We start from the raw sequence: 102,296 nt of genomic DNA on the forward strand, positions 1-102,296 counted from the left end.
TTTGTTTTCTTGATTATTTTTTGTGAATTTTCACATCTCAATTTTATTCAGTTCAATTTAGATTTTGATTATTATTTTTCTTCTGCTAGTTTTGGGGTTGGTTTCCTTTTGTTTTTTCTAGTTCCTGTAAATGTGATGTTAGGTATAAATTTAAGATATTTCTGACTTTTTGATGTAGGCCTTTAGTGCTATAAACTTTTCTCTTAACACTGCTTTAGCTGTGTCTCAGAGATTCTGATATGTTTTATTTTTGTTTTCATTAGTTTCAAAGAATTTCTTGATTTCTGCACTAATTTTATTTCTTACCCAAAAGTCATTCAGGAGTAAGTTGTTTAATTTCCAAATACTTGTATGGTTTTCAGAGATCTTCTTGGTATTGATTTCTATTTTTGTTACACTGTGATCTGAGAGTGTGGTTGATATAATTTCTGTTTTTTGAATTTCTTGAGCATTGCTTTATGGCCAAGCATGTGGCCAAAAATGTATGCAGCACAGAGTATATGCCATGTGCAGATGAGAAGAGTGTATATTCTGCTGTTGTTGAGTGGAATATTCCTTATATGTCTGTTAGGTCAATTTGGTCAAGTGTGAAATTTTGTTCCTGAATATCTTTGTTAGTTTTCTGCCTCAATGATTTATCTAACACTGTCAGTAGGGTGTTGTATTTTCCTACTATTATTGTGAGATTAGCTAGGTCTCTTCATAGGTCTCTAAGAACTTGTTTTATGAATCTGGTTGTGCCAGTGCTGAATGTACACATCTTTAGGATAGTTAAGTCTTCTTGTAGGATTGAAGCTTTTATCATCATGTAATGCCCTTCTTCATCCTTTTGATAGCTTTTGGTTTAAAGTCTGTTTCTTTTTTCCCAAAATGAAGGATCAACCCCTGCTCTTTTTTGTTTGTTTTCCATTTGCTTTATAGATATTCCTCCATCCATTTAAGTCTGTGTCTTTACATGAAAGATGGCTCTCTTGAAGATGGCATGTAATTGAATCTTGCTTCTTTATCCAACTTACCATTCTGTGCCTTTTAAGTGGAGTGGTTAGCCTGTTTATGTTCAAGGTTAATATTGATATGTAAGGATTTGATCCTGTCATAGTGTTATTAGCTGGTTGTTATATAGATTTGATTGTATAGTTGCATATTTTGTCAGTGGAATATTTACTTAAGTGTTTTTTTTCTTTTATGTGTCGGGTAACAGCCTTTTATTTCCATGTTCAGCACTCCCTGAAGGACCTCTTATAAGGCAGGTCTAATGGCAACAAACTCTCTTAGTATTTGTTTGTCTGAAAAGAATTATATTTCTCTTTCACTTGTAAAGTTAAGTTTGGCTGGATATGAAATCATGCTTAGATTTCTTTTGTTTAAGAATGCTGAATGTAGGCCTTTAATCTCTTCAGGTTTGCAAAGTTTCTGATGAAAGTTCCACTGTTAGTGTGATGAGGGTTCCCTTTGTATATGATTTGCCTCTTCTCTCTTGCTATCTTTCATATTTTTTATTTAACTTGATCTTGGAGAATTGGGTAACTATGTGTCTTAGGGATTATCATCTTGTGTAATATCTTACTGCGGTACTCTGAATTTCCTGAATTTGCATGTCAACCTCGCTAGCAAGGTCGGGTAAATTTTCAGGGACAATATTTTCAAATATGTTCTCCAAGTTCCTTGGTCTCTCTCCTTCTCTTTCTGTGATGCAAATCAGTTGTAGGTTTGGTCTCTTTACATGAACTCATATTTCTTGAAGTTTCATTCATTTTTTATTATTTTTATCTGACTTTTATTATTTTTGTCCTGTATTTTTATCAGACTGAGCTGATTTGGAGAACTGATCTTCAAGCTCTGATCCTCCGTTTCTGCTGTTAGTACTTCCAATTATATTATGAAATTTTTATAGTGAGTTTCCAGCTCTAATAGATTAGTTTGGTTCTTTCTTAAAATGGCTATTTTATCTTTAAGCTTTTGTATTATTTTATTGAATTTATTAGATTCCTTTGATTGGGTTTCAGCTTTCTCCTGTATTTCAATGATCTTCATTGCCATCTAGACATTGCTGGGTAGCTAGCATGGTAGTTTGGAGGTAAGACACTCTGGTTTCTACAGTGCCAGAGTTCTTGCACTGGTTCTTTCCCATCTGTGTGGGCTAATATTTTACTAGTCTTTGCAGTTTCTGTCCTTTGGATGGGGCTCTTTTATTTTATATTCTTTGATGCCCTTGAGTGTTTAACTGTGCTATAACTGTGCTATAAGTTGGCTTCAGTTGATCGGCTTCGGTTTCTGGATAATTTCATGGGGCCAAGGATCAGCTCAGCACTGTTAGGCAGTGTGCTCTACCCCTAGGGGTCTGAAACTAGGCCAACACCTTTTTTTCCTGGCCACTTGAGGTAAAGGACCTGCTGCACTGAAGGGACTGAGGTGTTCTCAGTCCACTGGCAAAACCATCTATGTGGGGACGTGGTGGCAAAAATGCTTTGGTGGGACAGCAATTGTGGGTCAGTGCAGCCAAGGCCATGCTTCAAGTGGGTGCAGCCAGGCAGAAATTCTGAGAGAGGCCAGCAGATGGGGGCACTCTGATCAAGCTGGCCCCACCCTTTGAGCAAAGAGCTCATTTCTATCCAGCCCCTGCAGCCAACAAAAGCCAAAGCCACCTAGAGGAGTATGGTAAGCCTTAAGGGATGGGCATCCATGTCCATGCTCCACTGCAGCCAATCCTGTGCCAAACCCTCTGTCTGTGCAATCTGGAGTTCTGTCTCTGCCAACTGTACTGGCATTTCTCCTAGCCAGCTCAGATGTCTGTGGGAGTTACAGGATCTCCTACAGCGAGGATTCTGGAAGTCCATGATGAGAGTGGGCCACTCTACAACTATTTCACTCAACACTTTCCCACATTTTTAATTTTTAAAGAAACCTTAATAATGTTTTTCTCAGTGATTATACCATTGTACATTCCCACAAATAGCATATAAGGGTTACATGCTATTATCTTAAAGATAATAAAGATAAAAGATAACACCTGTTATCTTTTTTGTTTGTTTGTTGATAAAAGACATCCTAACAGATGTGAAGTGATGGGATATTGTCAGACAGTCTTCCAAAGTGGTTACAACAATTTACATTCCCATAAGCAGTGTAGAAAAGTCCTAATTTCTCCACATCCTCATCAACACTTGTTATTACATAATTTTTATTCTAATCAGCCTAGTGGGTATACCCAGCCTAGTGGGTATAAAGTGATTTGCATTTCCCCGATGACTAATGTCAAGCATTTTCAAAAATACTTATTGGCTGTGTATCTTCCTTGTATAAATTTCTATTCAGAATCTTTGCCTATTTTTTAATTAGGTTGTCTTTATTATTAAGTTGTATACTTCTTTATATATTCTAGATATAAGTCCCTTATGGAATATATGATTTACAAATATTTACTTTTATTCTACTGGTTGTCTTCTCATATTCTTGATAATGTTATTTGATACATAAAAGTTTTTAATTTTAATAAAGTCCAATTTATATATTGTTTGCTTGTGCATTTGGTATCATATCTTAGAATCTATTGCCAAATCCAAGGTCATGTGAGTTGACACCTATGTATTATTCTAAGACGTATACAATTGCAGGTCTTTTTTTTTTTTTTTTTTTTTTTTGAGACGGAGTCTCACTGTCGCCCAGGCTGGAGTGCAGTGGTGCGATCTCGGCTCACTGCAAGTTCTGCCTCCAGGGTTCTCGCCATTCTCCTGCCTCAGCCTCCTGAGTAGCTGGGACTACATGCCCGGCTAATTTTTTTGTATTTTTAGTAGAGACGGGGTTTCACAGTGTTAGCCAGGATGGTCTCGATCCCTTGACTTCATGATCCACCCTCCTCGGCCTCCCAAAGTGCTGGGATTACAGGCGTGAGCCGCTGCGCCTGGTCGCAGTTCTTACATTTAAGAGTTTTGATCCATTTTGAAATAATTTTTTCATATGATATGAAATAATGAATCCAGTTTATTATTTGTATGTGACTATCTCATTGTCCCAGTTTAATTTTTTGAAAATGACTAGTCTTTTCTTCTTAGAGAGAAAGCTGCAATACCCGTTAATTTTTAAATAATGCATTCATAAGCCAAAGAACACCAAAGATTTCTGGCAAACCACCAAAAGCTAGGGAAGATACATGAAGCAGTTGCTTTCTCAGAAGAAGTCAAACCTACTGACCTCTTGATCTCAGGCTTAATTCCTCCAGAGACAAGAAATAATAAATTTCTGTTGCTTAAGGCACCCAGTCAAAGATACTTTGTTACAACAACCCTTTAAAACTAATACATTCTTAAAGGACCATCTTCCTTTTCATCAGAACATTTATCTCAGTTTATTGCATCTATTAATTTCCTGCTAAGAAAAATAACTACCTTCCAAGTTCAAGTATAAGTTCCGTAAAACTTAGATTTGTTTTTAATTTCTTCTTTTATCTACACAGCCTTAAAGAGTCTCTGGTAGCTATTAAGAACATAATAGAATGGATAAATGGATAAATGGGTGAATGAGTGAATGGCATGCTGGCTTCTCATCAATGCTTCTTTAACATAGCTGTAAAATTTGGCTGAAGTCCCTAGGCTCTATGGCCAAGTTCCATTTCATCATGAATAGTCAACTTCCACTCATGATTTGAAGATGACCATGTATCAAGATGGCCAAATTTAATTTTTTAAGGCACTCTGTGACAGAAGAGGATAAGAGAAATTGTTAGATATGGTTTCTGATAGAACATCAGCAGTTCGATCAGAAACTGCTTGTTCAGAGCAGGCTGAAGAAACAAGGTGATCACCTTGCATTTAACAGAAAGAAGAATGATTTAGTTATTAGATTAATTTAATATGACTGTCTAGGGGTAGAATGAGCATATTATGACATGGTGAATTCTCTGTTGTGACCTTTCTTTTTGGGAGGTCGTCATAGTCTACTATTTCTTTTTTTTTTTTTTTAATTTTCTCAGTTGACAGATAACATTATCTGTTTTTATCAGGTACAATATGATGTTTTGAAGTATATATACATTGTGAGGTGGTTAAATCTTACTGCTTAACAAATACATTACCTCACAGCTATCATTTTTGTCATGAGAAGATATAACATCCACTCTCCTTATATTTTTCAGTAATACAATATTTCATCGTTAGTTATAGTCACCTTGCCATAAAATAGATTTCTTGATATTTATTCCTCCTATCTCACTATAATTATGTATCTTTTGACCAACATTTTCCCATTTCTCCCCCCACCTACAACCGCCCTAGCCTCTGGTTACCACCACTCTACTCTCTACCACTATGAGATCAACTTTTTGAGATACTACATATGAATAAGTGATATGGTTTAGCTCTGTGTCCCCACCCAAATCTCATTTCAAATTGTAATCCCTGTAATCCCCATGTCATGGGAGGGACTTGGTGGGAGGTGATTGGACCATGGGGGCAGTTTCTCCCTTGCTGTTTTCATGATAATGACTGAGTTCTCACAACATCTGATGCTTTTATAAGTGTTTGACAGTTCCTCCTTCATACACTCTCTTGCCTGCCGTCATGTAAGATGTGACTGCTTCCCCTTCTGCCATGATTATAGGTTTCCTGAAGCCTCCCAGCCATGTGGAACTGTGGGTCAATTAAACCTCTTTTCTTTATATCTTCGTCATATACACTACCTAGTCTTGAGAAGTTCTTCAGAGCAGTGTGAGAACAAACTAATACAATGAGATCATGCGATATTTGTCTTTCTGTGCCTGGCTTATTTCACTTAACAAAATTTCCTTCAGGTTCATCCATGTCATCACAAATAAAAGAATTTCCTTCCTTTTTATGGTTAAAAGGATTATATTTTGTATATATACATTTTCTTTCTTTTTTGGGGGGCTTGGGGATGTTTATTTTTTTGGCATTTGGGAGACATCATCTTCCTTCCCCAGGAGAGGGCAGAGAGAGTTGCCTGGATGTTTACCGGCAAATGGGTGCATCAAAAGCCCATGAAAGCAAGTAAGATCATTGGGGATCATGCGGTCTTGTGTTCAAGTCTTATGTGGTCCCCACCTTTCTGAGTTTTTAAGAATAACAGCAGAGGTTGCAGTAAGCTGAGATGGTGCCACTGCACTCCAGCTTGGGTGACAGAGTGAGACCCTGTCTCAAAAAAAAGAAAAGAAAAGGAAAAGAAATCTTTGGCCACACACGGTGGCTCATGCCTGTAATCCCAGCACTTTGGGAGGCCAAGGTGGGTGGATCACTTGAGGCCAGGAGTTCAAGACCAGCCTGGCCAACATGGTGAAACCCCCATCTCTACTAAAAATACAAAAATTGACCGGGCATAGGGCAGATGCCTATAAGCCCACCTACACAGGAGGCTGAAGAGGGAAAATCACCTGAATCCAGAAGGCAGAGGTTGCAGTGAGCCAAGATGGTGCCATTGCACTCCAGCCTGGGCAACAAGAGTGAGACACTGTCTCAAAAACGAAACAAAACAAAAAAACAACAGGATAACAAACACAAACACAAACACAAGTCTATTACATAGTCATACATTTATCAGCTTTGTCTTTAAATGCAAAGGCTGACCAAAAAGCTAGCAGTGCTGCAAATGTGATGCCCACACCAGCACCTCAGGGCTCTGTTCTCTGTTTCCTTTATCAGTCTGCACATGTGTAGACCTGTCTCACTCCATTAGGGCAGTAGGCATATTCCATCCACCTGTGCTAGTTGAGTAAAGCAAATGACCTCTGACCTGGTTTTCTCTACTGGCCTTTCACTTTAGAGTTCAGTAGTGTATGTCAAGTTTGTTCACTGGAAACACACACGTACACACATATACACAATTTGTCTCTGACCAAGGCCAGAGACAGGCACTTCAAAACAGGAGGGGTTGGGGTAAGAACTTTATGCTGAATGGATTGGCTAAACATACATATTCAACAGGTTACAGAAAGAGTAATAAATATTCATGAAGGTGGTTGCCCAAAACTGTGGGAGCCCATCTCTTGCATCAGCATGACCTGGATGTGAGACATGGAGTATAATATTTTGGAACTTTAAGCTTTAACGACTGCCCTATTGGATTTTGGACTTGCATGGGGTCTGCAGCCCTTTTATTTTGGTCAATATCTCCTATTTGGACAAATGTATTTACCCAATGCCTTTAGCCCCATTATATCTAAGAAGTAACTAACTTCCTTTGGATTTCATAGGCTTATAGGTGGAAGGGACTCGCCTTGTCTCAGATGAGACTTTAGACTTGGACTTTTGTGTTAATGCTTGAATTAGTTAAGACTTTGGGGGACTGTTGGAAAGGCATGATTGTGTCTTGAACTGTGAGGACATGAGATTTGGAAGGAACTATGAGCTAAGTGATAAGGTTTGGCTCTATGTCCCCACCCAAATCTCACCTTGAATTGTAATAATTGCCACGTGCCATGGAAGGGACCCAGTGGGAGGGTAATTGAATCATGGGGACCGTTTCCCTCATACTGTTCTTGTTATAGTGACTGATTTCTCATGAGATCTGATGATTTTATAAGGGGCTTCCCCCTTTGCTCAGCACTCATTCTCTCTCCTGCTGCCCTGTGAAGAGGTGCCTTCCACAAAGATTGTAAGTTTCCCAAGGCCTTCCAAACCATGCTAAACTGTGAGTCAATTAAACCTCTTTCCTTCATAAATTGCCCAGTCTCAGGTATGTCTTTATTAGCAGCATGACAAAGAACTAATACAAGTTGGTACTGGGAAAGAGTGGAGTGCTGCTGTAAAAATAACCGAAAATGTGGAAGTGACTTTGGAACTAGGTAACAGGCAGAGGTTGGAAAAGTTTGGAGGGCTCAGAAGAAGATAGAAAAATGTGGGAAAGTTTGGAACTTCCTGGAGATTTGGAAGGCTCAGAAGACAGAAAGATGTGGGGAAGTTTGGAACTTCCTAGACTTGTTGAATGGGTTTGACCAAAATGCTGATAGTGATACAGACAATGAAGTCCAGGCTGGTGGTCTCAGATGGAGATGAGGAACTTTTTGGGAACTGGAGTAAAGGTCACTCTTGCTATGCAAAAACACTGGCAGCATTTTGCCCCTGTCTTAGAGATCTGTGGAACTTTGAACTTGAGAGAGATGATTTAGGGTATCTAGTGGAAGAAATTTCTAAGCAGCAAAGCATTCAAGAGGAAGCAGAGCATAAAAGTTTGAAAAATAGGCAGCCTGGTAATGCAATAGAAAAGAAAAACCCATTTTCTGGAAAGAAATTAAAGCATGCAGCAGAACTTTGTGTAAGTAAGGAGGAGTCAAATGCTAATCACCAATACTATGGGGAAAATATCTCCAAGGCATATTGGAGACCATAAAGGCAAACCCTCCCATCACAGGCCTGGAGGTCTAGGAGGGTAAAATGGTTTCCTGGGCTGGGTCCAGGGGTCTCCTGCTCTGTGCAGCCTAGGGGCTTAGTGCCCTGTGTCCCAGGAACTCCACCCATGGCTAAAAGTGGCCAATGTAGAGCTCAGGCTGTTGCTTCAGAGTGTGCAAGCCCTAAGCCTTGGCAGCTTCCATGTGATGTTGGGCCTGCAGGTGCACAGCAGTCAAAAATTGAGATTTGGGAACCTCTGCCTAGATTTCAGAGGATGTAGGGAAAAGCCTGGATGTCCAGGAAGAAGTGTGCTACAGAGGCAGAGCCCTCATGGAGAACATGTGCTAGGGCAGTATGGAAGGGAAATGTGGGGTTGGATCCCCCACCCAGAGTCCCCACTGGAGCACTGCCTAGTGGAGCTGTGAGAAGAGGGTCACTGTCCTGCAGACCCCAGAATGATAGATCCACCAACAGCTTGCACCATGCACCTGGAAAAGTCGCAGGCTCTCAATGCCAGCTATAAAAGCAGCCAGAAGGGGGTAAAAAAGTCACAGGGGTAAAACCAATGGGAGCCCACCTCTTGTAGCAGCATGACCTGGATGTGACACATGGAGTCACAGGAGATCATTCATTTTGGAACTTTAAGGTTTAATGACTGCCCTATTGGATTTTGGCCTTGCATGGGGCCTGTAGACCCTTTGTTTTGGCCAATTTGTCCCATTCCTAAGGGGTGTGTTTACCCAACGTCTGTACCCCCATTGCATATAGGAAGTAACTAACTTGCTTTGGATTATACAGACTCATAAGCAGAAGGGACTTGTATTGTATCAGATGAGACTTTGGACTTGGACTTTTGTGCTAATGCTGGAATCAGTTAAGACTTTGGAGGACTGTTGGAAGGTCATGATTGTCTTGAAATGTGAGGACATGAGATTTAGGAGGACCCATGGGCTAACTGATAAGGTTTGGCTCTGTGTCCCCACCCAAATTTCACCTTGAATTGCAATAATTGCCATGTGTCATGGAAGGGACCCAGTGGGAAGTAATTGAATCATGGGGACAGTTTCCCCCATGCTGTTCTTGTGACAGTGAGTGACTTCTTAAGAGATCTGACGGTTCCATAAGGGGCTTCCGCCTGTGCTTGGCACTCATTTTCTCTCCTGCTGCCCTGTGAAGAGGTGCTTTCCGCTATGATAGTAATTTTCCTGAGGCCTCCCAGCCATGCTGAACTGTGAGTCAATTAAATCTGTTTCCTTTATAAATTACCCAGTCTTGCATGTGTTTTTAGCAGTGTGAGAATGAACTAATCAATGGTCTTGACACATGCACATGCATATTGAGCAAACATGCATGTAGCATATGACCCATGTTCACTTTGTGGTGTAGAGTTAACACTGAAATGTATTACAATTAGAACATATACATCAAAGGTCTTTTCAGGACACAAAGGTACACAAGGGCACAGTCTCTGCAAACTGGCAAGTCAGTCCATGTTTGGTTGTCTTCTTATCAGGATAACAATATTGAAATCAGTCTTTTGTCCAATCAAAGCTGTAGTTATGGCTGATCGAAGAGGGGCTCAGTTAATCAGCACCTGTGAGATGGATAAGTTTTAACAGTTTTAATATTGCTTATTTTAAGGTCAGTGCTTGTCTAGCTGCTAGAGATGTAAAAAAATAACTTTGTCACAGTTAGACCATAGTTTATCCTTTTTAAACTTTTATTTTAGGTTCAGGGGTACATGTGCAGGTTTGTTAAATAGTTAAACTCATGTCACAGGGGTTTTGTTGTACAGATTATTTTGTCACCCAGGTACTAACCCCAGTACCCAATGGTTATTTTTTTCTAATCCTCTCCCTCCTCCAACTCTCTACCCTCAGGTAAACCCCAGTATATGTTGTTCCCTTCTTTGTGTCCATAAGTTCTCATCATTTAGATCCTGCTTATAAGTGAGAACATGTGGTATTTGATTTTCTGTTACTGTGTTAGTTTGCTAAGGATAATGGCCTCCAGCTGCATTTATGTTCCCACAAAAGACATAATCTTATTCCTTTTTATGGCTGCATAGTATTCCATGATGTATATGCACCACATTTTCTTTATCCAGTCTACCGTTGATGGGCATTTAGGTTGATTCCATGTCTTTGCCATTGTGAATAGTGCTGCAATGAACATTCACATGTATGCGTCTTTATGGTGGAATGATTTATCTTCCTTCATGTATGTACCCAGTAGTGAGATTGCTGGGTTGAATGGTAGTTCTGTTTTTGGCTCTTTGAGAAATCACCACACCGCTTTCTACAATGGTTCAACTAATTTATACCCCACCAACAGTGTATAAGCATTCCTTTTGTTCCACAACTTTGCCAGCATGTTATTTTTTGACTTTTTTATAATAGCCATTCTGGCTAGGGGCAGTGGCTCACATCTGTAATCCCAGCACTTTTGGGGGCCAAGGTGGGTAGATCACCTGAGATCTACCTGGCCAACATGACAAAGACCTGTCCCTACTAAAAATATAAAAAGTAGCCGGATGCAGTGGTGGGCACCTGTAATCCCAGCTACTAGGGAGGCTGAGGCAGGAGAATTGCTTGAGCTTGGGAGGCAGAGGTTGCAGTGAGCTGAGATTGCGCCACTGCATTCCACCCTGGGTGACAGAGTGAGACTCCATCTCAAAAAAAAAAAAAAAATTAAAAACAAAATAATAGCCATTCTGACTGTTGTGAGACATATCTCATTGTGGTTTTGATTTGCATTTTTCTCATGATCAGTCCTATTGAGCTTTTATTCATGTGCTTTTTGGCCACACATATGTCTTCTTTGAAAAAATCTGTTCATATTCTTTGCCTGCTTTTCAACAAGGTTGTTTGTTTTTTTCTTGTAAATTTGTTTAAATTCCTTATAGATGCTAGATATTAGACATTTGTCAAATGCATAGTTTGCAAAATTTTCTTTTATTATATATATTGTCTGTTTGCTCTGTTTATAGTTTCTTTTGCTGTGCAGAAGCTCTTATGTTTAATTAGATTCCATTTTTCAATTTTTGCTTTTGTTATGATTGCTTTTGGAATCTTTGTTATGAAACCTTTGACCATTCCTATGTCCAGGATGGTATTGCCTAAGTTGTCTTCCAGGATTTTTATAGTTTTGGATTTTACATTTAAGTCTTTAATTCAGCTTGAGTTAATTTTTGTATATAGTGTAAGGAAGAGGTCTAGTTTCAATCTTCTGCATATGGATAGCCAGTTCTCCCAGCACCATTTATTAATAGGGAGTCCTTTCCCCATTGCTTGCTTCTGTCAGCTTTGCCAAAGATCAGATGGTTGTAGGTGTATGGCCTTATTTCTGAGCTCTCTATTCTGTTCCATTGGTCTGTGTATCTGTTTTTGTATCAATGCCATGCTGCTTTGGTTACTGTAGCCCTGTGGTATGGTTTGAAGTCAGTTAACATGATGCCTCCAGCTTTATTCCTTTTGCTTAAGAATGCCTTGGCTATTCAGGCTCTTTTTCGATTCCATATTAATTTTAGAGTAGATTTTTCTAGTTCTGTGAAGAATGTCATTGGTAATTTGATAGGAATAGCATTAAATCTGTATGTTGCTTTGAGCAGTATGGCCATTTTAATGAAATTAATTATTTTTATCCATGAGCATGAAATGTTTTTCGATTTGTTTGTGTCATCTCAGATTTCTTTGAGAAGTGTTTTATAACCTTCATTGTAGAAATCTTTCACCTTCCTGGTTAGCTGTATTCCTGGGTATTTTACTCTTTTAGTGGCAGTTGTGAATGGGATTGCATTCCTGTTTTGGTGCTCTGGTTGGCAGTTGTTGGTGTATAGGAATACTACTTATTTTTGTACATTGATTTTGTATACTAAAACTTTGCTGAAGTTGTTTATCAGCTGATAGAGCTTTGGGGCTGAGACTATGGTTTTTTAGATATTCATGTTATCTGCAAAAAAAGATAGTTTGACTTACTCTTGCCCTTTATTGTTTTTTCTCTTGCCTAATTCCTCTGGCCTGGACTGGAAGTACTAGAACATTGTTTATTCTTTAAGTGTTGGAGTTCATGACTTAATCCTTGCCTGGCATGGCCCTAGGTCCTGTGTATCATTTAGTATTTTTTTGCCACGAGGAGTCTGTTCTGTCAGTTTGATAATCTGTGTTTTAACAATGCTGATCAGTTGTTGTGTCTAAACCATAAAATGGAGGCAGGGTATAATGAGGTGTGTCTGACCTCCCACCCAGGATGGCCAGGAACTCAGTTTTAAGGTTTTCCTGGGGTCCCCTTGGCCAAGAAGGGGTCTGTTCAGTCAGTGAAGGGCTTAGGATTTTACTTTTGGTTGACAAGCCACACGTCTTTCTCCATACTTTTTGTATGTGTGAAGCAGTCCTCACTTACCTGGCACCCAGGTGTTTCTAATTTAGGAGTTCATCAATCCTGCCCTGTCAGGTTCTGTAGATTCAGCTAGAACTGGCCAGAGCTGCTGAAAGCAGTGTGCATAGCCTTCCTCACAAAAGGCCATTTGTCTGGCCACTAAAGCCACCTTTTGCACTGAATGTGCACTGATTCTGCCTGGATGTCCTTTCTACCAGGTACTGTCTTACCCAAACCACACTTTCAATTTCCCCAGACTACCCTGAGAGCACAGACCTGGGCTTTCTTCCTCTATCCAGAAAACAGTTTTATCTTCCCAGTCAAACTGAAACACAATTGTCTATACTCACGTCACATGTTCCAAAAAAGAGTACCTATCTTAATTGAAAACCTTTCAGTAGTGGGCAGCCTTCTCACATTTGGGTGATGACACTTGGGCTGGAACTGGTTAAATTTCTGGTCTGGTGTTGACCATATGGAAAGGGTCCCATGAACTTGGCAATGAAAGAATCCCATGGTCTGTTCTGCATTCTGCCGTAATGGAAGTTAGCAACGAGGTCCAGTGATTTTTCGTATAAATTTAAGTGCATCTGTATGTCTGTCAGCGTGTGCCTCCACATTTTCTTTATCCATTCATCCACTAGTGGACACTTAGACTGAATCCACGTGAATCAATGTGAATTGTGAATAGTGCCATTCATAACTGTGAAAGGTGCTGCAATAAATATGAGAGTATAGAGAGCTCTCCAACATACTTATTTCATGTCTACTTACTATAAACCCAGTGGCGGGACTGCTACATCATATGGTATTTCTCTTTTTAATTTTTTGAGGTGCCTCCATACTATTTCCCATAATGGCTCTTTACATTCTCGCCAACAGTGTAAGGAGCTCCCTTTTCTCCACATCCTTGCTGACATTTGTTATCGCTTGTCTTTTTGATAATAGCCGTTCAAACTGGGAGGAGGTGAAATCTCATTATGGCTTTACTTTGCATTACCCAGTGTTTGGTGATGTGGAGTATTTTTCATATACCTGGCAGCCATTTGTATGGTTTCATTTGATAAATGTCTATTCAGGCTTTTGTCTACTTTGTAATCAAGTTATTTTATTTTGTTTTTGTTTATTTTATATCGAGTATTGAGTTCTTTGAATTCCTTACATGTTTTGAATAATCACATGAAGAAGAATAAAATTAGACTCAACTCTCACAACATGTGAAAGTCACTCAGAATGAATTAAAGACTTAAAGATAAGATCCAGAACTATGAAACTACCAGAAGAAAACATAGAGAAAATGCCTCAGAACATTGGTATAAGAATTGTTTGAATAAGACCTCAAAAGCACAGGCAGCAAAAGCACAAATGGATAAATGAGATTACATCAAACTCAAAAGCTTCTGCACAGTAAAGGATACAATCAACAGAATGAAGGAACAGCTTACAGAATGGGACAAAATATTTGTAAACTATATATCTAACAATATATCACTACATTTCAAACAATAGAAAGTCATAGACTCTGTCAGGGATAGTGTAGAGGAATGTCTACTAAGAATTAGTAAAACTAACTTTCAAAGGTAACTTAGTTCCATGAAACTGGTTTCAGAGAGGTATGAAGATAAAGTCTCCCTTCTGTGTTGAGAGTACAGGAGAAAAAACAGAGTCAAAGGAGGCCAAGGGAATCAACCTATCGTTCTACCACATCACATCAGCCACATTTCATCTCACACACAGTGATACAGATGCAGTATTTGTGGACGAGTATGTCTGCCCACTGTAAATCTCTTCTTCATTGATAATAATGTGCAGATGTCTCACTTATTATTTCATTTATCATTTTCAACTTTCTATGTTAATCTTACAGCATTTTTATAGAATTTGATCATAAGCTTGCTCAGCTTCCTTTCTCCAGGTTTAAATGTCCTCATATTTTGTCATCTGTCTCTCCATCTACTGATCTTTCCCATAAAATAATTATTAACCTTCTTCATTAAAGATTTCTCCAGACCTCCTCTATCTTGCATGAGGTGAGGTCGTGGGTAGAATACTACACAGTGCTCCATGTGCAGGCATAGCAATGGTTATGCAGAGAGAACTTTCAACAAGGAATGAAAGTTGAAACCTACAGAAAATACAACAAAAAACTGGTTTCCTCCAGGGATAGTTAAGGGTAGCATGGGGCACAAATAAATAAATTTGCTATTTTCAAAGTAGGCCTAGGCGTGATCTAGAATAGAAATTTAGAGCTGTAAAGGAACTTAATTGATTTCTGCAGGTCCGGTAGTTGCTTCCGCACATTATGTGACGTTACTGCCACCTTGTGGCAATATCTAAGCACTACACTTTCGACTTTGAATAACCCAGGAAAATATAATGCATAAGACAACCAGCACTTTCACTAAAGAGCCTTAAATATTGCCTAACAGTTTATATCTGTATAGAACTATGGCTTATATCATCACTTACCCGGTCTCATCTCGCCTTCATAGAAATCACGTGAACGTAGAAACCATGTTATCCATATTGTGTGCTTGCGTGCGCGCGCGCGCGCGCGCACACACACACACACACACACACAGCAAAAGATGTCATAGGTTTTGCTGTTAGAGTTGAACTTAAAAATCTCTAAATTGTTACATTTGGAGGCTCTCATTTTGGGGATCCTTGTGTGAGATGCTCCTTTGTTGGTCAATTTTAATCATACAGACATAAGTAAAGGATATATTAATTGCACATAGAGAAAAAAATCAGAAATATAAACAAAATGCAGATAAGATGGAGACATTCAATGATTTGTCCAACAATATAAAAACAGGTTTTGTGTGCGGGTAGCTTATGTTGTCATTAGTGGAAGGAAATAGAAAGATAAATAATATCTGAATTTGAAAGAGCGGATGTATGAATACAAGACTCCCTTGAAGAAAGGATGGTCTGGGGCCACAGCAGGCCGGGGACAGGGAGAAGAATGGGCAGGCTGTGTGGGAGAACAAAATGACCTAGTATTCCAGTTTATTTTTTTCCAGTGCCATGATTTCTTTCCTTTCTCTTCAAATCTTTGGTAAACCGTGTACATGAGGTTTTGAGAAGATTGAAATTCCATGTTCATGTTCTCTGCAATTGAACTGGAGAAGAGAAAAAGATGACTAATGGAAGTGGCAGCCCTGAGGGCTGGAACAAGAGATGAAAACAAAGGCTGGGATGGATTTGTGGAATTTGTAACAAACACTTCTTAGGAGTGATTTTTCAGTAAAAGGGAGTAACGAACAAGGCTGGCGTACTAAGTCAGCAAACAAATTCCAGCGGCGTTCCCTGGGGGACTTTCATGCTGAAATGCAATCCCTAGTGTTGGAGGTGGGGCCTGATGGGAGGTGTCTGGATAACGGGGTGGATCCCTCATGAATAGCTTAGTGCTATCCCGTTTCCCTCATCAATAATTCCCAGAAAATGCCATGAAAGGAAAGGCCAAGTCTTGACTGAGAAAGGGACCGGGCAGATGCGGGACTCCCACGTATACCCGTTTCCTCCTCTTCCGGAAGACATTTTGCCTCAAGCATGTAATTCAACTTCTGAAAAATACGGTCTTCCTCACTGCAGACTCCACGCTAGCATTTTAAATCATCAAGTTGGCTACTTGTGCTCTGTTTCCAGTATGTAGTTTGCCTGCGGCAATATTAAACCCATCTGGAAGAAAGAACTTACAGCTCTCCAGTTCCTCATCAGTGATGTTATCCAGGGGGGTTAGCGAGAGTGTCTCCTTATATTTACTCTCCATCTCACGACTTTAGGATCAGCTTATAAGGAATCCAAACTATGTAAGATTATACCACCAAAAGTGATTCAACGTTCAAAATAAAGCAATGTGAGCTGTTACTATTTTTGAAAGGGAAAATAAAATGTTTACAGTATATTAAAAGAGATTTTGGTGAAATATAAGAAAGATCTTTTTAAGCAAGATAGTCCTTCTTCCTGGGAAGGACATCGTCAGAGGGTACACAACACCTCCGGAATTCTTAGAAAATGGGATCCATTTTCCTGATATTTTTAAAACAGAGTTATTCAGGCGTAACTGACATACAACACAATGCACATATTTCAGGGGTACAATTTAAATTTTTTTGACATGTATACAGTAGATAAAGCTCAATTGTTCAATTTCTTCTTTCATGGATCATGTTTTTGGAACCATGTTTATGTGGTTTGGATATTTATTTTCTCCAAATCTCATGCTGAAATGTGATTCCCAGTGTTGGAGGTGGGGCTTGACGGGAAGTGTTTGGCTCATGGGGGTGGATCCCTCATGAATGGCTCAGTGCCATCCTCTGCTTGATGAGTCAGTTTTCCTCCAGTCACATAGATCTGGTTATTTAAAGTGTGTAGCACATTGAAGACCTAATGTGACTAGTAACCCATTAGAAGAAAACAGGATAATCTCACTATGTTGAGGTAGGGGAAGGTGTCTTAAGCACAAAAGGTACAAGTCAGGAAGGAAAAGTTTATTAAATTTGACTGCATGTAAACTCTAAATTTCTTTATAAAAAAGAAAAAAATAAACATAACAAATACTTCCAAATCCTGAAAGAAAACGTAGGCAATGTATATAATTCAGATTGCGTGTAGAACTACACATTGTCCTATTTGTACAGCACATGTGAAAAATGGACAATAGATATGAATAACCACATTACTCAAATGCCCAACACACATATGAACAGGTGCTCAAAATTACTAGTATTTAGTAATTTTACTTTAAAAGTAGCAACCTATATGGTAGAGGACTTGAGCCAAGAACAAGAAAGGATGTTTATGAACTGAAGATAACCAACTGTGACTTTTAGGGGAGGCTCCCATTGATAGACAATGTTAATAAATTCTGAGTTACTACTTTTAATATGAACTTATTATTTTTTCCTATAGGCAGGTGATAACTAGAGAAACTCCACTTATACATGTAGAATGTATAAGTGAAAATTGAAAGTATTATAAGGAACATTTTCAAAATAAGGAACACATTTCAAATACTTAAAACGATTAAACCACCTGAATGTCCCAGTCTTACCAGTGAAAGAAAAGAAGGAAATTTGCGTTTCCTGAGCATCTATTATATGCTAAACACAGTCAACTCAGCATGTTTCCTACTTATCTATAAGAATGCAACCTTCCTATAACCCTATTATGTGCTAACATTCACATATCAATAACAGTTTATATATAAGAAAATTGAGACAGCTTTTATCACATAAATATAAAATTTACATTTTACTCCATGATATCTGTTTACTTAAAACATATTTTAAAGTATTTGCTATAGGGTAAAATGTATACCCAAAGAAAATGCAGACAATTGATTTGGTGACTTCATAACCCAGGGGTGTACACACTGTAGTTGAGAAGCATGGCCCTGTACCATGCATAATAGCTGACACTGGATAGCACCTTATTGTGTACGAAGTGCTTTCACACAGAGTCTGGAAGACACAAAGAAAAGAAAACCTTGAGGGAGCATATAATTATCTCTGGATGGGGATGATAATTCCTATCTCCGGGTTGTAAATACACAGCATGGTATGCCTGATACAAGACAGTTAGCATTTATTATAGTCTCCCAATTACTACATTTTAAATTAGGTGGCATGAGTTACCTGAAACCAAACAGCTAGTAAAAGACAGTACAAATTACTGAATTCAAGTCTTCTGAATCCAGGACCTCTGCTTTTTCTTATGCCAACTGCCTGCTTATCATACAGAGAGTATGGAATGATTCCCTGTTTAAAAAATTTAAAAAGGAAAGGAAAATAAAACTAGTGTTATTTGCTTCCAAAACACCAACCCTCAGATATATAGTAGTCTTATAATTGAAGCATTAGCAATTCTTTTCTTTGTCAAATCATTTATTTCTTTTCATCTAGAATATTGGCACAGCTTGCTCCTTCACTCTGTTCAGATTTTCTGCTTAATTGTTTTTTTCTAAGCTCAACCTTCAATGAACACATGCTGCACAATAGCACATGATACCATTACTGTCTATTATCTCATACCTTTTATATTTCTTCATAGTACTTATCTGCTTGTAATATATAAGCATTCTATTATATATGACATTATAGTATAAATGCTATTGCTATTTGTTTATTCTTTAATAGCCAGCCTGCTGAAATAGAAGTGCCTTGTGGTCAAGGCTTTGTGTGCTGTTTATTGCTGTACTCCTAGCGCCTAGAGTAGTATCTTGCACATAGTAGGTTCTCAATAAACATTTGTTAAATAACATATGTTGAATCAACTCTCTAGGCATCCCATCTAAGACTTCAGCCCTGGGAATCTCTAATTCCCAGGTTCTATTCATCCATATGGCTTGATTACTGAAGAGCCAGAGTTGCCTGAGAATGCATAGAGCAAGTGTCCTCACTGCACATTCTTGAAGAGGGATGTTCAAGCCGGAAATAGCATAGATAAAAAGCAGAATTATAATCAAACCACATCTATCTACTTGTAGAATAATTTCAAAAGAGAGCAAGGTTAAGAAGGCTTTTAAAAATCCAAAGCATTATGCCAAATATATAACATATATATAATAAACGTGGAAAATTTAGAAACTTCCGTCTCTGGTGGGAGTAATCCAACTTCCTATGGTTCCACTGTGCAAGTTACTCTAGATTCTAAGAGGGAAGTAAAACATGGTGAATTGCAAGGAAACTTCAAGTAATTGAATTTGTGTGAACTTTCAGACTAAGCTGATAGAAAAATGCATGGTTTATTTTAATATTTCTGCTATTAGTTATTTTTTTCACGGCAATTTAACTTGTGAATCTAATATCTATTTAGACAATAACTGTACTTTTATTCTGGCTATGTCATAATATTCTGCAATTACAAAATCACATAATACTTAAATTACTGCCATAAAGCTAAGAAGAAATAACTTGCCATATTCCAAATTTCTAAAGGAGCTTGATCTCTGTTCCCTTCTCTGTTTTGCTCTTTTGTCATTCTTAGGTTAGAATCACGTTTTGGCTTTATCAGCCTAAGGAGCAGTTAGCCACCTGTTACTGAGTCAGGGAACAAAAAGACCAAGGCGATAGGTATTTGCACCATTAACTTCTCCCATCTTGTATGTCCATAATTCTGTATTATTATTTTTATTTTTGAGACGTAGTCTCACTTTGTCACCCAGGCTGGAGTACAGTGGCACGAGCTCGGCTCACTGCAAGCTCTGCCTCCCCGGTTCACACCATTCTTGTGCCTCAGCCTCCCGAGTAGCAGGTACTACAGGCGCCCACCACGCCCAGCTAATTTTTTGTATTTTTAGTAGAGACGGGGTTTCACCATACTAGCCAGGATGGTCTCGATCTCCTGACCTTGTGATCCACCCGCCTCGGCCTCCTGAAGTGCTGGGATTACAGGCATGAGCTACTGCGCCCGGCCAATTCTGTATTATTTTGCGTTTCTGACACTCATGACTTGATACCTTAAACATTCAAACATATAGAAACACTTATTTGTGTGAACAGCAGTTTCTTTCCTTCAACCAAAGATTGTCAATCCTTAATCTAAAACATGAAAGGAAATAAAATTCAAACACCGCTTCTCCATTACTTGTAAATTTTATTCCTCTCTTCTTAATATATTAACACCCAGATTTGAGCAAAAATATTAAGGATGGATGTGGTGGCTCATGCCTGTAATCCCAGCACTTTGGGAGGCTGAGGTAGGTAGATTGTTTGAGCTCAGGAGTTCGAGATCAGCCTGGGAAACATGGCACAACTTTATCTCCAAAAGAAAAAAAAAAGTTAAGAAATCAAAATTTCAATTAATTTTGCCCTTACTGCTAAGCAAATCTGAGTAAATTATAGATTTTAGATTTGGGGTAAGAATTCCCAAAACCAGCAGGGCGCCGTGGCTCATGCCTCTAATCCCAGCACTTTGGGAGGCCGAGGTAGGTGGATCACTTGAGGTCAGGAGTTTGAGACCAGCCTGGCCAACATGGTGAAACCTTGTCTCTACTGAAAATACAAAAATTAGCCAGGCTTGGTGGTGCATGCCTGTAATTCTGGCTACTTAGGAGGCTGAAACAGGAGAATCACTTGCACCCAGGAGGCAGAGTTTGCAGTGAGTCGAGATCATGCCATTGCACTCCAGCCTGGGCAACAGAGCAAGACTCCATCTCAAAAGAAAAAAAAAAATTCCCAAAACCAGATGTTTAGGAGTTCATTATTGACAACAGTAGAGAATCTCATCTTCAATTTTAGCGATAAATTATACCAAGGGAAATTTTGACAGCCAAAAGTGAAGTCCTGAAATGAAACAGAGCAAAGAAATTATCAATCTAGTAAAGATCCTCAAAGAATGCTTTCTGGAGAATAGTTTTAAATAAAATAAGCAAATAAAGAATGAAGACAGCAGAGATAAAGCCAGAGAAGTAGAAACTATCAATGTTTTTACTCCCTTCAAAAATAATATTGAAACTTAGTACCCAATGCAACAGTGTTGGGAGGTGGGGCCAAATGGGAGGTATTTAGATGATGAGTTTCACTCACATAAACGGATTAATGCCACTCTTAACAGGGGCTTGTGGGGGTGAATTCACCCCATTTGTCATTTGAGGACACAGCAAGAAGGCCTCACCAGTTACTGATGCCTTGAGCTTGGACTTCCACCTCAAGAACTGTGAGAAATACATTTCTGTTCTGTATAAATTACCCAGTCTATAGTATTCCATTACAGCAGCGCTATACAGACTAAAACAGTGGGAAAGTGTGCGTGTCCATTACAGGGAGGGTCAGAGAACAGTTTTCATGAGACAGAAACTTTTCATTCATATTTTCTCATGTGACATGCAATAAACATGAGATGACTGATGCCAACTCTGGCTGTGTACAGTATATCATGACTGGTTCACATCACTCCCAAGGTTTCCATATGTGTTCACTCTCCTCTCCCACCTCAACACTGAGTCTCTTTTTTATTCCATTCCAAAGTAAAGAGGTCGACCCTAGAACTACAGAAGCCCTTTCAGCCAACAGAGTTGTCTAGAGTTTATGGCATTAGTTTTGGGCAACAGGAAAAGTAAAATACAAAACTGCAATACAGAAACTACAAAATTTCAAGTAAGGACTGGCTGAGAGAAGCATTCAGATTGGAGAGAAAGGAATGGCATTGTTGTGAAAATGTGTTCTGGGAACTGACCTCAAATTGAGTTATAGGAGGCTGCAGTCTCACTGGAAAATGCTTACTGGCGCCAAGATATAACTGCTGCTTCCAGGAACATCCTCCCCCTCCTTAGCAATGTGGAACGGATTGAGGGAAACTCAAACAATCCCTTTAAGCAGGAAGTAAATAGATTAAGAGAGCAACCAGATGGCTTAAGGCACTATCAGTATAGCTATCCCCACCCCTCAGCCCCCTACTGGCTTTTCCTTCCTCTTTTTTTCTCATTGTATGAAAGACTACTCATACGTGCATTGCGGAGGAGGAGATCTGCCTTCTCTTGCTCCCACTTAAGACTGCCTCCTATGTAAGTTTCTCCTGACTAGCTCTTTGACTACCAACCAGCCTGGAGTGGTCTGCCTCTTCTTTGGTCTGAGCTTGCCTTGTGCTTATATAGGGTGGTTCTTAGTCCAGCAGGGCGTTTTCACAACAGCCACCTAACTATTTAACTACATTCACCCTTGGTGCAAGTGCCAAAAAAAAAAAGAAAAAGAAAAAAGGACCAAGGCGATAGGTATTTGCACCATAAACTTCTCCCATCTTGTATGTCCATAATTCTGTATTATTTTGCATTTCTAACACTTATCTCAGTTTGTCTATAGAATTGAATTGGCCTTTAGCCCTATCATATAATAATATACTTTGATTTTAATCACAAAATACGTATGTTAAGTAGAACACAATCTAGGACATACAAGATAATACAGAAAAAAAAAATGGATGTAGTGGGGAAAAGGAAACAGCACAAAACCAAGTATGATGAAAGAGATAAACTTTGATTTCTAATTTCAACTGAGAATCAATGGACAAAACATCAAAGCCAATATCTGAAATTCATGGTTTCATTCATGTAAGAGTTGGAGAGACAAATGTTAGTATTCCAAAAAAAGAAAATAATTGAGTTTAGGCTTTGGGAGAATCAGATTCCTGTGTTTTAACAGCAAGTGTCCAGCCCCAGCAGGAAGCATGAGAACCCAAACAATGCCCTTGTGCTAATATTGTTAAGTGGAGAATCTGTAAAGAGATAATGAAGAAAATGACATTCACATAAGCTTAAATGGGATATGAATGTTTTGCTAAAGAATAAAATGTGTGTAAAAATTAGTAAATCAAGGAAGAAATTTTGCTTAGCGGTCAAGTGCATGGGCTTTGGAATAAGATGGATCTGGTTTGAATCTGGCTCCAACACTAGTAGCTTAGTTTTTGGAAAATAGCTTCAATTATTGCTACACACTGGATTATGTTATCCAAATTCATATGATGAAGCCATAACCTCCCAATGTGATGATATTTGAAAGCAAGGCCTTTGGGGGGTAGTTTATGAGGGTGGGGTCCTCATAATGTTATTAGTACCCTTATAAGAAGACGCATCAGAGGGTGCTCTCTCTCTCACCACGAGGTGATGACCCCACATAAATATGGCCATCTGCAAGCCAGGAAGCGGGCTCATACCAGAAACCAAATTAGCCATCCTTGATTTTGGAGCCCTCAGCATCCAGAAGGCCCAAGTCAACTAAGATAGTAGTCTTCTCTAAAAAGGGGAAACTTTGCTGCATAGGGTTGATTTGAAAAACAAGTGAACAATGCATGTACCACAGTCTATTGTATCATGAAAAACCAATATGCAATAGGTCTTATTGTTCTTAGCAAGGTAAAGACATTTGCAATACTGACAGGAGAAATGTCACCTACAAATACTCCAAAGTGTGAAGTGACATAAATGTTTCTGCACAACTAAAACTTTGGTGTATGTGGAACAGTATGGAAAATGAGGCCAGAAAGGTAAAATAGTAAGCTGCTTTTTGTCATAAAGAGGGAAACTGAACCCTCAGTTGTTAAAAAATAGGTACACAATTGAGAGATTTTATCCAAAATAATGTCTGATTCATATAAATTTAGTCACTTTAATAATGTAGCTACATAATTTATACATATATATATTCACACATTTTTCACTTTATCAGAAATTTTTGTATATTTTTCGCTTTATCAGAAATGTTTGTATATTTTACTAATGACTTTTCTGTATGATAGCACAAATTACCATTGTTGGCCACTGCCACAGAGTGGGGGAAAATGCACATTTTTAAGCATTTCTTTCTTCATCTATGAAAATTTCATCTTCGCCGTATGAACTATGGAGCATTGTCCTGAATTGCCCTTATTGGTGACAGCAATTTGTGTGTTGTATGCTGGAGTCCCAATTGAGGACATTACTGCATATAAAATGATTATAAGTAAAAGGCAGAAATGTTTTGAATGGTCATAACTTCCAAGGGTCTTTACCCTTTGACCTCTGGATTGGGGTTCCCAATGACCGCCCTAATATCCTTCTCTACCTACTGCCTTAAGGCCAACTCAATGTATCCACATAAAGAGCAACCTAAAGCCAGTAAAAGATCACCATGAACACCCAGAGGTGTTTATGGCTGTCATTCCAGATCCTCTTTGCTTTTTCTTGACTTATTCCTTCTTTGATAAAGTTATTCGAGTGGTTTGAAATCCAGAATTCAGCTATCCCCTTCATGGCCCTAATTTGGATTAAAACAATCAGCTTTCTTTTGCTCTGTAGATGGCCTTGAATAGTACATATTAACTGTCAATGGGGCCCCTTTTCCAACTCATGACCACATCCTGCTTGCAGATCTGCTGCTGGGTTAGCACCACATCATCTGCTAGTTGACGCCATTTAGTTAACATCCTGGGGTTACAGCACTCTAAAGGGCATCCATTGTCCTTAACAGAGAAAAATGCACTGCTGAGCAAAGGATTAAACAGGCTCCTCATGCTGCCAGAAGTTCAGTGCATTTTCCGGGATTTTCAAGGCTTCGATGCTGTCATATTGTGAGCCCACTACCCACTTGTATTTATCCATGAATAATGCAGAAAATATGAGCAATCATGAATCTAATCATTGAAGTAAAGTAACCTAGTTATAGTCAAGAGGACAGCTAGTGTTAAACTCCTTCATATAAATTTGAGGAACGGTTTACATATTCATAATGACTTTCTGATCTGGAAATCCCCCAGGTTTGTCAGTTATTAACAATTGGATGAATAATTCAGGTAGTATTTAAACAAACAGCGATTTCATAGCAGATGCTTCCCCATCCAGGAGATGCAGTAAAGTATTAGTAGCAATAGATGCTCCTACCAAGATCTCCTCCTGCCACTGCCACTCTGTGCACAGGAAAGGAGGGAGAAGAAGCCACCTTGCTTCTCTTATATTTGAGCATCATTTAAGACAATATAGGTCTCTAATGACCCACATGTAAGCCTGCTGGGTAAGAAAGTTCTAATGTTGGAATTCCTTTCAGCTATTTAATTTTGTGGAAAAAAAAACTTATTTATTTGTATTTATATACATTTATGAGGTACAAGTGTAATTTCGTTACATGGACATATGGCATATTGGGGAAGTCAGAGATTTTAGTGTACACATCACCCGAAAAATGTTCACTGGACCCATTAAAGTAATTTCTCATCCCCCACTTCCCCTCACCACACCCTCTAGCCCTTGCCAGCAGGAAACTGTTCATTTTCTCTGACTAACAGAAACGAAAGCTAAAAACACTGGTGGGAGGAGTCTCCACATTGCTCCTACTCCATTCTCTCTGGGGCAATAACAGAATAGGAGCAAGCCAGGACTAGTCAGCTAACTGACTCAACCAAGGCCTTTTTTCCTTGTTATCTTTGCACATACTTCATTTTCTTGGCATTTCTGAAGATTACAACATCCTGCAGTTCCGTTTCTGGGAACTTTACTGATTTATCTCCCCCCTCACACAAAATAATCATTGTTTTCTGCATTGCTGAAGATCTCAACATCTGGACTAGTGTTGAAAAAATTTCCAGTGAGGTGAGTACTGTTGCTGATTTTGTAAATATGATCTTGTTCCTTCCTTGAAGTCCCCAAAATCACAAGGGGACAATCAGTATTCGTTATTCAGGGTCATGGGGCCATGGGAGTAGGGCTGGGTATTCAGAAAAGTTGCCGAGTTGCTTGATATGAATCCTTCATTTACTTAGGAAGATAACAGGATTCTTTTATTCCACCACAACTGAGGACTGAACAAGAGAAAATGCATTTTGACCACTGCAGATTTTAAAACTAATTCTCTGAGTGTGTATTGGCATAAGTTGGTACTTAGAAGAGGGCTTTGGTTATTTTGGCTGGAAGAAGCGTTGGAAACTCGGTAGCTGTGGTGGGTTCTCAAGATAGTGATGTGAAAAAAGTATCATGAAAGAATATTAAGTAAAAAACACATCTGAACATAGAGGTGTATTATATGACATCATCTCAATTTTACAAAACATGAGAACAAATGTACACATAGAGTAGAAAATTTTTTTAACTTTCACAAACACAGTTATTCATGGTACATGATGTCTTAATATTTTCATAAATATGTTGATCTTTTACTTTAGCTCCATTCTACAGTGGGTGCTAGGGGCAGAATTTCAGTCATTTTGGAATTACTCTCTGCTCTCCTGAAAGTTAATGATTTTTTTTTCCTTGTGGCAGGGTATAGGGGAGTGGAGGGGAAGTCAATTAGGAAAAGGTTACTATTGCTTACTTTTCAAATTTTTAAAAGATGTTTTCTATAGCCTGGTACAATATTTCATGTGTGCTTAAATGGAATGTGAGATTTTTAAATGTTGATTTCAGAATTTTATTAGATAAATGTTAAGTTTATTAATTGCGTTGTTCAAATTTATTATATCATTACAGATTTTTTTACCTTGTTCGTTTAGTAATTGAAACATAAACTGAAATCTCCTATTATAAAGTTTGCTTTTTCGGCCGGGCACAGAGGTTCACGCCTGCAATCCCAGTACTTTGGGAGACCAAGGCGAGCTGATCACTTGAGGTGTCAGAGGTTCCAGACCAGCCTGGCCAGCCTGGCGAAACCCCATCTCTATTAAAAATACAAAAATTAGCTGGGTATGGTCGTGCGTGCCTGTAATCCCAGCTACTCAGGAGACTGAGGCAGTAGAATCGCTTGAACAGGGAGGCAGAGGTTACAGTGAGCCGAGATTGTGCCACTACACTCTAGCCTGGGCAAGTGAGCAAGAAAAAAAAAACTGTCTCAAAAAAAAAAAACTGGTTTTTTTCCTTGTAGTGCTCTCACAATCACATATGTATGTGTACATATAATATACATTCACACACAAATATATGTATATGGAATCATGTAGACAAACAAGTACATACATATAAATATATGTGTGTGTAGTGATGTCTGTGCATGTGTGTATACGAAGAGAAATATATACTAATTATAGTACCACGAAGCACTATAAAATAATAAATAATATCATTAGATAAATTCATAACTAAAACTGTTATAATTTCCTAGGAATTGAACCTTTTATCATTATGTGGTATCTGAAGTTACTTTTGGGCTTAAGGTATATTTAAAGTTACACAAACATAGATAAACTGGCTTTCTTTAGTTATTCTTTGCAAGATAATTTTTAACAATTTTTTTCACTTTTTGTTAAGAACATGTATGTAGATTTCTTAAATCAAATTTGATGAAAGTTGTCAATTAACAGGTCAGACCTCTTAGGTATATGCTGGTAATTAACAATCTGCAATCTTTTCTTCAATTTATGACAAATTTATATCATCTCACTATCTAAGACAATTGCTTGAGTGTATTGTCATGCTTCTTTTTCTTCCCTCCCTTTACCATGCTGTTGTAATTTCTGTTTCTCTTCTCTTTGATCAGGGCTTTCTTTTTAAGGCATTAGGAGCACATAAAAAAGTTTATTTTTCACTCTTCTTATCTTTTGGCTGGCAGCATTTTTAATTTTATTCATTGTTTTCTTATTAAATATTCTTTTCAATAGATGTTTTCTTGTGGCATGAGTCTTTGTCTTGCAAAAAGACCGCGGCCCTGAGTATCACAAAATAATTTTTGAGACTCTTCTATTTAAATATCATTGTGCCTAAATTAAAACTCTAAATGTAAAATTATATTTTCCCTTAAGACAAGATGAAAGCACCTCTTCTGTGCAGTGGAGCTAGATAGATTTTGAAATTAAGAATCTGGAGGCTTCAGAAAGGCTATTTAGTGTATATATTCTAAATACTGTCTTACTGGAAACTCCACTGGGATATAAATAATTACTCCAAAATCAAACACTAATACTGCAAAACAAAACATGTGAACGTTCACATTTAAGTGAAATAAAGATTATACATAGCCTACTGTCATCCCAAATCTGGTTTTATTTTGCAAATAAATTGTGCTGTCACACTTGTTTAGAAACATGTGCTCGGTGCCACAAAGAAAAACCAGCACTTAAACAGGAAATTTCTCAGCAAAGCATATTTGCTTCTACAGAAGGGTGCTGCCTGCGTCAGTCACAACGCACAGTCTAAGCTGACCAGATTGGCTACTGCTTTAAATTGTACAGGGCTAATTAGGCAGGAAGGAAGAGACTGTGCCTTAACAATTAGGCGGGAAGGCATGTCTGGGGCGTGGCAAAGGAGGAAAGGGTTGTTTATAGAACAAGAAAGAACAGGAAAGTTTGAAGAGGAACTTATTGTTTCTAGCACACTCACAAAATAAGTGAAAACTTTCCACTGAAATTTTTTTTTTTGGTTTTGCAATTGATATGGAACTTTGGACCAGTATTATATAAAAACGATTCCATTGTCCTGCTTTGGACAGTTTTGATATAGCGATTCACTTTCAATTTGATTCTTGAATCTTTGTAGGTGATCTATACAGAGTAGTTTTGTTTATTATATTCTTCAGTTTCACTATAATGTGTTTTTGTATAGATTTTACCTTCATTCTCTGGACCTTTTCAATCCAAGCATCCTCCTGTTCTCATAAGAACGAAGCAATTTTTTTTTTGATGGAATCTTGCTCTGTCACCCAGGCTGGAGGGCAGTGGCACGATCTCCACTCACTGCAACCTCCATTTCTTGGGTTCAGGCGATTCTTGCCTCAGCCTCCTGAGTAGCTGGGACTGCAGGCGTGTGCCACCACACCTGGCTAATTTTTTGTATTTTCAGTGTAAATGAGGTCTCACGATGTTAGCCAGGATGCTCTTGATCTCCGGACCTCCTGATCCGACCGCCTTGGCCTTCCAGCATGCTGGGATTACAGGTGTGAGCCACCACGCCTGGCCCAATTAATAGCCCCTGAAATTTAAATATCTTGGTTATACAAAAGATACACAAAGACATCATTCCCAAACTTAAAAAAATTCATTAATTAAAAATTTTTGGAATCCATATCTTGCACTGTCATCATGGAAATATACAGGTGTTAAGAGGTCAAGAGGAGTGACACTCTGTCCGTAAGGGGACTCTGAAAAATCTACCAGGAGACAAAGCCTCAGTTGAGTCTTAAGGTTGTATGGGAAGTAGTCAAAGAAAGAAATGTGGGAATGGCTTTCCAGGCAATAAGAAGGAACTAGAAAAGTCATGAGGCATGAAGACACAAGGTGTCTGGCATCTTTGTGAAGCATAGCTACAAGGAATACAAAAGTACTAGGAGCAAAAAAGATGCAGCTTCTTCAACATTTTCTGAGAGAGTATAGGAAGCAAGGAATTTTTGGAAAGAAAAAGGAGAAATATTGAAGGATTTCAGTGGAATATAAATGTGGCTTATCGAGAGAAAACTGGTTGTGCAAAAAGAAATAATTAGACAAATCAAGTCTGAAATAAGAAAAATAAAACAACCAATAAAATAATTTCAGTGAATAAATACTGTGATGCTGCACTAGAAAGCATGCAGATTTTCAGCAAAGTGATGGTTTTATGGGTACAGAGAACAGAAGCCATGGTCTAGCACCAAAGAAGGGAGGATGTTAATGACAGCCAACTAGGGAAGAGTCAAGGAGAATAGTGTCGGTGTCCCAGCATGCAACTGTAGCGCTGTAGCAGAAGGTTATTCATATAAGGTGGGAGGCTGCAGCCCATTTACACCTAGGCCACTCCGGTCATACTGGGTGTGGGAAGATTTAAGAAACAACAGGCGGGATCTAGGGAATAGGCTCCAGCCCTAGTAAAGGATAAGAAGAGGAACCAAGGGCTTTGACACTGCAGAGCTCACACACTAAACACTGAGACAATTGCTTGTTCTCAGACCTCCCTCTAACAACTGGACCCAACTCAACTATTCTCATTCAAAGGGAAGAATTTCTTAGACATTCCTAACGCAGCAGCAGTTCTTCACTCAATTTCTACAGTAACACATTTGGTCATTAAGTCCCTCTTTATCACACATATTCATGAACAACTCTTTCATATGGGCCACTGACTCACATAGTCATACGTCATCTTTTAAATTGTCTTATACACGTGTAACACTGTATACCATTTTCTCTTGTAGGCTCACTTATATCTGTAAAGATGGAAAAAAAATACAAGAACATTGTTCTACTGAAAGGATTAGAGGTCATCAATGAGTATCATTTTAGAATGGTTAAGTCTTTACTGAGCAAGGATTTAAAACTTAATGTAAAAATGAGAGAAGAGTATGACAAAATTCAGATTGCCGACTTGATGGAAGAAAAGTTCCGAGGTGATGCTGGTTTGGGCAAACTAATACAAATTTTCAAAAATATACCAACACTTGAAGGCCTGGCTGAAACTCTTAAAAAAGAAAAGTTAAAAGGTAATTGGGAAGAGGGAACACCCACTCCCTGCAACCATCCCCAAACCCTCCCCAACCTTGATTAGACCCCCACCTCGGCCATACTTGAGATGTGTTTTCCCCAATTTGTGACTCAACTGCTGAGACAATGTGGGTACTTCAGAGGCCAACAAGTTGACAACTTAGGGCATTCCATTACTGTTGTGGATTGATGGATTTCAGAGTGTCTATTTGGGATCAGTGAAAGAACAAAAGTGAGAGGGAGTTGAAGGGGGACTGAGACTTCCAGTACATTAGAAAGCTCATATAATAATAAAATCATAAAAATTGTTGTTTAAATTCAAAATATGTACATTTAGTCAATTAATGTATCTGTTCTATTGAGACTATTTAACCCTTTATAATTTAAAAAAATGCAGTACTTAAATGTGAGCCTGTCTCTCAGAAGTCTGATCTCCCCTCTTGTTATATCAAATTTTAAAAAAAGGATTTAAAAAAGTCTAAGTTCAAAATCAGTATATCCTACCTCATGGAAACCTTTGGCTGGTTTCTATAATTTAAATAGCTTACCTGGGGAATGTGACCTATCAGTCTGTGTCATGAAAACATTTGTTTTTAAAAGGAAATGATAGGAGAACCACACTGTGAAAGGGTTGACTGAAGCACATGGAGTTCAGAGAACAGGAAGCATGTGCTCAGTGCACAGCGGGGGAGTGAGGAAAGTACTGAGGAGCATGAGTCAGTGCCTGTGCCTGTCTTGTGACTGCTGGCCTCCTTGAGGCCAGGCTGGGCTAATGCAGTAGAGGTAGACTGAAGCACAGGTGAACCCTCAAGCAGGAACGGAGAGCAAATTGTATTGAAACTGCTTCAGCTGTCGGAGATCGTTTATATGTCTTCTTTTTTTCTGCATTGGTTGTGAATAAAATTGAATCTATTCCAGCAAAACAACTAGCCCCATCAAGAAAGAGGAAGAAGGAAGTCGATCCTGCTTCACCTGCACCCTCCACAAGTGGCACTGTCAACACTGAAGGAGCAGAGGCAACTCCTGGAGCTCAGGTAAGCTTCAGGGAGAGGAGCAGGCTTCAAGTCCCACAGAGGAAGCTCTGCTACGGCTCTTCCACTCAACTTCTCCAGCAGGCAGTTATTTCTTCATGCTTCCCATCAAGTTTCAGATTTACCATATTGTATGATAACTTAACATCTTTTTGATGATCAAAGCAATGAGCCAAACACATGAGTAAACATAATGTAAACATATATAACATAAATGTGGTACCTTCATTCTAGTAGAGTGGAGTGTCAACATGACAGTCAGGTAAGTAAATACTTCGTCCATGTGTATAAAAACCTAGTTTTTCTAATCCCAAGCCAGCACATCCCATAACAGAAATAATTAGAGAAATAATGTGTATAACATTCTCCGCTTTCTTCGTTTAATGAAACCATCTATGCCCACCTCTTACAACTGACCAGAGATGGGCAGCAAGCTCTCAAGTTTCTAAGAAACATCTTCTTAGGAATAATAAAACGACTATCCAATAACGAAAATGTGCTCTACTTCAATTGGCACTGAAAACAAATAACAGAAAAATCAAACCACTTGCAGAAAAGAAAAAAACCAACCAAAGAGAAGGCTGGAACGAAAGGGAGTAAGATGTCCGAGGAGCAGACTCAGCCTCCCTGTCCTGCAGGAGCCGGCTTGTCCGCAGCCGTGGGCCTTTCCCCACCTCCCAAGACCTCATCATCAGCTCCACCCAACACTTCCTCAGCTGAGGTACACTCTTCCTGGTCCCGTCTCGCTTTGTTTTTTTCAACCCAAAGTAAAGGACTGATTTCATCTGTTACTTAAAAATTGCATTGATAATTTGCTAGTTAATCAAATGTACGTATTGAGAAAACACTACATTTTGATCTTTTGCTTCCACAGGGATACTTGATGAACTTGACATTATCTCTGACTGCAGGAAGTTTTCTGTTCTGTGTTGTTTGGGGAAGGGAGAGAGAGCTGTGGGGTACAGAACTGTCAGCTGTGGGCTCGCTGTCTACTGTGTTCCATGTCAGACCTCTCCAGCACCTGTTAGTTTGTGAATGAGGTTATCCATACCTTCAGCACTTTTTCTTATAAACAACCCCCCTGCATTAAAAGTGTTCTATTGCAATTCAAGGAGACTGAGATGTTAAAGAGAAAATACGTTAAAGAAAACCCACTCTGAGACCCAGGTTTCTGTTAGCATGCTACCTGCTAGAGCCCTGACACTGAGAAAGGCGATGGTAGTGGGAATGACACTCCGCAGAGCGTCTCCAGTCTGAGCCTACTGAGATGATGGCATTCTGAGGGGTTGATCGCACATGTGTTCTCACCCGCTGTAAGCTAACTGAATCTTGGGTAGAAACACTACGAGATGTGCTCTTAAAATTGCCCTGTCTACACTGGTGATAACTGAACACTCTTCACGTCTGTAGTTTGTGGTGGGCACCATTTTTCATTTTAAGTGTCATTTAACTTTGTCTATTTTTAGGCTCTGGCACTTTAAGCTGGTAAGAGAAATAGTATAAGAAATTATTTCATTCTAAAATGTATTATTTATCTATTTACTGTTGTTGTTGAGACAGAGTCTCGCTCTGTCACCCAGGCTGAAGTGCTGTGGCACGATCTCGGCTCCCTGCAGCCTCCACCTCCCGGGTTGCTGGGATTACAAGCGCCTGCCACCACACCTGGCTAATTTTTGTACTTTTAGTAGAGCCACGGTTTCACCATTTTGGCCAGGCTGTTCTCGAACTCCTGAACTCAGGTGATCCACCCGCCTCGGCCTTCCAAAGTGCTGGGATTATAGGTATGAGCCACCGCGCCTGGCCCTAAAATTTATTTTAAGTTACTTCATGACACTGGCTTTCAGTATCCACTGGTCTTATGTTGCTCTTATGCTCTATTTCTTAAGGGTGATTCTGTTTAGAGAAAGGTCATCTTTTCACTATATGGTCTCCTCTATTACTTCCTCTTGCTATTATACCAGTTTAAGGTATCTTCTGCCCTGGCTAGCAATCCCTGTCTATCCTGACTCCAGCTCTAAACATCCGTGCAAGTTTTGGGGCCCTATGTTATACTGAGTTCACTGAATAGCAGTTCTGTATTTCTCGATCAGACATTTTTCTTTGTTCTCCTGTGCTATCATACACAGAACCCGAAAACAGTGGCCAAATGTCCGGTAACTCCCAGAAAAAATATTCTCCAAAAGGGCCCACTGATAGTGAAGGTACTGAGTACAACGAAGCCATTTGAATACGAGACCCCAGAAATGGAGAAAAAAACAATGTTTCATGCTACAGTGGCTACACAGACACAGTTCTTCCATGTGAAGGTTTTAAACACCAACTTGAAGGAGAAATTCAATGGAAAGAAAATCATCGTCATATCAGATTATTTGGAATATGATAGTCTCCTAGAGGTCAACGAAGAATCTTCTGTATCTGAAGCTGGTCCTAACCAAATGTTTGAGGTTCCAAATAAAATCATCAACAGAGCAAAGGAAACTCTGAAGACTGATGTTCTTCACAAACAAGCTTCAGGAAATATTGTATATGGGATATTTATGCTACATAAGGTAAGTCCTCAAAATTTTTTTGTTTCATTTTTCCACCAACACCTAAAATTAAAAGCCTTGATGTGTGAGATGAAGCTTTGCCTATAAACTGGATATTGGAATCCAGGACTCTGAAGACTAATGGCAGGTGGATAAAAACTTCTCTGAAGATAAGACTGGGATTAGGGGACCTGTTAATGTTTCTTTCCCATGTTCTCCATCCCAGAACATTAAACTTAGGTCTTTACGGTAATGTTCACTGAGAAACCTTAAGACTTTATCAGTTGTTATTATCTATGCTAAGTGATCAAGGACAGTGTGAGGTCTACATCCATACACATGTAACACTAAGTTTATCCCTTTGGTTGTTATTTCTACTGTTGTAAAAATCACATTGTTTTTATTTTGAATGAAGTATTGTCCTCTGAGGCTTGAGTTCTGGTTGTGACAGTCAGAATAAGAAATAAATTGACTACTCATGGCTGGAAAACAAATGCAGAAAGTAGGTAGGACAATGTTCTGACCAAATGAAACTAATTCGTCATGAAGAAATGGAACAATTGGGAAATATGAATTTGGATGATACTTGGAAAATCAGGTAATCTAAATTTGTCATTTACATATAAGTAACCAAAAAAATAGAGTACAGAGTGCTTTTCCTGATGTGTTCCAGTCCAAATTCATGAAACTAGTTAGCATGAGACATTCAACCCCCTAAAAAAACCATCTATCCTCTGCTATTGATTCAAGCAATTTCTTATCTGATCAATATGCACTATCCATTATATTTGTTTCCTAGAACAAGCCATTTAACCTGCATTACTTTCTGTACACACTCTTTTTGTTTGTTCATTTTTTGAGACGGAGTCTCGCTCTGTCGCCCAGGTTATAGTGCAGTGGCGCGATCTCGGCTCACTGCAACCTTCGCCTCCTGGATTTAAGCGATTCTCCTGCCTCAGCCTCCTGAGTAGCTGGGACTATAGGTGTCTGCCACTACGCCTGGCTAATTTTTTGGATTTTTAGTAGATACGAGGTTTCACCATCTTAGCCAGGATGGTCTCGGTCTCCTGACTCTGTGATCTGCCTGCCTCGGCCTCCCAAAGTGCTAGGATTACAGGCATGAGCCACTGCGCCCGGCCTATGTACACACTCTTAAAAAGATGATTCTTATAAACCCAATCTAGAATGATGAGTAATAGCGAAAAGCTGGAATGTTTGAGCTCAAGGACTTGGTTTCAGGAGGGGGTACAAATATTGAAAGAGACTCAGTAAATGCAGAAGGTAGAAAAAGTAATTAGAGAGTTACTAAAAGCTTGCTTTTTCTTACAGATTCCTTGTCATTCACTGAATAAATAGTTGTAGCAGATATCCATTCTTTTTGCATAGGGCCAGGGACCTAAAAAGGCTATCAGAGATTTCAGCTTCCTCGGTATCAAGGTGCTATGGGAAGCATAGCTGCCCTGGAGGTGAAAGCAGTAGAAATTTGGAAGAAAACTCATTGTTCTAGAACTTTCATAGAAATACCTCAGATAGGAAAGACTTAAACAAAAAGGATATTGAGGGAGGGCTCTCTGCAAAGATCTGGCCTAAGATATATGCATATCTGTACTAGGAGTTGCTGTCCTGCGTCTTGTTTAACTCTTACAAGGGACTTTAGCCCATATGTGGTTGTTATTAATTACATTCTCAGGAACAGAATATTAATTTTGTTACAGAAAACAGTAAATCAGAAGACCACAATCTATGAAATTCAGGATGACAGAGGAAAAATGGATGTAGTGGGGACAGGACAATGTCACAATATCCCCTGTGAAGAAGGAGATAAGCTCCAACTTTACTGCTTTCGACTTAGAAAAAAGAACCAGATGTCAAAACTGATTTCAGAAATGCATAGTTTTATCCAGGTAAGAATTAAATAGGCAAATATTAGTTTTCCAGAGTGGAAATGATTTGCTTTAAGTTTTGGTAAAAACAAATTTGTAGGTTTTTTTACAGAGTTCAGCAGGAGGCATGAGAAAACAGATGTTCTCCTTGTATTCACATTTACTTTTTTTAATTATTTTTTTCTGGATGGAATGATATGATAGGAAGGATACATTTTTAAAAAGAAAGAAAAGCTGAACTTTATTGAAGAAATTAAACTCTGAATTTTATATAAACTTTTAAGTGATTGTAGGGTTGGGATTTAAAATTACATGTTCTCCATTTGTGAATTCGAAAACGTCGTGTGTGTGTGTGTGTGTGTGTGATACTTTCTAGTTTGTAACATTAAAATACACATATGTGTGTATTTAGTGATCCACAAAAATACCTAGTCTGAAAATTAAAATTATTTGCAGTGATCAAAATTATGTCCCACTGACAAAGTTGTATACAAAGGAGGCTCTCTAATTTGTTAATTTGAATTCAAATATTAACCTGTTAAGTTTCCTTACAGTACATGATTTTACACTGTTGCCATTTTGAATGTTTTTAATTATTTATTTCAGTAGGTTTTTGAGAAACAAGTGGTGCTTCGTTATAGGAATAAGTTCTTTAGTGGTGATTTGTGACATTTTGATACACCCTCGTCCAAGCAGTGTACACTGTACCCAATGTGTAGTGTTTTATCCCTCACCCCCCTCCCACTCTTTCCCTTGAGTCCCCAAAATCCACTGTATCATTCTTATGCCTTTGTGTTCTCATAGCTTACCTCCCACTTATGAGTGAGAACATACAATGTTTGGTTTTCCATTCCTGACTTACTTCACTTAGAATAATGGTCTCCAATTCCATCCAGGTTGCTGTGAATGCCATTAGTTTGTTCCTTTTTGTGGATGAGTAATAGTATTCCACGGTGTATACATACCCCATTTCTTTATCCATTTGTTTTGATGGGCATTTGGACTGGTTCCATATTTTTGCAATTGTGAATTGTGCTGCTGTAAACATGCATATGCAATGATCTTTTTTTGTATAATGACTTCTTTTCCTCTGAGTAGATACCCAGTAGTGGGATTGCTGGATCAAATGGTGGATCTGCTTTTCAGTTTTTGTTGTTGTTGTTGTTGTTGTTTTTGTTGTTTTTTGTTTGTTTGTTTTTGAGATGGAGTCTCGCTCTGTCGCCCAGGCTGGAGTGCAGTGGCGCGATCTTGGCTCACTGCAAGCTCCGCCTCCCGGGTTTACGCCATTCTCCTGCCTCAGCCTCCGGAGTAACTGGGACTACTACAGGCGCCCGCCACCCCGCCCGGCTAGTTTTTTGTATTTTTTAGTAGAGACGGGGAGTTTCACCGTGTTAGCCAGGATGGTCCCGATCTCCTGACCTCGTGATCCGCCCGTCTCGGCCTCCCAAAGTGCTGGGATTACAGGCTTGAGCCACCGCGCCCGACCAGCTTTTCAGTTCTTTAAGGAATCTGTACACTGTTTACTACAGTGGTTCTACTAGTTTACATTCCCACCAGCAGTGTAGAAGTGTTCCCTTTTCACCACATCCATGCCAGCGTCTATTTTAGCAATTTTTTTGATTATGGTCATTCTTGCAGGAGTAATGTGGCATCATTTTGTGGTTTTGATTTGCATTTCCCTGATCATTAGTGATGTTGAGCGTTTTTCTTTACCTTGTTGGCTATTTACATATATTCTTTTGAGAATTGAATATTCACGTCCTTAGTCCACTTTTTGATGGGATTGTTTGTATTTGAAATGCTTGTTCCCCGGTGCCATAAAGAAATAGTATTTGAATATAAATTTAATTTTTTCAACGAGGCCATTTTTATAGTTTTTGTAGAAAGGGTACACTAGCCAGCAGTTTTGCCACAAGAGTATACCAAACAAAGGAGACAAGGTCATTTATAACCTGAGGCATCCACCCTACTGCAGCGCTCAGTTTCCACTGGCTGGAACGGGACCTCACATTCTGTATTTGTCCCAACTGGCTAGCAACTTAGAACTTTTTAAAAGAGGCAAAAGCAGAGGAGAACAAAGGAAGGTGGAAGTAACTTGTGGAATGTTGAGAAAGGTAAAAACGCCTTTAAATAAGGAAGAGGAACAGGCTATGACCTAATGCTTGTTTGGATCAGTATAAGCATGTTAGGTCAAATATTTAGGCTAAATTGTGGGAGCTAAGAACATAAAGTACATTGATTTTTTTTATTACAGCTAGTAGATATTTAAGAATGTTAGCACAGGTCTTTGAATACATTTTGCCTTTAAGAGAAGTTCCTATTTATTTCTAATTAGATGAGGAGGAAAGTTTTTGAGGAGGAACCTCTACTTTTTTATAATTTCCCCTCTTTTTATTTCATAATTCTTCTTTAAACTTGTTTAATATGTTTTGACTTAATTGTTTTGTTTGTCCTTTTAAGAGAAGTCATTTTTCAGAATAGGGTAGAGGAGAGTTAGGAGCTGCCTCTGTAAGAGTAGCAGAGATAAGTTTTTGTGTAAAGTTTCGAAGGCAGTGAATAATATAACACCCTACAAGAATAAGTACACCAATAACAAGAGCGAACAAGGTGAGAATTGAAGTTAAAAAATTTTTTAGCCACTGAACCAATGTTTTATTATTTTAGAAAAAGGGTTATTTATTTTAGAATTGTTGGCAAGTTTATTGGATACGGCTGTTAATCCTTGTAACACTTTTGTTATAGTTTTATCGGGGCAGTATTTTTAGGAACAAAGGTATAACATTGAGTTGTAATTATGACCCAAATATCTTCTTATTTTGCTAATATTATATTTAAAGCTATTTTATTTTTCTAGGCCATCTGGCTGGTAGGTCCTAATTGCTTAGCTTTCTCTTTGATGGCGTCCTCAGTGTAATTTATGAATCGTTGCTGATCGTAATAGATACAGTTTATTTAGTCTACTTTTTAAAAAAATTTATAGTTACTTACCAGAACAACGTGGATTTAAATTCTGCAGCTACTTGATTTTGTGCTTTACACTTATTTGGCACTTCTCATAGGACCTTAATAGCATTATGTAAACCTAAGGATTAAAGGACTCATGAGGAGTTTCCTTTGGCCTGCCGTGTCTTGTTTTTACTTTTTTTATTTTAGACTGGTGAAATACCAGGGTGAAGGGGATAGCCAATTGTTTAGAGCATAAGTACTGCTCCAATTATTTGGCACAGTGTCTAGAGAAAGGTCCTCTATAATACCACCATACATTTGCTTGGGGATGGCTAAGTGTGGACTGATGGACAAGCTCTTGGAAAGGCTTGAGCTCCTTGCATCCTTTTATGCTTCTAAGGAACACCAGATTTTCTTCTTGCCATGAGAGGCAACTAATAAACCTGGCATTCAGAGGTGGAAGCCAGACTGCCCTCGGGGACGGACCCCCAGGGTGTTGAATTTCAGGAAATAGCAGATAGAGAGCTCGGCATGATGGATTAGCCTAAGCCATGGGATTTTGCAAGACAGCCACCATACAGTCCATTTCTGATCGAAGAGGAGACCATCCGAGTAGAAAGGGGATAATCTGAACCTCTGGCCTTCCATGCATACAGGCGTAATAATCATTTTTGTTTAAAGTGCAAACAGAATATTTAATTCATTCCAGCCAGGCATTTGCATCTTGATATATTGTCTTGATGACTAAAGTCTGTCTTAGATCTCTTATTTTTACAACAGATACCCTAGTTTTATTATTAGATACAGGAGCAACCGTTGTGGGATCTAGAACAGAGCCTACTGAAGAAGGGGAAGATGGGGGAATCATGCTTATTTAAAAAATACCTAGGGGGTCTTTTTCATTTATGTTAATCCCCGTACCATAGAAGCGACTAACGGCAGGTCTAGAGTTAGTTAAGGTGGAGGTGGTGATAAAGAGAAGGACAGGGTTACATTGATAAGGCTGCCAGTTAGAAGGGGTAGCCCTTTTAGTGAAGTAGATGAAGGGTTTTAGATCTGCACAAACCTTTTTTGTGGAAGTATAACTTTGCTCTTGAGTAGTTTAAAGGATGTAGTCCCATTTATTACAAGGTTGCCAGGCTGTAGGAGCAGAAAATCGGTGTCTTGGCTGCAGGTGATCACAACGTTGAGTGCTATGGGTAACTGTCAATTAGAGGACCGGGACTTAAATATTTGTGTGAAAAGGCTAGCTGGAAATCTTTTTTATTTCCACAAAGTATGACAAAACAAGCATTAAAGGCAATGGTCTAAGGTGAGTTAGACTTAGTTACATTTATAACAAAGGAGCTAACAACAAATTTTAAAAAGAAAAAACAATATAAAAGATATATTTAAATGAAAATTTCTTTAACTTTAACTTAGTAGGGCTTAATCTTAGTACGGTAACCCATAATTCTAACGAAGAAGATGTTTTCTTGACTCGAATATGATGGGTCCGTTCTTCCTCAGCTGTGCAGACGGCAGTCTCAGTGGTTAACAGCATAAGATAGGGTCTTTCCCAGGATGGCTCGTTTTTTTTGTTTTGTTTTGTTTTGTTTTTATCTTTTAATACGAACATGGTTTTCAGGCTGGTGCTGGTGTACTGGAAATTCTAGGGGTAGTACCTGTGCTAAAAGCCTTTTAGTTCTGAGGGAAAAGAAAGTGGAAAATAAGTATATAATTTTTGTTGCATATCCCGGGGCTTGAAGCCCCATGGTGACACCTTCCGCTCCATTCTTGCTCAGGGCTGCCCAAAGATTGTTGCGGCCCTGCCCCCTCTTGAGGTCTTGGCCTTCTTGTGGCCTTCACCGCCCCTGCGTGCTATGGCCTTGGGGATGAGGGGCGTTGTGAATTACCCGGCCATCCTTGGGACTTAAAAAAAATAAACACCATTTTATATTTGACTATTTTTTGTGTACTTTTATACTAAATAAGTTAAATTTTACCTTTATAGTAATGTGCTATTAATGTTAAATTTAATTTTAATAAAATCTTGTAGACATCATTTATTCAATTTTAATGTCTGACTATAAAGTAAAACTTTTATAGACTCATTTTAATTTTTTATATTCGTTTTTTTCTTACTGACTTGTTTGAGTTCTTCGTAGATTCTGGATACTAATCCTTTGTCAGATACATAGTTTGTGAATATTTTCTCCCACTCTGTGGGTTGTCTGTTTACTGATTGTTTCTCTTGCTGCGCAGAAGCTTTTTAGCTAAATTAAGTCCCATCTATTCATCTTTGTTTTTGTTGCATTTGCTTTTGGGTTCTTAGTCGTGAAGTCTTTGCCTAAGCCAATGTCTAGAAGGGTTTTTCCGATGTTTTCTTCTAGAATCTTTATGGTTGCTGGTCTTAGATTTAAGTTCTTGATCCATCTTGAGTTGATTTTTGTATAAGGTGAGAGATGAGGATCCAGTTTCATTCTTCTACCTGTAGCTTGCCAATTATCCCAGCACCATTTGTTGAATAGGATGTCCTTTCCCCACTTTATGTTTTTGTTTTCCTTGTCAAAGATCAGTTGGCTATAAATATTTGGGTTTATTTCTGGGTTCTCTATTCTGTTCCATTGGTCTATATGCCTATTTTTATACCCAGAACCATGCTGTTTTGGTGACTATGGCCTTATAGTATAGTTTGTAGTCAGATAATAGGATTCTTCCTGATTTCTTCCTTTTGTTCTTTTTCCTTAGTTTTGCTTTGGCTATGTGGGCTGTTTTTTGGTTCCATATGAATTTTAGGATTTTTTTTTTCTAGTTCTGTGAAGAATGATGGTGGTATTTGGATGGAAATTGCACTGTAGTTGTAGATTGCACTTCATCAGGTGTATGTATATGCCAAAATTTATCAGATTTTATACTTCCAATGTATGCACTGTGTTATATGCCAGTTATGCCTCAATAAATCTATTTTAAAAACATCAGGAAAATGTATCCTGTTTTCTTCTTTTGTTTTTTTGTTTTGTTTTGTTTTTGACGAAGTCTCGCTCTTGTCCCCCAGGCTGGAGTGCAATGGCGCGATCTCGGCTCACTGCAACCTCCGTCTTTTGGGTTCAAGTGATTCTCCTGCCTCAGCCTCTTGAGTAGCTGGGATTACAGGCGCTTGCCACCACGCCCAGCTAATTTTTGTATCTTTAGTAGAGACGGGGTTTCACCATGTTGGCCAGGCTGGTCTCAAACTCGTGACCTCAGATGATCCGCCTGGCTCAGTCTCCCAAAGTGCTGGAATTATAGGCGTGAGCCACCATGCCCGGCCAGTATGGTCATTTTCACAATATTGATTCTACCCATCCCCGAGCATAGGATGTGTTCCATTTGTTTGTGTTGTCTATGATTTCTTTTCAGCAGTGTTTGTAGTTTTCCTTGAGAGGTCTTTCACTTCCTTGGTTAGGTATATTCCTAAGTGTTTTGTTTTGTTATTTTATTTTATTTTATTATTTGCAGCTATTGTGAAAGTGGTTGAGTTCTTGATTTCATTCTTAGCTCGGTTGCTGGTGGTGTATAGCAGAGCTACTGATTTTCATACTTTAATTTTGTATCCTGAAACTTTGCTTGAAACTTTGCTGAATTCGTTAACCAGTTCTAGGAGCTTTTTGAATGAGTCTTTAGGGTTCCCCAGGTATATAATCATATCATCAGCTAACAGTGACGGTTTGACTTCCTCTGTACCGATTTGGATTTCCTTTATTTGTTTCTTTTGTCTGATGCTCTGGATAGGACTTCCAGTACTCTGTTGAATAGAAGTGGTGAGAGTAGTCATCCTTGTCTTGTTCCAGTGCTTAGGGGGAATGCTTTCATTTTTCCCTGTTCAGTATAATGTTGGCTGTGGGTTTGTCATAGATGGCTTTTATTACCTTAAGGTGTATCACTTCTATGCCAATATTGCTGAGGGTTTTAATCATAAAGTGATGCTGGATTTTGTCAAATGCTTTTTTTATGTGTGTCTACTTAGATGATCAGGTGATTTTTGTTTTTAATTCTATTTGTGTGGTGTATCACATTTATTCACTTGTGTGTGTTAAACCATCCCAGCGTCCCTGGTATGAAACCGACTCAATCATGGTGGACTATCTTGACATGCTGTTGGATTCTCTTAGCTAGTATTTTGTTAAAGATTTTTGCATCTATGTTCATCAAGGATATTGGTACGTAGTTTTTTTGTTGTTGTCATTATGTCCCTTCCTGGTTTTGGTATTAGGGTGATACTGGCTTCATAGAATGATTTAGGGAGGATTCTCTCTTTCTCTATCTTGTGAAATAATGTCAATAGGATTGGTACCAATTCTTCTTTGAATGTCTGATAGAATTTAGCTGTGAATCCATCTGGTCCTGGGCTTTTATTTATTGGAAATTATTTTTTATTACCATTTCAATCTCACTGCTTATTATTGCTTCATTCAGAGTTTCTATATCTTCCTGGTTTAACCTAGGAGGGTTGTATATTTTCAGGAATTCATCCATCTCCTCTAGGTTTTCTACTTTATGCACATAAAGATGTTCATAGTACCCTTGAATGATCTTTTGTATTTGTGTGATATCAGTTGTAATATTTCTCATTTTGTTTTAAATTGAACTTATTTTGATCTTCTCTCTTCTTTTCTTGGTTAATTTCACTAACGGCCTGTCAATTTTATTTACTTTTTCAAAGAACCAGCTTTATGTTTCATTTATCTTTTGTGTTGTTCTTTGTCTGTCAGAATTTCATGTAGTTCTGCTTTGATCTTTGTTATTTCTTTTCTTCTGCTGCATTCTGGTTTGGTTTGTTCTTGTTTCTCTGGTTCCTTGAGGTGTGACTCTAGATTATCTATTTGTACTCTTTCAGGCTTTTTGATGTAGGCATTTAATGCTATGAACTTTCTTCTTAGCATCACCTTTGTTGTATCTCAGAGGTTTTATAGGTTGTGTCTCTATTGTCGTTCATTTCAAAGAATTTTTTAGTTTCCATTTTGATTCATTATTGACTCAATGATCATACGGGAGCAGGTTATTTAATTTCCATGTATTTGCATGGTTTTAAGGTTCCTTTTAGAGTTGAGTTCCAATTTTATTCCACTGTAGTCTGAGAGAGTACTTGATTTTTTTTAATTTTTGAGACTTGTTTTGTGGCCTATTATATGGCCTATCTTGGAGAATATTCCATGTGCTGATGAAAAGAATGTATATTCTGCAGTTGTTGGGTAGAATGTTCTGTAAACATCTGTTAAATCCATTTGTTGTAGGGTATAGCTTAAGTCCAAAAATTTTTGTTTGTTCACTTTCTGTCTTGATGACTTGTCTAGTACTTTCAGTGGAGTATTGAAGTCAACCAGTATTATTGTGTTGCCATCTATCTTATTTTTAGGTTTAGTAGTAATTGTTTTATAAATTTGGGAGCTCCAGTGTTAGGATTGTGATATTTTCCTGTGGGACTAGTTCTTTTAGCATTATATAATGTCCCTCTTTGTCTTTCTTAACTGCTATTGCTTTAAAGTTTGTTTTGTCTGATGTAAGAATAGCTACTCTGCTCCCTTTTGGTGCCCTTTTGCATAGAGTATCTTTTCCTACCCCTTTACTTTATGTTTATGTGAGGCCTTATGTGTTAGGTGAGTCTCTTGAAGACAGTAGATACTTAGTTGGTGAATTCTTACTCATTTTGACGTTCTGTACTTTTTAAGTGGAGCATTTTGACCATTTACATTCAGTGTTAGTATTGAGATGTGAGGTACTATTCTATTCATCATGCCATTTGCTGCCTGAGTATCTTACTTTTTTAATAGTGTGCGGTTGTTTTATAAGTCCTACAACATTTATGCTTTAGATGTTTTATGTTCTATTTTGGTGTATTTTGAGGATTCATTTCAAGATTTAGAGCTCTTTTCAGCAGTTCTTGTAGTGCTGTCTTGGTAGTGGCTAATTCAGCATTTGTTTGTCTGAAAAAGACTTGATCTTTCCTTCATTTATGAAGCTTAGTTTCACTAGATACACATTCTTGGCTGATAATTGTTTTGTTTAAGAAGGCTAAAGATAGTACTCCAAACCTTCCTAGTTTGTAGGGTTTCTGTTGAGAAATCTGCTTTTAATCTGATAGGTTCCTTTATAAATTACCTGATACTTTGCTTCACAGCTCTTAAGATTCTTTTCCTCATCTTGACTTTAGAATGCCTGGTGATTATGTGCCTAGGTGATGATCTTTTTGCAATGTATTCCCTGGGTGTTCTTTGAGCTTCTTGTATTTGGATGTCTAGATCTCCAGGAAAGTCAGGGAAGTTAGGGAAGTTTTCCTCAATTAATCCCTCAAATATGTTTTTCAAACTTTTAGATTTCTCTTCTTCCTCGGAAACACCAGTTATTCTTAGGTTTGGTTGTTTAACAGAATCCCAAACTTCTTGGAGGCTTTTTCATATATATATATATTTTTTGAGACAGACTTTCACTCTTGTTGCCCAGGCTGGAGTGTAATGGGGCGATCTCGAATCACTGCAACCTCCACCTCCCAGGTTCAAGCGATTCTCCTGCCTCAGCCTCCGTAGTAGCTGGAATTACAGGTGCCTGCCACCATGCCCAGCTAATTTTTTGTATTTTTAGTAGAGACGGGGGTTTCCCTATGTTGGCCAGGCTGGTCTCGAACTCCTGACCTCAGATCCACCTGCCTCAGTCTCCCAAAGTGCTGGGATTATAGGCGTGAGCCATTGTGTCCAGCAGCTTTGTTCATTTTTAATTCATTTTTCTTCATCTTTGTCAGATTAGGTTAATTCACAAACCTTGTCTTCAAACTCTGAAGTTCTTTATTCTACTAGTTTGATTATATTGCTAAGACTTTCCAGTGTCTTTGGATTTCTCCAAGTGCGTTCTTCATTTCCAGAAGCTGTGATTTTTTTTTTTTTTTTTTTTTTTTTTTTACGCTATCTATTTATTTGGAGATTTTTCCATCCATGTCCTGTAACATTTTTTTAAAATTTATTTAAGTTGGTACACCTTTCTCTGGTGCCTGCTTGGGTAGTTTAATAATCAACCTTCTGAATTCTTTTCTGGCAATTCAGAGATTTCTTCTTGGGTTGGATCCATTGCTGGTAAACTAGTATAATCTTTTGGGAGTGCTAAAGAACCTTGTTTTGTCATACCAGAATTGTTTTTCTGCTTCCTTCTCATTTGGGTATACTATGTCAGAGGAAACATCTGGGACTCAGGGCTGCTGTTAGGATTTTTTTTGTCCCACAGGGTGCTCCCTTGATGTAGTGCTCTCCCCCTTCCCCAAAGGATGGGGCTTCCTGAGAGCTGAACTACAGTGATTGTTATTTCTCTTCTGGATCTAGCCACCCAGCAGATCTACTGTACTCCAGGCTCCAGGCTGATACTGGGTAGTGTCTGCAAAGAGTCCTGTGATGTGGTTCGTCTTCAGGTCTCTCAGCCATGGATATCAGTACCTGCTCCAGTGGAGGTGGCAAGGCAGTGAAGTGGACTCTGTGAGGGTCCTTGGCTTTAATTTTGTTTATTGGGATAGTTTTGTGTTGGTTGTCCTCCATTAGAGGTGGAAGTGTTAAAACATCAGCTGAAAGTAGGGAGGATACTAGCTTGCCTAAGTGCTTGGATAAGATTTGAGTTTCTCCAGGTGGTGGGTGGGCCTCAGGCTCCCAAGAGATTCTGTCCTTTGTCTTCCTGGCTTTAGGGCAGGTAGAGAAAGACCATCCATTTAAATTGAGTTCAGATTCCTGGACGGGATAACAATGCCTGCTGTACGGGTCGATGTGATTCTCAGGTCAATGGATTTATGTTCCCAAAGGGATTATGGCTGCCTCTGCTGTGTCATGCAGGTTGCCATGCAAGTGCTGGAAAGCTGGCAGTTACAGGCCTCATCCAGTTCCCACACAGCCTGAAAGGCCGATCTCACTCCTACCATGCCCCCACCAACAGCACTGAATTTATTTCCAGACAGCAGGTGAGCAGAGCTGAGAATCTGCTACCAACCTCCCTGCCGAGAAAGCAAGCAGGGCTTTCTACTTGCCCTGGTAGCCAGAAGACAAAGGACAGAATCTCTTGGGAGCTCTGTGGCCCCACCCACCACCTAAGAAACTCAAATCTTATCCAAGTGACCCTAGGGCAAGCTTGTATCCTCCTTGTATTATTGCAGGTGATGCTCTCTTAAAAGCTCCACCTCCTGGTTGGAGGACAACCAACACAGGGAGGTTTCAAGCCTCCCTGCCTGCTGTGGCTTCTGTGCTGGTGTCTGCACTCCCAGTTCACCCCCTCCCCTGGGTTCCGTCCAGGAGACTGTGTTCCATCAAAACTTCAGCTGGAAGTTTTCTTCTCCCTGTGGTCTTTCCGCAATTCCACTGGCAGCCCTCCTGAAGGACCTTTGTGAGACAAAGTCAGAAATAACTTCCCTGGGGACTGAGAGAGCCCACAGGGCTCTTCCTGCTATTTCCTGTACCCCTGAATTTTGCTCAGCTCTCTAAATTCACCCCAGCTCCGGGTAAAGTCAGATCCTTCTCTCACAATCTAGACCTTCAGGTTCCCCACTGAGGATGTATGTTCAGGGGTGGATGATCCCCTTTCACACTTTCACACTTTGGGCACTCATAGTTTTTTGGCTGTCTCCTGGAGCCTGCCGCAGCAATCCATTTCCTTCAAAGATGCCATTTTGAATATCCTCACATTTAAATAGAAAAACCTATTAAGATATATTAAGAGAATGATGTTCCTAATAGGTTTCAAAAGGATATAAAACCCATGGTAAATAATAAAATATTTGAAGAAATTAGGAGGGTGGGGAACCAATATAATGCAGTGGTCAAAAGCAAGGGCTTTGCAGTAGGATAGACTTGGTCCACATCTGGCACATTAGTTTCCTGATATTGGGAAAATAGCTTAAATATTTCTCATAAGATTGGTTTAAAAATTAAATGAGATAATGGATATACATTTCTTATTCCATTGCCTTGTACGTTATGGAAAATCAACATGCAATAGGTCCTATGGCTCGAAGCAAGATAAAGACGAGCATTGGAAAGATTTCTAGGGAGAGAAGACATCACATGCAAATGTTAAAGTGTGAAACAGCATAGTGAGTTCTGTATAACATTGGTATATGTAGAAAGGTATAGGAAAATGATGCAAGACAGGTAAAAAGCAGCCCTCCAACAAGCTGGCTTTTGTCATAAAGACAGAAATGGAGTCTCCAATGTAAAAATATCAGTAAGTAAATATTGAAAGATTTTAGGAAGAAGAATGCTTGATCATTTCACATTTCAGCAAAAAAAAAAATCTGACAATTGCCTGGAGGGATACATTAGAGAGAGACCATGTTTGGAAGTAATGAGACCTATTAGAATCTAATAAAGGATGGTATTCTCACAAATGAAAAGATGTTGTGCTTCCTCTAATATTGAAAACCATTAAACACAAAATGAATACTTTCAGGTAAAGAAAAAACCAAACCCAAAAAACAATGACCCTAAGAGCATGAAGCCACCCCAGGAGCAGAGTCAGCTTCCAAATCCTTCAGAGGCCAGCAAAACCTTCCCTGAGAGCCATCTTCAGACTCCTCAGATGCCGCCAACAACTCTATCCAGCAGTTTCTTCATCAAGGTACAATTTCCTGAGTCCCATACCTCATTCCTCCCTATCATAATTTACAGGGATCATTAGACTGTTGGAAGAGCTACTGCTGTAATCTCTGTCTACAATCTTAGTATGAAATTATGCCACTCAATCATTTGTTGAATTCGTACAGTGAGATAGCACCACATCATAATCTTTACTATCTAAAAGGCATTCATTTATATAATGATTTCTAACTTTAAGAGGATTATTATCTTGTATTGCTCCCATTGTAGAGAGGGTAAGAGAGAATGGCCAGGCAAGCAGAGATGAAGACAAGAATGTGTTCAGATCCTACACTCCAGTTCCTTTTACCCATTTCCTCTTTGCTTATTAGTAATATTTCTGATTTTACTTTCATAGTTCCAAGTTCCTACCCCCATTACATATTTTGACACATGCTATTTTCTTGATGGGTATCTATTTCTCCTATATCATCACTGGTGGGAATCTCCTCAAATTTTATGGGCCAACTTAAATTTTTTCCTCTGGCAAGTTCTCACTGATACAAGATACTGGAACTGATAAGTCCTCCCATTTGCTTTCACAGAGTTTTCTGTTAATGAGATTAAATTACTAATTTCATAGATGTGAACAGAGACTTACTTCATAATGTGTTCTCCATACTTCCTTGATCTGAGATTTTCCTTAACAGGGTCAGCATCACTCAGGTTATATCTGTGGACCAGAGAAAACCTACAAATTCAGCCTAGAACATGGAGCAACAATGACAATAATTCTGTTTCTACTTTTTGAGCACTTAACTAGATGTTGGTTCTCACGTGTTGTTCCTGATGTACATTATCTCATTCTCTCTTCATAACCATTAGGAGGAGGCTAATTCTGCCCCAATTCACAGAGAAGAAAATAGAGGTACACAAAGGTTAAAAATCTTCCTCAAGCCTTCAAGAAAGTTAAGAGTCATTATTCGTATCCAGTCTTATTTAAACCCAAAACTTGAAAAATTAATGATTATATATGGCTTTAGATGAGGAATTTATATATGCCATGCCAGTAATTTATTTATTGGTTGCACAATGGTTGCATAGCACACACTTTGTAAACCTTCTGATAACAAATGTGGTGACCAGTGGTGATGAGAGTGTGTTCTAATAAGTAAACCACTCTCCAGAAGTAGAATCCTTTCATTTGCCTTTCTAACAGAGTGCATTTTCTATATTACGGAACTGAATGACAGAAGTGATAGAACTATGGAAATTAAACTAGTATTAATAAATTTTAAAAAAGATTTTAAAATAGTGAAAATAAAGGAAGTTATACTTCCTTGCCCTCGGTAAAGAGTATTTTTTAAAAATCACTTACTTGGTAATGCTAAGGTAAGTTCTTGCATATTTCTAAATACATTTGAGAACTTTGAAGGATTCTAGCTAGCTGATGCAGACTACAAAATAGCAGAATTCTGCATCTGCAATTGTGAATTTTAAAGAATCTTTCTAGCAAAGTGATGATCAAAACATCTAAAGCAACATAGAGAAAGAGTAATTTTATCAAATAAAATTTATGTGATTAAGTTTCTCACTATTAATGAAGTATATTCATTGAGACCTTACTAGTCTCTGTGTCTTTTGATGTTTACAAGGTATGCGTTCATGAAGTGCTTCCTGACTCAAGAGGATTACTGTCTTTTGTTGATCTAGGTTTGGAGAGAGATTGTGGGGAAGTAGCCAAATGGAGGAAGATGAATACAAGAATATGTTCATTATCTTTATTCCAGTTACCTTTCATCCTTTCACTTCGTTCATGACCACATTCCAGGTTTTATTTTAAACTATCCATGGTCTTTTCCAAATCAGAAGCTTTGACATATAGATTGCTTCTTTTGCTGGGATCACTTTCTCCAGTCTCTTCTCTAACTCAACTCTCCACAGGCCCTAGCCTAAATCCCTTCCTAGAGCAAGTCCTCACTGGCACCCGCATTTCACATTAGATGAGATCCTCCCATTTTTGGTTCTCTCTGGTTCTCCATTTATGAGCTTTCCTAGCTCCCTTTACTTTTCCTAATAGCATTTAAACAATTGGAATGTGGGAGTGATTTTCTCCTTTTCTATGCCATAAGCTCAGATGGTAGGTAGCATCTACCCCAGAGGAATGTAATACAAGAGGGGAAAAAGTCAGTTCATGCTATGTACATCAATTCTTATTCCAGATTACCTTTTGCTCAGCAGTGATATGACCCTTGTAGTCACCTGCACTGAGGGTTCAGAAGCCTGTACCTGTGGTGAAGGGGCAGGAAATTTGGAGGAAAAGCAAAAGGAATTAAATCATTATTTTTTACAGTTGTTTCTCACCCAAGCCCCAAGCTGCATTCTGACCCAGCGGCAGATACCTGCAGCCACCATGTACACATCTTGGAAGAGAAGCTTCCTATATTTAAGGATTCTCTATTTTGATTTTTTTTTGTTTGTTTGTTTTCATTGTTGTAATTTTTAGTTAGCTTCAAAAAGCTGTATTTCCCTCTATAGTTTATGCAGGTGTTGTTTGAAGAACAGAACCTGCGCCTTTTTGCCATCTGGGCACAGGTGGCTATGGAACGAGCCCTTGCTCAGTCATTGCAACCTAAGATCCATTTTATTTGTGCCTTTTCAATGAGTTAAGTGGCATCTCCAAACAGCTATGCTTTTATCACTCATATTTCTTTGAAAGGATTATGTGAGAATTTCTAAGTCCCATCTGCTAAAATATGAATCACAATCCTTGCTACAGCTGTACAAATGATTGTGCTGTATGTGAACTTCCCTGGAGCACAGGAATCCCAGGAGGATCGTATGCCTTCATGGCAGCCATTTATTCTTGGGTGTCCAGCTATCGCCTGTAAATACAGTGTCTGTCTAACTGCTTTCTTGGTGACTCCCCAGATGAGCATAGTCTTGTTCCACTGATCATCGGGTTTCCTCAGATTTTCTCTATGGTATATGTTCTATATTCATTGAGATTTAAAACTAGCAGCCTATTCTTATCATTGATTTTTTTCTGCTCTGTATACCTAAAGCAAGAAACACAAATTGACATGAGTCAGGAGCAGGGATGGGAGGGGAGATAATTACTCTGAGAAAAAAATTACATAGTGATTTAAAATATTATTCAACCAAAGATTATATTTTTCTCATCTAATTCTACTCTTGTTACGGGACTGTTTAACTGAAATGAATCTGAGAAGATAATACTCCAAGGTGTTCTTGCCAATAAGTGGCAGAAATGAATAGAGAAGTTCCTTTAATAAAAAGCTTCCCATACCAATTCGATCTAAGGTTTCTGTCAACAAGGTAAACAGAATATGAGACAGCAGTTAATCAGAGCACACATACAAATCCCTGCAGAGACAGGGTAATAACAGTAACAGAAAGTGTATTTCTACTTTTTAAGCACTTACTAGGTGCTGGTTTTAAAACCTGTGTTCTTTATGTATATTATTACATTCTTTCCTCATAACAGTCATGATTGATGCTATTCTCAGCCCTCATTTTACGTAAGAGACAACCAAGATAGAGTTTTAAAATATTCCCCAAAATTCACAGGCAGTGAGCGTGCTAAATGTAAATTATGTGCACTTTTATGTACTTTTTCTTATCCATTCTTCCTTACATCACCCAGGTGATGTTATTGTTAGTCACATTTCACACTTCTTAACACCAAGGATCTTAGAGGTCAAAACTTTACTCAAGATAATAATGATTTTTAGTGTTAGAGCCAAGATTCAAATCCAGCCTTAATGAACTCTAAAGCTTCAGCATTTGATGATCACATATTGCTTCCAAAGTCAGAATATAGATGTTGAACTGTCTCATATATTTACATATATTTAAAATTAGACATTGTTTTTGTTTGGATTTGTTTTCATAATCTAGTTTCTGCAAGGCTCCTAAGGAAAAATTACATGCTGTAAGTCTCTGTATCATCCTATGTTTTACATTGCCGTGTTAAGACCCCTGTGTTCATCTGCACCCAATAATCAGATGTTGTATCTTCAGTGGAAGTCAAAAGAAAAATTAGATGACAATTTTCCAAGCTAGTGTCTCATCTAGGTGCCAATTGCACTGTGACCACACTGTTTTCTAATGATTCGTCCCTGTGTACCAGTTGAAGACAGGTCTCCCATGTACAGAGTTCTCAATTTTTCATGTGGTTTTGTTGTTGTTATTGTCCTGACTGGTAAATTCCAAAATTTATATTTCCCTATATACTTTCTAAGAGTTTTATATGTCGTATAGTGCTACCTATCATGCCTGTTTGCCATCTTGCTTCAGGTGGATAGATAGAGGCTGTGCCTAGTAAAGTCATTATCCGCTCTGATCTTCTCTGCTATTTTAAGGACAAAATTGGACATCTCAGGACAGTCAGTTTTCTGATGCATAATGACTTGAAAGAAAGTTCCCAATTGCCTAAATATGTGATATAGCAATTTCTGCAGCCATAGGAATCATCATGCTGTGCCTAAAGACTCTAGGACAGGGATTCTAGAAAGAAGCACATGTCTCCATGGCCACCAATGCTTAATAACACAATGCATTACTTCTGCTTTGGTGACCAGCCCACAGGTTGTCTCACCACTCACTCTAAGATTGACCAGCTGAGCAGGAAAGCGTTGTCCTTACTCATCATGGTTTCTCCCAAAGATTTTGTGTATGATATGGGTTCATTGTGCTTTTGGATTCAAAACGTGAAGAAGACAGAAGCATGACCTTTAGTCATGACTCCTCTGAAGCACAGATCACATAATGGCCTGAATCGTGATCGGGTATGGTAGCAGGGATTAATTACTATGAGACAAACAATCAGCTACTGTATTAAAATATTACTCAACCAAATCTATGATTTTAGGCATGCAAATTCTGCTGAAATAATGAGAATATTTGTTTCAACTTATTTTGAAAAGAAAATTACTCAAGACGGTTTTATCAATGATATTAAGCTGCCACATTGTACAAGGGAATAAAGAGGCTTTTTTGGTAATCCTCCTATACTTCCTCAATCAGGAGCTCCCTATAACTGGGTCAACATAAAGCATTAAATATCTTTAAACAGGGCAGACATTAAAAAAAAAACCTGCACAGAACATAAAATAACAATGAAAATATTTTTCTGCTTATTGAGCGTTTATTAGATGCTGGTCTGTGTTCGTTACAAAATTATGTCATATATTCATCATTGTATCTCCATAAAGATACAATTTTTATCTCATTTCACATATGACAATCATGAGATATCAAGAGGTTAAAAATACCATTCAGGCTAATAAAAACAGTGTTAGAGTAAGGATTCATATCCAGCTTTAGTCAACTAAAAAACTTTGGTAATTATGCAAATATATTTCTTCCAGTATAGGACTGTATATATTAAAATTTCAGCCATATATCCACAAATATTCATAAATGTAGTGCTGAATTTTGCATTTGTTTTCATAATCCAGATGCTACAAGCCAGAATAAGGTGCATAAGGGGCCTATAGGGTTGGGTGTTCGAAGCTGTAATCAACAAGCAGGTTTTATAGCCCCTTTTTCAATCTATTTAAGGATCAGAGAAATATATTTTATAGATGAGTCTCTATATATTGGAGATGGGTCTCACTCTGTTGCCTAGGCTGGAGTGCAGTGACTCAATCAAAGCTCACTGCAACCTCAAACACCTGGGCTCAAGGGATCCTCCTGCCTCAGCCTCTCAAGTAGCTGGGGCTAAAGGTGCACGCTACCAGGCCTGGCTAACTTTTAAAAATGTTTTGTAGAGATGAGGCCTCACTATATTGCCTAGGCTTATCTTCACCTGTTGGCCTCAAGTGATCCTCCTGCCTCAGCCTCCTGAGTTGCTGGGGTTACATGCGTAAGCCACTGCATGCAGCTTAAATGTTCTTAAAAGTCTTTCATTAGTGACATTAGAGGAAGTCACACATGATTTTCCCGACACCCTCTATCCTTACTTTAAGAAGATGTAAAAAGACAGGTGCTGGGAATGCCCTAGTGGAATCTGGAATTATCCTGATTACTGTCGGGAATCCTGAAGGATTCTGAATATCTGATGCACACCACAGGACCAACAGAATCCCGCCCCTGGAACTGTGCTTTCAGGGAATGCTTCCAGCAAAGGGAGGATCAGTGTGCCCAAACAACCAACACATGAGTTTCCTGGAACCTGAAGTGCAAATTACAGAAGTCAATTTGTGTATTTGCTTGATGAGAATAGCTTCTATCACTTTGGTTAATGTTGTTCTGAAATTTGCTGCCCTTATAAACTGGGAGGGTTATTTAGCAAAAATAACCTCAATGGACCGGCTTAACCAAGTTGGCCTAGATGGGTTTTCAGCAGAAATAGAGCCAGGACCCAATCACACACCAATAAAATTTCAACCAACAGGATGAAGGCTATAATACTGGTTTGTGAGTGTACAGTTGAAGGAGTTAGGATATCTAAATTTACACTCTTCTTCCATAGAAAATACCAGACAGATGACAGCGAGAACAGAATAAAAAGAAAAATAAGAAAACCAAACATATATAGATGTAGACATGGATATATTAGGTTTTTGTTTGTTTGAGGTAGAGTCTCACTATCACCCAGGATGGAGTGCAGTGGCATAATCTCGGCTCACTGCAAACTGTGCCTCCCGGGTTCAGGTGATTCTCCTGCCTCAGCCTCCCAAGTAGCTGGGACTACAGGTGTGCACCACCGTGCCTGGTTAATTATTGTGTTTTTAGTCGAGGCGGGGTTTCACCGTGTTGGCCAGGCTAGCCTTGAACTCCTCACCTCAGGCGATCCTCCCGCCTCGGCCTCCCAAAGTGTTGGGATTACAGGTGTGAGCCACTGTGCCTGGCCGGGTTCTATCTCATTCTGAAAACCACAAGACAGAAAAAACTCAATCTTTTCCAGAGAACATGGAGGCCAGAATCACCCCAATTAATGACTTCAATAGAATAAAGTCTTCTCAAGACTTGAGACTGCATCTGCAAACTTCTGGCTTCAGGAAACCTCCAGGAGTGAGCCATCCTCAGACTTCACAGAGAATTATGTAAACCCCATCCAGCCATTTCTTAGCCAAATCACTAGCTTACTATTATCATTTGTGCCTCCTCAAAGGCATATTTGCATTGTATAATGCAATGGAAACCATTGCTGAAGAGGTACAAATTGGTACAAGCATTTTGAAAACCAATTTGGTGCTATCTTAAACCTGAAAACATGCATACTTGCCAATGCTGCAAATCCAACTGGGCATATGAATGAATAAAACGTATACAGATAGTCACAGCAGCATCACGTGAACTGGAAAAACCTTGGAAGAACCCATAACCTACGTCAAGAGAATGAGTAAATTAGGGAACATGATATTGAATTGAAATTAAACAAGCTGCAGATGCATGCATCACAGATGCATATGAGGCATATAATAATTGGAAAAAGCAAGTCACAGTAAATTTTAAATAGTATAATAACATTTTTGTAAACTCTGAAACTAATAAAACTAAATATCATATTGCTTGAGAATAAATGCCTTGTGTAGTAAAAGCTATTTTTAGAGCTATTCATCATGATTCAAGACTGCCCTTACCTCTGGGAGCTAAAGCTGGTGGAGGATGCGTTCAGAGAGAAGCATGTTGGTAATCTTTTCTTTCTTAAATTGTTTGAGTGTTTTCATAGCTACTCATGCTACCAAGTATGTAGTTTTAAATGCTGAACAAAAAATTTTATGTTCTTAATTTAGAAATGTACTCCTTTCAGTAAGATTCCATTACTACATGTGGCATACTTAAATAGAGAAACATTTTTAATAAAATGATTTTCATCTTACCTTGATCTGGGGTATCCATCAACAGAGTCAACATAAAGCATGGAAAATGTGTGCATCAGGCAGAAATTCAAATACTGCACAGGCCATTATTAACAATGACAATAATTATATTTTTGCTTATTGGGCATTTACTAGGGTCTAGGCTCTAAGCTTATTAGCTATGTATATTATGTAACTTATTCTTCATTACAACACCATAAATATGATATTGTTAGTCTCAATTCATATATGAGAACACTAGCATTCATAGTTTTGGAATAATGTTTCTTCCAATGTGAGAGAGATTTAAAATTGTCTCTAGTATGTTTATATGTATGTGTACACTAACATTTCAGAATAGACCATGTCAGGCTTGGGTTTGTTTAATAGTCTGAACTCTGCAGTCTTTCAGTGATGGAGGAGATGCACGAGAGTGGTTAGAGGCTGTTCTCATCAGAGAGCCACAGCACTGCAGCAGGCTCCTGCAGCCCTCTCACCTACCACTTTTTCAGCAAATGGTGCAATAGAATTATATTAGTGAAAGCCAGAAGTGAGAAAAACAATGACAAATGGACATCATATGTAAATGGTTAGAAATGGGTTTTCACTATTATAATTAATGGTAGTCAAAGTATATGATTTTGCAACAATCTGTCCTCACTTGAACAAAGTACAAGAAACAAACTACTGGGAATTCTCCAGATGGAACCTGGAACCCCTCTGATTTTGATTGAGAATCTTGACGATTTCAGTTTGCCTCATGTAGACAGCAAGGGCAACATAATCCTGCCTCTGGAACTGTAGCTTCGAGAGAATCCTTGCAGCAAAGATCACTTTGCTGAACAAAATGATGGAGAGGTTGGTGTATTAGAGCCTGAAGAGCAGATAGCTGCATGTGTACTCATTTGATGAGACAGGTTTACCTATAAATACTCCTCAGTTTGGTTGATTTTCCTCTGAATCATGCTCCCCTCATCACCAGGGAGGATTATCTACTAAAAAATGACACTAAGAGGTGTGCTTTAACTAAGCGGTCTCACATCAGCATACAACACAGATAGATCCAAGAATCTAAAACCAGTGAAAGAAACTTCAGTCATCTGAGTCTTGACCATTTCGGACTGCAGACCATAATCCTGGTCCTGTGTGTGCTGAAATGTGGGCTGAGGAAACTAAATGTCACTATACTATACAGAGACATTAGCAGAGGGAAGAGCCTATAAAAAGGGAGATTTTGAAAAAATCATATATGGAGCCCATACCTACTTGTTAATAGTTCAACCCCCCCTTTTTTTTTTTTATCTTCTACTTCAAAGACATAAGTGAATATCCCTGGAAAATTCTGATTTCTCATACCTACTGGCTTAAAAGGGACACGTGATTTTTTTTTAGGTCCAACCCTTCTAAAATAAGCAATGTGTCCATTCCTGTAGCCATAGGAGTTATTCTGCTGCACCTAAACCTCCCTTAGCTTAGGAATCTCAGCCAGGATCATATGTCTTCTACCTCCAGTACAGCCATTTTCCTCTGGTGTCCAGCCAGCCCCGTAGGAGGCAAAACCTGTCTGACCACTTGCTACATGATCCAGTAGCTCTGCAGGAAATCTTTATTCTTACTGATAATAGGTTCTCTCACAAATTTTGTGTGTGATACGGATTATTCCTGGTTTTGATTAGAAACCAGAAGCATAACTTTTTATATTTGATATCTTCTGCCATGTCTCCCTTAAAATAAACAACACAAAATGGTTTGAAATATGAATAGGAATAATTGCTATTTTTTCTGAGTAATAATTCCCCCAGTATTACTATACCAATGTGTTCCTCCTCTACATTGCAGTTTCTTTTCAATCCTTTCTCTTTTGCTGTCTTACCATATATCAGAGTTTAGTTTCAGTATCCATGCTTTTAACCACAGCAAGGGTTTTGATACTTCCTTCGATGTCAGATTTTTCCATCTCAGTTCTCTCCCCAAATATCTTCAACCACAAGGTACCAGTCTAATCTATTCCTTGAGTAAGTTCTCACTAATACCCTCCTCCCAGAATAGATCTTATTTTCTCACTGTTTGCCTTCATACGTACCTTTCTGTTTCTTTATAGCATTTATCATAGCTATAATAAACCTATGACTTCCTTCCCTACTCAGCAATAAATATAGGTTATAGGTACCCTTTCCTAGGGGAAGACAACACGGGTGGGAGAGGGAGTTTACACTTGTGTGTATCAACTCTTATCCCAGCTTGTCTTTTGTTCTGCCCTGATATCACCCCCTGTATTACCTACAATCCAGCGCTATGGGGCCTATACCCAAGGCGAATGGGCAGGGAAGGAATGGGCAGGGAAACACTGACCCACAGCAACTTGAGGGATAGGAAACTCTAAGATTTACATTACTGTTCTCCAATATCATTTCTCGCCCAAGCCCCAAGCTGCCCCTGGCCCAGGTTGCAGACCTCAGCACCACTCCACACACATCAGTTGAGGACAGGCTTTCTCCATGCAGGTTTTCTCAATTTTTATACAGTTTTTTTTTTTTTAGTTATTAATTTCAAGAATTCATATTTCCCCTTATATAGTCTTTCCTGGTTCTTTGTGGGCAGAGCTAGCTGCTTGTAACTGTTGCCATCTTGGGACTTGCCATCAAGGCCACAGGTAGAGCCCATGTGTAGTCATGAAAACCTCAGGCCCACTGTCTCTCTGTTACTGCAATGACATACATGGACATCATAAGACAACTACTCTGTCCATGCATACTGGCTTGGAACTTTCTAAGACCTTGCCTGCCTAAATAGGCAGCACAGTCATTTCTACTTGCATAGGAATCATTCTGCCTCTCTGAAAGCACAGGATCCGAGGCAGACTCATCCACCTAAACACCATGTAGTCATTTCTTCTCTGGGATCCAGCCATCTTCACAGGAGGCCCGCAAAAATGGTGTCTGACCAGTCATTCTGTGATTCCCTATGTAACCCGGAAATCCTTGCTCTTATACATCGCAGCTTCTCCCAAGTAGTTTTTCTATAATAGAGTTCCTTTTGACTTTTTAATTCAAAGCCAGAAATAGATTATTATCTTTGATTTATGCTGTTAGGTATCCTGAAGTGAACAGCACAGAAGGGCATAATTCACGAACAGGGTAGGGTGAGGAGGATTTACTCTGAGGGAAAACAAATGTTTGCACTTTTAAAATATTATTCAAACAAAGATTATAATTTCATCATCCAAGCCGGGCTATCATGATGACAGTTTAAGATTTCATTTATTTTTAAAAGATAATATCTCAAGACAATCTTGTCAATAAAATTACATTGCTACACATGGCAGATCTGAATAGAGGGGCTTCTCTCATATTATGCTTCCTATATTACCTCCATACAAGGTTTCCTTCAACAAAGGCATCATAAAACATGAAATATCTGCTCATCAGAGTGAACATGCAAACCCCTAATAGATCATGGAAAAATAATAGCAACAAAGACTTACTTATTGAGCATTTACTGAGCTCTGGACTCTAAAGCCCATTCTTTGCACACTTTACCTAATTTATTGTTTATAACATCATACACAAATGCTATGGCTAGTCCCATTTCACATGTGAGAAAACTGAGGTGCAAAGAAATCTTCCTCAGGGTCATACAGATAGTATTAGTCAGGATTCAAATGCAGCCTTATTGAACTTAAAATGTTAACATTTAACATGTGAACATTTAATGAGCATAGATTGAATCCACAGTAGGTGTGCAAATGTTAAAATGTCTGCAATTTATTTTTAATCAATTTTGAATATACAGTGTTTTGTTTGGGGTTTATTTCCAGAGTCCAGGTGCTCAGTGGTGGTCAGAGACCGTTCTAATCAAGAAGCTGTTCTCCATGTGAGCTCACTACAAGCAGTTCTTTTGTGTACCTCTCTATCAACAATTGCCACTTAAAAAGTTAGGTTACTGAATGGCAAAACTGCTAAAAAAAAAAAAAAAAAGTGCCAAATTGGCCAAATAGGATGAATATTTTTTGGACTTCCATTAGTTTAATTAAAGGTAGTCAAAGTATGTGATTTTAGAGATATTCCCCAATCTTATTTGAAAAATGTATAAAAATGTAGCTAATGGGAATGCTTTAGGTGGAATATTAAATTGTTCTGAATGCAGCTAAAAACCCTGAAAGATTCTGATTGCCTGACCCACACTGTAGAGATCATAGAACCTTGCCTGAGGAATTGTGAATTTCAGAGAATCTTCTTGTTATGGCTATGATCAGAGCTCCCTAAAGATAGAGATCTGGTTTTCTTGTATGCTGAAGAGCACTTGAGAGAGACTGGTTTGTGTATCTAATTGATGAGAAAGTCCTAGTTAATAAATGTCCATAAATGTAGCCAACTTTATTGTAAGTCATGCTGCCCCCAAAATAGCCCTAAGAGTTGTACCTGACCAAATAACTTAGTCCAGTTTTACAGGACATGAAGACTGAGGATTCCATCCCCAAACAATGCAATTTCAGTTATCTGAGTTTTTAATCCTGATTGGGATGAGAGAAGGCTGAGTGATAGAAATGTCTGAATATGTGCTATTACTCCTCCTCGAACTCAGGGAAAAAAAGAGAAACTGGCAAAGTGAACATCCTATTTAAAAAAGAAAAAAGGAAAAGATGTGTTTCATTTGATCTTGAAAAACATTAACTAGAAAAAAAGAACAAGCATCTATTTTCCTTTAGAAAAGTGAAGACACAACCACCAAAATGAATGACCTCATGAGGATGCAGATACTGAAGGAAAAGAGTCATTTTCCAGGACCATTCATGACCAGCATTGGCAGAGCTGACAGCCATCTCTACACTCCTCAGATGCCTCCATCAATACCAAGCAGCAGTTGCTTAACCATGGTACGAGTTCCCTCTTCCCAATATGTTCCCCTTGCTACAATATAATGACAAGGATTAACACAACCTTGAAAGTACTTCTCACCAATCCCCTACTACATACAATGCTTTATTTAACCAAATCAGTCATTTATTTATCAAGTGTGTATTTTGAGGTCCTATCCAAAATTAAAATTCTATTATTATCATCTCTATTCCATAGCAGGTATAATTAGATGTTTGTTTAATTTCATTTTTCTTTTGGCTTACATTTCTGTTTTTCCCTCAATACAACATGAAAATCATACCTTAAGGTAGAATAAGGTGGGAAGAAACAGAGCCAACCATAACACTATCACTGATTTTTTCCCTTTCATTTATTATAACTCAAACAATATCTTTAAAAATTTAGGAAAAAAAGATACATAAGCAAAAATAATTAACTTTTAACTATCAGAAATCTCTAACTAATGCCACATTTCAGTACATGGTCTTTCTGATTTTATACTTTTCATTATGTATATACAAAGAGTCTTATTTTCTGTCAGAGTAAATCACTCATATATTTTTCCATAACCCATTTTTTTATTAATATATCTTGAACTGCCATTCAGTCATACAATATAGATTTAAATTATTTTATTGCACCAGAAAAATTGCAGTTATTCCATACATTATCAAATGATCCTACATTATTTGGCTTTATGTTGTTTCCAGTATTCTGTGTATTTACAACGAACAGTATAAGATCGCATGCCTCTCAGATCTTTCATTGTCCTCATAGTAGCTTTATAATTATTTCCTTACATCCTGTGCACCTTGTGTCAGGGTACTGATGTCATGGCTATTGTGAGGTGATTTGATACTGATTAACTTCATTGGGAATGGGTTTCCTAATGCTATGGAAAATTTGCCACACTGATGAGTTCATTAGAGTTAAATCCATCAGAGAGTTAAAGCTATCACTCACAGGTGGCCTATATAATCTTCCGGGTCAGGTCACACTGCTGGTCTGTGGAGGCAGCCATCCTGCCTCCATGTTCTGGTCTCTAAGACTCCCTTGATCCCTTCTTGCCTCCATACTTCATCTTCCAGATCAACAGCCTACCCTGCAATTCAAAGTCCTCTTCTACAACTCAGAAATCGTGCAGGCCACTGTGGAGACAGGAGGTTAAAGAAAAGTCCCCTCCTGCCTAATTTTCCAAGTCCATGACTCTTTTTAGTTCCTGCCATTATTCAGATTGGACAGCCTCGAACCTGGGCCCCTTCAGATTAGGGAAGTTCATGGAGTCTTCCAGTGGCTGCCTCAATGATGTTTTTGCAACACAGTGCTGCTTCATTGGAAAGGGCTTTGTGATTTGGGTCTTTAAAATGCCCCTATCTACTAGAATGAGTTCCAACTGAAATCTCATGAAATCTAAGGTTTGTGATTGAGACTATTCCTTACTCTGAGTGCTATTAATAGTGATTTTTTTCTCTATGTTTATTTTATTTTATTTTTTGTCGCTGTCATATTAGGCAGGAGGGGACTTTTCTTTAACCTCCTCTCTCCACAGTGGTCTGCACTATTTCTGAGTTGTAGGAGAGCACTTTGAATTGCAGGGGCTGCTGATCTGGAAGAGGAAGTATTGAGGCAAGAAGGGATCAAGGGAGACTTAGCGACCAGAACATGGAGGCAGGACAGCTGCCTCCACGGACCAGCAGTGCTCAATGTGACCTGACCTGGGTAGAAAGGAGTAAAATTGAGATTATTTTAAAATTTCATCTCTTTTGGGAGTCACTTCATGGCAGCTTTGCCTTTACCCTCTGCTTCCCCATACCTCTTGATAGGGGATATGCCTTTTCTTTATGGGTTAATTCTCATCAAAAAAGAAATATTCTTCCTTCCACTCTCATAAAACAATGACGATGATAAAATCACTCCTTAAATCTTTTTAATTTCTTCCGTTACCTAAATTATACTATCTCAGTGATCTCTGTCTAGTTTTCCCTACTTCACCCAGTTAAGGTGATACTTGATGACCAACACTGAGTCTGGGATGACTCTCACTAGAGAGTGACCCTGTATTTCCTGTTTTAATTGTGCCTGTGTTTTGGTCTCTACATTCTAAGTTGAAGACTGGACCCGAAGAAGTTTCCACAAAAGATGGTGTCCAGAGTGACCTCAAAGAAGTGATGGTGCTGAACGCAACAGAATCATTTGTGTATGAGCCCATAGAGCAGAAGAAAATGTTTCATGCCACAGTGGCAACTGAGAATGAAATCTTCCGAGTGAAGGTTTTTAATATTGACCTAAAGGAGAAGTTCACCCCAAAGAAGATCATTGCCATCTCAAATTATGTTTGCCGCAGTGGTTTCCTGGAGGTATATCCTGTAACAGTTGTGGTTGATGTGAATGCCGACCGAAAAATGGAGATCCCACAAGGATTGATTAGAAGTGCCAACGTAACTCCTAAAATCAGTTATCTTTGCTCACAAACTAAAGGAAGTTTTGTGAATGGGGTGTTTGAGGTACATAAGGTAAGCCCACACCATTGTTTTATTGTTTCTCCTGCAACCGCAAATTTTTAACGTCTTGTCAACTGGAGTTTGGTCAACTTACTCAACACAGGAAATCAACCCCTTCACCCCTCTCCCAGCACTAGAGATAACTGAATAGAGTTCATTTCAGGATATGGGGTACGTTATATCTCAACATTCCTCTTCTTAAGGTGTCACCATGCAAGTTATTTAGAAAGACAGTCACTAGACCGGGCGTGGTGGCTCACACCTGTAATCCCAGCACTTTGGGAGGCCAAGGCAGGTGGATCACGAGGTCGGGAGATCGAGACCATCCTGGCTAACAAGGTGAAACCTCGTCTCTACTAAAAATACAAAAAATTAGCCGGGCGTGGTGGTGGGCGCCTATAGTCCCAGCTACTCGGGAGGCTGAGGCAGGAGAATGGTGTGAACCCGGTTTGCAGTGAGCCAAGATCGCGCCACTGCACTCCAACCTGGGCAACAGAGCAAAACACTGTCTCAGGAAAAAAAACAAAAACAAAAGACAGTCACTAGGGAACTTGGGATTTTATTAGCTGTGATGATCTATTCACAGCCACCCTTGTCCAGGGCAGTGCAGTTTGTATCAACACACATATCCTTAGAATTTTGTTTCTTTGAGTTCTGCTCCATCTGCATCAATGACAACTTAATTTAATTGTGAACAAAAGAGTTGCTCTCCTAAGCCTGAATCCTGATTGTGACAATCAGAGTAAGAAATCAAATAGACTACTCTGCTTTAGAATGCAGCTATGTCTAACAGCTGAAATTCTGATCATTTGGACTTCAAAGTGTTCTTGCCTCTTCTCATTCATTAATTCATCAGGAGATTGTTGAGCAACTGACTTCTGCATTAAATAATAAGAAAAATACGAAAGCAAAAAGACTAGAAGAGTCACATAGCTTAACTGCTCAATTTATAAATAGGGGCAATAAAATGCAAAAAAAAAAAAGCTTCATGAATTCTTAGGCTTACAGTGTGCCTTTCGGTTTCAACACATCATGTAAATATTATGCTTAGCTGATTTAACTTGTTTGAAGTACTGTTTCGTACTCCATTATATATGTCTTCTAAGGTGGCTTACTTTTAATTGTGCTGTTTTCTGTACACTCTGTTTAAATGACTGTACATATGTATGTGGTTGTAGAATTAATGAATGAAGTAATGAGCTACAAACCAGAATAATGTGACTAGATGGATGATCTAGATTTGAGATCTGGGCAGATTGGCAAAGAGTGATTATATGGAGAAGAAAGAAGGAGTTACATATTGAAATAACAGCCTACTTAATGAGAACTCGCAACATTCTTTCTCAAACTTGTAAAGAGCCATGAAGAGCCTCTATTATCTGCTCTTGGGCAGATGTGAAAGATATCTACCAAAGTAATCAGATTTTTCTGTATCCAGGCTCCTTAAAAAATCCCAGCTATGCTGATGTTAAAACAGGAAAAATTAGTAATCAATTTTTTTTTCCTAGAAAAACTCCAGCAGATAACGAACTTCAACAAAAGAGGCTCAAGAGAGGATTGAAAAGGCAGGATTCACAGACCAAGTGTCTGGAGCTATTTGGTACCTGTCATTCAGGACCTCCAGCTCTATTTACTCTATCAAAGACCAAAGTTTCCAGAAACACCCTGTATTTCTCATAGATTGGAAAATTATTGATCCAGTTTCAGAAGATAAGTGTTAATTTTCTTTTGCAGAAAAATGTAAGGGGTGAATTCACTTATTATGAAATACAAGATAATACAGGGAAGATGGAAGTGGTGGTGCATGGACGACTGACCACAATCAACTGTGAGGAAGGAGATAAACTGAAACTCACCTGCTTTGAATTGGCACCGAAAAGTGGCAATCACGGGGAGTTGAGATCTGTAATTCATAGTCACATCAAGGTTGGAACTTTATGGGAACATCATTTTTCCAAAGTGGCAAATCGTTTTGTTTATACTTTAAGAAAACTAGACTGCTACTATTACACGGAGAGTTTAGCAAGTGGAAAAGGAACAAAGCCTTGCACTTTACTGGGTGTAAACTTCCCATCATTGTTTTTGAAGAAGGATACTTGTAATCATAATAAAAAAAATTAGAGAGACTTTCAAAGGCTATGATACCTAAGTTAAATAAGAAAGAATTGGTTGCTTTTACCACAGCACGGAGATAATTTAATCAGAATTTGTGTTTGGTTAAGGCACATTTGTTTCAAATGCTGGCTCTGTGATTTTTCTAGTTGACTAAAGACTTAACACTAGGAACCTCAAGTTCATCATTTGTGAAATGGGAGAAATATTGTCTACCATAGAGGGTCATCAACTTAGCTCACAGCAGCCCTAAATTACCAAGAATGCATCTGAGCAAATCAGATCACAAAGGTACCTGCCTTTAGTGAGATACATACACTGGTTTACATCTGACAGAGGTAGTTGGGTCTACATAACAAAGTTCATGCTTTTTGCCACACTGACACACACATTCATGTGGGATTCTTGGAACACTAACAAAGGCTAATATTGGAAGGCAAACAGTTCAAAACAAAGGCTGACATATTCAGGCACACACATGCTCTCAGATTGCTTCAGTTCTCGGGAACATCAGTCAAACATTCCAAATCTTCTTTGATAGCAATTGCACCAGGAATACCTTTTGTACTCTCTTCCTTCCTTTCTACCCAATGAAAACCTTCCCCTCAACTCTAGTCATTGGGTGCACCAGCTCCTTTCTCTCTCCTGTTGTTCCCTGACATCTCCTGCTCTTTCACTTGCACTCATGCTGAGTAGGAGTGAATATCTCATTTCACGGTCCCAATTAAAGAGAGAGGCATGACTCAAAGGTCAAGAATTTATTAAAGGAGACAGATGAGAGTGAGAAAAGAATCATTTAGAAAGGAATAGGGGAAGAGATATGGTGCATGGGGAGGAGATACAGTGTGATTGAAGAGAGAAATGTGGGATCACCAGCATCTCAACTGGTCTGTCTTTATCTCTTTCTCCTTCAAGGTCATCAAGGCCAGGAAAAACAAGAAAGACATATTCAATCCTGATTCAAGTATGGAAACTTCACCAGGCTTTTTCTTCTAAAATCTGAATGTCATTGATGGTAATGTTTATGGAGATAGGTCTAAGTGCCTAAAAAATGTACATATACTTGGTTGAAATACGACACTATATATGCACACCATTATCATATATACCAGCTGTTAATCCTATGGAATGGGGTATTGGGAGTGCTTTTTAAATTCTTTATAGGTTTTTTTTTAATAAAATGTCATATGTTGCATCTTCAACTTCTATAATTTGAAAAAAAAATAAATAAACATTATCTTTTTTCTGAAAGGAATTCTTCCCCAGCAGTCTTTTTAATCCATCCATGAGTTGCTTAAAAGCAAATAGTTTGTGGTCTGCAAATCAGGGTGGGGCACACAGGCCTCAAGCAATATTTGGATTTATACTTTGGGTGTGATCTTTACAGGGTAAATCCCTGGTCAAGAATGAACAGGCTGTGTTCTGCTGAAAGAAACCAGGCTGAAGGGGTAGGTAGGGTGAAATCCAGCTTGTGGTTCAGTTGCCAAGCGCTGTGTTATTGTTTTAGCCCAGAGCAGTAGATACCTTTTCAGAATTGGTCTCCTGGAGGGGGCATAATTGGGTAAATTTTCTGCCAAATAAGGTACCTTCTGGTGATGTGCATGAAGGCACTTGTCTGTGTTAGAGGAATATCTGGGCCTGCCTGATGTGAAATATCTGGTTTTATGCATTTCCTCAAACACCGACTGCTCTTCAGGCACTTTTGAACCATATTTCCTTTTCTCACAATCCACTATAGTGATCTGATCCATTAGAAAGCTGCCCTAGGAAGAGCTGCATTACGCAAACACTGAAGATAATTAATTTTATTTAGAACAGAATAGAATAGCAGAAAGTACGTATCTAAAACTAAAATTTAGCTAAATTTATTGATTATATGTTTGGTACCTGGTACTTTGCAATTATTTTGTGACACGTAATCTTCATATTAGTTCTAGAAGGTTGATTGTTTTCTCCTCTTTACTCACCCTATAATATGTGACAAACACGGAATAGAAAGGCAAAGTCACTTTCTTAATGACCCTTAGATGGTAAATTAGAGAGCTTGATTTAGAGCTCAGGCTGTTGTTCTCTTTGGGGTGTGTGTGTGTTAGGAGAGGGGTATAGGGATGTGGTGGAAGCTGTGAGGGATGGAATGGGGAAGTCTACTGTTGCAGGACTTTTCCTTAGTTCAGGTAAACATGGGAGTCCTTATCATGTGGCCATGAAAAGTTAGGCTCGCAGACAATTTGAAGCGTGAGGAGGGCAGAGTTTATTGGGTGAAAAGGAAAGAGGGAAACGGTCCCTCTGCAAAGCCAGACTCCCTGCTGGTGTGCTTCCCACCTCACAGTTTGAATTTCAGGTTCCACCCAGGAAGAGGAGGGGCCGGGCTCTTTCCCACTGCAAATGGCACAAACTTATGTGGCTCCACCCCAGTGTACACTCCTCCCAGTGTGCAGGCTGGAGTTTCTCTGGGGACCCCTTCCCACCTGGCTGTCTCATTGACCCCTCTAAAGAAGTGCATCTAACTGCCATTAGAATAAGGATAAGGATAAGGATGAAGACCGATCTCAACTGCTTCCTGCTGACAGGGGGCGCTGTTTTGGCAAAACAGCAGTCAAAGTCCCTTAGAGGCTTATTTAAGGGTTCCAAGCAGAAGGGGCCATTGTCCGCCTCTCCAGTTGCATGACTGTTTGGAGTTTGATGGCCTGAAGGGAAGAAGAGACAAACTGTATTATCAGGAAACATGTATCTAAACAAAGGGAGGGGTAAGGACAGCTCAAAAATCCTGAGGCCTTTTATCACTTTGCACAAGGAGAGGGAGGTCACAAGCCCAACTGGTTTAAAAAAAAATTAAAAAAAAAAAAAATTTACCCTTTAGCCAGCATGTTGGGCTTCTGGGTTCCCTTCCCCTGAGCCCAATACTAAGCTGACCAGTTTAAGGTTTGGGAAATTAACTCTTCCCAGTTTGGAGGATGCATCTGTCGGGAGTGTCCCACAGTACAAAGACACAATTGCCTATCAGTGAAGAGAGAACTGAGGGGGGAGAAAGGAAAAATGAAAGGTGTTTTTTCAAAGGAGTCCTAAAGGTTCAGGATGCTTCAAAAGGGGTACAGACTGAAAATGAATGGTTACTCATCTAGAAAGAGGGGAGCAGGCATCCCTGGTTCCCGTCTCTTCCTAGCAGATGCCCGGGGTACATGAGGGAGAGAAGGAAGAGCATCCTCTTTCCCTCTTCCATCCTCACATCCCCAAGTCCCAGCAACCTTGGCAGGCACCACTATGGGTGTTAAAGCGGTTTGCACCCATGAAGCAGGGGGACCTAGGAGATAGGAATTATCTGTTCTACCTATGTACACCCTACCTCCCCTGCTGTCAATAGCCTTGATTCCCTAGATCTCATTTATGAATTGAGTTTGGGACAAAAATGTGTCTTGAGGGATGTTGCATGGACTCCTTATCATCAGCTGAATGCTAAACTGAAACTGTGGAATTGAGTCCTTCTGCAACAAGGAAGAGAAAAGGATGACTTGTGACACACCTAGATAACTGGTGGCTATAGTTATGCTTGCTAGGATTTGGGTGCATGGTGCTTGGCTTTGGTTAGCTCCCTTGGTCTTACTTTCCCAAAAAGGAAACTTTCACGTGATGGGCATCCTATTTATTCCCATCACCTGGCAGGATTTTGCAGGATTATTGCTCAGAACTAGGATGCCAATCGAGATTTTTACATTACCCATACCTTTTGTACTTTCTGAGCTGTAGCTGGAGCTTGCTGGTTGGTTCACAGGAACAAGCAAGGTTCATCTAAAATATAGGTAAAAACTTAAAAACAACTAATGAGTTTAGAATTTAATGGCAAATGTATGATAAGTTTTGAAACACAATTTCTCTCTCTCCAGTCCTCATTTTTGGAAAAACAAAAACAAAAACAAAAACACAACAACAATAAAAAACATAAATCATGATAGGACTGAGTTGTTGGCAAAATAGATTGTAGTCTTACACTTGGTCTGATTATTTGCATAAAGTGTAAGAAGAATAATTATTTCTACATAGGCCTTTTGGATTGGCTTTGATGGAACTCTGTTTCACAAGGAGTCTCAGATAAGACCTTTTAAAACCAAGCCCAGTTACGGGTTTGTATCCTCAAATGCCTGTGAGGTGAGTGATTCTCTTCTCTTAAGGTCCCAAGATAAACGGAGTTCTTGGACCTGTTAGAAAGTGACATTCTTAGGCTGGGCACAGTGGCTCATGACTGTAGACCCAGCATTTTGGGAGGCCAAGGCCGGCGGATCACTTGAGGTCAGGAGTTCGAGACCAGCCTGGCCAACATGGTGAAACTCCATCTCTACTAAACATACAAAAATTAGCCTGGTGTGGTGGCACATGCCTGTAGTCCCAGCTACTTGGGAGGCTAAGGCAAGAGAATTGCTTGAACCCGGGAGGCGAAGGTTGCAGTGAGCCGAAATCATGCCACTGCACTCCAGCCTAGGTGACAGAGCAAGATTCTGTCTCAAAAAAAAAAAAATGGAGTGTAAGATGAAGCTGGCCTCCTTGACCTGGGGAGGGAGAGACTCCATGGGGCCATGGCAGAAAACACAGCCAGCCACCTGGGGCACCTTGGGCTCTGTGTCCCAGCCTCCGCAGGGAGGGGAGGGTGGTGAGGGGCCACTGCTCACCGGTTCATCTGTAAAAAGGAAGTAGAAGGCCATGGAGACTGAGGTCAACAGTTCTGACCCCTGGAAGCAACGGGGGTGGGGCCATGATTTCCCTTACCCTCAGAAGTCTGAGGATGAAAGGCTCAGAAAGGAGAGGGAAAAAGTTTCCTTGGTTTGCATCTCACTAACCAATTCTCGAGCCCCATTTTGGGCACCAAAAATGTAGGACTTTTCCTTAGTTCAGCTAAAGACAGGAGTGCTCATCACATGGCCATGAAAAATTAGGCTCACAGACAACTTGAAGCATGAGGAGGGCAGGGTTTTTTGGGTGAAAAGGAAAAGAGGGAAACAGGGATGGTCCACAAAGCCAGAGTCCCTGCTAGTGCACTTCCCACTTCACAGATTGAATTCCAGGTTCCCTCCAGGAAGAGGAGGGGCCAGGCTCCTCTCCACTGCAAATGGCGCAAACTTATGTGGCTCCATCCCAGTGCACACTCTGCCCAGTGTGCAGGCTGGAGTTTCTCTGGGGACCCCTTCCCATCTGGTTCTCTCACTACTGTGAAGGTCCAAAGCTATCTATGCCCAATAAGGAAAAGAGGCATTAGAGTTTGCCATTGTGGTCTGCATCAAAGAGTGAAATAATAAAAATGTACTGTTTTACACTACCTTTCTGCTTATGTGTCTTTCATTATAGTAGGCTTAGATGCCAATTAGACATTTTTATATTTTTTTGCCCAATGCTATTCTAATATGTATACACACACACACACACACACACATCTGTGTATGTATATGTGTGTGTATATGTGTTTAAGATTATTTTGCTCATTTTGGGAAATCAAATTCTGAAGAAACTTCAGATGCTACAGAAGCCAGTTTTTTCACCTACAGTGAGAATACTGAAGTTCAGAGAGATTGAGTGAAGTAGTCAAAATCACAGTATCACTCAGCTAGTAAGGAACAGACATCATCCTAAGATGTCATAGACTGCTAAAACTGCCTCTAAATTCAAATTTGACTTAATGAACACTAAGAAAAGGACTGCTTTATACACAGATGATGTTTGTATTCTCAGCTAGTCTAATATTTCATATGCATATCACTTGATGTAAGCTTTCTGTAATTGCCTATTCTTGAGTATGTGGATGATGGTGATTTGGAGTTAGTGTCATTTAAGAGGGCTACTACATCCTGGCCTTTGCTTGCTTTCCTTAACATCATGCTGATTCCCCTTCAAACTGTACTTTCTAAGGACAATCTATGTTTAAATGAAATAAGAAAAACATTACCCTCTGCCCAAAATAATTTGCCTCTTCAATTTTGTTTTCACTTAAATAGCTTCATCCTCTGATGCCTTGACTGCACTATGTCATATTTTTCCACCTTACCACATATCAGAGCTTCTCCATGGGACTCAAATCAAGTAGATGAGAAGCTGGAGCTTCCCCTAGATCTGTGGTGTGTAGACCAGAGAGGACAGAACAACTCACAGAGATGCTAATCTGTCCTCATAAACATTTTACAGACTAGTTTGTACCAAGTGGTTTTGAGGTATGCAATAGCGCTAAAGCTGACATTTTAGGTTAAATACCTGTATGTGGAATTACTGGGTCAAATAATATGAGCATAATTACTAATAATGTTGCCAAACTAATATCTCAATTAACACTTCTGAGGACATTTTCCTTAATCATATCATCATCACATTCACAAATCCTGGACATTATTAACCTAATGGATAAGGAATATTCATTGTTTTAAAGTCCCTGATTTCTGTGGGTCTCTTTAAAAAGTGTCATCTTTCTTATTTATTTTAAAAGCAATAGGCATTTCTTCCAGAGAAATAAAAAAAACAACAGAATATCAAAAACATCCATAATTCTATCTTCCAACTTGATGCATGTTTTCCATGTTTATCATGGCATAATCTACAAACAACCATACTTACTCTTATTAATGGAAATTTCTGTGAATTTTTACAAATGCATGTAGTCATGAAACTACCACAAAAGTTAAGATAGAGAATAGTTTCATCATGACAAAAATTTCCTTCCTGCTGCTTTGTTGCCAGCCTTCCTCTCAACTCCAAGCTCCTAGAAACCACTGATCTAGTCTTTACTATACTTTTGCCCTTTACGGAATGTCATAAAATGAAATTAAAAATGTAGACTTTTGAGTCTGGCTTCTTTCACTTACAGTAAAGATCTATCCATGTAGATGTGTGTGTCAGTAGTTACTCCTTTTTATTGCTGAGTACAATTCAATTATGTGGATCTACAAAAGTTTGCTTATTCAATTTTCAGGTGAGGGATAATTGAGTTTTTTACATTTTTGCATAATTACAAATAAACTTTCATGAATATTTACATGCAGATTTTTGTGTGAACATACATAATTATTTCAAGTGGATAAAAAAACTTAGAGCAAGCTTGCTGTGTCATGTGGTAAGTGTATGTTTAAATTTATAAGAAATTTCCAAACTCTTTTCTAAAGTGACTGTAAGACTTTTCATTCCCACTAGCAATAAGTAAGAGTTTCAACGGCTCTGTATCCTCCTCAGACCTTAGCATTGTGGATGCGTATTAAGTTTGTAAAAATGGACAAACTCTTTTGCATAAAGGTTATACCATTTGACATTTCCACCAGCAGTGCACGACAGTTTCAGTTTTTCCAAATCTTTGTCAGCACTTGGTATGGGTAATCTATTTTAATTTTAGCTGTTCTAATAAATGTATAATGGTATCTCACTGTAGTTTTAGTTTCCATTTCCTTAAAGATGAATTATGTTGAGTGTATTTTTATGTGCTTAGTTGACACCCACGCATCATCTTTTTGCCCATTTTAAACATTTAATTGGTTGTTCTGCAATTATTGAATTTTGAGTGTTCTTTATAAATTCTGGATACAGGATCTTTTAGTTTTTTGAGACAGAGTCTTACTCTGTCACCCAGGCTGGAGTCCAGTGGTGTGATCTCAGCTCACTGCAACCTCTGCCTCCCGGGTTCAAGTGATTCTCCTGCCTCAGCCTCCCGAGTAGCTGCGATTACAGATGCCCACCACCACGCCTAGCTATTTTTTTTTTTTTTTTTGGATTTTAGTAGAGACGGGGTTTCACCATGTTGGCCAGGCTGATCTCAAACTACTGACCTCGGGTGATCCACACACCTCGGCCTCCCAAAGTGCTGGGATTACAGGCGTGAGCCACTGTGCCTGGCCTGGATACAGGGTCTTCAGCAGCTATGTGACTAACAAATATTAAGCCACAATCTATGGTTTGCCTTTCAATGCTCTTAATGGTACCTTTTGAAGAACAGAAGTTCTTCATTTTGATGAAGTTCAAATTATTAAGCATTTATGTTATGTAGATCGTGCTTCTGGTGTGATATCTAAAAAATCTTTAATCTTTCCCTAGACCAAGATCACACAGATTTTCTCCCATGTCTTCTAGAAGTTTTATGGTTTTGGATGTTTATGAAAAGCCAATGATCCATTTGGACTTTCTTTTTGTATAAAGAGTGAGGAATGGCTCAGATTTGTTTTTTTAAGTACAGGTATCTAATTGTTCTTGTACTTTATTTTAGTCTTTTCTCCATTGAACTGTGTTTGTACTTTTGTAGAAAATCAATAGACTGTAAATTTACAAGCCTAGTTTTGGCTCTCTAGTTTTCCGTTAGGCTTTATGCTTATTCTTTCTCCAATAACACAAATTGTCTTATTATTTATATACCTTTTAAAATATTTCTAAATCATTGCCCTATGGGACAAAATATACATTTTTAATTATGCAGTATCTACTTTCAAATAATACTGCACTGCTTCACATGTTGTACAGGATCTTCTAACAGTATACTCCTAATTCTTCCCTCTTGTATTTTGTGCAATTGTTGTCATGTAGTTTACTTTTAAATTTGTATAAACATATAATACATTGATAAAGTATTTTTGCTTGAGACAAGGGATTGACAAACTAAATGAGATACTGTAATGAATGAGAAACAGATGTTTATTGTGATCATCTGTTGATATTCTGAATTTGTTTATCCAGCAATTATCCTATCCTAATTTGGTGGAGAGAGGAGCCTGTGAACTGCTGCTCTCAGGTAACTTACAATCTGATTGAAGAAGATGTATCACGTATTCTTCAATTAAATGCTGCTTAGACCAGTTGGCTTGAATTGGTCCTTTTTATTTCTCTATGTTTTTTTACTGGCCTTAATAACCTGGATGGAGAAAAAAAAAAAAAAACATGCAGTCTGAGATGCGGTCAATAAGTGGCCCCTCCTCTGTTTGCAGTCACTATGGCCTTCTAAAGTGTATATCACCTTCTGATAAAATTATTTTGTTCCCACCCTTCTAATACATTGGTTTGTCTTGGATCATACTCCCAAAGTGAATATCTGACCTGAGAAGTACACTCCAACTTAGCAAGGTCATATATGCATATTTCTCGTCTTGGCCTCCACTCCTACAGAGACGGCAGGCAGTGCAACCGACACTGAGACTTGGGGAAGAGCACCAAGTAGTGGCAGGAGATGGGTAGGAGGGTGTGGTGGAAGGTCAAGAGTAGGGGTTTACATGGACTCAAGTGCCCTGGACTATGGTAGGTGCAGGCGTGGTGGGACTGGCTAGGGAAATGTGTCCTCAAAGTATCTATTGTGTGTCTACTTTCAAAGACATTACTCAGAATGACTTTTCCAACTCTGGGCAAGCTTTCTGCTTTAGACTTGTAGTGTCACTGAGGAGCTCCTTCTTGGGCTCTGTGTGCATAACAGTATGCGCCTCTGCCTTGAAAAGCCCATGTTCTCTTAACTGTGTATCTAGAACACGTGTTTCCTAAGAGGGAGGTTCCTCAGTTCTGGGAGATGGACGTGTACTAAATATCAATGTCTTCCATTCCATATCCTGTTCAATGGCTCCAGTCCAGCTTCCTGACAGAAAGCAAAACATATCACCCCCTTGGAGAGTTGACTTTGCTCCATGCAGTTCCCACCTTTATGATGCTATGAACTCCAGATGTCAGCTGTGGTTTTTCTCCATTTTTTGACAGTGTGAAGAATGTAAGTCGAACCTTATCTCCTTCCTTACACTGCATTGTGTCCTCGTTTCTAACCACCAATACTTCCATTTCCCCAGTCTTGTCACTTAGGTCAAATAATACATTTTTCTTCTTTTCTGTTACCTGTAAAAGAAAATCAACATCCAGCCTCTGATAATCTGATTAAGGAATGCCACATCAGTCACACATCAGACATGCCAGAAGAAGGCTCTAAAAAGAAATACAGAGCCGGGCGCGGTGGCTCAAGCCTGTAATCCCAGCACTTTGGGAGGCTGAGACGGGCGGATCACAAGGTCAGGAGATCGAGACCATCCTGGCTAACACGGAAAAAATACAAAAAAAAACTAGCCGGGCGAGGTGGCGGGCGCCTGTGGTCCCAGCTACTCAGGAGGCTGAGGCAGGAGAATGGCGTAAACCCGGGAGGCGGAGCTTGCAGTGAGCTGAGATCCGGCCACTGCACTCCAGCCTGGGCGACAGAGCCAGACTCAGTCTCAAAAAAAAAAAAAAAAAAAAAAAAAGAAATACAGTTAATTCTTGAACAACACAGATTTTACCTGTGCAGGTCCATTTATATGGGAATTTTCCTGTGTCTCTGCCACCCCAAGACGGCAAGAGCAACCCTCCTCTTCCTCCTTCCTCCTCAGTCTACTTAACATGAAGACAGTGACGAAGAACTTTGATGATCTACTGCCACTTAATGAATAGTCAGTATATTTTCTTTTTTGTGATTTTCTTAATAACATTTTTCTCTACCTCACTTTTTAAGAATATAGTATATAATATGTATAACACAAAAATGTGTTAAGTGACTGTTTATATTGTCTGTAAGGCTTCTGGTCAAGAGTAGGCTATTAAGTAGTTAAGTTTTTGGGGAATCAAAAATTATATGCAGATTTTCGACTGCTCAGGGTCAGCAGCCCTAATCCCTACATTGTTCAAGGGTCAACTTGAAGAAAAAGTTTCTGCTTTGAAACTAGCAGGTATATATCTAATAGATGTTAGCAAGTTCACACAGAGGAGGCAGACGTGTCTTACTTAGAATATGCTGTCTCCTATGCCCATCTTTCCAGTCCCAAACTCCCTTCCTTTAGGAGGAGGCCAGGGTGGCCCATAGAAGCAACAACTGCTGGATAGAGAGGATGGAGCTTCTCCAGGGCCAGTAGCCAGATTAGTCAGGGGAAAAAAGAAGACCCTGGGGTTGGAAGAGAGCTATTTTTTTTATTTTTTTATTTTTTTATTTTTTGAAACAGAGTTTCTCTCCTTCACCCAGGCTGGAGTGCGATGGCGCAATCTTGGCTCACTGCAACCTCCACCCCACTGGGTTCAAGCCATTCTCCTGCCTCAGCCTCCAGAGTAGCTGGGATTATATATAGGTCCCTACCAATACACCCGGCTAATTTTTGTATTTTTACTAGAGACAGGTTTTGCCACATTGGCCAGGATGATCTGGAACTCCTCAACTCTGGCGATCCACCCGCCCTGGCCTCCCAAAGTGCTAGGATTACAGGCATGAGCTGCCGTGCCCAGCCTGAAGACAGCTATTTAAAACAACAAGTCCAGGAGAGACATGAGGTAATGATGCAAGATCCAGCTGAGAGTCTAGTAAGTAATCAAAGACAAGAAATAATGCACAATCAAGTCTAGATCAAAAGGAAATAGGAGGTTGGTCAGTTATTTCGGAGACTGATCATATTTTAGCTTTAATTTTATGGACTAAATCAATATATGTTAGTGGCCAGATTAAAAGCTGAAAACTGGGACAAAGAACATGACCTTCCTATCCAAGGTCATTTCACACTTGAGTTTTCCAAGAGGACTGGAGAGTCTTCCTATCAATTCCTTCTAAAACTAACCCAGGGCAGCAGAGGTTATTCTGAGGCTCTGAATGCAGGGGCAGCAGGTTCCCTCTCTACGGTTCTTCAGGTCCTGCCCTAGACCAGAAAAAGTCATTCCACAAGGCTAGTTCCCTGAAGCTCAGAGTCATAATACTTTATTATTTCTCACTTCTAATAAGTCTCCTCGAGGAGCGCCTCTGCCCGGCCGCCCCACCATCTGGAAAGAGAGGAGCGCCGGCCGCTGTGCAACCTTCCAAGTGTGAAGTGATAGCCTTGTATGTGATCTTTTCTGTCTTCCCCAAGTTTGCATTTTCGACATTAAAGTTCACTTTTAATTAAAAAGAAATAAATAAATAAGTCTCCTCAAGCTAACTCTTTCTTCTGTTTTCTTCATTTAATCACAGTTCTTTAATCCTGACTTGCATATTGGTTTCTCAGGTCAATTAATTTGGTTGATTACTCAACTACACTTATTTTGCAATCACAACAATAGTCACTTAAAATAAAGATAATACGGACAAAGTACAAAAATAACGCAGAAATAAAAACTATGTGAACGAACTAATTCCTTTTTCAGAGGCTACTGGGATAAGAATAAGTTGAAACAGGATTGTGACATTTTTGACAATAAAAACAATTTTTGAGTTTTTGTATGAATTTTGGCATGTTAACTCTGCAGCTCTTTAGAACTTTGTATTTTTTTATTTTGTCTATATGGACATTAACACCTTTTCTAAAGTCTCTTTAAGATCAGATGGAAAATACGTTATTCTTACTAATCAATATGAAATTAGCTATGAAAACTTACCTTCTGGACTACAAACAACCCATTCACAATTGTTCCAAGGGGCTGAGTTTGAAGCGTGTTGATCTTTGGCGTTTCACCAGCTTTTCTCATAATGTTCAGCGGGACATCAACCTTTTGGTCAGATTTAGCATCTAACACACATGAGGCGCTATTTACCTCTAAGAAACCACTGTGCTGATAATATCTTGATATTATAATAATTCTCTTTGGAATGAATTTATCTTTCAGCAGTGTATTAAAAACTTTTACAAAGAAGAATTCCTTCTCTGTAGCCACCGTAGCATGAAACATCTCTTGCTTGCCTTCTTGGGTCTCAAACGTGAAGGGCTTTGTTGCTTTCAGTACCATAACTGGCAAACAGTCTTTCCGAAACTCTTCTCTGATAGATTCCTGCTGGGCCACCCTCTGTTTCTGCTCAGGCTGAAGACAAGAGAAGAAAGATATCAGCTGTGACTCAAAAAGGTACTATTGAGAGGACCTTCCTTCACCCACAGTGCTAAGCCTCAGGAAGCCACAGAAGACAGGTGGAATCAAGGGAAGAGACACAGAGGGGATAAGAAGAGACTTGAGGCCTAGAATGATCTAGATGGAACAGAGAGTGCAGAAGGAAGATTTCAACTCCCGTATTCAGATAAGATGGTGTAACATGTTTTGGAGGTAGGATCCCTAAAACCAAATCCTTGCTTTGCCATGTGCTATATAAAAAGACTTCATCAGATTTCTGAAATATTGCTAAGCCTTGGGGTAAATCTGATAAATCTGATTCCATCTTCTATGGATTCCATTCGGGCATAATATATCCTTGTTTCTCTATCCAATACTGTCCTAAACATTCATTTTACTCTGGTATAAAAGTGAGGGAGCTCAGTGACCTGCACAGCGTTCCCCAAATTCCTAGGGAGGTGTTGTACGTAACAAAATGTAGACTATGTTTAATGTGAGTTAAGGGGGAGACCTAGGTCAGAGATCTTACAAGTGAGTTAAAGGAGAAATTTAAAAGGAGAATTGATACTACATTTATGGATTTACCCTTAAATAATGAATTATGCACTAAGGTTTACATTTTAAAAATATATCTTATTATTTGAAATTATAAAAAAAGAAATAATTTAAATACATAAAAAATAGATTTGGTTAAACAAAATATGGTATAGTCACAAATAGATTACTATGCAAATATTAAAAATGCTTTAGAGAAATAATGTGATAAACTGTTATAACTGACTCAATAAAGGGAAAGGTCCTAAACAGATAAAAAATATCTTTCTTTTTGGATAAATAAGCAGTTAAAGCACACACACAAACACACTACAGAGATATTTACCAACATCAATATTTTTTTTCCTAGATGATACAATTACAGGTAATTTTATTCGCTTCTCTGTGTTTTTTATTTTTCTGAATTAATAGAGATAAGATACCTTTTTTGGTTTGTTTTGGGAGAAAATACTACTTTTTAAAAGCAACTTGCCATCTAGAACCAAATGGAAATACAGGGAAAAACAAACAGAGGCATAAAAAGTCAAGTGTAGGAGTCTCGAAGGCTGTCTCTGATGTGACCTGAAGCTTGGGCCAGTGGAGCTGGGGCCAGTAAGGAGCCCTGATGGGCAGTATAACTGACTGCATTTGGATCAATGCAGGCAAAGGTCAGTTCCACTGAGTTCCACTACAAAAGTCCTCTTTGGTCCACGTATCTTTAGTTGAGTCTTCCAGACTGAATGATGCATATTTTCTTTACTGGTGATGGAATCACACCATTTATACTTGAACCTTGTTTTCTGAAAAATCCAGAAGTTTCTGGGCCAAACCCAGAGGAAATGGCTCCTCTAGACAAAGAGAATGAAGTATGTGTCATCAGTTTCTAGAGCTCACACAGCTATAAAATGGTGTAACACCTGCTTCACAGGAAATGAAATTGCATGTGTGGTGGATTCTGTGTTGGGCCTTTCCGATATTGCCTGCCGCTCCCTCAGGACTAAAGTAATCATTCTCATCAATGAGACTCTCCAGGCACTACTCTCTCAGCTAAACAGGGCCACCTCACCTTGTCCATGCAGGTGTATAAAGGGCTTTTTTACATTACTTTTAAAAAGCAATTTGCTGTCAAGAACTAAGGGAAAATACAGGGGAAAACAAACAGAGGCATGCCAGGCCGAGTGTAAGAGTCTCTGCAGTGGATCTCTGATGTGACCCAGAGCCTGGGTCTGTGCAAACCACAGACTCCCCCACCAGTCTTGGGAGCCCTGAAGGGCATTCTCAGCTCCCGAGCTCCCTGTGGGGTAGGCCAAGGCCTCTATTGCAACTACATTGGACTTGACATTCTTCCTCTTCTACTCCTTTCACTTCCTCACAGATACTAATTCTGAAAGTGCTCTAAAATAGACTTCCTGTAAACAACGGTCTATCTCAGAGTTTTCGTCTTATAGAATCCAAACCATAACAGAGTGTTAATGTGTCCAGGCCCTGACAGAGATTAGAAGCTCAACAGGTGTTTAATCGGATCAATCAGAGGTAGTTCCTGTTTTTGTGACTCAGAGTGCTTTTCACACTGTGGCCTTAATTCCCTTATTTGCATGCTCTGAGATAAAGAACAGAGAACAATGTGGGAAATGACAGTGACAGTGATGCTCTTACAAGGACAAAGACCACTCCACTCTCCTCATCCTACCTTAACATGAGGAGAGGCTTTTGGTGCAGCACGTTGCTTTGTGACATCATTTCTGATGGCTGCAGATGCAGCAGGACTCATTTCAGCTTGACTTAGTGGCTTTGGTTTTGTTACCGATTTGTATTTCTTATCAACTGATTAAAAAATGGAAGACATGGCCAATAAGCATATAAACATATGAGCAGTGCACATTTTCAAATGTCACCAGAAATAAATACTAAAACCATATTAAGATATCTTCAAGAGCAGTTAATTTTTCTATAAAAAAAAAAAAAAAAAAAAATTCTTGTTTTAAAATGAAAGAAACTGGACCTGGCACAGACACCTGTAATCCCAGCACTTTGGGAGGCCAAGGCTGGAGGATCAACCCGAGGCCAGGAGTTTGAGACCAGCTTAGTCAACATAGGGAGACCCTATCTTTATAAAAAAAATTTTCAAAATTAGCCAGGTGCAATGTCACATGTTTTCAGTCTCAGCTACTTGGGAGGGTGAGGCAGGAGGATAACTTAAGCCCAGGAGTTCAAAGCTGCAGTGAGTCGTGATCACACCACTGCACTCCAGCTTGGATGACACAGTGAGACCTTGTCTGTCTCAAAAAAACAAAAAACAAAAAAACAAAAACAAAAGACAAAAAACAAAAGAAACTATGAAGTCTTAGTCTTAAATCGGTATAACACTTTGGAAAATGGTTTGGGACACTATTTATTGAAATTCAATATCTACTTACCTTAACATCCAGTAATTCCATTCACAGGTGTACAGTCAAGAGAAACACACATACAAATACAAACATACAAAGATAAGTACATAAGGCTTATAATAAATATTCATAGCAGCATTTTTCACAATGGCCTCAAATGACTAAAATAACAATCAAAAACAGACCAATTCTCTCTCTATATATGTATATGTATATGAGTTTATATGTGTATGTAATTATCAATTAAATGGAATCTTATGTAGTAGTGAAAATGAATAAACTACTGCTATGAAACAAGGGCTGATTTCTTTTCTTTTCTTTTTTTTTCTGAGGCGGAGTCTCACTCTGTCACCCAAGCTGGAGTGCAGTGGCCCAATCTCATCTCACTGCAACCTCCACCTCCCAGGTTCAAGTGATTCTCCTGCCTCAGCCTCCTGAGTAGCTGGGATTACAGGTTCACGCCACCATGCCTGACTAATTTTTGTATTTTTTTAGTAAAGACGGGGTTTCACCATGTTGGTCAGGCTGGTCTTAAACTCCTGACCTTGTGATCCACCTACCTCAGCCTCCCAAAGTGCTGGGATTACAGGCATGAGCCACCGCACCTGGCCACAGATTTCTAATTATGTTCTACAAGGCCTTGCCTTGTTCTTCTATCGAGGGGACCCCATCCTGCCCTCTGAAGACTCTCTGTACTCCAGCCACACTGGCCTTCTTTCAGTCCTCAAGCAAGTCAACACCTGCTGTCATAGGGATTTTCACAGTGTTCCCTCTGACTGAAGGTACCTTTAACTCCTATGCATTTTTCAGAGCTTAGTGCAAGGGTCACTTCCCTATGGAACCCACTTTGACCAACACCAACTCTAATTCGTGGCTTATGTTAATGCTCCTTTGACACATGCTGCTGAAGAACCATCTTCCTTTCCATTAGAGCATTTGTCTCAGTTAATTACATTCATAAATTTTCCTGTAAGAAAAATATCTACTTTCCCTTTAGAGTATAAGCTGTATAAAATTTGGATTTGTTTTTAACACCTTGTTTTATCATAAGAACCTAAAAGCTTTCCTTGTACCTATTAGCAATTCAATAGATATTTACTGAATGGATGAAGTAATGGATGGATGGGTGGCATGTTGGCTCCTCACTAATGCCTACAAAATGCAGTTGTATACTTTGGCTGGGTTCCTCCACATCTATGGTCAGGTTATATGTTATTGTGAAAAGCCAACTCCTAGTCCTGATTTTTAAAAAGACCATGTAACAAGATGGTCGTGTTTAATGACTTAAGGCACTCTCAGGCAGAAGAGGGCCTGAGAAATTATTAGATGTCATTTCTGATAGAATTTGAACAACTCTGGGCTGAAATAGCAAGGCAATCACTTTGATTTTACTAAAAAGAGAAACGATACTGTTTTATGAGGTAGTAGGTACTCTGTCATTACCTTTCAAAGATCAGAAAGTGGTTGACTGTCTGACAGGGATATTGTAGCAGGATCTCTGCTCTAGAAAGAAGTTACACTAACCTTCTAATGATAAGTTAGTTCCATGCAACTGGTTTCAGAAAGGTATGCAGATAAAGTCTCTTCTATGTTCACAGCATCGGCGAGAAAACAGCATCAAGGAGGCCAAGGGAATCAACCTACCATTCTACCACATCACATCAGCCATATTTCATCTCACACACAGTGGTACCGATATTTGTGGACAAGCTTGTCTGCCCACTATAAATCTCTCATTTGCCTTAATAATCAGGTGGACATTGTTACTGATTATCTCATTTATCATTTTCAGCATTTTATTTTAATCTTGCAGGACTTCTGTAGACTGTGATCACATTTTCTCTTAGCTTCCTTTTTCTATGCTTATAAGTCCTTGTATTTTCTCATCTTGCTTCATACAAAAGCTTCTCCTGTCTACTAATTATTGCCTCTGTCTTCATTAAAGATTCTCCAGGTATCTTCTACCTTCCATGGGGTGAGGTTGTGAGTAGAAGAGCATATAGCACTCTACATGCAGACATGCCATGGCAACAGAGAAGGATCACTTAACCAAGAATGATAGTAACTGTTCAAAAAAATGAAACAAAAACTTTTCATACAATAATAGAAATAGCATGGACACACAAAAATTTCCTACATTCAAAAGAGGCCTAAGTATGTCCACGGATGGAATTTGAGAGCGATGAAGGAACTCAGTTGCCTTCTTGTAGAGCGTGCAGAAGTATGCTTTGTGTTTTGTTGTTGTTGTTGTTGTTTGAGACAGGGTCTCACTGTTGTTGCCCAGGCAGGGGTGCAGAGGCATGATCTCAGCTTACTGCAACCTCTGCCTCCCGGGTTCAAGTGATTCTTGTGCCTCAGCCTCCCGAGTAGCTGGCATTACAGATGCCTGCCACCATGCCTGGCTAATTTTTGTATTTGTAGTAGAGACAAAGTTTCACTATGTTGACCAGGCGGATCTCGAACTCTTGACCTCAAGTGATCCATCTGCCTTGGCCTCCCAAAGTGCTGGGATTAAAGGCGTAAGCCACTGCACCTGGCCCAAAAGCATACTTTGAATCCTACAACTGTTACATTTGGAGACTCTCATTTGGGACAGCCTCTGGATGATCTACTCCTGAGTCTCCAAGTTAGTCCCAAACTGGATCTTTTTTAGCTAAGTAGAATAACAAAATCCCAGAATCATTAGAACAGCAAAATGGGGAGAAGATTGTAGAAGGGGAAATTTTGTGCTATCCTGGTCAAAGAGAAGAATTAATTCTTGATTTATTGCCAAAATAAAAGATATTTCTAAACATCTCAGCCTATGTTTGCCAATAGATTCCTGTCTCATCGCAGATAAGAAACACAGGGCAGTTGGTTACATGGAAGTAACATGGGTAGTTACTGCCATCTAAGGGCCATCTTAAAGAACTACACCTTCTAACTTAAAGCCTGGGAAAACAACCACTCCTTTCTCATTAGTGCCTTAGAAACTACCTAACAGTTTACATCTGTAGAGAATTATGGACGTACATAGTTATCACTTATGTGGCTTCATTTAACCTTCTTATAAACCATGTGTGAGAAGCCATGTCACCGTGTTGTACACCCACAAATGCTATTAAAAGCTGTTGTAATCTTTGCTGTTACGGTTTTACTTTGAATCCTAAAACTGTTGCATTTGGAGACTCTCATTTGGGACAGTCCTGGAGTGCTATGCTCCTTTGTTAGCTCTTTTTTGTTCTTCAGACATAAAGCCAGGACGTATCAATTGTTCTTAGTAAACAAACTCAGGAATTTAAACTAAATGTATATAATTCAGATGGAGATGATGAGTGATTTATTGAATAATCTTAAAAACGTCTGTTGTGGGTAATTTATACTGTCACTGGAGATAGAGAGGAGAGAGAGTCCCTGAAGGAGGATTCTCCCTCCCTGAAGAAGGAGGAGATCATCCCCTAAAGAAAGAAGCATAGTCTGGGACCATAGAAAGATAGGGACATGGAGAGGAATAAACAGACTGTGTGAAGGAAAAAAAGGTGCTCAATATCCTGGTTTACAACTTTCCAATGCAATAATTTATATTTTTGAGACTTCAGTAGAATGTGAGAGCATTACATACTGTGGAAATGGAGTTGGGAAAAGTTAACTTTGAAATTCTACATCCATATTCACTGTAATTGAACTGGAGACAAAGATGGGCAAGGAGAAAAGATGATAAATGGAAGTGGTCACCCTAAAGGCTGGAACAAGAGATGCAAACCAAGGCTGGAATGGATTTGTGGAATTTGTAACAAACACTTCCTACAAGTGATTCTCAGTAAAAGGGGGCAAAGAGACAGGTGCACTAAGTTAGCAAACAAATTCCAACAGTGTGCACTGGGGGTCATATCCCAGGGACGCCATGAAAGGAAAGGCCCAGGCTTGGCAGAGAAAGGGACTGGGCAGGTGCGGGACTACCACATTACCTTTCTCCTTCTCTTCCTGAAGACGTTTTGCCAAAAGCATATAATTCAACTTCTGAAAAATAAGAATGGTCTTCTTCACTGCAGACACTACACCAGCATTTTGAATCATCAAGTCAGCTACTTGTATTCTGTTTGCAGTACGTAGTTTGCCTGTGGCGATATTAAACTCGTCTGAAAGAAAGAACTTAAACCTATCCAGTTCCTCATCAGTGATGTTATCCAGGCCCGTTAGCAAGAGTATCTCCTTGTATTTACTCTCCATCTGACGACTTTGGGATCAACCTATAAGGAATCCAAAGCATGTAAGATTACAACACCAAAAGGGATTCTACATTCAAAATAAAGCAAGGTGAGCTATTAATATTTTTAAAGAAAAATAAACAAAATGTTTGCAGTAGTAAAAGAGATTTGAATGGGACATAGGTAAGAACTTCTTAAGCAAGGTGATCCCTATTCCTGGGAAAGACATCTTCAGAAAGTATACAACACCTCTAGAATTCTTAGAAAACAGGATACATCAGCTGGGCATGGTGGCTCACGCCTGTAATCCCAGCACTTTGGAAGGCCAAAGCGGGCGGATCACCTGAGGTCAGGAGTTTGAGACCAGCCTGGCCAATATGGCAAAACCCCATCTCTACTAAAAATACAAAAATTAGCCGGGCGTGGTGGTGGGGGCCTGTAATCCCAACTACTCAGGAGGCTGAGGCAGGAGAATCGCTTGACCCAGGAGGCAGAGGTCACAGTGAGCCAAGAACGCGCCATTGCACTCCAGCGTGGGCGACAAGAGCAAAACTTTGTCTCAAAACAAACAAACAAACAAACAAAAAAAACACTACAACAAAAAGGAAACAGGATACATTTTCCTTTTATTTTTAAAATAGATTTATCGAGGCATAACTGGCATACAACACAGTGCATATATTGGAAGTATACAATCTGATAAATTTTGGCATATACATATACTTGATGAAGTGCAATTAATCAATTTGTTCTTTCATGGATCATGCTTTCACTGTCTTATTTAAGAAATCTTTTCCAATCTCAAGATGAGAAGATTTTATGTTTTCCTCTAAAAATATTATGGTTTAATCATTTTATTTGGGTGTATGTACTGTTTTGAGTTATTTTGTATATGGTATAAGCAATGACTCAAAGTTCATTTATTTTTCATATGAATATGAAATTTCCCAGAACCGTATATTAAAAAGACTATCCTTTTTAACGATTTTTTTTACCTTTGCAAAAATCAGTTGTCCAAATATGAGTGAGTCTATTTCTGGATTCTTTATTCTGTCCATCAACCTATTTTTGTATCTTGTTGCCAAAATCACATTGTAGTAATATAGTTGTTTATGTATAGTACCCAAAATAATACACAAAACATTATAAATAATAATTCAAAAGTTTATAACTATAAGATTAATATGCAGAAATGCATTCCTTTATTCTAGCTCCACTCCAAGAGTGAAAAGAATCATGTAAAAAAGTAATTTCCAATAGCAACAAAACTACAAAGTACATAAGAACATCTAATACAATATATTTAAGAGTTTTAAAGGTAACCTTATAAAACTTCATTGGGAGATTTAAAAGACCTACTTAAGTCGGTGTATGTGTGATATTTTAAATGGGAAAACTTGATAAAATGAAGACAGCAATGTTGTCAAATTAATCTATAAACTCCCATCCAAAATCTCAAAGGGTTTTTCATAGAACTTATCAGAATGATCTTAAAACCTAAATGAAAAAAATAAAGACAAAAACCTGCAAAACATGTTGAATTGTTTATTAGGATGTAGTATCCCTACTACTAGGTATCAATACTTACTACAAATGTATAATAATTAAATCGATACGGCAGTGGCATAGAGAAAAATGAACTAATAAATAGAGTGTGGAAACAGGACCACATGTAAGTTAAAGCATGGTACATAATCAAAGTGGCATTAAAAATCACAAGGAAAGAATGGCCCACTATAAAAAGTATTCAGGCAAATGATAATATTTGGGGAATGATATATTTGGCCTTTCTCTTATATCATACACAAATATATATCTGGCTGGATTAATTATCTAAACAGAATAGTAATGATGTTGAATAAAACACAGAATTTCTCAATACATTGAAGTAGGAGGTTTCTTAAACAAGGCACAAAAAGGACAAGCCAGAAAAAAAACCAAAAACTTTGTCAAATGTGATTGCATGCATATTCTTAATTTCTTTGTAGGAAACACACACACACGTGCACACACACACTAAACAAAGTGATTATATAAGGCAAAAACTGGGCAGATACCTGAAAAAAAATATATATATATATATATAGCTAATAGAAGTTTTGCTTTTGGAATACATAGAGAACCATGTATCACTAAGAAAACAATAAACAGTCTATTTGAAAAGTGTGCAAAAGATGTGAATGAGCAATTTTCTCAAGTATCCAATAAACATAAAAAAGATGTTTGACATTATTAGCAATTAATGACTTCCAGAGCAGCAACATATAAAGTGGAATAAATAAGCCAAGGAACAGGAAAAGATGTTTATGAACTGAAAATAACTGATTGTGAATTTTAGGGAAGCTTGAATACCCCCATCAGTAGAGTCAATGTTAATAAATTCTAAACTATCACTGTTAATGGCCTCATAATGTTTTTCCTTATATGCTGGTAAGGGCTGGACAAACTCTACTTAAACATGTAGAGTTCATGAGTGAAAATTAAAACTATTATCAGGACCATTTTCCAAATAAGAAATACATTAAAAATATTTGTAATGATAAAGCCATCCAAATGCCCCCGTCCTACTGATGAAAGCAAGGAAGGACACTACCTTTGCTGAATATCTACAATCAGCTTGGCATGATTCCTGCTTTCCTACTTGTCTATAAGAAACTAATCTTCCTATAAGCCTCTTATATAATAACAATCACATTTTAATCACATTTTAATAAGATTGACTCATCATTTTCTCTGAAGTTATGTTGTCTTATAAATGAAAAACTTGCATTTTACTTCATAATATCTGTTAACTTAAAAAATGCTTGTATTTGCTATTGGCATAAAAGTCAGTCTTACAAACAGGCTGATAGATAAACCCCAACGGGATCTGAAGCTTAAGGAACACCAGCTCAGAGACACCAGAGGACATGGCTAAAGTGAGTAAAAGATAAATGAACCCATCCTTTCAGAGCTCATGTCCATTTTCCCAGGTTCAAGTTCTCAGAGGGGTGTATAGCATGGCTGGCCTTTCCTCAGTTGTCTTTTTCGGCGGAGAAACGGTTCAGTCTCTCCTCTCTAACCCAGCTTCTCCATGGTGCTTACCTCCTGATCCCTGGGGCGATCAGCAAACCGGGTCTGCCACCTTCTCTTCAGAGAGCTTAACTAACAGAGGGCTCAGGAGAGCATGCCCAAATAACCTACGTGACTTTCAAAGCTACAAAGACTCTGACACTTCTGAACAGCTTCACACGTACCCCTAATAAACACTTCCCGTCACCCGCAGGCCCAGTGTGGGTAGGAGTGACAACTGGAGCTCTCATTGGCTGAGCTGGTTTGGGTTCTCACTAGCAGCCACAGAAGAAAATTTCTATAGAAACTTGTATCTGAGTCATGCCACATAGTTACACTGATTGGAAACAGAAAGTGGCTAGGAAACTGTAAAAAATGACCGAAGATGACTTAGTGATACGCTTTGTGACTAAGGGGCCTGGTGATGACATTTTTTCTGGTATAAACAAGCACACTGATCTCAGAGGGTATCTACAAGCATTGCCAGTATGCCAGTGCAGCTTCTTGTCTTCAAAGCATAAGAGAATCTGGAAATGAGACCAGAGTGAAAGTACAGACATTCTATTGTGGAGCAAAAGCAAGGATACCCTCAAGGGACGAGTGCAGGCACTCAAAGATTGAGTCACAGGCACTACATGAATAAGCACAATGAAGGTATGGGGTACTCTATGATAAACAGGAAGGCTTTTCTGGGAAATGGGCGGGCAATTCCCGGAATCGGGGTGCCACTCTTTTCCTGACTAAAGATGGTTAATCCAGAACTGTCATGGCGTCAGGTGCATGATGGGAGTGGGAATTCCCCCATGGAAGTTTTATGATATTAAGGGCACAATGAAGCTAAGGGTCAGCAGTCAGCCAAGTTTTCGACCATCCTGGCTTTAACCAGTTGCAGCCGGTTTCTTCTGTGTTACATTCTCATCTGTGCCTAAGTAGGAAGTCTGCAATCTGTCTTCGTTGTCATAGCCTGTTGTAACAGTTCCCGTCTACTAGTGGGGCAGTCCCTCTGCTAACCATTTTGACCCCATTTTTATTGCCTGTAGCCACATGCAAGTAATCGTGCCTCATTCCCTCACTGACTGCTTGCCTCAAAAGCATATATACAGTCTTTCTTCCTAACCAGGCTCCTAACCCTAAACTCAGAGCTTGAGGGCTTGATTCTAGTCCGCAGTTTACTTGAGGTTTTCCTTTTTTATTCATTGAATTAACAATTATGCACTGAACGTCTAATATGATGTATTAGATTCTGAGAATATAAAAGTTAGTAAGACAAAGTTCCAGATGTTCAGCGGCTCTGCCAAGTCATGGAAACAGACATGTAATTTAATAATCACAATAGGACATAATGATAAGTGTTATAATTAAAGTATGCTCAAGATGCGATGGGAGCAGAGGAAGAGCACCTAACCATGCCCACGTAATCAGCCCAGAGCTGCAGGACCTCCTTCACTTTCTGCTGCAAGGCTTGTTTCTACACTTTTGCCAGGTGTCAGCTCAAATAGCACCTTATCTGTGGGGCTTCTCTGACCAGCATGTTCTCTACCTCTTCCCCGCATTATTTTTTCCCACACGTGTTACTGACCACCATCTGACATACTGCATATGTCATTTGTTTGTTTATTCTCTGGCTCATGCTCCTAAAATGTAACGCACATGAGGGAAGAGATTTCTGCCCACTGGCTCACTGCACCCACTTCACCTGATACAGTGCCAGGCATAGAGAAAGTGTTCAAAAAATATTTGTTGAATGAGTGAATGCATGAGTGAGTGGATCACACAAGGCAAAAGAACACCAAAGAGAACAGTATGTAAGAATTAAAAAGCCTGCGAAGTGTATGAATTTGGTAACCTACTGAGTACATGAGAGAAAGCTCCCTGTTGAGGGAGAACCCAACAAGCACCACCCCGGAGAGGCATAGTGATTTGAGGCTTCAAGTCCTGTAAAAGGTGAGTTAAGTGATTAAACTGGGGAGTGGTCTCAATGAGGAGCAGGTACACTGCTGCACCCAGGGCAGACAGACAAGTGCTCATCCTTCAGCTTTGTTTTACCAAGAAATTTGATCAGAGAGATACCCGACTAGGTGACAAGACACAGAAAGGAAAGGAAGCAACTGTGCTGAAAAGGGAAGTTTGTTAATAGTCTCACAGAGAAAAGTGGGATCCCCAAGCCCTTTCCCCACTGACTCCTAGAGTACTGACAGCAAGGTTTACGCCATAAGCAGAAGACTGGAGGATCCCACTGTAGCGACTGGCCCAAGAGGGGAAAAACTCCCACCGTTACTGACATTTTGAGTTTTTCCAGCATGAAGACTCAGGCCCTTTCGTGCTAATCCTATAATTAAACTAACTCATAAATAAAACAGGCCAACACAAAAAGAATTCAATTCAGTTTTGTGTGTATATATGTATAGATATTTCTTTCTTAAATATGAGTAAACAGATATAAATAACATTCAGAAAAGCCTCCAACTTAAAAAAAAAAAAAAAAAAAAAACAGAAAACAAATCAGAAGAAGGAACTTAAACAAGGACAAAGCAGAGGGTAGAAGAAGAAATATATATGGTTGAGAGATAAGAAAAGACATTGCATCCATGAAACAAAAAGCCAGTGCTAATACTTGTAAAAAATGAACAAATTAACAGGAGAGATTTTATAAATATATTTTCTAAATGTGATAGCAGAAAAGTTTTAAAGCTAATAGGGTGATAAAGTTGAAGAGCTCTTTCTAAAAGTATACCTAGAAAACAATAAAATGGAAAAACAGAAGAGAAAAGATAAGAGATATACAAGTTTATGCCAGGATGAATAATAACCAGCTAATAAGCATTTAAACAAGAGTGAGTGGAGAAAAAAGAAAGTTATCAAATAAATATCGAATGTGATGAATGAGAAAGAACACACACAAAAGCATGTCATTTCGCATTTTTTTTCCAGTTTTTTTTTTTTTTTTTAGTAGACTTTATTTTTTAAATCAGTTTTAGGCTCACAGTAAAACTGAGCTGCAGGCACAGGTTTCCATATACCCCTTTCCCTCACACATGCACAGCCTCCCCATTATCAACGTTTCCACCAGGGTAGACCCTGCATGGACACATCATTATCACCCAGACTCCACAGTTTACATTAGGGTACACTTGGTGTTGTACATTCTGTGGGTTTGGACAAATGTATAATGGGTATCCACCATTATAGTATCATACAGGGTGTTTTCACTGCCCTAAAATCCTCTGTGCTCTGTCTAGTCATCTCTCCCCACAAATCCTGGCAACCACCCACTGATCTTTTTACTGTCTCCACAGTATTGCTGTTTCCGGAATTTCATATAGTTGAAGTCATAGAGTATATAGCCTTTTCAGACTTTCACTTAGTAATCTGCATTTAAGATTCCTCCATGGGTGTTCGTGGCTTGATGGCTCATTTCTTTTTCGCATTAAAAAATATTCCATTGTCTCCATTTCTCTCAGTTTATCCATTCATATACTGAAGAACATGTTAGTTGCTTCCAAGGTTTTGCAATTATGAATAAACCTTCTATAAATATCTGTGGCATGTTTTTATGTGGACTTAATTTTTCAACTTTGGGTAAATATCAAGGAATGCAATTGCTGTACTGTATAATAAGATATAATAAGAGTATGTTTAGTCTTGTAAGAAACCACTAACTGGTTTTTTATACATTGATTTGGTCAAAAAATGTTTATGGGCAAACAGAAGGTATCTAATAAGTACTGCATTGAACAGTTTTAAGAATAAGGAGAAAATCTATGACTCTGAAGACTTTTATATCTTGTCCACAGATTTCTTAAAAAGGTATTCTTTAGAAATAGATCATATAAAGAATTGTTCAGACTTGTTTAGTGATGCCTCAATTTCAGAACTTTTGTAAAGAAATCACAAGTAAAAGCAAACACCTCAAGGCAATTAAATGTTAATTTTTAAAAATGTATCTAAACAGTGATTTCCACACTTTAGCATGCATCAGAATTTCCTGGGGGAAGCTTGTGAAAATGCAGATTTTAGGCCTCACCCCCAGCATTTCTGACAAGTTCCTGGGTGATTCTGATGCTGTTGGTCTTGGCACAACACTTAGAGAACCACTGCTTTAATATCTAATCTCTGGCATTTAAACTAATAAGCAATGTCCATATGCCTTTGCATTTTCTAATAGTAAATAAACAAAAGAACAGTTCTGATATGCCTTCAATAACAAACTTTAAATCTTTAGACTCTTGAAATGTTCTACTTAAATGTAATAGAACCTATAACTTATTCATCTTGGCTCACAATGATTCCCATGAGTTCAAAAGACAGAGCCACAGGACAGTCTAATACCAGATAATCTATGACTTCATGAAAGCATTTGTTCACAAAGTACATAGCTATTAGGGTACAGGGACGACCTTGCTTTTATCTTCTCCATGCATCTTCTCTATAGAAAATTCAATAAGAAATTATGAAGATTTTTATACTCAGAATGAGAATTCAACTAATCATGAATGTACACATAAACATCACAATGAACCATCATACTCAAGCCTCAGATTCAGGAACTTCTTAATCAGGGCAACAGTAATATTCCATAAAATGTATTTGCCCCATTCATTCTAATCACATGCTATAATGAAAGAAATCCTGTTATTTGTGTGAATAAAATACCTTGCAAGATAGGACTAATGTCTTTGTAAAGGGTATTAGCAAATAAATCAAATCTGTTGACCTGGGTCTGATTATAATGAAATGCTTGCATCAAATAAAAATCTTTGGAAGTCAAGTTGCAAACTTTCTAAATTTCCAAAAGTAGATAACCTGAAATAATGCTTGTCAGGAGACATGATAATCTGTAGGACCTCAGTCATCACATCCAATTTGGGAAATGCTTCAGAGCCCCTCTGACTGCAGAATAATTTTATTAATAACATTGGTACTGCAGAAGTCAAAATCCAGAGGCTTCTCAGGCTCTCGAGTATTGATTTGCAGACTGTCACCATTCCTCCTTCTTCCAAAAATAGCATCTAAGGGTCACCATAACCTTGGTAATACATTCAAAGTGCAGTTAAAATCCCTGGCATAGGATTTGATCCAAAAATAAACAGTCTAAAAGGACAATTAAGTTAATTTTAAAAGTAACAGACTCTTCCTGACATGTAAACTCTTAAAACACTCCAGCCTTTGCAGTGTGGCCCAGACGCTAGAGAGCCCTTCCTAGCCAAGTCCCTGGAGAAGTAAGCTCCAGCTCCCTGAAAACAGGAGGAAGTGGAGCAGCTCCTGCCACTCTTAATTTTTGTTTTCAATTTCATTGATTTCGGCTCTAATTTTTTAAAACTGTATTTTCTTATGCTTACGTTGCATTTAATTTACTCTTATTTTTCTAGTTTCTTAATATGGGAGCTTAGATGATTGATTTTTAGGTCTTTCTTTTTTTCTAGCAACATGCTTTTAAAATTACAAAACACCAAGGAGAGAGAAGATCCTAAAAGCTTCCTGAGAAAGAATAGATCATATCTGAGGATTAGGAATAAGAATAGAATTGGCATTCTTGACAGCCACACTAGAAGCTAGAAGAGAGTGGAGCAATTCCTTTAACATTTGAGGAAAACAATTTTCAGCCTAGTCTTCTATACCTAGCTGATAATTATAATTATATGTACATGTAAGGAAGGAACAAAATTATTCAGGAATCTCCACGTCTTTGTTTGTTTGGGCCTCTATAACAAAAATACTATAGACTAAGTGGCTCATAAACAACAATTTATATACACATTTATTTCTCACAATTCTGGAGGCTGGGAAGTCCAAGATCAACATACCAGCATATTCAGTATCTGGTGAAGACTTGCTTCCTGGTTCACAGGGAGCCATCTTTTTTCTTTTCTTTTTCTCTTACTTTTTTTTAGAGGCAAGGTCTTGCCATGTTGCCAAAGCTGGGCTCTAACTCCTGGACAGCAGATGTGCGCCACCACACCTACCAAGATGACAGCTTTTTGCTGTGTCCTCACACGGCAGAAGAAATGAAAGTGCTCCCTGGGCACTATCCCACGTAGTATAAGAGCACTAATCCTACTCACAAAGTCCATACCCTCAAGATCTAATCACCTCCCCAAAGCCCCACCTCCTAATATCATCACATTAGGGGTTAAAATTTTAACATATGAATTTTGGGGGTAACACAAACATTCAGTCAACAAGGATGATGTCACCCCAGGAAAATGGTGACCAGAAGCCCTTGAACTTTGACTTGTACAGAGCTAGACTGAAACTTGTTCAAAGCAGGGGGACAGAAAGCTCAAAAAAGAATATTTCCTAAGGAAAAAGTGTGTGAGATATATGTATAAGTGTTGCAGGTAGTGGGTGGTTGCAGAGAAATTACCTGAATTTATTTTGAGAGAAATTTTACTATTTTGGATTTCTTAAAATAATTAGCAATAAGCACATCAAGATGGAATAAATTATTAAAGATGTGTCACTGACTTCAGAAAAAAATAAAGATGCATAAAGAAGGAATCTAACCATACTACATGGCTTAACGATTAGTTTTATCTAGAGAGTTATGGTAATTTAAAACACCAAACAGTTATTTAATCAACAATTGTGAAATGACCATATTGGGAAAGTGGGAAGAGAGACAATGCACATGTATTGGTGAGATGTAGGGTTCCAACAATGTAAGAAAAGAGGTGTAAGAAAACCAAATTTGTATCTTCTATTGCAGCAAATCAATAGATAATGGAGTGGCTAAAATTGAAAACTAGGAAGATAACATATTATTATGAAAGGTTAAAAAACGTTGCCTCGAGTGAGTGGGAATTGGGAGTGGGAAGGTATGAGGCAGGGGACTACTCTTTTATTATCATCCTTGTAATATTGTTGAATTTCAATCAATAGTAATATAATAATTGAATGAAAATAAATTTAAAACATAAATAGCTCTACTAAATGCTCGCTGAAGTATCTTCCTATTCTAAGGCTCTATATTCTATACCATTTAGCTCTACTAAATTTTAGCTCTACTAAATGCTCACCAAAGTATCTTCCTATTCTAAGGCTCTATATTCTATACCATCCTAAGGATCTATATTCTACACTATTAATCCAAATATGATCTATGATAAAATATAATAATATTTCAGAAATAGAATTCATTACTTCCAGCTAAGTGAATTTGGAAAGGTCCAATTAAAGAAAATAACGCACTTGGACGATTCCTATTAGAAGGAATAAGAGTTTTAACATATGGAAATACAAAGAGTGGAATTCTAGGCCAATGAAATTGAACAGTCAATACTTATGGACCACCTATATATAACCAATTATTGACGCGTTCTCTAGAGTCCCTGATTGCCTCTGGCACAGAGAGCTAACCTTTACCACTCAGCCAGTAAGCCAATAAGTGAGAGGTCTTTTTCACAGGTTACCTCATGTAACCCTACCACTCTATGTGGTAAAAATATTAACTGCAACCCATAAGTGAGGGAACAGAATTTAAAGAAGTTAAGTCATTTGCTCCAGAGTACCCTGCTAGTATGTGGTATAGTCAGAATTTAAACCCAATTATTTTCTAAAATTCCAATTCTCTTTCCATCACTCTGCCCTGTTTTTGGCATATTTGTACATAATTTATATATTCTATATAATGTGATCAAATGAAAAAAACCCTGGAGAGTCAGGGCCTTCCCTCTTCCAAGCCCTTATTTCTGGTTCTTGCTTACCACATCCTTCCCTTCTCCTTTCACACAGCTCAAAACACAGCTAGACTTTCTATTGGAGAGAAAGCAACTATCTTGAATTGCTCAAGATTCCTACCGCAAACAACATAAGCTATTTTTGATAGTTTAAGGAAACAGAAACTTTATTAAAAATATTAAACCCAGGCCAGGCACGGTGCCTTATGCCTGTAATCCCAGCACTTTGGGAGGCCAAGGCGAGGGGATCACTTGAAGCGAGGAGTTCAAGGCCAGCCTGAGCAACAAACAGCGACCTTGTCTCTCCAAAGAATTTTAAAAATTAGCAGGGTGTGGTGACACATGCCTGTAGTCCCAATTACTTGGGAGGTTGAGGCAGGAGGATCACTTGATTATCTAGGAGTTTGAGGCTGCAGTGAGCTGTGATCACACCACTACACTCCAGCCCGAGTGACAGAGCAAAACCCTGTCTGAAATACACACACACACACACACACCCCTCAGAGATCATTGGAGAATCTGAAGGACTGAAGGAACAAAGTCAAGACTAAACTCACAGAATAAAAGAAAAACAAAAAACAAAACTGTGTTTCCCACACCTTCTCCCTCCACCGACATACACACACACCAAACCAGGCAACAAAACTATTCTGAATAAGTTCACTGTTTCTGTTCCATAAACATATAATGCCAAGACCTGACAACACTGCAATTGCTCAATCTACAGTACAACTGCCACTTCCGTATGTACTTTGCAATTGCTGCTATTGCCTAAAACCCAGATGTCTCTGAAGCCAGCCGCATCAGCAAGATGGAAACTCCATGGAGAGCCAGGTTCTCATGTTGATGACTTCTAAATCAAGCCTCCCTTGGAAGCATCTGACAGGGCAAGCCTAGGTCACCTGTGTCCATCTGGGTTGCAAGAAAAAGAAACTGAGAATTTGACTCCTGTCTTCTGCGCTGGGGACATGAGAATTATTACATGTGAATTATTTAAAAGATTCTGGGAAGGCACAAATATGACACATGGCCACTAAAAACTCATTCAAGAGAGATAAGGATTCCAGAATTACTCCCAGATTTCTGGCTCAGGAAAGTAGGTGAATGATAGTGTCATTACAGAGACAGGGAGCACCCAAGGAGGAGCAGGTCAAAGTAAGTGAGGAAAATGTGGGTTTAGCGCTGGAGGTGTTGCGTTTGAAGTGCCCATGAGATATGTAAATGGGGATGTTTAATTGAATATATGAGCCTGGAGCTTAGACAAAAGGTCAGAACTCCAGACAGTAACGTGGGCAGCATCCAAATACAGATGGCAGCTGATACTGCAGAACAGGATGAGACTGTCAGGAGAGGCCACCATGAATGAGAAGGGGGCAGGCCTCCAAGCCACGTAGAGCTCAGACAGCAAGTGATTGGGCTAAAGAGGAAGAGTCAACAAGGAAGACTTACAAAGAAAGGTCAGAGCAGTAGAGAAAAGAAGCCAGACCTGGTGGAGTGCTGGAAGGCAAGGCAAAGAGTATTTCAAGGAAGACGACACTCAGTGGTGTACTGTGTACTTGAGTATTGCTAAGAGAGTAGTAGATCTTAAATGTTCTCTCACACACACACACAATATGTGAGGTGGCAGACATGTTTATTAGCTTGATTATAGGATCATTTCACAATGTACACAAACATCAAAACATAGCTCAATAAAGCTGGCGGTGGAGTGTGAGGGGAAAGAAGGATAGGGCTCAGATCTAGCAAATCCTGTTTCAGATTTAGGAAATATCCAACAGATAATTATTTGCTTCCACCAGATTTTACCCATCATTCTATGATGTTTAATTTGGTTTCCTCTACTTATATTTGATCTCAATGTACTGAAACAGGGAGCAGGTAAAAAGACAACAAGGGTGAGGCAAAAATATTAATAAAAGCCAGACAATAGATCCTAAAGCTCTTCCAGCTTCTGAACCACTTATCTTTGTCCTCATTGTCAGTATCTCTCCTCTTTCCACCTCGTAAACATGGATGCTTTGTTTGTGACATGAGGCTGTCTCTGCTTTCCTTTTGGCCAGCTCATCAGAGAGCTCTGGGGCCAGGCCTTTCCTGGCCTCCCTCTGCCCACATACACTAGGCTCCAGGAGAATCTGAACATACCTCACCCTCTACTTCATCCTCCTCCCCCATCTGGCTAATTCCTACTCACCTCCAGGTCTTTCTTTATATCTCACTTTCTCCAAAACTATTTTCAAATCCTGCAAGCCCAAGTCTGAGTTAAGTGCTCCTGTTGTTTATTTTTCCATCATCTCCAGGACTTTCCATCACACCAAAGGTGGAAAGAAGTAAACTCACAGGCTTGGGCACCATACCCGTGCAAGTTAAAATCCCTGCTCCACCCACTTGTGTGGTCTTGAGCAGGTCTCTTAATCTATTGAAGGCTGACAGTCCCTAATCCTAGAAGGTGTTGTGAAAATTAAGAGTTTACACATTTAAAACACTAAGCAAAGTAACTGAAAGATAGAAAGAACTCAGTAAACTCTATCCGTTATTATTATGACTATCAATATATTGTTTTATGAGGTCTAATGTCTTGTCTGCCTTTTTCAGTGAAGTGTATAAACTCCTTGTGGGCAGAAACTGAATCTGTATAAAATAATTACAAACTCGAATCACCAAGACTCACCACCTTAAAACTCCAAGTGTACATTTAAAACTTTGTACTACACGTTTTTATTTAAATGCATAACGAAAAATTCAACCTTTACATATCCTAAATCATTGATTGTCTTAGGACTCTAAGTACTTTCTCATTCTTGCTTCCCTTTTACTGTTAACGGAACCACAACTCTCCCACTGACGTAGGCTCCCAACCCAACAGTCTCTACTTCTTCCCTTTTCCTTGACCCCTACACTACTCAATGTCTTTTATATGGACAATTCTAGTGATAGGGCTGAGTCAGGGGAGATGGTAAGGATGATGGCAGTCAGGTGAGGTTGCAATAAAAAAAAAAACAATGATCACCATGGCTGAGACTAAGGTAACATTTAAATGTCAGTGGAAGGAACCGTATTTGTGCTGAACTGTGGAAGCATACCTGAAGACAAGGATGGGGGGATCAGGAGGATGATTCTGCTATTTACAGCCCAACATTTATATTAATCAATTATTAATAAATTCTTAAGAACCTATGATGCCATCTGTATGTTATAAAAAGCAATGCCAGGCTTTTCCTTTATTCTGGAAAGTTTTGTTTTGTTTTTTTTTTTTTTTTTTGAGATGGAGTCTTGCTCTATCACCCAGGCTGGAATGCAGTGGCGTGATCTCGGCTCACTGCAAATTCTGCCTCCTAGGTTTAAGCACTTCTCCTGTCTCAGCCTCCCGAGTAGCTTGGATTACAGGTGCCCACCACCATGCCCGGCTAATTTTTGTATTTTTAGTAGAGATGGGGTTTCACCACGTTAGCCAAGCTGGTCTTGAACTCCTGACCTCAAGTGATCCACCTGCCTCGGCCTCCCAAAGTGCTGGGATTACAGTCGTAAGCCACCACACCTGGCCAAGTCTATTTTTTAAATATAATAGTGATAAATGGCAGAGTTTGGTAGATTTCTGCATTGCCAGAGTGATCCTTTGATCCCTAAGTTTTTTTGCATAATTAAAAAATTTTCAGTTTATTCTTACTTCTTTCCTGTTTCTCATTTAACAAAGTAGATGAAGGGAAATTACAAAATAGTGGAAAGATTTAATGCAACTGGTGGTAAGTTGGGTCTCTAGGTGGAACATCGGGTGGACAGAAAAAGAGGAAGAGGCATAGATGAGGCACGGGATAATTTTGATGTTATCAGGCCTGCTTGAGGTCTGAGGGTGACTGAAGTGCCTCTGGAAAATGACTTTGAGGTGTGTCACAAAAGTTGTGTCTCTGACACTTGAATCCTACATCTTCCTGAACATGTGGCCAAGATGTTTTTTCAATAAAAAAACATGCCTTAGAACCATGAGAGGAAGGAATGCCAGGATTCAGGAGCTGCATGACTCAGCTGGGCCTGATGTTTGCTGCTTCATAATGTCAAGGGCATGACTTACAGCTTCAGTCTGGTTTTCCCCAATTCAATATCAAAACATATGCCTCCATGGAGGCAAATGATGTTCCTCCACCAAGCCCCATCTTCAATGAAACTGCAGTATCTAAATAACTGCAGCTTTTTATTTCTATGTATTGATGTCTGATATGATTTAAATATTTGTCTCCTTCAAAACTCGCATTGAAATTTAATCCCTGATGTGGTAAGATTGAGAGGTGGGGTCTTGAGGACGTGATGGGTCATGAGGGCTCTGCTCTCATGCATGGATTAATGGCTTAATGGACTAATGGCTTATGATGGGAATGGGACTTGTGGCTTTAAAAGAAGAGGAAGGACTCTGCAGAGTCCCCACAAGCAAGAAGGCCCTCACCTGATGGGCTCCTCAACCTTGGACTTCTCAGCCTCCAGAACTGTAAAAAATAAATTTTGTTTCATTACAAATTACCCAGTTTCAGGTATTCTGTTATAAGCAACACAAAATGAACTGCAACAATGACTAAGAGCAGCTGTATTCACAGGTATCTCCATATTCACACTTTAACTTAGTTCATCACCAAACCCATTAGGTCTTCTTGCCTTCCTTTATCCTTTATTCAAAGAAAACACTGACTAGTTTCTTAAGAAAACTTGGTTAAGGCCTGTCATTTGTATGAGATGGAAAAAGTGTCTGTAGCCCGGGAGACCATTTCTGGCATGAGAGACCAGCTGTGAGCCCGGGAGACCATTTCTGGCATGAGAGACCAGCTGTGAGCTTCTGACCTAGGTGCTTACAAGCATTATTTCAATTTAATATTCCAAACAATCCTGCAAAGTGAGTACTGTTGTTATTCTTATTTTATAGATGAGAAAATAGAGGCTTAGCGGTGTCGTGTGAATGGACCAAGGTCATACAATTAGTGGATGGTAGAAATAAGATTTGAACTTCACCTGGCATAACCAAAGCACATCCTCCTAAGCACTACAAAACACTGCCTCCTGGTAGCAAAATGAAGAAGTTCAACTCCATAACCAAAAGGATAAACACCACAGTAGATCAGGAAATAGAAGCACAGGAAGTAGACATACAGCATGTCACTTGCTTGAAGAAGCCCTTGTGTTGGATTGTTTGTTCAACCCCCTTACCTACAGGCTCCCCTGCTTAGTTTCACTATCTGGTTCTTCCTTAAGAAGTTTCTTTCCTAGTTTCACTCTTTTACTCTCAGGATAGCTGAATGCAAAACGAAACAAGCAAACAAAAGAAAAAAAAAAAACGGGATCACTCTGCTTAGTTCTTTAAATTATGTACCAGTCAAAACAAAAATGGCCACTCAAGGCCGGGCGCGGTGGCTCAAGCCTGTAATCCCAGCACTTTGGGAGGCCGAGACGGGCGGATCACGAGGTCAGGAGATCGAGACCATCCTGGCTAATGCGGTGAAACCCCGTCTCTACTAAAAAATACAAAAAAACTAGCCGGGCGAGGTGGCGGGCGCCTGTAGTCCCAGCTACTCGGGAGGCTGAGGCAGGAGAATGGCGTAAACCCGGGAGGCGGAGCTTGCAGTGAGCTGAGATCTGGCCACTGCACTCCAGCCTGGGCGACAGAGCGAGACTCCATCTCAAAAAAAAAAAAAATGGCCACTCAAAACATGTACCCTGACTCCCAGAATCACATGATCACAAGAATATACACATGGTTTTCTATGACAAAGTTATTCTTCTAGGCTTTCCATAAATCACTGCTCTTTCATCTCTGCTTTGCCTATTCTATTGGTTTTTAGTTTTAGTTCAGTAACTACTTGTTTTCAGTAACTGGACTGAAGGCTGT

The 102,296-nt window shown here is 39.0% G+C and overlaps 3 protein-coding genes, 2 long non-coding RNA genes and 1 pseudogene across 15 annotated transcripts; 3 read left to right on the plus strand and 3 right to left on the minus strand.

The window, feature by feature from the left end:
* Positions 1 to 15,993: 15,993 nt before the first annotated feature.
* On the minus strand, positions 15,994 to 16,550 carry PYDC5 (pyrin domain containing 5). Its single transcript, XM_031654301.1, is given in 2 exon segments — positions 15,994 to 16,354; positions 16,357 to 16,550. Coding segments are annotated over 2 exon segments (360 nt in total). The 5' UTR covers positions 16,489 to 16,550; the 3' UTR covers positions 15,994 to 16,126.
* Positions 16,551 to 25,487: 8,937 nt separating this feature from the next.
* Positions 25,488 to 67,064, plus strand: IFI16 (interferon gamma inducible protein 16). 5 transcript variants are annotated; one of them, XM_003892880.5, is made up of 11 exons: positions 25,492 to 25,776; positions 30,275 to 30,559; positions 31,479 to 31,594; positions 32,145 to 32,312; positions 33,718 to 34,140; positions 35,835 to 36,023; positions 48,381 to 48,548; positions 61,046 to 61,213; positions 63,302 to 63,709; positions 65,432 to 65,623; positions 66,725 to 67,064. In XM_003892880.5, exons 2-11 carry the CDS (start codon positions 30,295 to 30,297, stop codon positions 66,803 to 66,805), a joined length of 2,178 nt encoding a protein of 725 aa, XP_003892929.2. In that variant the 5' UTR covers positions 25,492 to 25,776; positions 30,275 to 30,294; the 3' UTR covers positions 66,806 to 67,064. The 5 variants fall into 5 exon arrangements, with proteins under 5 accessions (XP_021781114.2, XP_021781121.2, XP_021781117.2 ...); XM_021925422.2 differs by lacking the exons at positions 65,432 to 65,623; positions 66,725 to 67,064 and adding an exon at positions 65,206 to 65,419 and having other exon boundaries at positions 25,488 to 25,776; XM_021925429.2 differs by lacking the exons at positions 63,302 to 63,709; positions 65,432 to 65,623 and having other exon boundaries at positions 25,488 to 25,776.
* A 972-nt stretch (positions 67,065 to 68,036) lies between these two features.
* On the minus strand, positions 68,037 to 89,051 carry AIM2 (absent in melanoma 2). Of its 7 annotated transcripts, none has more exons than XR_004177921.1 (8): positions 88,788 to 89,051; positions 85,464 to 85,745; positions 80,817 to 80,950; positions 78,149 to 78,568; positions 75,440 to 75,628; positions 74,559 to 74,669; positions 69,531 to 69,595; positions 68,037 to 68,496 (listed from the first exon to the last, which is right to left on the minus strand). XR_004177921.1 is itself a non-coding variant. In XM_003892883.4 (6 exons), exons 2-6 carry the CDS (start codon positions 85,723 to 85,725, stop codon positions 74,643 to 74,645), a joined length of 1,032 nt encoding a protein of 343 aa, XP_003892932.1. In that variant the 5' UTR covers positions 85,726 to 85,745; positions 88,788 to 89,051; the 3' UTR covers positions 74,435 to 74,642. The 7 variants fall into 7 exon arrangements, 5 of the variants coding, with proteins under 5 accessions (XP_003892932.1, XP_021781140.1, XP_021781155.1 ...); XR_004177922.1 differs by having other exon boundaries at positions 69,531 to 69,613; XM_003892883.4 differs by lacking the exons at positions 68,037 to 68,496; positions 69,531 to 69,595 and having other exon boundaries at positions 74,435 to 74,669.
* Positions 70,223 to 74,694, plus strand: LOC116270040. The gene is made up of 2 exons (XR_004177925.1): positions 70,223 to 72,893; positions 73,862 to 74,694. It is a non-coding gene; the product is annotated as an uncharacterized LOC116270040 (long non-coding RNA).
* Positions 76,028 to 77,712, plus strand: LOC110741169. Its single transcript, XR_004177926.1, has 2 exons — positions 76,028 to 76,209; positions 76,921 to 77,712. It is a non-coding gene; the product is annotated as an uncharacterized LOC110741169 (long non-coding RNA).
* Positions 89,052 to 90,061: 1,010 nt separating the features above from the next.
* LOC110741168 lies at positions 90,062 to 96,738 on the minus strand (annotated as a pseudogene).
* Between the last annotated feature and the right edge of the window lie 5,558 nt (positions 96,739 to 102,296).

This window comes from Papio anubis, chromosome 1 (genome assembly GCF_008728515.1).
Source record: "Papio anubis isolate 15944 chromosome 1, Panubis1.0, whole genome shotgun sequence".
In the NCBI taxonomy this organism is placed as follows: domain Eukaryota; kingdom Metazoa; phylum Chordata; class Mammalia; order Primates; family Cercopithecidae; genus Papio; species Papio anubis.

What these genes read in the sequence shown, in the direction of transcription:
- IFI16 (XM_003892880.5), top strand. Translation starts at nt 30,295, where the DNA reads ATGGAAAAAAAATACAAGAACATTGTTCTACTGAAAGGATTAGAGGTC. An exon ending in CCAACACTTCCTCAGCTGAG is followed by an intron (nt 32,313 to 33,717) that starts GTACACTCTTCC and finishes TATCATACACAG; the next exon opens with AACCCGAAAACAGTGGCCAA. An exon ending in CCAGCAGTTTCTTCATCAAG is followed by an intron (nt 48,549 to 61,045) that starts GTACAATTTCCT and finishes ATTTTCCTTTAG; the next exon opens with AAAAGTGAAGACACAACCAC.
- AIM2 (XM_003892883.4), bottom strand. Translation starts at nt 85,725, where the DNA reads ATGGAGAGTAAATACAAGGAGATACTCTTGCTAACGGGCCTGGATAAC. An exon ending in TCAGGAAGAGAAGGAGAAAG is followed by an intron (nt 80,951 to 85,463) that starts GTAATGTGGTAG and finishes TTTTTTAATCAG; the next exon opens with TTGATAAGAAATACAAATCG. An exon ending in GAGTTCATAGCATCATAAAG is followed by an intron (nt 74,670 to 75,439) that starts GTGGGAACTGCA and finishes TTCTCCATCCAG; the next exon opens with GTTATTAAGGCCAGTAAAAA.